General features: G+C 45.9%; 4 protein-coding genes across 7 annotated transcripts in view; 2 read left to right on the forward strand and 2 right to left on the reverse strand.

Annotated features, from left to right (window-relative positions):
* Positions 1–9,591: 9,591 nt before the first annotated feature.
* On the reverse strand, positions 9,592–40,774 carry SOCS7 (suppressor of cytokine signaling 7). 3 transcript variants are annotated; one of them, XM_006744894.3, is made up of 10 exons: positions 39,620–40,774; positions 32,724–32,788; positions 29,723–29,827; positions 29,177–29,278; positions 28,182–28,312; positions 27,497–27,665; positions 25,054–25,182; positions 19,142–19,277; positions 18,542–18,692; positions 9,592–15,379 (listed from the first exon to the last, which is right to left on the reverse strand). In XM_006744894.3, exons 1-9 carry the CDS (start codon positions 40,582–40,584, stop codon positions 18,572–18,574), a joined length of 1,923 nt encoding a protein of 640 aa, XP_006744957.2. In that variant the 5' UTR covers positions 40,585–40,774; the 3' UTR covers positions 9,592–15,379; positions 18,542–18,571. The 3 variants fall into 3 exon arrangements, with proteins under 3 accessions (XP_006744957.2, XP_081661230.1, XP_081661231.1); XM_081805104.1 differs by lacking the exon at positions 29,177–29,278 and having other exon boundaries at positions 39,620–40,772; XM_081805105.1 differs by lacking the exons at positions 29,177–29,278; positions 29,723–29,827 and having other exon boundaries at positions 39,620–40,773.
* A 5,921-nt stretch (positions 40,775–46,695) lies between these two features.
* GPR179 (G protein-coupled receptor 179) lies at positions 46,696–64,532 on the forward strand. Of its 2 annotated transcripts, none has more exons than XM_006744896.3 (11): positions 46,696–47,758; positions 49,053–49,161; positions 51,498–51,585; positions 51,998–52,233; positions 53,022–53,090; positions 53,453–53,562; positions 53,895–54,130; positions 54,336–54,474; positions 55,145–55,250; positions 55,814–55,960; positions 57,342–64,532. In XM_006744896.3, the coding sequence occupies exons 1-11, from the start codon at positions 46,965–46,967 to the stop codon at positions 62,490–62,492; spliced, it is 7,185 nt and encodes a 2,394-aa protein (XP_006744959.2). In that variant the 5' UTR covers positions 46,696–46,964; the 3' UTR covers positions 62,493–64,532. The 2 variants fall into 2 exon arrangements, with proteins under 2 accessions (XP_006744959.2, XP_030896701.1); XM_031040841.2 differs by lacking the exon at positions 46,696–47,758 and adding an exon at positions 48,483–48,912 and having other exon boundaries at positions 57,342–64,531.
* A 1,803-nt stretch (positions 64,533–66,335) lies between these two features.
* Positions 66,336–76,213, reverse strand: MRPL45 (mitochondrial ribosomal protein L45). Its single transcript, XM_006744892.3, has 8 exons — positions 76,064–76,213; positions 74,810–74,987; positions 73,869–73,986; positions 71,049–71,147; positions 69,236–69,284; positions 67,635–67,784; positions 67,008–67,181; positions 66,336–66,814 (listed from the first exon to the last, which is right to left on the reverse strand). The coding sequence occupies exons 1-8, from the start codon at positions 76,196–76,198 to the stop codon at positions 66,728–66,730; spliced, it is 990 nt and encodes a 329-aa protein (XP_006744955.1). The 5' UTR covers positions 76,199–76,213; the 3' UTR covers positions 66,336–66,727.
* A 27,472-nt stretch (positions 76,214–103,685) lies between these two features.
* NPEPPS (aminopeptidase puromycin sensitive) overlaps positions 103,686–142,459 on the forward strand; it is a 91,203-nt gene continuing 52,429 nt past the window's right edge. The window contains exons 1-2 of the mRNA XM_081805107.1: positions 103,686–104,011; positions 113,596–113,680. Coding sequence (XP_081661233.1) covers positions 103,751–104,011; positions 113,596–113,680 — 346 coding nt within the window. The 5' untranslated portion in view covers positions 103,686–103,750. The remainder of the gene's footprint in view (positions 104,012–113,595; positions 113,681–142,459) is intronic.

Genomic DNA, 142,459 nt, shown 5'->3' on the forward strand with positions numbered 1-142,459 from the left:
GGGGTCTCAGAGACCAGGACCCCAGGCCACTGCTTTCGGCAGAGCAGTCCCAAAGAGCCCAGGAGTGTGGATAAGCCCCGCACTTAAAGGCGCGCCCAAGAACAGAAAATCCCACCACTCCAGACCCCACCCCAAGACCTCCTACCAAGTCAGGATTATGAAGGAAGTAAGACAATCTCAAGAGCAGCCCCCTCACTCCTGTCCAGCCTGCTGCCCCTCTTAGAGGAGGAGACTGATTGCCAGTCAGAATAGAGGCCCCCCTCACTCACGTTAAGGGGACTGGCCCCCCTTCTCCATTTGAGCACCCTGGAGGGGGTGAGGAGCTCCAACCTGAGGGAGGCTTCATCCCTGCCCCTTTCTGATGGAGACCATGTAAGGGAAAGACAGCCCCCAGGGCCTGGCTGGGGCTGCAGGTCTGTATTTGGGGGGCATACGGAGAAGCTGCCCAGCCCACCCCATCTTTTCACTGCCATGAAATGGTGGCAGCAGCTGCTGCAGCTGCTGTAACTGGGGGAGGAGGGGGAGCCTGGCTGGGAGAAGACCCTCCATGTGTAGGTGGGGGAGGGAACCGGCTGTGTCGGTCGTGTCCTGAGGTCTCACTAGGGGGTCGGCGGTAGCTGGCGTGGGAGAGCTACCTCCGCCTCCTGTCACTCGTTCATCCCGCAGGGCCTGCAGCCCCCTCAGGCCCAGGATCCTAGCAGGGGCTGAGACCTTACCGAGTGAGGAGGGGGGCTTCTAGATGCGGGGGCTCTCCTGGGTGGGGAGAGAGGCAGCGCGCGCGCCCTCTGCGCGCCTCCCTGTGTGTCAGCGTGTGTGTGCGTGTGTGCGCGTGTGCGTGTGTACCCACCAGCTCAGGGTCACACCAGCCCCGTCCCTCCCCCAGAGCGCCCGCGGGGCTCGCAGCCCTAGCGCCCCAGCCCCCTCCCCCGCGGCGCGCCCACCCTCAGCCCGTGCTGACGGCCCCCGCCCTCCCCTCCCAGACACGCACCCGCGCCCCGCGCCCGCCGACCTGCTCCATGCTCCTGCCCGCTACGCCGTCCTCGCCGCGCCGGCCCCGGGGGGCGCCGGGGGCGGCGGCCCGTCCATGCGCCCTGTCGGTCTGGCAACCCGGCGACCGCCCAGCGCGAGGAGCGCCGGTTGTCAGCCGCCCGGACCCCCGCCCCGCCCCGCCCGCAGGCCCCGCCCCCTCCCCCCACCCGCGGGGGGAGGCGCGGCGCTCACACCCGCGCGCGCGCGCGCGCGCACGGTCACACACGCACGTTAATGCACAGCCACTCACATCCAGGGGCTCATCCCTGCCAGCACACCTGGTTCTCCCTGCCCTGGGGACACTGTTAGTCCAGAGAGGACACCCTCCGAGCGAAGCCCCTCTCTTCATCTCCGAGATTTATGAGTTAGAAGGCCTCCCCCCTCCTCATTTTACAGGGGCCACAGAAGGGTTTGCCTGAGGTCACCTGGCAGCTTGGTGACGGAGCTGACCCATGGCCCAGACCACTGTCTCCCAGGCTGATGCCCCTCCTCAGGGTTTGCCTGAGAGCAGGTCAGAGACACCCACAGAGCCTGGGACGCAGGGAGACGCGGCACTGGCCCCCACCCTGCGAGCAGGGGTCTGGATCCTGTGACCTTGTGAGGACAGGAGATGGTGGGGAGGCGCCACTCCCTGCTGCCAGGACCCAGCCTCTGTTCAAATGTGTTCTGAGGTCCTTGGCTGGGTGTGGGGAGCAGAGATGGAGATTCCTGTCGCCTACCGTGTGCCATGCCCCACGCATATGCCAAGCAGGAGGAGAGGCTGAACTGTTGGCCCACTGCTAGAGAAGCGTCATCTGAAGCCCCCGATGCTGGCCAGGCCCCTGACTGCTGGTAGTGGCGCTACCCATTCTGGTAAAGACAAAGAGGTGGCAGAGAGACTGCCCCCCCCCATCAGAGGCGGCTCCTGACTGCGCACTGCTCCTCTGTCCTGCCCCTCACCGGGCAGGGCCGAGCTGAGGGTGAGATCACATGAGCAGGCATGTGAGAGGCAGGCATGCTGCCCAGGAGCGTGGAGTCCAGAGTGGACAGGGGTGGGAATTAACCTGCCCTGAGGCGGGTAGCAGGGTGGGAGCTTCGGTGGGCAGGGGCTGGCCGCCTAGACCCGCCCCCCCCGGGGGCCAGTGCCCAGCCTGGCATGAAGGGGGTTTCACCCCTTCTCACTGCACCCTGGCCTCTGTTGGGCACCAGAGGGTGAAGGGGCAGAGGGCGGGAAGCTGAGATGGGACGAGTTAAGATCTTCAGTGGGCCCAGACAAAGGGGGCTTTATAGGCTGGGTGTGGGGGACATGCTGGGGGGAGGGAGGCAGGAATGCAGGCCGGGGAGGCCCTGAGCTCATGGGCAGCCCGGCTTGGGGCTGAGGTTGGACTCCCCCAGTCCTCCCACGCTTGGGCCCTGTGCGGTATTTGCTGCTTTGCTCCTGGGACGGCAGCCAGGAGCCCTGGCAGCCCCTCATCCCGGGCCACCCGTCTTCTCAGGGGTCTGGTGGGCACTCCCCACGCACTCCCAGTCTTCCCTGCCCAGCTGGCCGCAGCCTCTCTTGGCTTCCCTGCCATGCCCTCTCAGCGGCCTCGTGGCCCCTGTCTGCTACCCAAGTGAGTGAGTGCCCTGCTGGCTGCCTGGGGGAGGGGAGGGACAGATTTGGGTGGGGTCACAAGGCTAGGGGGTCAATGGGGCCCTTTGTCTCTTCAGACAGAGTCTGTCCTGGGCTAAAGAGACAGGAGACTGAGAAGAGTGCTAGCCAGCAAGCATGTACCCCAGACCCTGACCCCGCCTCTCCCAGGCCGCAGTGGAGCTGGGCCCTGGGCTGTGAAGGCAGGCTCCGTTCTTCCCAGTTGTTCCCCTCTGATTCTCTTTCAGGGATGAAGCAGCCACTGGGAAGTGAAGACAAGAAGGAGGAGGTGGCTGTGGCGACAGCAGACACCCACGATGGGCTTCTGGAACAGCTGCTGCTTGGCTAGACCTAAAGTCTGGGGTTGGGCTTTGCAAAGTTGAGAACTGTCTGTCCCCAAAGATGCTGAGCTGGCCCTAACAAATAGACTCCTACTAGCCAAAGTCACGGTGGCTAGACTGCTAAACCCCGAAGCTATTTTATCAACACACCTGAGCACTGCAGGAAGCTCCACAAGCAGAGTCCCTGTGAAGGACCGCAAGATGCATGTGTGCAGCGTCCCGCCCCCCCCCCCAGTCCTCCCTCTTCCCTGGCAGCCTGGATCCTCGACAAGCTCCGGCTCTCTAGTTCCTATTGCTCCTCCCCACATGGGCCAGAATCTTCAGCCACAGCCTTACCTCAGAGGGGCAGCAGTAGGGGGGTGGCGGCAGGGCCCAGCCCAGGTCACTTGACATAAATCTTATTGAATCTCCTTCATAAGATTAAGAGGACACTAGTCTTGTCTCTTAATAAGTGTCTTGGGCAAAAACCTCTTTTTAGGGGGTTAAAAAAAAAAAAAAAAGGCCCAGTCTGGTCAGCACCGAACTTTCCAACCTTCTCTTTGAGAAGCTTTGAGCCTCACTGGAGGGAGACTGACCAAGATTCAAGTCCCACGTCTGCCATTCGGGAGCCGTGTGGTATATGCACCTCTGAGTTCTGGCTTCCTCATCCATAAGCCAAGAGTGATAACAGTACCACCTCACAGGGTCGATGGGAGATTGGGATGAGGGTGTAACATTTTTGGTCCCCGGACAGACACATAAGCCATCAATAAAAGCTAAGTGCTTTCTACAAAGAGCTGATTTAATTCGTCTTATATTGATTATTTATTAGCTTTAGTGTATCAGGTGACAGTTTCTAACCTTGTTCCCAAATTCTGGGAGACCATACCCTGGCTACAACCAGGTGTTTCTTTGAGGGTGGCATCTGCCTTCCACTGGGTGGGAACGGAAATGATGAGGGCAGTTTCCAGCCTGCTTCTCCCCACCCCCCCCCCACCAGCCCCCTTCCCTTCACCTAGGAGCCTCACGGGCTCCCCGGGGAGCAGCAGAAGGTGGAAAGAGATCTGAGAGCCACCTTAAGGCAGACAACTCCTGGGGTGGGGGTACCATGAGCCTGAGAAGGGAGGAAGGAGGAGGATTACCCAGGAGGGAGTGGAAGGAGATGAGCGGGAAGGGGGGGGGCATGGACCGTGGGGCCCCACTCCTCCACCTGCTGCTTTGTGAACAAAGCCAAGAATGATGCAATTCTGGCCTGGTTGCAGCTGAGGCTCTAACCAGGCCCTGAGAGGAAAAGTGGGTGTCGAGGGTGGGGGGTGCCGATGCAGGGGGCCTGTGGAAGCCCGGCCCTGGATGCCCAGCCCAACATGTAGCTCCCAGCCTCCTTCCGAAGCCCCTCACCCAAGGTCAGACCCCCTCACGAAACAGGCCCAGCTGCCTTTGAAGCAGGAGCCAGACATGATGCAAGGAGGACATCATTCCAGGCAGCCTCCTCGGAGGCGTTGGCACCTCCCACAGGGGAGGGAGATGATGAGCCCCAGAGGCGGAGCTGGCTCAGAACACCCTCACATCGGGCCCTCCACGTGGGGGGTGGGGGGTGTTCAGTCTGCAGCTCTCTTTCCCCTTCCTCTCATCTTGGAGACAAAGGCAAAATTCTCTGGAGAAGGTGGGATGGGAAAGCTCAGGAGAACCCTGACCCAGGCTCTGCACACGGTTGCACATATTTATAGAATTCAATAAAACCCAAGGCAGACACCGAGATGGGTCTGGGCCCCCAGTGCCTGGGGGAGGCCTGGCATTCCTCTGGGGCAGTCATCAAGCCAGAGGGGGCAGGGTGGGGCCTGAGGGTGGTTTCCACCAGCTCCTGGGGTGTCTGCCCCAGCTCCCCATTCTGCCCCGGGGCCAAGAGAACAAAGCCTTCCCCCTCTCCCTCCACTTGATGAAAGGAGTCTTGTCCCGCACGCCAGGACCATGTGGAGGATGTGTCACAGGCCAGGGGCTCCGAGGGAACAGGGCATTAAATGGGGGCAGCAGAAGAGGACTGAAGATATACTGCGTTCAGGGATATTAAACCCAGCCTCGCCCCACTGCTGCCCAGCCAGACCTGAGGGGACAGCTGGGTGGCATAGCCCAGAGGCGCCACTAGGTGGCAGGAAAAGCCCAACAACTCACCCGGTTCCACCTGTTCCCACCACCCGCTGCCCCACCCCCCCAGCCTTATCCTCCAGCAACCTTACCCCCTTCCTCCCTCCAACCCACCCCTCGCTGCAGCCTCCGGTGACAGCCCTGAAGTCTTTTCATTTTTCCTTCCGCTTTAGAGAAGGCAAAAAGCTCTCAGTCCTTCTCTTCCAAATGCCACTAATAATGATAATAATTAGTGCCTGTGGCTATTTATTGAGTGCTGAAGAGGTACCAGGCATTTTACGTGCATTATCTCATTTACTCACTCATGAGGTAAGTAAAAATACTCTCCCTCTTTGCAAGAGGAGACAGACTAAGAAAGCATAAATAGACTGTCCAAGATCCCACGACTGCGAGTCGTGCAGCCGATGTTCAGATCAGGTCTACACATGCTGGGCGGGGACCTCCCTAAGCCTGTGAACGAGTGGGTGTCGGCATGGAGAGGGGGCGAAGCACCCGTCAGATGCATGTGAGGCTTTCCATCCACCCTTCTCACCAACACCCGCCCCCCCCCCCATACCCGACCCCTTGAGATTCTAGGAGGGTGTCTTAATCTCAGGGTAAGTGTGAAGTTTAAAAAGTTTGCCTGGGGTGCCTGGGTGGCTCAGTCAGTGAAGCATCTGACTCTTGGTTTCGGCTCAGGTCGTGATCTCAGGGTCATGAGATTGAGCCCTGAGTCCGGCTCCGTGCTCAGCGGGGAGTCTCCTTGGGACTCTCTCTCCCTCTCCTTCTGCCCCTCCTTCCTGCTCTCTCTCTCGCTCCCTCCCTCTAAAATGAATAAATAAATCTTTTTTTTTTTTTTTTTAAAGTTCGCCTGAGTGATTCGGGCTCACAAAACCTTGCTCTGAGAGCCACTGTGCCCTCCCCTGACGCCTCTTCTACGGACTGCACAAGGCATTCTGGGTTCTCTCTTTGCCCACACTGCTTGCCGCGTGAATCCCCACTCCAGCGTGGTTGCCCCCCGTTCGGCACCAAAGGTGATTCCAGCGCAGAGGACCTTCCCCCAGGGCCATCTCCACGTCTGGCCTGGCTGTCTTTGCCCACATCCAGGGGGCATCCGTCCGTGTGCTGGCACAGCCCCGGGTGGTGGGGGCGGGGGACAGAGCAGACGAGGAACAAGACACAGAACCCACTGTCCCCAAGCAATAAGAGTTCGTGTCTAAAGCTGGGCCTGTACTGCCTTCTACATACGGTGTCCATTCGGAGAAAGAGCCCGCTATCCAGAAGAAAAGGAGATGGATCCCTAGTGCCCTGTTCTTCACTGACACTGGGCATATGCGAGCGCGGCAGCTGCAGGGAAGGGGCGCGAGGAGGTGACACCCAGTGCAGAGGAACTTCTTGACATTCTCTTTGACTCCACTGGTCTCCCACACACGGTGGTTGCTGCCAGGCTGTCCTGTTCCGTTTCAAGCCTTCCACACTACCCCCAAGATCAGCTGTGACCTGCCACATTTATTTTTCCCTCCCACTAGAAAGCTAGCCAGCCTCTTCTATTCTCCACCTGTCTCATCACCCCTGGATCTGCAGAATAAAGGCCCAGAAACAAAACCAAGTTCTCAGAAGTGGGCGGGGAAAGCCAGGCCCTGACACCACACGGGATGAGACCAGAAGCCCAGGAGGTGAAGAAGGGCGCCTGAGCTGAGCTCTTGATTTTTCTTTTCTAAAGATTTTATTTGACACAGAGAGAGAGAGAGAGAGCACAGGCAGCGGGGAGAGGGAGAAGCAGGCTCCCCGATGAGCAGAGAGCCCGATGTGGGGCTCGATCCCAGGACCCCGGGATTATGACCTGAGGTGCCCCCCGAGATGAGCTCTTTAAATGCAGACTTTCTGCTGGGGGAGAATTCAGCAGGGGGCGGTGGGTGGTTCAGTGCAACCTGGGGTCCCTGGACGAAGCCTGCTGACCCCACGTGGGGAGCGTCTCCCACCAGGGCAGCTCTGGCGCTCAGACACCTTTGGCGGCAGGAGGAAGCGGTCCACACCCCACCTTTGGGCTACCTTGAGTTGCAGTCCTGTCACATCGTTCACACTCTTACTTCAACCACCAAAACTCCAATCCCTTGAGAAATTCTGAAGAAGACTGACATTTAGTAGTTAAGAACCCCTACTTTACGCGATCGAGCTGTCCCGTGTGAAAGGTGAAAATCCAGGCTCAAGGCTGGCTGACTGGGAAAGCAAGCAGCACTCCCGGGAAGGGGGCAGATGTCGCCTTTCCTCAACCACCACCACCTTGGCGCGTGTACTCAACCGTGTCAGCCCCGGGGACAGGGAAAGAGCTGAGCGCGCAGGCTCCGTCCCTCCCAGACCAGAGTCAGGACGAGCAAGCAGGCAGACACATGAACAGATAGCAGAGGAAGGAGCACTGGTTTGGCCACAAGTGGCTGGTGACAGTTCCAGAGGTGGCCCCGGAGCAAACCCTGGAAGGCCGAGTTTCCAGGCGGGGAGAGTGACAGGAAAGGGTCCCCCGGCGTGAGGGAAGGTGGGAGTGGCAGGAGAAGGGATGCCGTCCTGGGGGGGGGGGGGGCACTGGGTGTGTCATGACCAGAGTGCAGCCTGTGTGGCAGGAGGAGAAACAGCCTTGATGCCAAGTTGAGGAGGGAAGAGTTTCTTCTCTAGGCGGAGCCATCGTTGATTTTCAACTAAGGAAGCGACTTGAGCACGTCTTTTCTGGGGAAGGACTTTTTAGAAGGACCGGCGAGGGGAGACGGGACGCAGAAAGACCAGCTGGGAAGTTGCTGGAATTGCCCAGGTGAGAAAAGGGGAATGTCTAAATTAGGACATGGCAACGGAGACCAGATGAAGTCGCGGCTTCAACAGGGATCGGTGCATAGGATTAGCCTGGTCAAAATTCCTCTTGAAAAGGCTCTCGGAAGGGGCTCCGCTGGAGGCCGGCGGTAACTCAGCTAACGCCTCCCCAGAGCTGGAGCCAACCCCCGAGCCTTTGGCTGAGCGCCAGACGGAAAGGGTTGTTCTCCAGAACCCACGTGGCACCAGCAGGCACTCGGATCATGACGCACAAGATGCTCACACTACGCGAGGCGGGAGGGAACCCAGACAGCCCGAAAATTCCCTTTCCCCAGCTCACCCGCATCATCCCCGGGGACACACATGAGGGGGGACACACACGGAGGGGGGAGGGGATCTCCTGCGCCCACACCGCCTGCCACGCGCTCGCTCGCAACCGAACCCTGCGCAGCCAGGCACCACCGACAGGTGACGCGGGACAGCCTCGGTGACAGAATCGAAGTGCTGGCTGAAGAGAATGGCCAAGGAACACAGGGGGTGACGTAGGTGGTGTCAGGTGTTGGGGGTGAAGAGGATGGCAGGGGGCCATTCTGTTTATTTATTTGGGGCTTACTGTTACCAAAAGAATGCCTCTCCTCCTGTGGGCTTCATCACCCAAGTCAGAGGCTCCAGGACCTATCTTTCCTGACGAACCTAACAAATAAGTCATCACGACTGTGAACGATGCTGGTCTGAAATGATGAAAACCCGCGCCTCTACTTTGAAGACATGCGCACTAACACTCCTGACTGTCGGTGTGAGCGGAGTCCCTATGACCGACAACTGCGTGTGCAAACGGCGGCCATCAGGGCATTGGAATTGCTCGTTCTGAGTCAAGCATTTTCCCTCGTCGTGTTGTTCAGCCTTCGTAGCCTGGCGCACCTTTCCTTCTAAAAGGGAAGAAAACTGCAGTCGGGAATTCACGGTCATAGAACGGCTATCAGAACTGCTAGACCGCCGCATCCTAACGCAGACCTGTGACTCGAGGATGAGCTGACTGGGGCGAGCGGGGTTTCCCAGACTCCCCCGGGCGGCCCTTCCAACCGGTCCTGTGAAAATGCAACTCCCCCGACCACACGGCATGCTTCCTGCTCTGAGGATGCGGAGAAATTGCAGGAAATTCCCCCCAATGTGCCAAAGTGGTTCAGTGGCCCCCTAAGTAGGGGACTTGGAGAGGGATTAGGTGGGAAAGTGAAGAGAGGAGTTTCCAGTGGCTCCGAGGACACACGGTCGTCAAGGAGAGAAAGAGTCTGTTCCTTTTCTCTCCAAAGAGCACCGCTCAAGAGGGACTGGGCCGGCAAGGCAGGAGGGATGCAGGTTAAACTTATGAGAAACCTCGCCTGCCAGCAGGGGGAAACATGGGGACTGACCGCTGTGGGGACACGCGCACCCTCCCTAGCCACAGCCCAACGCCACCGCTCACCCACCCAAAGGCCACGGGGGCACTGGAATTCTCCTGCACTTGCCGGGGAAGGAGAAAGCAGCGCTGAGCAATGGCCATTGGCCTGGGGAACTTTGCAACATCTCTAATTCTGACAAGACCAGTCCTGGATGCGTCTCGCTTGGCTCCCATCACGGAGATGCCCCAGTCTGACCCTACGGGGCTGGTGGTGGTGCGAGGAGTCACAGGAGATGGGAGAAGGATTGACAGACACGAACCCAAACCACATGAAGTAATTTCTAAACATTTTTATTTCAAATCTCTTTTCACCCCTCCCCAAAAAGACATGAGTCAGTACAGCAATCATAAAAAGGAGATACAAACACAAGAGTCAAATGTCTCCCGCACTGACACTTACAAAAAACTGGGAGTTGTACGTGGGGTTTCCAAACAGGACCTGCAGCAGCTACTAATGTCCCTTTATAAGAGTCACACATGCCTATTAATACAGTATATACAAACACCCGGTTCTGGAACTAATCTACAGGGACATCCCAACACCCACCCATCTATCCCCAGAAAAATACCAAAACACACCCAAAGTGCATTTGTTTTGTTTATATCAAAACATCTTTCCCTTCTCCCACCCCACCCGCAGACCCTCCCACCCCATTTAAGATTGGCCTGCAAGTCTATTTTAACCATTTAGTCCTTTTTTATAGTTTATGAAAATAAATTATACAGCAACTATTTTAATAAATTAAGCACAAAAAGGGGGAGGAGAGGAGGAAAACTAAACGGGAAGACAAAAGCCAGGCCACGCTTTGGCTTGGAGGAGGGCGGGGGGAGGGGCGGCACACGAGGACAGAAGTGGTTGCAGGGTGCGGCTCCCCTTCTGGTGAAGGGCTGGCAGCCACCCTGAGCCCGGAAGGACACCCCTCTTCGTGGAGTTTCTTACCAACAACCAAACGAATGTACAGCAGCGGCTGCGCCACAGGCAGCATCAGTTCGGGCACCCGACGGCCGGCCTACCCACCGAGCGGCGCCTGGGTCGTGCCTGTCCCTCGGAAAAGGCTCTGGGCCCAACGGTGAGGGCAAGCCCCCGTTCAGGGGAGCACCAGGGAGGGAGGAGCCAGACCAGCCGCCCGCCCCACCTGAGCTGGGCGGAGCAGCGTGTGATGTCCTGGGTTCCGATCAAGAGCGTCCTCCGTTTTCTTCACACTCTCTCTCCAGGAGCAAAGATTGCAGTCCAGCTGCAACCAGACACTCATGTCCTCCCTGCTCTTGACCTGCTCCTTCGTGCCTCTTGGCACTTCGGAGGGAGGAGCGGGGGCGGGGAGCAGTTCCAGGTACCCTCTAACCAAGATGAGATGAGCGTGAAGGCAAGTCACAGACTCAGCATGCAGGACTGGCTTCCCAGAGGTAGATGGGAGTGGGAAGGGACGGGAGAAGAGGCACAGAGGACAGGACGGGAAGCAGGACAAAACTGGGCCGGCACCTACCAGGAAGGTCAAGAAGCGATGAAAAGGACAACAACAGTATGGAATTTGTATGTAAAGAAAGGTCTTTCCCTGGCAGATTAGAGAATCAGTATTTTAAATACAATTCCTTACTCTCTCTCTAACTGCAGCACCTGAGTCCCAGTGCCTCCGTCTCTACACGGTTCAAACCCCACCTCACGCCTCCCGAGGCTTTGCTCTCCATCTTCTCAAGGCCTCCTGTCCTTTTGTGCTGAGCACGAAGGCTCCGACGTTAAAACGGGATAGGTCACGGGGACTGGCAGACTCAACTTTGCCGTCTGGAGCTTTGAGGCCCACTAACCCTACAGCTATCATGGGGGGAGGGAGCCACACTTTGCTTTCTCTTTTTTTTTTTTTCTTTTTCTTTTTTAATAAAAAAGATTTTACTCCCCAGGAGCAAATAAATCACTTTGAACTACTGATAAACACTGTTGCAGTGAAAAGGAAAGACGGCTACGTGTATGCAACAGCATGAGTTGGTGTAAGAACAGCTGTGCCGACAATTAGAGATAAAAATCCCTTATCCCCCCCCCCCGACCCGAAACCAAACCAAGAGGATTCCCATAGGGAAAATGTCTAACTCAAAAGCTCCTCCCTTAGGGACAGGGGGCATGTCATTCTCTTAAATGTGGAAAACAAATGGCAGGTCTCCCCACAATGGAGATGCTTTCAACACCCCAAGTGGGGGCAAGACCTCTGCAAATGAAGACATGCGTGCGGACACACACACACACGCGCGCACACACACACGCTGACTTTCAGATCTCCCTTCCACAGCCACAGAGCTATATCCCAGTGCCTTGCCCTCCGTTTTCAGGGCTCAGAGCCAAGGGAGAGGCCGCGGGGCAGGGAAGGGTCTAACCTAAGGGAGAAGTCCCACCTATCCCCGTCTCCTGCTGGGACCCAAAGGCTTCAAGCAGCCTTGTTCTTTTGGGGGCCTAGGGTGAGGGCCAAAAAGGTGGGCACCCCAGGGCATCCAGCTCTACTCTAGGCTCTCATACCCAGACGTGCGAGCGCTCAACACCCTCCCGGCTCCCCACCTCTTCCTGGATGTACACTGGAGGGGGGTTTGCAGCCATCTCCACAGCATTCCCAGCCTCAGGGAGGGCCGACCCCGTCAGCCCCTGGGAAAGGAAGGAGAGGAGCAGAAACCGTGACGGTGAGCTCCCCACCGAGCCTCTCCTCTCAGAAGCCGGCGTGCTGCAGTCCGCAGCTCACACTCACTACATCTAGGCACAGGCTGGCCACCGGGCCAAGGCCACCGCCGACGGCCCCAAAGTCCCAGCTGCCGCCCCCTTACCCAGTCCTCACAGCAAGGCCCCAGCCCTTACTCTGCGCTCCTGCCACAGCCGCGGATTTCAAGTAACAGCCCATTGTAGCAGCAGTTGCCACCTAGCTCACAGCGGTTCACACCTGTCCTGAGGAAGGTTACAGCAGATCAGTCACCAACAAGTAAGGGTCACAGGAAAGAACCCATTACCAACTCTGAAATCAATGATGGGTCCCGGGAGGTGAGAACCCTTTCCAGTTTGTGACTTTAAAATACAACAACCGAAAAGGAATGAGTTCCCTCTGTGGACCGCATCTCGATTAGCACGACACAGAACTGGCAAAGGAGGAGTGGGCCCGGCCTGGAGAGCGGCCAGCCGCCCCGTCCCCTCTCTACTCTCTGACCAGGCGGGCCCCTCAGCCAGCTGCCCCACTCCCGCCTCTTCCTCCCCCCTCACCCCCCGACCGAGCCGGTCTCTCCCTGCGCAACTCTGTCTCACAGCCCACTCTACTGAGGAAGGGCTAGGCGACAACCTGGGCCATGACTAGCACACACAGACAGATCATGGACACAGGTGCACACCACCCTTTCCCAGGAGGAGAAAGAAGGATGGTGGTGAGGTTGGGTCATGCCTCCTCAGCTGGTCTGGTTCTGGACCTGACCGCAGGAATTCTCCAGTGGAAACCTCTGGTACCACAAGGGGTACAAGGGCTCTGCCTTCCTCCCTGCCGGACTGCGCTGAGAGCAGTGAGGTCCCTGGCCATGGACAGGAACTAGGTGACTTCTGGCTCTGGGGTCCACTTCACCATCATAAGCCCTCAATGCTGAGACTTGCCTGATGACCAGGAAGTTTCCATCTAAACCGCAGGCACTGGGAAAGGAGTGACTGATGCTGCCACTCTAACCTGGGGCTGTGTCCTGGTCAGTACACGCTGCAGATTTCTGCTTCCATGCTTTTGTTCATGTGTTTCTTGTCTCACTGTCTTACCCTCACCTAGGACCCAAAGCCTCACCGCCACAGAGCTCTCCCAGACCATCTGGTCTACCCTGATCTTACCCACCTGAATTTCTTTAAAGACAGACCTTGGTTCTTGCTGCCACACAGAGTCATTCTCCAACTGCTGCACATGCAGCAGTCACTTAAAAGCTCCCTCAGGCCAGACATCATGTCTTCCCCCTCTTGTGTTTCCCACAGTATCTAGCCCAGAGCCAGGCAAACACACTAAAACACACTATAAAAAAGAATTTTAAAATTACGGGTGGCTGAAATGGTGTAAAAGAAAAAAGGCCCAAAAAACCCAAATAGCTGCACATCAGCCACTCAAGGATCCCAATGGATGGCAGACTGCAGGCTCTAGAGCTGGGTGGCACTTTCTGCAAGATGGCAAGTTAATCTGCACCCTCAAGAGGCAAGACTCACAGGTTAAGCCAATTTCTGGGATCACTATCTTCATTGGTTGGTAACACTCCATGGGATCCAAGGAGAAAAGAGGTACCTCGTGACAAATCAGAGGTGGGCTGTGTTTATGTCACAAAGCTCATTTTGTGGACCCCCTCTTTCCAGGCAGATAACAATGCAAGTCTCCTTCCTATTCCACTACAAGGAGGAAGACTGGTCATTCCATGCAAGACATAAGGCAGAAGGCCAATGCTTCCAGATGAGGCAGTCCTATAAATTACCAGGACACTGGGGCCTCACCCCAAACCATCAGGAAACCACAAACCTGATGATATTATTTATCTCATGAGATGAGGCAGACAGAAGCACAGGGGAACCAAAAGAGGCAGTCTAATGGAACATTTACTACAAAAGAGCAATAAAGACCCAAACAGCTCAATTTTCATATCTTAATAGCAAACCTCTCCCCAGAGTAACTCTATAGAAAAGCAAACTCATAATATCATATGACTTGACAACGGCCCACTTCAGAAAAACTCAAGGACCACTGAAACACACTGGAGTTTCTCCCCCTCCTCTTCCACTTCCGCCTGGAAGGTGGGCAACTCCCAAATCAGCATCAGACAGACTTCCCAATGAAAGGGGGGCAAACAGGATCTGACTCAGGAAAATGTTTGGGTTGCTAGAAAAAACACAGTTAAATTAAAAAGCCCTTGCTACCTCCCGTCCCAGAAGTGGGATAACAGGGATAAACCTAAAAACACGAGATGCAATGCTCTCCTCCTCTCTGATCCAAAGACACTCCATTAAGGCTGAGACATTGGAGAGCTTCTTCTCGGAAGAGCGCTACCACGATAGCTTCGTTTCTCACCATCCTCCATATTCCCTCTCACTAGCTGGCAGACATATGGAGGTAAGTAACACTGACTCCTAAGTCATGGGTACAGTTTGCCATTAAGAATCTGGAAGCATGCTCCATTAACTTTAGCAGCTCATGATTAGGGCTCTCAACTGCTCAGGTGATGAGAAAACCGACTGCCTTGACAGCTGGCAGAAGCAACAGGAACGATGTTACCATGATCAGAGTGAAATGTACAGTTATCTCGGGGGAGGGGTGGAGGGTGGAGGAAGAACGGGACGGACTTGAGGTCACAGAACTCAGGAATTCAGTACGACAAAACTAACACAGCTTCTATGAGAGGTGATTCTGAAACCAGGTTCCTAAACCTTCAAAGGAAAGGATGTGAGGAGTCACTACTTTCCCCGGCAGAGGCCCTTTGCCAGTTTTTGTTCAGCAATCTTCTATTCGAGACTACCCACCCTTTCTTTCTCGCTCCGACTGAAGCTGCCCAAGCTTAAAGAGATGAGGATCCTCATCCCTCAGAGACTCCCAGCTCAATTTGCACTTCTGACTCCTTCTCTTCCCTTCTTTGAGGTCAATGGTGAACACTCGCACTCTGCCTTTGGCACCAGCTGAACGACCGTCACTGGCAATCCCCTCCCTCCCGTCCCCCCGTTTGGACCTGGCTCACCCTTGGCACCACTTCCAGTCCAATGGGCACGAACCCCAGCTGCCTTTAAAGGAAGTTTTCCATACCGAGAAATGCAAATATCCAAAACAAAACTTCTAAAACAGGAACAGTGTTGAGACTTCTTCCAGTTTTCCAAGGAGCTCGTCCAGTTCCAGGACACCGCGGGGGCTGGATGTGAAGAGGTGGAGCCCCCGCGCAGAGAGTGTGGTTGTGTGCTTCTTCCAAGCCCCAGGGCTGCAAGGGGGACCAAAGTCTTTGCACGGAAGAACTCAGCCCTTCCAATTCCCTCGTTTCTCCTCACTCCCCCTTCCACAGTAGCTTCATTTGGTTCTTCAGAACTGGAGCTTGGCAACCAAATGCCTAGGTGAAAAAGGAAAAATATGAGAGCGGCTCAATGGAATGGAGCCAAATGGAGAAGAGCTCAGCTTCTGGAGGTGGAAAAGTACAGCTCAAAAGGAGAGCTGGAATCTGGATAGCCAAAGACTTCCACAAACACTGGTGCTGGCTCAGGATGTAGCAACAGCATTTGCTGGGGGACCTGAGCAGCCCAGGACTTGGACACCAAAAAAAGGTCCTAAAATAACTGACAAATATATTGTATCATATCACCTTACTTCTCTTTCCCTTTCCCTTACCCCTTAATTTTCCACTCACTTTTCTCCCCACTTCTTTCCCGAGGCTCACCTGCTCCAGAGACTAAAAAAGAAAGAAAAAAGAGGCGCCTAGGTGGCTCAGTCGGCTGAGCGTCTCACTTTTATTTTTTTAAGATTTTATTTTATTTATTTATTTATTTATCTATTTAAGAGAGAGCAAGAATGAGAGAGAAAGAGAGAGCACGAGCAAGGTGAGGGGCGGGGGGAAGCAGGCACTCCACTGAGCAGGGAGCCCGATGTGGGGCTCAATCCCGGGACTCCAGGATCATGACCCGAGCCGAAGGCAGACACCCAATCAACTGAGCCACCCAGGCACCCTGAGTGTCTGACTTGATTTCAGCTCTGGTTACGGTCTGAGGGTCATGAGATCGAGCTGAGCACAGAGTCTGCTTGAGATTCTCTCTCTCTCTTCCTCTCCCTGCTCACTCTCACTCTCTCTAATAAAATCTTTTTTTTTTAAGATTTTATTTATTTATTTGTTTGAGAGAGAGGGAGGGTGGGGGGTAGAAGGAAAGAGAGAAGCAGACTCCCCACTGAGCAGGGAGCCCGACGTGGGATGCGGCCCTAAGGTCTAAATCAAGAGTGAGGACAGCATGATGCTTATTCTTTGCCATAGACAACAATCCTGGTGTCACACACAGCAAAGAGACCCTGGGAGTTTAGTTCAATCCTTTGCCCCCCATACTCATGACAAATGGATATCCCTGGCCTATACCTCATCAGATCAAGTCCCTTCCCATCTCAGGGCCTTTATGCTTACTGGACCCCTTGCCCAGAATGCTCTGCTCCCAGATCCTCTCATGGGTGACTCCTTGATAATTCAGATCTCAGCTGAAATGACATCTCCTCACAGAGACCTTCCCTGATCATCCAAACTTGAGTAGCACTATCCCACCACTAGTCATTAAACTTCACCAGGTTTTATTCCTCATAACATGTATGGTCAACTGAAATTAGCCTATTCACTTCTTTACATGTTTGCTGTCCATCTCTCCTTATGAGAACTGCAGCTCAGCGAGGTCAGGGCCATAGATCACCTCGCTCAGCACACTCTTCCCAATCCACACTGGGTACTTAACAAATAGGCAGAGCTGCTGAAGGCAAAGCCAAATGGGGAGCTCCCTAAGACCTGTGGAAAACCACTATGCTTTTGGACCTCTCTGTTAAAACAGTTCTTCTGAAGTGGGACTGAAGTCGAACTCCTCATACCTTACATTGATCGTGGCCCTTGTCCTGCCCCTGGCGCCACAGAGAATAAGTTTAACCACTCCTCCTTCGCATTACTTTCAGGTAGCAAGCCCCTCTCACCCCGAAACTTCTCTGCTCCGTGTTAGTCATTTATTCCCCATATGCTGAAGCTGGGAGCCCCCCACCATACTGAGCCCACCTTTGAATGTACTGTTTGGGAGGGTTCCTCCTAAGCACCCACAGAGGTGGTGCTCTAACTAACGGGTCCTAATTACTCCACAACGGTGTGTTTGCGTAGGCGCGCCTCCCTGGTTCCCTCCTACCTAATTCCCATCCTAATTTCAGCTGCAAAGCCACCAAGCAGAGAAATCCTCCTAGACATCAGAACATTTGGATGTTTTAGGTGTCGCTTCCAAGGTATACAACTTGCATGTCCTTGAAGATATGACAAGAGATTGTACACCCAGTCCAGGATGCTTTAAGTTAAAGCTCTGTAGCCTCCCAGAGTTATGATTTCTTGATCTCTCTTCTTTCATTCCTTCTCCCCTTGTTAATCCTTATTAGCCCAGCTCACGTACTTTCCCTCAAGCATAGGATCAGGGACTTTCAGAGCTCAGAAGGGAGGCACCCAGCTGGGTTCACCTTAGCCATGGCCCAGGAAAACCCGTGGGGCATAAACGCCAGTCATCACACTCTCCAGTTATGAAGAGAGCAGAGAGTGTGGAGAGATGAAGACTCCCTTCATTCTCAGACTGTCACTCTGTGGGTTTTTTTCCCTTAGTTTGTATCATGTGGGAGATAGCACTGGGGAACAGAGAAGGTTGGAGGAGAAGCAGACATATTCAGTGCTTCAGGAGGGCAGTCCACACAAAGAGGAGAGATAGGGGGTCACCACACCTGGCAGGTCACGAGAATGTTACATGTGATCATACATATAACCCACACTACCAAAATTACAACTCTCTGGCAATTCTGTTCCCTACTCACCTCTATCTTTCAATGCCTACATGAAGGCAGTTTAAAAGACCAATTAGAATCAATCTGCACAAACCAGTATTCCAAGATATTTTATGGGGAAAATAAATGAGTAGAATTCAGTTAATGTAGTGATGGGAGAAGAGCCTCTTAGATAAATGAATTCCTTAGCTAATTCACTTATTCTTTTCAATAATTTACTCTTCAGTGGTCCAGATGGAACTCTAACTAGAAGAGTGAGCTTGTTTTCCTCACCCCCACATTCCACGCCACTGGCCTTGGAAGTTCTCACTCAAGTGCACAGCCTGTTGCAAATGAAAGGGGGCCTGCACTCCCTTTGATGACCTTTTCCTTGTCTGTGGTTTCCTGTTTTACATGTCATTTGTGCAACAGCAGGGAGAGGGGCCAGAGTATGAGAGAAGGCCCCACACTTAGCTACGCTTGTGTGTTCTCCTCATTTATATTCGGTGCTTAGCTTGCATGTTGCTTGGCAAATACTTTTTAAGCCCCTCCTGTCTGTCTGCTCTTCTCCCATTTGGTGTATGTGCCCCCTTGGGGACTCCGTTATCAGATTTGGTGACTCTCTGGGCAGACGCCTGGATCCGGAGTATACACATGGGGTGTGGGGGAGGGGGGTGAGGCCCAGCACATGACGGTAACTGTCCGGGAAGAGACTTGGCTGGACGGTAAGGCAGAGAGCTCATACCCTTGGTGGCGATCAGCAGGGGGCCCCTCGCTACGTGGAGGGTTCGACCTCTTGCTTCTGTTTGGAAATGAGCTGCGCTTCCTTTAGAGACAGGTACACCTCTTCCTGAGGATCATAGTAGTAGAACTTTCGGATATAAGAGATCAGAGGTCTGTGAAAAACACAAGAGGGATACACATAAAGTGTTATTTACAAAGACCATAAACAAAAGACCACCTTTGTTCAAGCCTTCCTTCTTCTTCAACCCTTATATGGCTGTGACTACACAAAAAAACTTGGCTGACCTAAGAAACTTGCCACGTTCTCACTTGTTATAACTCCGTCTCCCTCCCTCTTACTACCTCCATTCCACTCTTCGTAGAGACTGCAGAAGGGAGGCTCACACACACACACACACACACACACACACACACACACACACCTTCCTCTCTTCTAGCTGCCATGTGACACTTCTAGAGTTAGGTGCTAAGACACGTGAGAAGTGAAAGGAGGATGCCTGTGAAGAGCGCCAGGCTCTGTCTGTGCTATCAGCTGGCGGGCCTCACTCACATTTCTAACTAAGCCTCCATTCCTGCCCCGACCCAAAAGACCCCATTGTACTTAGGCAGTGGGAGATCCGGGATGTGATCTATCCGGACGAGCTGTCGGATTCGGAATCTGCAAAGGTGCTGGAGGGATTTGACATTGCTGAATCTAGACACTGGATAGAGCAGCTGGACTGGAGTCGGTGGCAGTCCTTCAAGAATGAAAACCAAGGACATATTCAGAAGGAACAATGCAGCTAACTACAATTCCCCTTATGAAGCGAATCCAGGGAAGGGAAATAGGGCTTCTTTATAGTTCACATGTGCATTCTGTGCAAAAGCTCCTTTCCACAAAGAACTGCTGATTTCCATTTGCAGAAGCATTACCACTGTATTTCATCAAGAGACTCGATTCTCCTCCGCCAAGAGCCTCCCTAGCACTACTCTTCACAGCTGAGAGTCTCGCTCTTCAGAATAGCCCAATGAAACCACCAAGCTAGAGACTTTACTTGGAGCCACGTGGCCAATCCCAGGCCTGAGGCTCTCCGTGAAAAGCAGGAATCAAAGCACCCCCGCTAGGAATGGGGGATACTGTGAGAGCACATCTAGCATCATCCTGAAGGGGAGAACTCAGAAAGGCTGCTTAGAGGAGTCCCCAGCCAATTCCAACTAAGAGGCTGGTAAGCAGAAGGCAACGGCTGGGATCAAGGCTACAAGCCTATCACTCCTGCCATTTACTTCAAGCCAGGACCAGCGGGTTTAAGCACCTCTTATTTCCCCCCCACAACCCCTCCCCCCCGGCCGCTTTGCCGCCTACAACCCCTCCTTGCTCCTGAAGTTTTAGGCTGGGTCCAGGAACAGAAAAAAAGATGATGCCTTTAAAAGGAAAGCAACGGTCCCGCATCGGGCTCCCTGCTCCTTGGGAGCCTGCTTCTCCCTCTGCCTTTCTCTCTCACTCTGTCTGTCATGAATAAAAGGAAAAAAAAAAAAAATCTTTAAAAAAAAAAAGGAAAGCAACGACAGTAGCTTGAGGAAGCTGGAATTAGTACCACTCAGTGCCAAAGTGCCTTCTGACTGACGCCAACCAGGCCCAATGGGAGCCCCACACCCTGCTTTCATCAGCATCAGCGGGCTTGGTGCTGGGAAATTCCAGCCCCCCCACCCGCCCGGGGTCAGTGCCACAGAACAGAAACATCCACAATGGCAGGGACACTGAAACTGGTCCAAGGGAACAAAGAATATTCTGGTTTCAATAAACAAAGGGGCTACAGCAGGTAAGTAAGCAAACTGCTCTCAGAAAGAATCTGAGCTACAAAATCTTTGAAAGAACTCTTTTCTCAGTTGCTGTCCTATCAAAAGAAATTCTGTAGGCACAACTTATCGGTCTACTACTGTTTTAGGTATCTACTGTTTCAGGAGTTTAATTTCAAACATTTTTAAGTTTTGTTTGAAGGCGTGAGAAGAAAAAATTAAAGCTTGCAGATTGTCTCCCAGAGCCTTTGCATGGTCATTGATAACAGACTTTCTAAAAAAGAAAAAAGTCAACATACACATACTGTTACTAAGCAAGTAGGCTTGACTTAAAAACATTTAACTTATTTAGTCTTCAAAACTATACTTTGAGGTAGGTATCACAATTATCCCCACTTTACATATGAAGAAACTGAGGTCTACTGGGGTCTCAGAGAACTTGCTCGCAGTACAGAACCAACAAAGCCAGCCTGCCATGAGCACCGGTCTGTCTGAGGAAGAGCTGAGCCCACAGAACTTCAAAGGAGGGTTCTTCAGGCGTCTCCCCAGAGCACCTGCCCCTCTGCTGTCTGCTGAGGGCGCTATCCAGGAAAGCCCCAGCACTTTGATTCATGACTGGCCTCTCTCAGTCCTCTCCTTGCTCCTATCCCTTCAATCCTCGGGCTTATCCTTGGAAGCACAGTAGTCCTCCTCCACCCACATGACTGGTCCTCTCCACTCATACACTATTAAAAAAAAAAAAAAAAATCACACATGAATTTCTCTCTTGAATGTATTTAAACTCAAGTGGTTTTAAAATGGTACTGGGTTCAAAGGCCTCTTTGAATTTACCCTCTCTCTCATATGTTTAAAAAATATTCTTTAGTAAATTAAACTATGGCAAACAGAAAGCTTTTGGGGGTGGGTTGTAATAACGCTAAGTTCAACATGATGTTTCAGAGATAAAGGTAATTTATGTATCTAATTATTTATTCCCAAAGACACAGTACTATCGGACTTGTGCTTAAAGAGATCAGGATAATAAGCAGCATAAAATTATCTGACAGTTTGCCTACTTGAATTTTAATGACCATATATACTTGCCTATTTAATTGTGTTACTTTTAGCCTTAGGCTTACAAACAGCAATTTGAAACCTGTTAATTCTCTGATATTTCCTGCTATCAACCTGAACATTTACTGTTTGCCCCCAAACACAGCAAACAACTGGAGCTCTCACATCCAGAGCATGTTAACAGAAGAGGTTAGAAATGGAAATAAATCTGAAATAAGACACCAGGTCAGCAGAAAAGGAAAGGGCGAGGTGGACAGTGATGATCAGGAACCTTCTTCTGGTCCTTCATACCACGGGTCCTGGACACCAATCCAGTTTCCAGCCACTTCACTGTTTTTTCTCCCCCCAACAAGGATCAGGTTAGGGGTGACACATATCTTCCAAGTCTGAGCACCCCCACACATAGGTCTTTCTGCCAAACCAAACTGTTCCCTGAAGACCAGAATTTTCCAGGCCAAAATGTCAATAGTGCAGAATTAAGAAATCCTGGGATACAGAGAAGACCTGTCACTGAACAAAACAAATAATTATAAGATTAATGATGGTTATAAAAGAGAGACCAATTTCCTTAGAGTTGTGCAATTCAAAGTACAATTAAAAAACAAAAGGTATTGGAGGCGCCTGGCTGGCTCAGTTGGTAGAGCACGCAACTCTTAATCTCAGGGTTGTGAGTTCAAGCCCTGTGTTGGGTGTAGAGATTACTCAAAAATAAAATCTTTAAAAAAAGTATTTTCTCTTCATGCACTTCACAGATGATGAAGATCCTCCCAACTAAGAAGGATATGCTCACTTTGAGTTTTGGCTCGAACAGCATCAAGGGTTCTGTGCTAATCCCATCATACTCTCTTTTTGAGACTGCTGCCTGGTGGTGTTAGGCATTTAGTTTACAACTGTGGAATGGACCAGACTGAGATGCAAACAGTGACCTCGGATTTGTTACGACTATACTCCACTACTAAAAAGAGATAAGGGGGAAACTAAGATCAGGTGCCATCATTTTTATTTTTACTAAGGGTCCCTCCTTTGATGCCAATTACTCCATTTATTCTAACTCATGGCCTTCCTTCTGCTTCTTACTTGCCACCATCCAGAACTTTTCCATTAGTCCTAGCTTTATGATTCCTATGATCCCTAGCATCCCTTTAACACCAGTCTGCATGCCCTGTTAGTGCAGTCAGCTCTAGTATTGAGCTGGAAAGAAAACCTGACTTTGAATCCTGGCTCTACAACCCATTGTACTTTAGTTGGGGGGTGTGTGTGTGTGTGTGTGTGTGTGTGTGTGTGTGTGTGTGTTAAGCAGGCTCTATGCTGGCCTCCAATGTGGGACTCGAACTCGCAACCCTGAAATCAAGACCTGAGCTGAGATCAAGAGTAGGACATTTAACCGACTGAGCCACCCCGGCGCCCCACTGTACCTCAGTTTCTTAATCTGTATCAAAAAAAGGAAGAACGAAAGAAAAGAAAGAAGAGAGACTGTAGTATCCCTTTAAAGGATTCTGTAAGGGCTAAATCAAATAATACCTGGTCCCTTGTAGGCGTTTGGTTATCATCCCAAAGTCACAACAAACAGGCTCCTTTTAGAATCTACTGAGTTAAAATCCCTGGTGCAGGTTGAGAAAGCTCAACTCAAATGCTAATCCCTACCTCCTCTCCACACCAAGTCCCTCACAGAATCAACCTCACAGAATGCCTAGACTTTTATGACAAGCAAAGGAGGACAGCAAACAACGGTAAAGGAGAACACTGACTTTGCCTTTTGTCCCAGTCCTTCAAAGAGAGGTCACACAGGGTCTAGGAGCAAATACTAACTCTGCTTTGCCTTCTCAGTTTGATTACAATTTTAAGTGCAAGTAGATACCCTCTCTGTAGCATTCCTCATAGGTCCTAAAAAGACACCCTCCACTAATAAACACACTTCTGACTTCCTTATGCAGTCTCCACAAGTCTCAGCAAACTCAGGTTTCAATTTGCTTGCTGTTATCTTTTCCCCAGTAACAGACTGGTAGCAAATAAAGCACAGGATTTGGAGTCAGCTGAGCCTGGGTTTGAACTCTGACTTCAGCACTGATCAGCTAAGTGACTTCACATTTGAGCCTCAGCCTCAGTTTCTTCACTGTCAAATGAAAATGGTCTTATCTATAAATAGACCAATCTATTAGCTAACTTTGGGTTGTTGTAAGAAATGAGAGCTGTTCAAATAAAGAACCTGACAAAGTAATTGGCACAGGATACACAGTCAATAAACAGTAGCAACTGTTACAAGTTCTAACCCTTACCAATGTTAAGAATCTTAGTTAAAATTTCTGCAGACAGGGCACATTTGTAGAATGAAATGAGCTTATAGCAGAGTCCAAGTCTCTCAAATACTCTACAAGTAGATAGATATATGCTCCAGACTCCAGAATCCTCTGAGAGGATTTCCCTGGTTCACCCATAAAAAGAGCTGCTTCCCCTGCCCTTGTCAATCACCCACCGCTGACTGCCATGCCTTGTACTGAGTTCTACATGTGCTCTTGCCTTTATCTTCCTACCTGTCCTCTCTCTGAGGCTATGAGGGTAGAAATATGGCTTATTTTTGATACTGAGTTACAGAATAAATGTCTGTTAAATAAATAACCTCCAAAAGCCACAAACTTTAAAAATTACTAAAGAGTCAATTCCTATAAGAAAGGATTCTAACTTTTCCCTTTAACCAAGTCAACTGCATGAGACCCAACTGTGTTGACAGCGCTGAGGCAAATACGAAATGAAGTGAGAATTAATACAGTTCTCACCCTGTCATGCCTTATTTAAATCACCAAGATTATAAAACGCATTCCTGTAACCTGGCTCAATCCTGTTACTGATGTTCTGCCTGGGGCTCCCCTGGAACTTCTTTTTAAAGCAATTTCTTGGCACACAGTTTGTCTAAGAATCTCAATTTGATTCACTGGGAACGGATGAAGTTCTCATTTTAAGTTCTGTTTGTATCTTACAAATTCCTCAATTAATATGCTTGTCATTTTGCCTTTCCCCAACCCTATAAAAGCAGACAGACTCCTCCAAACCATCCCGTCTCTCCCTTCGGGAGAGATTAGATAGGTAGCTCCCTACTTCGTGGGCAGAAAGACTATATAACCACGCCAGCAAGGATGGGAACGGAACTTCCCAATGCTCCCAAATGGAGAGATGTCTTTATATTTAATGCTAGTAGAGATATACAACAAGAACTATCTACTCTTTAATAGCAAGTTTAGTACGAATGGACAAAATCCACAGCAGACTGTCATTGAATTCAGCCTCCTTGACACTCACCGTGGCCTTTCTAGTGAATACTCTTTTACCTTCCCTGTTCCCGTAGAAATGGCCTGAGCGAGTTCTCACCTCTCTGCTTCACATGGAAGCGTGAGATGCCTGGATCAGGGACAAGGAGACGCCTCTGAATGTTAAATATTCACATGACGCCTGGGCAGCAGAGGTGGGATCCATTTTCTCATTCGTGTGTTCAGAAAAGCAAAGATTCCTTCTCAGTATGTTGAAGGATTAATGTACAAGAGCAGGAGATTAACCACTGGACTCCAGGAAGAGCCAGGAAAAAGGACTTCAAGTAAGTGTGGCTTTTTCTGGGAGGCAGAGGGACACATTTTGATACTATAATGCATCATACCCAAGTAATTTATATAATTAATGTAACTCTAGCCTTACCTGGAACCCTGGATCTCAAGAAATAGAGGAACTTCCCATTCTTGGAGTGCATGATGGCTCTCTTAATGAACTCCACCACTGACTGACAGCGATCCTCAAACTTGGGGTGACACCACAGGCTGAAAGTTCCTGCCATGGTAAATTAGGGAGAGGTAAAGATGTAAAAACTTACTTTTAAAACATCTGGGAAGCTCACTTAAACATTGAAACGATTCGCAATTCTGGGAGGGTCGTTTGTGGGCAAGCTGTCAGACAGAGGTCCCTGAAGACGCCTGGTCCTGTTTGCCCCACAATGAATGGAAAGGAAGAAATCACCTTTAATAAGACATTAGTATGAACCCTAATCCTTAAATCACAGACCATAAAAAAAAGACTGCCACAGCAAAAGCCAGTTGAAATGCCATCCCCTCAAGAAACTCTGTGTTCAAGCATTCATGGAATAGTCGAGGCAAGAAAGGAAGAGTGGTTTTGCAAGTCTCACTCATTCATGTGTTATGCACAAAACATCAAATTCTAAGTCTTTTCTTCTTTAACTTCTAAATTCACACCCCCCACAGTATGTTGCAAAGATCCCACCCCAAAATTTTAGAGTCCCAAAAGCAAAAGGGAAACTGAACTCCCGTGACTAAAAACAAACCAAAAACTCAAGCACTAAATGCAAAGGAATCACCCACAAAAGGGACGGAATCCAAGAGAACTACAGATTTGAGTCTCCCTAGCTACTCTTACAGTATCACTTAAAAAGAGGAAGACAAATGCTCCATTGCAAACTGGCAACTGAAAGACCCACAAGGCTTCTATTAAAAATTCCATTTATTCGAGGAAGAAAAGCCCCTTTGAACAAAAAGTAACTGGAGCATCATTTGAAGGTTCTCTCCTTACCAGCCTCTTCTCTATCAGGGACCTTAGAGGTCAGGCATTTATTCCTCATTCTCATGGCCTAGTCATTCATCATTTTCATAGATTTATAAAAATACTTCATTTGAGGGGCGCCTGGGTGGCTCAGTCGTTAAGCGTCTGCCTTCGGCTCAGGTCATGGTCCCAGGGTCCTGGGATCAAGCCCCGTATCGGGCTCCCTGCTCAGCAGGAAGCTTGCTTCTCCCTCTCCCACTCCCCTTGCTTGTGTTCCCTCTCTCGCTGTGTCTCTGTCAAATAAATAAATAAAATGTTTAAAAAAAAAAAAAGTACTTCATTTGAAAATGCTTTACTTTGCATGGTGTTTTTCTGCTGGTTTGATTTTGGCCTTTGGAAATAGCAGGAGAGGGGGCAGCAGGCTAGGCCACAGCTATCTAACTAACTCTCAGGTCTGTGGACTGAAGGGCCTCTCTTCATGCACCTTTAAGGCAGGGGTGAGGACAGAGGAAACCATGGACAAAGCTATGCTGGCCTAACACGCTACTTCCTGCCCCACATGAGAAGCAAACCAAATACATACAGCACAACATGGCTGACAGCAGAAAAGACACGGTGGGGGCTGAGAAGAGCCTGCAAGAGACTCTGGCTTGTGAGCCTGTGGCTAACACAGCTCGTTTAAGGCTGATCCCTGAAACTCCCCAAAGTTCTCTCCACTTTTCAAATTTGTGACACAGGCAGTTATTCGGACAAAGGACGTAGTACCCAGCCCCGCCACTGCTGACCGTCACGAGTTTCTGGCCCAGGACAAACACAGAATGCCACGATGCAAAGTCAATCCAGACAGCAGGGTTGAACAAATCAGCTTCTATACATGAGCGCAGCATTCAGCACCAGCTGACCACAGAGGAGGAGGGACCCCCCAGGAAGCAAGGCAGATAGTCTAAAGCATGTTGATCCCACAAAGTCTCTGAGTTCTGATGACTATTTCCTAAGAGACCACATAGGTGACCTAAAGAAATTATCACCATGCTGTCTGACAGGAAGAGCCGATGCGACTCTCAGGCAAAGAAATTCACTACAGGACGGTCACAGGATGAACACTAAATTCTCCTCTTTGTGTATAGGATTTAACAGAAGTCTCTCTAGATGTTGTCTAATTATTTTTTCTTTATGAGATATAGATACAGCAGTTACCTACATGGGGTGAAAGTTGAAGCAACATCACGCGTTAAGTCTAATTATGAACAGAGCTTGGGAGAATTTGTGGAATGGTCCTAGGTTATCTCTTCCTTCTATCAAGAGAATTCTACCGGCTTTGCTCTGTTTGACAGTCTTGTTCAGGCCCTCCTCTTTTGGAGAGAAATGTTGAGAATACTTTTCAGCAGAACCCTCACCTTCCTCCCTACCCCTGCCAACATTGCTTCTAGGACTGAAACCAGTACCCATAACAACATTCAACGGAATATGGGATTTTCCTCCCTATCCGTAGTTCCACTTCTATAAAACCTTCCCGCAAAAAGGCCAGATAGCAAGAGTAGAGACCGGCAAAGGGGGAAGAAGGCTTTCCCCAAACGGCAGCACCTCTTACCTCTGTAGTGCTCCATTCTCGTGTGGTGGGTGATACCCTGTGACCGGAAACTGAGGCTCAGGATGTAACGAGGATCAGAGCTATCTCGTACCAGGAAAGAGCCATCTGGCTTCCCTTTCAGCTTCATCTCTGCATCTTCCCAGTTCATGGGTCCCCAGTACCAACCACACTATCAAAGACAAGAAGTGGTCAAGTACTTCACAGCATGGCGGGAAGGTGCACGTTTTCAGCACAATCGATTTTACTGCAGGAGAATCCCCACCCTCCCATCACTTCCAAAACATTTCACTAGGTAAGAGCTGCTAAGAGTGTCTTAACCATTAGCAATGAACAGCAGGCTCATTCACTTTAGCCCTCCAGAGTAACAGAAGAATAAGCCTACAGTCCCATTACCAGGGCTCTACAAAGAAAAGGAGAGGGAACTGGGTCAGTTAATCTGTCAAACTCAGCTTCCACTAAGTAAACAGTTCTCCACAACCGTTCTTCACCACATTCAAATGTTTTTCTCCAAGATTCCATTTTACAACGTCCCTTATGGAATTGATCATAGCAGCATATTGCTTTGGCACTGTAAATATAGAGGCAAGAGAACTACTCTTCTTCTAAAAATAAGACAAGGAGAGCCCAGGACAGAAGAAGGAGAGTGGGAGAGGAGGCCAGCCGCCAGTCTCCGGGCACCGCCTACCTTCTCCAACTCTCGAAGGCTGGCGGCAAAGCTGCTTGAGTCGGGCCGGTAGAGCGGACACTGGAGATGCTGGGGGGGCTGGCTGTGCAGGGATTCAGCTGCTCGGATGGGAGCAATCCGGGGAAATGCATCTGCCGGGCAAGAGAGTGGTGGTCACTTGTTCACCCTCCCAGCTCCCAAGCACAAGCAGACCCTCCCCGCAAAACAGAGATGCTAACTGAAGAGGGGCAAGGCATTAGAAGCTAAGCTGGAAAGGGTGGACGCCAAAGCAGTGGAAAGGAGCTGGATGGGCTGTAACAAAAAGCTGTGTGGGCTCGTGTAAGCTGTGAAGGATGGGTGGGGGCGTTTGACCCCAAGAGAGGGCTAGGGGAGCTGCTCACTAACCTGACTAAGGTGACTACTTCATGGGCTTCACCAGCCTAGAGCGATTCCAGCTTCTCCCACCTCGAGGTGAAGCGCCGGTAAAGCAGCCTTGGAAATAGTGACTCGCTTACTTGCCCAGGAAGAGGAACGATTTTGCCAGGCAAGTGGAAAAGAATGCCGATTTCATTCATTTTACTCCTTGGGGACTGGAGGCTGGCAAAGCAGGTATGGGCTACTAAATGCTTGGTACTTATTTACAAGGCTGCAATAAATACTAAAAGCTTAGAAACACCAGAGAACTCTGAAAACTTTAAACCTCCTCACCATTTGGAAATTAAGGCAGTCTCCTAAGTGAGATCTACTCAGAGACCGCAAAGCAGGTTCGGCAGCAAAGAGGTGAGAAATTTAAGTCTTTTATCCCAACAAAAGTCAGATTCACCTCCACCGGGAAAATGGGTTAGAAAAACCAGTTCTTGGCCTCAATTCCAAGGAGTTCTGGCCCAGCCAAGGGGATAAGATTTAAGCTTTCTCATAAGTCCTATTATTTCCATAAATAGACGTCTCCCATCCTTCAAGAGTATATCACTTTGTACTCCCAACTTTTACAAGGCTTGCCTCTAAACTAAGCTAACCTGGGGCATGGGGTGGAGGAGGCGGAGGTAGGGGGAAAGACTGCAGGGAAGACCCCATCGGAGCCACAAGGACAGATGTAGGCAGCGTCCCACTGATATCATCTAGAAGAGAGAACAGAAGCAAGAGGTTCAGAAATATGAGCACAGATGAGTGAGGTGAAGCAGAGGAGAGGGAGAAGGATCATCAGGCTGCCCTCTGGAGCAAGATGGCCTGACCTTCACCCTGTCTTTTTGCATAGAGGCAACAATCATCTTAACCTGGTTTCCTTTGTTGAAAGCAGAAATGTAAGGATATTCCTAAAGCAGTCTACTAGCGGTAGATTCAGGGCAAGATAAATACAGGTCTAATCAACGTATGGACAGTAAATGTTACAGCATGCAGGTAAGAAACCCATTTAACTGCTTAGGGAGATGATAAGGGTGCTGAGAAAGGGACAGGGAATAATTGGGTCATTATTAGAAACCAGTCCTGGAAAAGAACAACAGGTTTCTAGAGCTCACCCCCTCCCACTAGGGCAAGAAGGCAGAGAAGGGCAGAGACTATACCTAGGAGGCTGAGGCTTCTCCTCGGAGGAGGAGGGGGAGTTGGAGGGTGTGGAGAGGTCAGGCCCCGCTGAGAGATGTCCACGTCCACAAGTGACACAGTTTCACCTGAGGGATTCACAGACCAAGCATGTTACAGAAGCACCTTGCCCGCAGCTGAAGTCGAAAGCAAAGGAAAGCAAAGGGCAAGCAAGGGAGGCTAGAGGTCTCCGGCTCTCAAAAATCTCAAAACCTAATGCTTCCCAGAGCTGGAATCACCCCCAAACACCTGGGAAGTCAATTTTAAATTCTATCATTTCTTGGTCCTGTTAAAGGTCAAGGATTCTTTAGGACAGAAACATGGGATTAACAGTGGAAAGGCCAATTAATTGTGGTTGTGCCACTGACTACGTAACCTTAACAAGGGCTCTTTATTCAAATGGAACTCACAGCATTTATGTTTACAGATGTGTGTACCAATTTCTGCCTTAGGGAGCAAGGCAAGCAGCTTGTTACAAGTCCAAATGGACATGGAAAGCAAGTGCCAGAAAAATGTAAGAACTGCATGGTAACCTGAATGCAGATAAAGGTCCCAAGGTGAGCCCCAGCTTCTTCCTAAATGGCTTTCTACATCTAGATTTTCCAGAATATTCACTCATAAGAGAACCAACCATTTCACATATCAACTGATTCTTAATAGCTAAGGCTACCAAGGCCAAAAAGTGCATTTATAATCCTAATAATGAACTACTTCCACAGTCAGCCAAATCAGGTAAGCTCCAGAGGAGCTTGATGGGGGATGTCACATGGTTTCTCCTATTTCCTGCCTATCATGCAGTTCTGTTCTCTGCATATACCCTCCTTCTTGCGATCCAAGCCCATCTACCCTCTCTCCTCTTCAGTCACCAGAGGGAAAAGGGTATTATATAACAAAGGCTGACTGACAAGTTTTGGTAGGTCTGACCCACAGGGGGAGGACTCTCAAGATTTCTCTAATTTGGCCCTTAGGGTGTTACTTCCAACAACTTTTTCTCATTCAGGAGGCTGAATTAGCTCCTCAGCTAGAATTTTATTATTTCCCAATTAAGAAAATGAGGTAACCAATATCTCTAGAAGGCCAAGAGTTGGGCTTTCAGAATCTAATACACAGTTTTTTATAAAGGTCTTGAGCACTAATTAAGATAAGCAGAAAAGCTCTGCCAGGGGGACCTGGCTGGCATAGTCAGTAGAGCATGTGACTCTCGATCTCACGGTCATGAGTCGAGCCCCACGTAGGGCGCAGAGTTTACTGAAAGAAAGAGGGGTGCCTGGGTGGCTCAGTCATTAAGCGTCTGTCTTCGGCTCAGGTCATGATCCCAGGGTCCTGGGATCGAGCCCCGCATCGGGTTCCCTGCTCTGCGGGAAGCCTGCTTCTCCCTCTCCCACTCCCTCTGCTTGTGTTCCCTCTCTCGCTGTGTCTCTCTCCGTCAAAATAAAATAAAAAATAAAATCTTAAAAAAAAAAAGAGAGAGAGAGACAAAGAAAAAAAAGAAAGCTCTACTAAAAGTCATCAGCGGAAGCTCTGGGAAGCTGGGCCCAGACTCATCACATAGCTTAGTAACTGAGAGCCTAGCAGCCCAGAGCAATGCAGTGAGCCCAGACAAGTGTGTTTCCTGAAGGGTCAGAGATCTGGACAATAGGTATTTCACTTATTTATTTTTTTTTTTTTTAAGATTTTATTTATTTACTTGAGAGAGAGCACAAGCGGGGGTAGGGGCAGAGGGAGAAGGAGAAGCAGACTCCCCGCTGCACAGGGAGCCTGATGTGGGGCTTGATCCCAGAACCCTGAGATCATGACATGAGCTGAAGGCAGATGCTTAACTGACTGAACCAGCCACGCGCCCCTAGGTATAGCACTCAAGTAAAACATGTAATTAAAAAAAAAAAAGATGTAATTCAAGAGAGCTAAGGCTGTCTGAAACAGGAACACCAAACCTGAAAGTACAAATGTGGGTGAGCGTTCCTTACTTTAAAGAGGAAACAATTATTAACGAGAAAGACATGCTGCTACAGGGCAGGATTCTTTAATTCTGGGCTTCGGGTAAGAACAGAGGCCTCCCTCTCCACCTGTGCCTATTACAGACACCAACTCACTTCTTCTGACACCTCATGGCGGTCTATGCAGTAACGGGGGTCCCACTAGCCTGCTGATCATCTTCTGGCCATGTCCATTCCTAAATCATAATTCTTCCTGTCATCTTTTCGAGGGATACAACCTCCAAAGGAGTTTGAAGTTAGGAATTTTTGGTTGGGCCACAAACAATGAGGAGTACTCGTTCCTGAGACTGGAGGCAGAGTGCTAAAGACCTTCTCTACCACTTACTTAAGCAGGAGCTCCATATATGACTGACAAACGAAAACGCTCCCTATCTGAACAAGATCCCCATTAAGGAGAAGGCAGTTGCCCAAAGGATATTCAAGCACTTTCCTACTTGAGCAACTGTGTTCCCTGCTGCAATAGGAAAGACTTAAATTAGACACAGTGAAGAACTCTAACAGCTGCAAGAACTCCTGGCCCCTAAAATGGGTAAGACAAGAGTTCACATAATCCCCTTTGCCCAAAGTCTTTAAAAATAGACCAGATAATCGTGGATCATGTTTATTAGATCATCCATGAACTCCCTTGGAAGTAGGGACAGGAATTGTATGACTTCTAGAGAGTCCTTTATGCACTCTGAGCCTATAAATTTGTAATTCCTACTTTTAATTTATACGTGATGGCCCTGAACGAAGCACTGAGCACCTGCCAGGGCTACCTAATTACCTGCAAGCAGTCTCTATCTCCAACTAATAAGCCTCCAAAGTCAAGAACACATTCCACACCATAAAAATAGCCTCAACCCAACCCCAGCGGGCATGGAATGAAGGAAGTGGCTGCAGGCCCACCAGAAGCTCGCTCTGCGGTGCATCTGCAAGTGTCCCCGGACAGGTCTCAGAACACTCCTGCTTTCGGAGGTCAGAAGAAAAAGAGAGCGATCACCCTTACCTGTGAACAGGGGGCTGAAGGAGACCGGAGAAAAGGCACTTTGAGTTCTTGTCAACCTGGGTTTCCTAGGGGGTGAGAGAGCACACAGAGAATATAAGGGAGGATGGGGGAATGAACACATACACATTTAAGCCATTACGACACTCAATTCTAGACGCACTGAAAAACCAAGCAAATCCTAGTCACTGTCAACAACACTTTTGTAATACAGCCTAAAATTTAAAGGGGGAGAATGAAATAATTCAGGCAATTTCTTAAATAGATTTGGCTACAAAGTTCAGCCTACAAAGCCATGAGAAATCCCTTTGGATCTCTCCACACCCAGCATAATGGAAGAGTAAAACACCTTGAGTGGTAATTAGCAAGTCCATTTCTAGAGGAAGGAAGTCAGATGCAAGGCTGATTTTCATAAGGGAGCCAAGAAAATGGCTCTTGACCTGAGCAGGTGTCCTATCGGAGCAAACACTTTCCCTATGGCCCTGCCCCAAGGTGCAGGAGGTCCCAAAGGGAACCAGGGAATAGATTTGGACTTGAGAATGGCATAAGAAGCACAGGCAATGTTCAACCACTAAGATCCCTGATTTCTACACAAATGCCCTGAGCCATGGTACAAAGCCATCAGCTAACAAGGGGGCCCCCTCAGGTTCAGGGCTCTGCCCGGCTCCCAAAGAAAATGGCCCTTCCCCTCTCTGAGTGGCCAGTCACATGGCTCTCCCCATGACTTCTTGATCCTGCTCCGGGGAGCCAGCTGGAAAACCTAGATCTCCTGTGAAAAGATACACCAAAGGTAACTTCACTTTGTACCAATTTCAACTGGCTTTTCAGTGAGAAATGAAAGAAATCCAAAAGACTCTGACAAAGACTTTCTGGCCAGAAATGTGCTAAGCTCAAAAACCTCACCTCAGGCTGACTGAATTGACTACAAGGGAAAGAACTTGCAGAAGTGATAAAAATATGCTCTATCTGCACTGTGGCAGAGCTTATATGACTGCATATCCTTGCCAAAATTAACAGAACCGGACACCTAAAAAAAAAAAAAGGTGAATTTTAGGCGGTCATAAATTATACCTCAACAAACCAGACTTAAAAAAGAAAAAGGAAAAAACCCACGAATTGAGTGGCTGACTCTAGGCCTTATACCTGGCTCACCTTCCAAAATTACTCTCACCCAAAGGACTAAATAAAACTTCAAAGGCACCAACAGAGAAGCTGCACAGAAAATCCAAAATGAAACCCTATTTAAATTATTTGACTTTGGAAGATCTTTACGCATTTGTTTTAACACAGACGTCTAAGCTTCTCGAGACTCCCTTCAAACAGAAATTCAAAACCATACTGGGAAGACCTTACTCAGAAACAGCCAAGACGCTGGATTCCTATCTCACACTCCCTCTGCAACTTCTTCGATGCTGAGACTTCTCATCTAATGATGGTGCTCCCTGTACCTGCCCCACCCAAGGCACACACAGGAGACAGGGCTGCATCAAAACACGACACGACCACCCAGACTCCTCTGTTTATAAAAGTTGACCCTGATCGTCTGCAGCTTAGTTCCAACACTCCAGGGGGCTGGAATGGAAAGTTAATTCTGCTGGACATGAACTTTAAGACTGAAGAGCTTCCAAGCTGATTTTTATTTGATAACTTGTGGGTCCAACATTAAACCCAGCAAGTAGAAACCTAAAGCACTGGCCTCTCAAAGGGTTCACACCTCAGCCATTTGGCCGTTTGCCTCTTTTCAAAGGAAGCTGCATTACTCTGCCATCTGCCCATGCTGGGGACGAGGCTCTTCAGTGCCAAGCGCTGAAGAACGGCAGTACCCAAATGCACACATCTTGCGGGGGCTCATCTTCTCCCCCACCCCCGGCATTCTGCAGAAGAAAATCATAGTTTCTAGGATCTAGAAAAAGAAATACATCAGAATCTGAACACAGGCAGAGCCATTTGAGAGCCCTGGGATGGCTTTTTCTGGCAAATAAGGGGGCCTCGGGGCTGGAAGCTTGAAGAGGTAGAAGGTCTAGGGGGCTGATAGGCTAATAATAAAAATAAGTGCTTCCTTCTCTCTTCAGGTAGACGCTGTCTAACTAAAAATCCAAAGCAGTTTCTGTCTCAAGGATCCTGAGAGCATTCTAATGGCAGTCATTCATGAAAAGACCGATCTAGACAACTATAAAAAACAAAGCAAGGGAACAATTAACATAAAATTGAGGATGGTGGTTACGTGGGGGAGGGAAGAGATGTAATCAGGAAGCAACACACAGGGGTCTTCAAAGATACTGATAACATTCTATTTGCTAAGCTTAGTGGTGGGTACCCAAGTATGCAATTCATTATTATTATAGTACATACACTTTATGTATCTCCTTTTGTAGACATGAAGCATTTAAAACGATAAAAGCCCATCCAAGCTGGATGTGCCGTTTTGGGAAAACAACATGAATGATTCAGCTCCAGTAACATTTTTAACTAACCCTTCCATACTACATTCCCATGTTATTTTATTCCTCCCCAGATCATCCTGACAAGCATTAGGGTGCAAAGTTAAGTCATTTTAACTCTGCCAGTGGGCCACTTGCATCTTAGCGGCAGAAAGACTTGCGAGGTAGGGTGGGGTAGGATCTGGTGGGCTATACCTCAAGTGGCAGAAAAGGACAGAGGCAGCAGAAGACCTGAGGCAAAGGTCTTCTTTGGGGCTAGCAGTCCTTTGTGTCAGCTACACCATTGCTTCTGCTACAGATGACAAACAGAATGCCTGTGTCCACTTCCACTCTGCAAATTACTAACTGGACGGCAACAGATCCGTGGGATAAAATGGGTTACAAACATTAGACTAGATGGGCCAACAACACATTGATAAAACCAATGGCCACTTTTCAAATTCCTTGAAACCTAAAACATAAACCATGAAATAACGATGTCCTCCCTCTCTCTTGTCCATAAACCCCATCTACTGATGTCCTAAGACTTAAACATGTCCTTTTCTACAGTAACTCCCAAACTCGGATGTCCAAATGCCAGGTTTGATGGCCACAATTTACCTCTGCGCCTGCCAGAGCACACAGTGCCAAGTCAGCCAGCCCGTGCCATTTCCAACACATCATAAGCCAGTGTCTGTTCATGTGCTGCAGGCACAAAAACCATGTGTTCATTTGTAGTTCCAATACACAGACATCTGTGCAGCAAGGTCAGATCCAAAACTCCACCATTTGCCAACTGAAGAACCTATGGAGGGAACTTCCGGGGAAAAGCCAAGAGGTGTGGTCCAACGTCTAAAACCTTGGAATGATTTTAGCAGGGAAAATGTTAAGGAGTGAAAGGCACAGGCTGGAATGGACAGAGATTTCTGAAGTTAGGTTGCTCATTCCAAAAGATAAGATGCCAACCACAACCACTTTGTGGCACGAGAGTTGAAAAGATCCATGGAGTATGGACCCAAAACCCAAACCCAAAGTCAGAACTTCCTCAGCACACACCACAAAATCATCTTGTTCTCAGCACGTCAGGCTATTTCTCAAACAGATTCCCTGAGACCTGAAGACCCGAGGAAACAGAAAAGGCTTTCTCATGTCTGCCGGGTCTGTCCACGACAGCAGGGCCCCAGACTAATGCCAAGGCAGCCTGCCTCTCTTTCCAGAATTCTATCTTTTTTCCAAACAAATAGGAAACCACTACAGAACTGTTCTCCATTTTCCCACCTCACAATTACGAAGACTGCCAGTAATAATCTCAACTGTTAACTCGGAAAAAACAAACCTTGAAAAATGAACAAGGTACCCATTTCCAACCATGTATGTATTATGTGATGATTTTATTTTATTTTATTTTATTTTTATTTTTTAAAGATTTTATTTATTTATCTGACAGAGAGAGACACAGGGAGAGAGGGAACACAAGCAGGGGGAGTGGGAGAGGGAGAAACAGGCTTCCCGCCGAGCAGGGAGCCCGACGCGGGGCTGGATCCCAGGACCCCGGGATCATGACCTGAGCAGAAGGCAGATGCTTAACCGACTGAGCCACCCAGGCGCCCCTGATGTGATGATTTTAAAAGGTTAGATCAAATGCTGTTTCTCAGCAAATACAAAGGAAGACAATCATTTCAACATATGTGGAAAAGACAAGGGAACTTCACTGGTTTTCCTGAAATAGCAATTCTATATCACACCGAGGCCCTCAGGCATCAAGCCCAGCTCTTTGAATTCCAACATATGTGTGTTACAAGGCCTAGCCCAGTTCTCCAGAACAGAAACCTGATTAGTCGACGGGCCCATTTCTTCCTTCACTTGAAAAGGGTTCTCTAAGCTAATTCACACGAGACTTAAGACTCAGTATATCCAGGCAGGTCCATTTAGGACTCTAAAGCATCTGAAAGGAACTAAAGGTTTGCTTCATGTTAAAATATGGAAACTATCAAGCCTTATAAAATGACGGCAGGAAGTACTTTCTAGTGATAGCTGTGGGAAGGGCAGATGTGGAAAAGGGCAAAGAGAACCATATCCAGAGGTTACTGAAAAGCCCCAAATTATACAGCAAAGATTGCAGAGACTCGTAATTAACTCCAACTAACAATAAGGGAGGTCATATACCTTCTGGCAAAAGACTGTCATTTCTCACAGCCTCCAGGTCCTTACCAATCAAAACAAGAAAACAACCTAAAATTCCAAACTCATCCTTCTTCCCAACAGGGCGGACTTAGGAGGTGCAGATCCATAGAAATCACAACTACCCTAGCCAGACTTACCAAGTTTCTCACAGCTGCGAGGCTGCCAACAAGACTGGCACATAGTAAGCTGTGGAAAAGCTAACAAGCAAATCTAGCAGCACCAAATTCTAAGCATTAAAAAAAAATTACCAGTTCAATCTTATTCCTTCTCCTCCAAAAGCACAAAATATTCCATCTCAATTTCTCTTGTCTTCATTCAGTTCCTACAAGGACAGGAACAAGACAAGAATCACTCCCATTTTACAGATGGAAAAAAAAGAGGAAGCACGAAGAAGACAAAATTGGCCTACATTGCACAGATGCTGGAGTTGTAAGCAGAATCTAGATGTTCATGTTCTCTGTGCAACACACTGCCTCCTAATAGCAGTCAGCCAAACGTTCATACACAAATACCTAGCTCTTCTCCAATTCATCAGAAAAAGCCCTTGGACCAAAAAATGTAATTCTCCAGTGCCCTGAGCTAAGCTTCCTTGCAGAGCTACAGCCCAATTTGCTCTGCAGCAGAAATCTGTATTGTGCTTAGTGTGAGGGTTGGTAAAAGAGCAGCCAATGACCATTAAATTCTGCTTCCAAAGGCAAAAAACCGTATAATGTTATATGCCTTTTCCTCTTCCTAATCTATTAGACGTAGCAGCTAATTTCACGCCACACCTCATATTTGGCGTCTCTGGAATCTTAGACCAAGTCCTGGTCAATATGGAACAAAGGCAAGACAAACCACAAGAAAATTAGCAGTCTATCCTATGTCATTACCCACAGATTCAATCCTGCCCTCCCCCCATCTGATGAAAATTTCATCTATACTGGTAAGTGGAGCATCGAATGCAGAGCCTACAATAAAAATGCTGTTTAGGCAGCCACACATGTTTTAAGACCTGAGCTCCCAGCATAAGTTCACTGGGAAGCAAAGGCAGAAACATAGGTTTACCTGAGGCGGCAACACACATCAACCTACTGATTTCTTTAGGGAATTTGGGTTGGGTCTGATTCCCAAGATGATGCTCTGGCACAACTGTTCAGAAAGGGCAGCTAAGTCAAAATTTATTTAAGACACACTTTCCTCTTGGGGGCATGCAAACTCCCCTGAAAGGAGAGGTCCAAGGATGAGTGGTTCCCAGTCGAGGTCGTACTTCAGGGTCATGTGGGAAGCTTTGTAGAAATTCAAACTCTTGGGCCCTCAGACATACTGATCTTTTCCCAAAGCTCCCCACGTGATTCTGGTACACAGTAAAGTTCTCAAATCTACTGGTCTACCCGTTCTTCAGCCTTGGGTTGTGGTTGCCAGTGTGTCTCAAGAATCCACCATATGAGCTGCACCAAAACCAATTCCAATCTTTGTTCAGAATCCACTCGGCGGTGCAAACCACAATGGCAGTTACCACAAGGGAAGTCTCGCTTCTTGACACAAAAGTTGACAGCTTTTTAAACTAATATACAGACCTAACACTGAATGCCAGAGTGCTGTCCACCCTTCAGAAATGCAGAGAAAAAAAAAAAATCGACGTCCAAGTTTGGAATATTCATCAACTGGCCTAGAACTCACGGACCCATGTCTATACCTCACACTTAGAATACTCACATGGTCTTGAGAGCAAACTATTTTCTATTCTCCCAGACCGTGGTCAGCACACAGGCTTGAGATACCAAGTGTATCTAAGAAACCAACCAGGAAAGCATTAACATGTTGAATAGAGATACCCAAACAATTGCTGGCCTACAACTGCACGTGTGTCACATCATCTGTAGGCATGAGTGTGAAAGGGGTGGGGTAAACAGAAAGAATAATAAGCAAAATGGTTACAACACCAACTTTTTTGCCCCAAAGACCAAACATTTCCAGCAACCTCCCTACCAGATATAATGGTAGACAGACACCTTGGAAAACTTTAAAAGCCAGGCCAGGGTGGGGGGAGGGAGGATGGTTTCAAATCATCTCCCAACTGGAGGGATGCTAACCAGCTGAGAAATGTCACCGGAGTGAACTTCCTAAGAGTGAAAACTGTTCCCCCAATTAGCTCTGACGGAACGGGCGATGTCACCACCTTTAGCCCTAAGTCTCTGTGCCTCCTTATGAAAAGCACATCCTAGAACTGTCAGAAGCATGTTCGCAGCAGAATAAAAGGGAAATGAAACAAGACAAGGAGGTTTTGTCAGTCAGCCCCCCGGCCAGTCTCACCTCCCCGCGTCCAGCTCCCGGCCCGCAGAGCCTCCCATGTCTGTCAGGCTCGCAGCAGAAGTAGCCAGCTCTCCAGAAGGCCTCTTGCCGGCCCCATCCCCACCGCCGGATCCGCCGTTGCAGCTCTTCGTGCGAAAGAGGCGACTGAGGCGGATTTTGAGGGAGCCCTTCCGAGAAGGGCCCGCCAGTGGCCGGAGGGGCCCGGGAGGAGGCGGGGGCGGGGGCGGGGGCTGCGGCTCCCCTCTACCCAAGCGCCCTGGGGGGACCAAGTCCTGCATCGGGAAGGGCACCGGGGGTAATTCAGGACCCGGGGGCTGCAGCAGAAGCCGGCCGCCCCCTCCTCCTCCGCGGCCCGGGCTGCTGAGCTCCTCTTCCGAGCAGCTGTTAGTCTCCAGGCTCTCGGCCTCCGACTCCAAGCCCTCCAGGACCAGCAGCGCGTCGCTCGTCTCCGTGGGGTCCTCCCCGGTCTGCGGGGCGGCAGCAGGCGGCTGGGGCTGCGGAGGGGGCGGCTGCGGGGGGCACGGGCACGGGCAGCAACCCCCACCGACCGTCTTGACCCCTGGCGCCGCCGGCTGCCCGAGCCCCAGAGCCGCCAACTGCGCCTCCAGTCCAGCCGCCGGGCCCCAGGTCCGCTCGAGCGCCAACCCCGGCGGCAGGGCCTTGGGGTCCAGGGCACAGCGGTGCCGGGGACACAGCAGTTCCGAGGGTCCCGGCTCCGGGGCCGCCTCCGCGTCCTCCTCCTCCGGCGGCCGACCCACGTTGCGGAACACCATCAGCTGCGGCGGCCGGGAGCCCCGCGGACCGGGCCGCGCGAGGAAGGGTGGCGGCGGGGGGCCATGGCCCGGGGGCGGCGGCGGCGGGCCTGGTTCGGGGGCCGCCTCTCCATAGCCGAGCAGGCGGCTCAGGACGCGGTACGAAGCGGCCGCCGCCGCCGCCTCGCCATCCCGGAGCTCGGCCCCCTGCATCGGGGAGAGGGAGGGAGGGCGGGCGGCTGGGAGCCGGGCTGGGGTGGGGACTAGGCCGGGCCCCGCTGGAGCCCCGCCCGCCGCGGCCCCCGGAGCGACAGCGCTAACGGCCGCCGCGGCCTCTGCCTCATAGAGGGGGGCGGGGGGCGCGCGGAGCCCAGCGCGAGCCCAGGCTGCGCGCCGCCGCCGCCGCCGAGGACCGCCCCCGGATAGCGTCACTTCCGGGAGGCTGTGGCCACGCCCCCTCCCCAGGGCGTGCTCGCGCTGGCCTCGGCGGAGCGTGACGTTGAGTGCAGCCCGGGCCGCTATTGGCGGTGGGCGGCTTCTCGCCTGGCCGTTGGTCCCCTGGCCCGACCCTTGCTTTTTACTTCCCGGGCGCTGAGGCCGAAGCCGCCCCTCCCCGGTGCGGGGGGAGCGGCCGTGGAAAGCCTGGTTTGGTCCTGGCCGAGAGAGCGGCCGGCCTCTGGGAATACCTGTGATGTGGTCCCGCCTGTGCCGCTTGCGAGGTGTGACCGTGACCGAGTCATTTCTTCATTGACTAACTGTATCCCCGCTGGCTTCCAGTGAATGTTTGTGGAATGACACATGAATAATGTGTGTTCTAGAGCCAGTGGTGTGCTGATAAATGTTGAACAGCTGGCTCTCTGGGGGGAAGAGGGCATTACATGCATATATATATATATATATATATATGTACATAAGTTTATCATGAATTTTACTGATGTAAAGGTTGTATAGCACACAATTTACAAATGATAACAATAGTATACGATTGCAAATTCTATATAACCAATTGATTCTCAAGAATCCTTTCATTGGCTTTGGTCAAACCCTTGTATGGGTAGCCAACCTGTGGTTTCAGTTGACCAAGGAATCGCAGCATGAAATGTTGGTTGATGTTTTCCTCAATGTCAGTGTAAGAGGAAAATGAAAAAAATAAAGACGGTCTTAACTGGCAATTATGGGAGTGACTTGCTTGCTGAATCAGAAAACAGTTTTCAAATACTGAAAGAATATTCCCTTAATTTGGGGGGCACCTGGGTGGCTCAGTCGGTTAAGCATCTGCCTTCCGCTCAGGTGATGATCCCAGGGTCCTGAGATGGAGCCCACCTTGGGGCTCTTTGCTGGGTGGGGAGTCTGTTTCTCCCTCTCCCTCTGCAACCCCTCCCCACCCCCGCTTGTGTGCTCTCTCTCCCTCCCCCCTCTCTCTCAAATAAATGAATAAAATATTTTAAAAAAGATTTCCTTAATTTTTGTGCTATTCACAATGTAATGGCTACAGGCATAACACATTAAATTTAAATCTGAATTACTAACTTTCCCTCCATCACTTTCTTAAATCTAGATAATCGACAAAACACTAAATCAAGGCCCTGATTTGTAGCATTTGCTGATATCCATGGTGTAAATACTCCCACCATGGCTGATTTCAATTTTCAGAACACAGAGTTACTGGACACGGAGTTAGAAAGAGATGAGCAGTAGCATACCCTTATGTAATAGTTTCATCGTGCAGCTACAATAACAACCCCAGGAACATAGGTAAAGAGTAATAGTAAAATTATTAGAAAGTGATGAGTTTTGAAAATATATTACCTTTATTTTAAACATTTAATTATAAGTGTGCATAATTTAATTTTGAATAGTGGCTGTGTTTCACAACTGGCTTACAAAATTCCTGAAATTTTAACAGTTGACTTTCACAGTCCTGTATGAGCCAGCTTCACAGCATCTTCATACCTCAGTTTTCTCATCTGCAAAATAGGAATAAAGATGACTGCTTCACCTTCTTGCAGACATGCTGTGAAGATCAAATAAGAGAAAGCTTGCTGTGTAGAGGATACTGGACTGGAGGGGAGGGAGAGGACTGGACTGGAGACAGCAGGCCGGGAGATCAGCTAGGAAACTATTGTAATTGGCCCCTGAGAGATGTCGAGGGATGCAAGAGATAAGGAGGAACGATCAGCCAGCCAGCAGAACTTAGCAACTTTGTACCTGAGGGTGCACTGGAGTGAGGAGGGTATGAGTCCTGGAGCCAGAGAGAGCTTTTTAAAATGAAAATTTGTCGGGGCACCTGGCTGGCTCAGTCCGAAGAGCTTGCGACTCTTTATCTCAGGGTCATGAGTTCAAGCCCCATGTTGTGTGTAGAGATTACTTTAAAAATAAAATTAAAATTGGGGCACATGTGTGGCTCAGATGTTAAGTGTCTGCCTTCGGCTCAGGTCGTGATCCCAGGGTCCCGGGATCGAGCCCCATGTTGGGCTCCTGGCTCAGCGGGGCACCTGCTTCTCCCTCTCCCTCTGCCTCTTCCCCTGCTCATGCTCTCTCTCTCTCTTTCTCTCTCTCTCTCTCTCTCTATCTCTGTGTCTCAAATGAATAAATAAAATCTTAAAAAAATTAAAATAAAAAAATAATAACATGGAAATTTGTCTATAACCCATGATTATAACCCTTCGTGGTTTCCCATTGTTCTTAGGCTGAAGAGAAAACCCCTTAAGGAGGCCTATGGGGTCCTGTGTGATCTGACCCCTGCTTCCGTCTGGCCTCATCTCCCACCAACCTTCACTTTGTTCTCCCGCCCCTGCAGTTCCGCTAGCCCTGTGTGAGGCTCACACACACATGGCCATTACATAAGCTATTCCCTTTTCTTGAAAGGCTTTTTCCTTCTCTTTTTGCTTAGTAAACTCCTACTCATCCTTAAGTTGAACTCACTCCTCACTACCTCAGGGAAATCTCTCTGACTGGGTCCTTACTTCTCTCCACCTAGCTCCCAGACCGCTCTTTTGTCACACTGACGAAACAGCTGTGATTTTTCATCTCTCCGTGGGGTTATTTGATTAAAATCTGTCTTCCCTACTAAGCTGTAAACTCCACAAGGGCAGGAGCCAGGTTGGCTTTTTGCCCATCATGGACTCTTCCCCATACCAGAGACGCTGCAGGGCACAGAGTGAACCATGGAAATATAAGCGTGGCATGGTTGTTCAACCTCATGCTTTGCAAGGGGCTCCTGATACAAACTCATGTCTAGTTCTGCACAGCACACCATCTTTCCTTGCCCGTGAAGAAACGGACGCTCAGAGAGTTATTTACCTAAGGTCACACAATTCGAAAAGGTACAGTGGAATTCAAAACCACCCACTCTCCTTCAGCTCCCTGGCAGGTGTCATTCAGGTTTCTGGAGAAAAGAAGAGAAATTGCTATAGGATCACAGAACAGCGGAGGCTTTAGAAGACCCCCCAAGATGCCTGGTTGTCTCTGGAAAACCTCCCTAGCCCATGAATGCAAGGTCTGTAGCTCTGCAGCGCCCTCTGCTGTCCAGCTACTTTCTTGGCCTGGGAGGGAAGCTATGTCCCCACCTGGCGTGTCCCCATCTGGGGTCTTTCCACTGCTCCAGAGCACACAGAGGCACAGGACAACACACAGAAGCTCTTTCAAAGGCAGGGCAAGGAATACTGCCTTTCTCCATTTCCTTAAATGTCCAGGCCTGTAGCCCAGGTCCTGGGAAAAAGCACTGAAAATTCACCTTCAAGCAAAGGAAGTGTTATCTTGGGATTTGTGTGTATTTGTTGAACAGGTCTTGTGTCTACGCATATCTCTTTCACTGAGGCCCATCTAGGTGGTCCCTGAAGAGGTAGGACCCTAGTTTCAAAGGTTTGAGAAGAAAAGCCCAGAGAACTGAAACCAGTCCTGAGGTCACTTAGTCATTCAGCAATGGGCTAGGCCTCGGGACTGCAGTGATGAGGGAGATAGGGACTGTCCTTGCCCCTCTGGAGCTCGCCAGCTACTTTGAGTCCTAATCACACCATTTCCCGGATGGATGACCAAGAACAAATAATCTAGTATCTTTGCACCTGTGTTTTATTGGCAAAAAATAGTTCAGTAATAATCCCCCCCAGGGGCTTTTGTGGGGGTTAAATGAACACTTACACAGAAATGCTAAAACATGACACAAACATTAGTAGTTATTATTATGAAAAGCTTCTTGGGGGACCAAAACAATTATTATTGTGTCTTCATACAATGTGTTTATGGCCCTCCACTAACAGTGACCAGTAAGGCCAAGAGCTTGGAATGGGTGTCTTTTCCCCTCCATCCCTCTCTCTTAGCACACAGAATCAGAGAGGCTGAGGAGAGAGCTATGCATGCGTCATAGAGGTCTGACTCCGCTCACCGGCTTCATGGCTTTGAGAAGGTCAGCTGCGCCGGCCTGCAGTTTTAGTTTTGGTTTCCTTTTCTATCGGAGAAAGGCCCGGGCTAGAGGCCCTTCCAGTTCTGCCATCACAGGGGTTCTGCTGGGGGGCTGCCCTCAAGCCCCTCCTCTCCCTCCCACTCTGACGTTCCCACTTAGGATCCAACGCAGAATTGTTTGCAAAGCCCACCGGTAAAGGAAGGGGAGTTTCTAGAAACCACCACCCATCCCTTCCTGCATACAGTCAGTGCTCTGGGACATCAAAGGTTTAAGGGAGTGGGCAGAGCAAGAGAGGAAGAAGCCAAGAGACAGCTTGTGTATGTGGGGCCAGCTCTCTGGGGGGTGGGGAGCACAGCAGTGATGTAAGACAGCAGGAAGAGGAAGGCAGGAGCGTTGTTCTATGGCTACCTGCAAGAATCCACACCCTGCTGGGGCACCTGGGGGGCTTGGTCCATTAAGCATCTGCCTTTGCCTCCGGTTGTGATCCCGGGGTCCTGGGATGGAGCCCTGGGTCGGGCTCCCTGCTCGGCGGGGAGTCTGCTCCTCCCTCTGCCTCTGCCCCGACCTGCCGTTTGTACCTCTCTCTCTCTTTGTCCCAAATGATAAAGGAATCTTTAAAAAAAAGAGGGGGGGGCGCCTGGGTGGCTCAGTCGTTAAGCGTCTGCCTTCGGCTCAGGTCACGATCCCACCTGGGATCGAGCCCCGCATCGGGCTCCCTGCTCGGCAGGAAGCCTGCTTCTCCCTCCCCCACTCCCCCTGCTTGTGTTCCCTCTCTCGCTGTGTCTCTCTCTGTCAAATAAATAAATAAAATCTTTAAAAAAAAAAAAAAAAGAACCCACACCTTCTGGATCCAAGGAAGTGCTAACTCGATTCCCCCAACCACCAGTTATCATGTCCAGCTAAGGGAAGTTGTGGGGGTAAGAAAACCAGGAAGAGCAAGAGAGATTAGGCACCTTTTTGTGAAGAAAGGAAGAGAGGATTTAGGATGACAAAATGAAGGTGGAAGAAGCAGAAGCAAAACTTTGTTCACTCTCTTCTTCCTGTCGCCATTACACACGCATACACGCACGCGCACCCCCCCACTGGCTGTGGTTGTTAACTGTGTGGTGCTGGAGCAGACAGGCTCCCCTGGGTGGGGAGGTGAAGACCGGTTGGAGGCTCCCACTCTGTCATGAACGACAGTGACAGTGTGATCCTAGGGGGAGTCCTTCTACCTCTCAGGGCCTTGATTCACGCCTCTTAAGCTCTTAAGCTTAACGAGGCTTGAATAACAGGGTCATGGGAGTTTGATGGGGGCCAGTGTTGAGAGTCAGAGCTCAAACAGGGTTTGAGTCTCAACTTAAAGTGAGCTATGTGATCTCGGGTGCGTCTCTGAGCCTCAGTGCCTGCATCTGTGAAATGGGGATAAGAATATTGACCTTCCACACATGCTTGTGGGGAAGATTCATTGAGATAACGCACACGAGAAATACTTGATAAACTGCCACAGTTTGTATGGAGACTGGCTGTGGTTATGTTAGGCTCTCTTCCCCACCCTCGCCACCCCGAATCTCAAAATTGCAGTTCGGCAGCACTGTGTCGGGGGGTCCAGGCAGCCAGAGCAGCTTGCCAGGAGCTGCAGCTCGGCCCTTTATCATGCCCGTCGCAACTGCTGCCAGGAGGCTGAGTGGAGCAGAGGGGTGGAGAGAGGGGCACGAGCTCATCTGCGGTTGCTATGACGCCCCATCCTGGATTTGCACATCTCTCCTAATGGAGCGAAGGGCAGAGGGAGGGAGGGAGAGAACGACTGGTCTCTTTCTCTCCCCTCCTGTTTCTTTTTCTCTCTCTCTCTCTCTCTCTCTCTCTCTCTCTCGCTGATGTGGGGTGGGGAGTGGGGGAAGGGAGCCTAGATGCTGGATGAGAGGAGGAGGGAAGAGGGGTGGTGCCAGGATTAAGAGGGTTTGCAATGGGGGGTCACACTGAGAGAGGAGGGGCAGAGCCCTCATGCCTACATCCAGAAGCCAGCTGATGACGTTAGAGAGAAGGAAAAACAGGCAAGACAGCACAGCGTGTGAGAGAGAGAGAGGGAGAGAGGGAAAGAGAAAGCGAGGATAGGAGGCGCAGAGCCAGCCAACCTCTGCCTGGGCTCTCCTGAGCCACGAGATTCCCCCAGGCAGCCTGGACCCCTGGGTCCCTGAGAGCTGCCCTGAGGATGGGCCCCAGGGCAGTGGTCGTGCCCCACCCTGTGTGGGGGCTGCTGGGTTGCTGTTTCCTCGGCAGCTGGGCTCTGGGGGGTCCGCGGCCCCTCCGCTCTCTGCCACCTCTGTCCTCCCAAGTCAAACTGGGGTCTGTGCCCATGCGGGTGCCCCCAGAAGGGGTCGAGGCAGCTCTGGCTTTTCTCTACTCCGGAGATGCCCAACAGCTGTCGGGGGCTAATTGCAGCGAGCCTTACGAAGCCCACGGCACAGGAGCCGGACCAGGACTCCCCCCAGTCCTGCGGAGGGCAGCGAGCTCCCTTGCCCAGGCCGCTAATTTCCTCAACATGCTGCTACAAGCCAATGACATCCGCGAGTCCAGTGTGGAGGAGGATGTGGAGTGGTACCAGGCACTGGTCCGCAGCGTGGCCGAGGGGGACCCAAGGGCATACCGGGCTTTTCTGACCTTTGACCCTCCACCAGGGGCCAGCCACCTGCCGCTGGCCCTGCAGGCCACCCGGATGGGGGAGGAGACCATCCTTCAGGACTTGGCTGGGAGCAGAGTACAGGAGGAGAGCCCAACCGGGGCCCCGGACGCCTCTGCCCTACAGAAGCGGGTGCTGACCAATGACCTAGGGAGCCTCGGCAGCCCCAAGTGGCCACAGGGGGATGGCTACGTGGGTGACATGCAGCATGTGAAGCTATCTCCTCCCTTCCTGGAATGCCAGGAGGGCCGGCTCCGTCCTGGCTGGCTTATCAGACTTTCTGCCACCTTCTATGGACTCAAGCCAGACCTCAGCCCAGAGGTCAGGTAAGTAGGTTTGTGCAGTCTTTGATGCACTTGTGGGTATGCGGGGGTGGGGGCCCCTAGTCCAGCCAGCTGTGCGTGGGCCATTTGGCACACACGTATGTATCTGGGGGGCACAGATGTGTCTATTTGCATTCAGCTGTGTATATTTGCAGTTGACTCTGGGAATCTGTAACTGTCTGTTAACACATACAGGTGTGAGTGTACATAGTGCGGATGAATCAATCCACTCATACGTAGGTATATCCATACGTGTGTGTACAGCCAGGCATGGGTCTTGGCCCCCAGGTCTGGGTAGTGGGGAGAAGGCAGGAGAGCGCTTAGTGTGGATGACAGTGACAAGCCATGCAAGAGACGTTTCGTGGGCATTCCAGGAGTCAAACCTGCTGTTCTCAAGCAATCTAGAACTATAAAAGGAGGCTTCTCGAAGGGAAGAAAAGTTCTTGGGGGGAAGCTTGGAAGCATTCATTGCCCTTTCTGTCTAGGAGTTGGCCAGGTCCCCAGGGTCACTCCCAGTGGCTATATTCTTACATCAAGTAGGTTCCAGTCCTGCCTATCCTGACTGGTACTCTTCAAATAACTGACTTCCTCCTTCAACCGGAATAAAGAGGTGATTGGGAGCCCTGGTGGGAAGGAGGCAGCAAATGGGCACCGAACTGCAGGCACTCAACAATCAACATTGTTTTTCCAGCTATGTGTCCCTATTCATTGCTCCCAGCAGGCTTTCCCTCCTGCCAGCCAGCAGCCTGGCCCCTAGCCAGCTCTCCCCGCTCAGCCCAGAGCAGGGGTTGGGAGCACTGGGGCCAGGCAGCTCCATTCCATAGTTCCTTTGCTGTGATCAATTCAGATCTGGTTTGGGCAGAGTGAGGGGGTGGTTAATAGCTGAGTTCTGTGCCTGTGCGTGCGTGCGTGTGTGTGTGTGTGTGTGTGTGTGTGTGTATGCATGCAGTGGAGAAGTGTGATAATCCCCTTCAGACAGATCATCAGAGCCCCAGCTCCCACATGTCTTGACACGCCCCCTCCCTCTACCCATTGATAGAAAAAGGAAATGCTAGGATGTTGAAAAGCTGAGGGATGTCAGGGAACAACCTACAGGGAAGAAGATTGTTGCCCACAGAAACAGTGAGGATTAATAGCACTGGAGAAATGGAATGCAGGTGTGCCCTCTCTCCTGACGCACTGTAACCACTTTGCTAAAGCTTACAAAGCTTGCATTGTTCCCTGGTCTGGGGCCTGAGGGCACATATCTACCTTGGCATCCTTCACTGCACCCCTAACTGCCAATTCACTGCCCTAGGGGGCAGGTGCAGATGGACGTAGATCTTCAGAGCGTGGACATCAATCAGTGTGCCAGTGGGCCAGGCTGGTACTCTAACACACACCTGTGTGATCTCAACAGCACCCAGGTAAGGATAAGGAGGACGGTGGGGTGGGGCACTTGGGTCCTGCCTCCCTTCCCCTTTCCCATCCCTGCCCCCACCCAGCTCCCAGGAGCAGCTGACCAAAGCATACCAACCTCCGGGCTTCAGGGGAATCCCTAGCAATGAGAGAGACAGAAATGAGATACCAGGCTTTTAATTTTTTAATTTTTATTTTTTAAAGATTTTATTTATTTATTTGAGATTGAGAGAGAGAGAGTGTGTGTGTGTGTGTGCACGTGCGCGGGCAGAGGGACAAGCAGACTCCCCACTGAGCAAGGAGCCCATCCCACAACCCAGAGATCATAACCTGAGCTGAAGTCAGACCCTTAACCAACTGAGCTACCCAGGCGCCCCAAGATACCAGGCTATTTAAAAGTGAGGACACTTAAACTGTCAAAAAAATACTTCAATAAAAAATAAAAACTAAAAGAAAAGAAAATTCAGAAATGATATGTTGATGGTCATTTCTGAGAAATTCCCAACTCCTCCTGCTTGATACATAATAGGCACTTAAAGTTGAATGACTACAGGCGCCTGGGTGGCTCAGTCGTTAAGCGTCTGCCTTCGGCTCAGGTCATGATCCCAGGGTCCTGCGATCGAGCCCCGCATCGGGCTCCTTGCTCAACGGGAAGCCTGCTTCTCCCTCTCCCACTCCCCCTGCTTGTGTTCCTGCTCTCGCTCTCTCTCTCTGTCAAATAAATAAATAAAATCTTAAAAAAGAAAAAAGTTGAATGACTAATAAAAAATATGAACCTTGGGGGAAAAAAGTGAGGGGGGACTAGCTGGCTCAGTCCATACAGCATGTGACTCTTGATCTCTGGGGGCCTTGAGTTCAAGCCCCACATTGGACGTAGAGCCTACGTTAAAAAAAAAAAAAAAAAGTGAGGACACTTACAGCCTATTCCCCATCCCCCACTGGAGATAGCCACCCTCATTCCTTTGAAATCTCAGTATGCCTCCCTGCCTTCTCTCCCTTCTGGTACCGGGTGCTCTAGGATCCATCCCCAGGACCACTTCCTGAGCCCCTGTTAATCATCCCCTTTCCTTCTCCTGGACCACATTCTCCATGTCCACAGAGCTCTCAGTTTCTAAGTGTAATTGTTGGTTGGGGTGTGGGAGGAATCTTCAAGAAGGAGCTTGAAGAGCTCTGGGATTGGTAAAGGTGATGGAACCCAAGCCAGATGCCAGCAGACTCAAAGGCATGGATGCAGGAGAATCTGGATAATGGAAAGCAATGGCTGGTAATCCTGCAAGCCCAGGACTGAGAAACTGGGAGGCCAGTGAACTAATCTGCTCCACAGCTGCACTTGACCGCGTGTCGTGCCTGAGCTGAACCGAAGCCAAGGCGAGCCCTGCAGCCTGCTGGGAGGTGGGGCGGGTTTGGGCATCTGTGGCTCTTCGGGGCACATGTTTTGGGGCACATGTTTTTGGAACACTAAGTCCAGGGAGAAGGGCTCCCATTATTCAGTGCATTATTAAACCCAGCCACATCACCTCTCAGTGCACATTGGCCTGATTGAGCAGACGGTGGCAGGAACAGTGTTCTAGTGCTCCCGGCAAGAAGGGAAGCTGAGCCACAATTTCAGAAGCACCACCCTGCAACTTTTCTAGGTGAAGTCAGGCGCTCGATGTAGAACCCCCCAGGGCGAACCCCTTCCTTTGTCCCACTGTTAGGTCTGTCCCTAACCACTGCCCACAGCAGATCTGACCTCATCCATGTGCTCATCTCCCCTGCCTGGCTCTGAGGTCTGCTCCATCCCCTGCTGGGCAAACATCAATGGACGGAGCTGGAAAAAAGAGCCGGCCTTGGCATCCCACCAGCCTGGCATTAGCCTGGCATTAGGGCCGGGGAAAGCAGTCCTGTGCCAAAGCCAGATGGCTCCTGGTAGGGGAAGCTGCTCCTCTGTGGGGGCCTTTTCAACCCACCTGCGAGCCAAAGAGGGAGGCTGACGGGGACCCCTTGAAGCAGGATGTAGGCACACAGGTGTGATTGGACTCCAAGTTCTCCCCACTTCCACCTCCCCCAGCACTTCGCTGTACCAACAGCTGGGCACTGGGAAATGGGTCCTGTGAGGCTCCTGTCATTGCCACTCAGAATAAAAGGGTGATCTCTTCCCATACTCTTTGTTGAAAAGAGGCCATGGTGGGGATAAAGTAGGGTTTCCAGAGAGGAAAGGCTTCCTAAGGACTAGGGAGGACTTCTGGGGGGGGGGTCCCTCATATGGAGGAGGTGCTGTGGATAGGAAGGTACGTGGACCCTCCATCTCTTCCCAGGAGGGAAAGCCCCATATAAATACCTATCGTGTTTGTCATCCCTGCAGTGTGTCCCCCTGGAGAGTCGGGGCTTTGTCCTTGGCCACTACCTCTGCCGCTGCCGACCTGGCTTCTACGGGGCAAGCCGCTCCGGGGGTATGTTAACTGTGGTGAGGGCCAGGCTGGGCTGGGTGGAGGGGGCATCTGGGGAGAAAAGGCTGGGGTGAGACACCGGGAAGGGTCTTGCGGGGCGAGGGCAGAAGGTCGAGAGAAGCAAGCGAGGCAGGCAGGGTCCAATGTGGGGTGTCTGTGCCTTCTGAAAATGAGCCCCTAACACGCCAGTCTGACCCAAGTTGAGCCTGCAGTGAGCCCTAGCCTGGCATCACCTCTTCCTGTTACCCGGTCCTCCCCTGGGAGTATCCACTTCCTCACTCTCCCCCCTTCCCAGCCCAACCCCGGTGGTGACAGACCGTCGGAGGGCAGGGAGAGGGCTACGGTGACCAGTGGGAGAAAATGCTGGTATGCCCCGGCCGAGCCCCTCTCCTTGCACCCATCTTGTTCTTTATAGGGTTGGAAGAGAGTGCCGCCCAGCCCACTGGGCCGTCCGGCTCCCCTCACGGCAGCTCTGGGAGGCTGCTGCGGTGCCAGCCATGTGCTGAGGGCTGCACCAGCTGCGCGGATGCCAGGCCGTGCCTGGTGGAGGAAGCCTCGGCGCTTCGGGTGGCGGTGCTGGCCTCTCAGACCTGCTGCATGCTGGCCGTCTTCCTGAGCATGCTGCTCGCCTACCGGCACCGCCGGAGCAAGGCAAGGAAGGCCCCACAGCTCCCGCGCACGCCCTACCTATACGGGGTCCCTAGCATCAAGTAGGGGCCCGAGACTCCCTAAGACTAGAACTCAGAAGAAATGGGCTCTGGTCTTAATTCTTAATCTAACCCACTAGGTGACATTGGGCAAGTGACCCCACTGCCTTAGATTTGTTTCCTCACCTGTAAAGCGTAGGCATTGGACTTGATTCAAAACACTGTGTAGGCGCTGGGGAGAAGTGATCTAGACCCTCCTGGAGCTCCCAGTTGAACAGAGGAAGCAGGCATATAAAGAAAATGACAGCACAGCAAAACAGAGGCGAGGATGGAAGAGTGTGTTGGTTGCCATGGGAGCCCCGAGAAAGGACCCAGTTGTCCTGCCTGAGATGGTCTGGGAAAGCCTGTCTGGAGAACGTAACATTTGAGCCAGGCTTGAAGGTCAACTGAATGGTTGTCAGGCAGAGAAGGGGTTAGCAGTCTGACCCAAAGTTTGGGGGAATGTGTGAGATCCTTCTAGCTCCAGCAACTTGTGACTGGAGCCCAGGTCTGCAGCCAGGCCCTGGCTGGGACTGGGGGACAGGAGCTAAGTGCAACCTTGGTCTTAGCCTGTGGTGGGGGTGGGGGCCGTGGCTGTGGACGGAGAGGGCGGAGCTGATGTTACAGGGTGAGGCCTTAGCCCAGGGCCACCAAGTGACCTCTAAAACAGACCTGAGATTCTCCCCCACCATCGTCCAGGCTCTGCCCTCCCACTGCCGGGCTCACCCGCCTCTCTCTTTCCTGGGTTCACAGAGGATCCGAACCTCTGGTGTTGTCCTGCTGGAAACCATCCTTTTTGGATCCCTGCTGCTCTACTTCCCTGTGAGTTTGTGGCCAGAAACTGGCCCCATCTGATCCCTGGCTGGTGCCCTCCAAACCCCAGAATCCCTCCTCCTTTCTGCCCTCTTAGGGAGATTCGGAGACCTCAAAATCCCCATACTCATATCTACAAATGGCAGGCTGGCCTGGTGAGCTCTGGAGCCAAAGAGTCTAGGCTAAAAAGAGCTCCCTGGCCTATTGTGTGACTTAGGACAAATGACCTAACCTCTCTGATACTTCAGCTGCTCTCTGAGGAATGGAGGTGACAACGCCTCTATGGCAAGGCTGTTAGGAAGATCAGCAGATCAGAGAGAGGAAGTGTATCGGAGAACAGTGACTTTTGTTCACCGCCCCCCCCACCCCAGGTCTTCATCCTGTACTTCAAGCCCAGCGTATTCCGCTGCATCGCTCTCCGCTGGGTCCGGTTGCTGGGTTTTGCCACTGTCTACGGCACCATTATACTCAAGCTTTATAGGTAGGGTCGGGGGCAGACCGTGCTCTCGTGCTGCTCACTCCAGGCGGCCCCAGCGCGTTTGGAATGGAGTGGAGTTCTTCCCAGCCAGACCCTTACCTGTTCTACTCCCCGGTGTACCACCCTCTCCCCCCCCACCCCCCGCCCCAGGCCTGCCCTTATCACCATAGCCCTCCCCAGCATGTAACATTTTGGGGGGCAGCAAAACATGGAAAGGACAGGAGGACAGGCAGGCGTGGAGGGGAAGGAAGCCATGGACAGAGGCCAGAGACCTGGCCCCCTCTCCTTGGGCCTCCCCCCATGCCCCTATCCATCCGCCATCCACACCCTTGTAGGGTGCTCCAGGTGTTTCTGTCTCGCTCGGCCCAGCGGGGCCCCCACCTGAGTACTGGGCGGCTGCTGCAGCGGCTGGGGCTGCTCCTGCTGCTCGTGCTGGGCTTCCTGGTGGTGTGGACCGTGGGGGCCCTGGAACGAGGCAGCCACACGCCCCTGGTGACCCGAGGCCACACTCCCACGGGCCGCCACTTCTACCTCTGCCATCACGACCGCTGGGACTACATCATGGTTGTGGGTGAGCTGCTTCTGCTGAGCCCGCCTCACTCTGGCCCTCCACGCTGCACCTCCAGGGGTCCTTCTGACCTACCTGGCCCTCCTGCCTCGTCCCCAGTGCCCCTGGCCCAGGCCCCCCACCCCCACCCCCCAGCACACCAGACAGAGAAAGGGGCCGCGTGGCTGCTGAGCTGGCACCTGGCTCTCTGCCCCCTGCTCTCCCACAGCCGAGATGCTGCTCCTGGGCTGGGGCAGCTTCCTCTGCTACGCCACCCGAGCCGTACCCTCGGCCCTCCGCGAGCCGCGCTACATGGGCATCGCCCTGCACAATGAGCTGCCACTCTCGGCTGCCTTCCACACAGCCAGGTGAGGGCAGGCCGTCCGATCCACGACTCCTCCCCACCTCACACCACTCGCCTCTCCCAGGCCAGGGAACCCCATCCCACAGCCATCCCCGACACACGGCTAGGCCTCGGCAAGGCGAGGAAGGCCCCATCTGTAGCTCTCTCCCTTCCCCACAGATGCCCTCCCTGCACCCCATGTCTCACCCAGCACGCCAAAAGAGGAAGCATGCCCACGCCTAATTCTTCTCCTATTCCTAAGCCACATCTCCAGCACCTCCACCATGATCCTTCCCACACATGCTCAATTCTCCCTGCCTTTCCCCCACCTCACACCTCGGCCCATCCAGCAGCAGGCCTGCTATGAGTGTTCACAAGGACTTGGCCCTGTGGTAGGGGCAAAATCACCCCACAGGGTGGTCCATAACAGAGTTGGGGAGCACAGGTCTGTGCTCTAGGCAACCAGAGAAGAGAAGAGTAGTCTTGGAGGGCTTCTCGGAGGTGGGGGTTAATGTGAGCCTTGAGGTAGGACCTACGTCCTAGAGAGGGCAGGAAGAAGGAAAAGGGCCCTTTTCAACCCACCCAGAACCTCCACAGAGATCAGGGCTGGGGCTGGGAGGTGAGCCAGTGGGACAGGTGAGGGGGAAGAGGCCACTCCCACCCACAGCTAACGGACCCCTCCCTCCCACCCTCAGGTTTGTGCTGGTTCCCTCCCTGCACCCAGACTGGACCCTGCTCCTCTTCTTCCTCCACACCCACAGCACCGTCACCACCACACTAGCTCTGATCTTCATTCCTAAGGTGAGGTCTTCCCCCTCCTGGTTGTGAGCCAGACCCCAGCCCCTTTATAAGGGGCACCGTGGATCTGCTGCCGCCACAGCGCCCTCTCCAGGTCAGAGTGAGGATGACACCCTGGCGTGAGTGGGCTGAGCCACAGGGGCCTGAGTGAGGAGCCCACTTGGGGTGGGGGTGGGGAGGAAGCTACTGTATCTCTCTGCCTCCCATCTCAGGGAAAAGGAAATCCGAGCTAGGGCTGGAGGGGTCCTTATAACACCTGGCAGTTTAGTTTGGTGGGCTCCGAAAAATCAACTTGGACGCAGTTACAGAGAGATAGGTCAGGGAGCTGAAGAACATGCTAGGAATTGTGGGGGCGGCTGTGTAGGACACCTCTCTCCCCGGTCTCTGAGATAAAGAAAATCAGGGAGGATGAGGGGGAGCAAAATTCTTCGTGCCCTTGGAATTGCAAATTAGAGAGGGGCTGAAGATTCCCAAAGTAAAGATGGATTCCATGGGGCAGATGGCAATAGGAGTAAACAGGGAGCCAAGCTGACTCCCCTCCCCATCATATCCCGCCCCCCGATCAGTTCCAGAAGCCGGGGGCTCCTCCCCGAGAGGAGATGGTGGATGAGGTGTACGAGGACGAGCTGGACCTGCAGCGCTCAGGCTCCTACCTGGACAGCAGCATCGCCTCAGCCTGGAGTGAGCGCAGCCTGGACCCCGGAGACATTCGGGTATGTGCCGCCCTCCTCGCCTGCTTTGGATGCTTGCTTTTAGGGACTGGGCCAGGATCACTGCTGCCCTGCCGTCTGGGCTGTGTACCCTGCAGGGCCCCTCCCCTGCCCCTCGCTTTCCCTCTCTCGAAGACGTGCCCCCCTCCCTTCTCCACCATTGCCCTCAGCCACCTCCGCTGAGTCAGTTCAAATGAGGTCACACACCGCCTAAGTGGAAAGACCCCCAGAGGCCCAGAACCCAGATCCCTGAGGCCCAGGCCACTTGGCGAGAGTCAGAGCCGTGGGTGGAGCTCTACTCCCACCAGCAGGGGCATCATGAGGGGCAGCACACTTAGGCAGTTGGTGACCCGAGGGCCAGCAACGGGGCTTCGTAGTTCAGGTGGTTAGTGCCTACCAGAGAGTTCTACAGCCGGATATCCATTCCCTGGACCCGGCAGTCTTAGAGAAAGGAAGTTTCTCCTGAGTCTTACATCAGGAGAGTATCTTTACCCTTCTTTTTCTGCTTAAGGGTGGCATAGTCATGGAACCCAGATCAGAAGCTCAGTGGGTAGGAAATAAGGAAAGCTGGCGGTCTCAGCCTGTTGTTTGATAAAACCTACGGTGTGGGAACAACCTCAGGAAGCCATTTTGTCCATTCCCTCCATCTCCACTGGGGACTCCCTGTCCACCTGACTTGTTTACATCTCCCAACTCCCTCCTTGTCCCAACTGCCTCTGCCTGTCTGTCTTTCCCCCGTGTCCTCCTCTCCCTCTGGGGTCTGCCCCCCTGGGAAGAGGCTCAACCAAGGCCCCAGTCGAGCAGGGAGGCCGGAGAGTGTGGAGGCGCCGGCCACAGCAATGCCACCCTGCACCCCCTACTTTGTGGAGCAGCACCCAGTCTCTCTCCCGATGCTGATGCTGGCTTTGGGGAGAAATCCAAAGTAGAAGACTCTCAAAGTTCCATTCCCTTACTTGCACCCGAAGAGGGCACTTTTCACACCATCAGTCTCATGTGATCCTCCTAAAGAAGCTAACAGTAGGCAGCCAGCTCTTGTTACTTCATAGAAGCAGAGGCTCTGAGAGCTCAATAGCCTTCAGGCACAGGCTGGGTCAGCAGCTTCGAACCCAGGCTTCCCGTCCCCCAGCGGGTGGCCTCCCAACAGATCACAGAGAAAGGAGTGCACCCTGCACCCTCAGAGCCAAGCGGATGTGGCTCAGAGCGGACGGGTGGATTCTGAGAGTTCTCCAAGCAGGGAAGGGACATAACTTGGTGGGAAAGAGATGCTCCAGAGAAAATGGTCCAAATAATGGCCGGGAGAAGGGGAGGCAGGGCAGCCAGGGGCTGGAAAGAGCTTTGCCCTCTGACAGTGGGCTCTGCTCTCCTCACGCCCCCCTCCCCCCAGGACGAGCTGAAGAAGCTCTACGCCCAGCTAGAGGTCCACAAGACCAAGGAAATGGCTGCGAACAACCCGCACCTGCCTAAGAAGCGGGGCAGCTGGCGCCGGGGCCTGGGCCGCTCCTTCATGAGGTACCTGGCCGAGTTCCCAGAGGCCCTGGCCCGGCAGCACTCCCGGGACTTGGGCTCCCCCAGCCGCGGCAGCCTGCCCGGCTCCTCGCGCCGCCGGCTCCTCAGCTCCAGCCTCCGGGACTCCGAGGGGCCCCCGGCCCTGCGCAAGTCCCGCAGCGCCTACGACCACGAGCGCCAGGGCCACCGCCGGGAGCAGGACCCCCCGCTCCTCGACTCGCTGCTGCGCAGGAAGCTGGCCAAGAAGGCCTCAAGGGAAAGCAGGGAGAGCCTGGAGTCGGTGAACGGGCCCCCTGCCCTGGGCTTCCGGTCGGCCAGCGCCCACAACCTGACAGTGTGCGAGAGGCTCCCCCGGGCCCGGCCCGCGTCCCTGCAGAAGTCGCTCAGCGTGGTGGCGGGCTCCGGGGAAAAGGCCCTGCTCATGGCCAGCCAGGCCTACCTGGAGGAGACCTATCGGCAGGCCAAGGAGCGAGAGGAGAGAAAGAAGGCCGAGGCAGCCCTGGCGAGCCCGGGGAGGAGGCTGTCGTCGGTCAGGAGGCTGGATGGAGCTCAAGGGGCCCCCCGGTCAGCCCCACCCTCCCCGGCCAGGAGCTGCGGTGTGGACGGCTCCCACATGGCTGCCGCCGGGAGGCTTCAGGAGGCGGCTGCGAGAAGGCTGCCTCACCCGCCGGTCCGGCACCAGGTCTCCACGCCCATCATGGCCCTGTCAGGAGAATGCCCGGGAGAGCCGAGCAGGCTGTCTCCCACCTCCACCTTGGCTCCAGCCCTGATGCCAGCTCCAGCCCCAGCCCCGACCCCGGTCCCTGCCCTGGCACCAGTTCCTGTACCCCTCCAAAGCCCCAGCTTACTCGCTTTCGTCTGCCCCTGGGAGAATGCAGAACTGCCAGTCAAGAAAGGAAATGCGGCTCAAGAAGGCCCCTCAGGGCCAGAGCGCAGCAGCCTCTCCCCTGCCCCAGCTCGGGCCAAGCTCTGGAGAGCCCTCTCTGTTGCAGTCGAGAAAGGGGGCACTGGGGAGAGTGCGGCAGACACAGAGGACAGACGTCTCCAAGGGGGAGCTGATGAGGGGGACAAGGACAAGCCTAAGGTCTTCTCTAAATCCCATAGCCTCAAGACCCCCATGCAGCAGGGTTCCATGCACAGTCTAGGCCTGGCTATCAAAGCTCTGACCCGTTCTCGGAGCACTCACAAAGAGAAGGAGAGCGAGGGAGGGAGTCCTGAGACAGAGGAGAAGGGCAGAGCTGCAGGACAAGGTGTGGGGGCATGCCCCAGATCCCCCAGGCTAGGCTGGCCCAAGGCGGTGGTGAGTAAGCAGGCCACCCTTGCACCCTGTGACGATGAGGAGTCCCTCCAGAACCAACAGAATGCTCACACCAGCAGAATGCTTCAAGTCTGTCACCGGGAGGGCAGCAGGGAACAAGAAGACAGAGGCAGGAGGACATCCCACAGTCTAGGGGAGGGGAAAGTAGAGAGAGCAAGTAAAGCAGGGTCTGCTACACTGAGGCAAGCCAGGCAAGGCACAGTTGGGGACAAAAGTGCTGAGCGAGCTAAAGAAGCCCCTGGTGCATGGCGGGAACTGCCCAAAGCTGGCCTCCAGCCCCTGGGCGGTGCTGACCGCAGGATGGCAGAGATGTGTCCCAGGGAAGTCACCCAGTCAGAAGCAAGTCAGCCTGACCATGGCTACAAGGCCCAGATCTGCCCCTGGGAGGCAAGCGAAGGGGCCCCTGAGAAGGGAGCGTTACGACAAGCCCTAGATGATTCCCAAGAGAGAGGGAAAGCCTCGGAGAAGTCAGAGACCCAAAGTGTGGCGGCTGTTGCCCGGAAAAAGCCAGAGAGGCTGGTCAGGGGGCAGGAGGCCGTGTGTCCCTGGGAGGGTGCCGATCCCGGGAGTCAGTCCCCTCGGTCAGTCTCTCAGGACTCTGACAGAACCAAGGGCAGGTCTGAGGCAGTGGGCAGCAGAGAAGCTGGAGAGGTGGAGAAGCATCAGCGGGAAGCCACAGGCCCAGAAGTTTGTACACCTGACACTGCCAAGGCAGAGCTCTGTCCCTGGGAGGCATTCGAGGGAGAGAATGGGAAACCATTCCAGGAGGGAGTGAAGAAGCTTCCCCAGGAAAAGCAGGAAACCTCCAAGAAAGCAACCTTCTGGAAAGAACAGAAACTGAGCGGAAACTTGGAGTCTTTTTGTCCATGGGAGAGGACAGATTTCCGGGGCCCCTCGGCAGTCCCCACCCCGGCCCCAGGAACCCCTGGCTGCTCCGGGAGTTTGGGCAGCAGCATCTCGGAGGTGGGTCCGTGGGAGGCAAGAGATGCTCCTATCAGGAAAGCAGAGATCTGTCCCTGGGAGCTGGGTGATGAGGTAGTTGGGAAGGAAATGCTGAGTCAGGGGACAGAGGGAGAATTTCTCCAGGAAAAGGGGAAACCCTCCAGACAAGGGCTCTTTGCAGAGATGGGAGAACGAGCTGGGAAGGTGGTGCAGAAAAGGGGTCAACAGCAGGAGTCAGTGTGTCCCCAGGAGAGCTCAGCCCCTGGGCCCTCCAGCCCATGTCTAGATAATTCCTCAGCCAAAGCTGGTGGCCAACTCCTTAGCAATGGAGAAAGCAGAGAAACGCAGGTAGGTCCCCAGGAAGATCCCAGGCCAGAGCTGAAGCAAGTAATACCCGCCAGGGCAGAACTCTGTCCTTGGGAGGTAAATGAAAGAATAAGGGAGGACTGGACATCGGGCCAGACAGCAAAAGCAGGAGAATCTCAAAAGGACAAGGAGAAAGCGCCTGGAATGTCAGGGATCAAAGATGGCACAGCTGGGGAAAAGCCCGCAGGACAAATCCAAAAGCAAGAAGCAGTCTGTCCTTGGGAGAACAGGGACCCTGGCAGCTTCTCCCCACAACCAGGTCCTCAAGACACAGACGGACCCAGAGCCAGTCGCCACGTGTCGGGCAGTGTGGGAAGCCAAACTGCTGAGATCTGTCCATGGGACACGGATGACACCGTGCCTGCTGAGAAGGCTGAGGTCTGTCCGTGGGAGGTGGGTGCTGGAGCAGGGCAGGAAGGGGCTTTGGGAGTTGAGGCCATTAGGAAATTTCCAAACGACACAGGAAAGGCTTCTGCACGTCCTGGCCCCAGCAAGACAGCTGTTACTGCTCCAGAGAAGCCAGAGAGGCCGGCCTGGGAGCGGGAGGTGGCCTGTCCCTGGGAAAGCTTGGATCCAGGCAGCTCCTCTTGGCATTCAGACACTCTGGGCACAGAGAGACCAAAAGCTGGATTCCAGGAACTGGACCGCATGGGCTGCAGGGCAGCTGAGGTGTGTCCCTGGGAAGTGGACAAAGCGCCTACCAGTGAGAAAGCCAAGATCCATCCCTGGGAGCTGAATGAAGGAGCTACTGGGCCGGGATCGGAACAAGAGAGGAGTGACTCAGCAGAGCAGGGGGAGAAAACTCTAGAAAAAGAGAGACTCATCTCCCTGGGAGAAGACATATCAAAATGGGAGACAAAATGGAATCAAGAGCAGGAAGCTGTTTGTCCTTGGGAGAAGGCCTTGAGGGAACCCTCTGCGCAGAGCCCTGAGGCCTCAGACTCGCCCCTCAGCACGAGTTGCAAAGCGGCAGAGGGACACTCCTTGGAAGTGAGGGATGAGGCAGCAGAGAAAGGACGCCTGACACAAGACCCAAAGACGGGCTCCCTCCCAGAACACAAAACCCCAGAAAAAGCCCCATCTTCAAAAGCAGGAGAATTCACTACTGAAGATGGGGGGAAAGCAAGCAACGAGCTGCAATCTATCTGTCCATGGGAAAGCATGGCGCCGGCAGACGCTCTCTCTCACCCGGACAGTCAGGGCTGTGACCAACCTAAAGCTGGCTCTCAGGCACTGGTCTGCGTTGGGGGCAGGCTCGCTGAGGTGTGCCCATGGGATGCTCCCGCCTTGGATGCTCCTAAACCTGACAGCAGCGCCAAAGCTGAGATCTGCCCCTGGGAGGCGACTGAAAGTGTCCCTGATGAAGGGACAGCAAGCCAAGATGGAAAAGGGCAACCTCAAGAGGAGAAGGGGAGAGCCCCAGGAAGACCAGAGCCCAAAGCTGTGGCGGTTCAGAAGCCAGAGAGGGCAGATGGGAAACAGGAGGCGGTGTGTCCCTGGGAGAGTGAAGACTCTGGGGGGCTGCCTCCACAACCAGCCCTGCGAGCTTCTGACAGGGGCAAAGGCAGTTCTGAGGAAGCAGGCAGTGTGGGGGCCAAGGTGGCAGAAGTGTGTCCGTGGGAAGCAGAAGAGGCTCCATCTGCCAAAGATTTCCATCTGGAAATCTGCCCTTGGGAAGTGAATAAAGAAGCCGTAGAGAAAGGGCGACCGGAACAAGAGGCGGACAGAAAGTCCCAAGGGCAGGGAGAGATGATCCTTCAAAAGGCAGCATCTGGAGGGAATGAAGAACACTTTTCCAAAGAAACAGCTGAAGTCAGCGGAGAGCAGGAGACAGTCTGCCCCCGGGAAGGCACAGATTCGGGGGCGCCCTGGCCCCAGCCAGACGCTTCCAACACTGGCCAACCCATAGGCAGTCCCCAGGGAGCAAGCGGTGTGGGCAGCAGGATGGCAGAGCTGTGTCAATGGGAAGTCACAGATCCAGAAGGGAATAAGATAAAGGGCATCATGGCAGACATCTGTGATTGGGAGGGAACTGGAGCCCCATCTGAGGAATCCGGCCTTCTGGCTTTAACAGCAACTCAGACAGAAATATTTCTCCCCACAGTCCCTGAGAACCCACCATGGCTTTTAGTCCACAGACCTCCAGGTAGCTTCCTTCCAGAAAGCAAAAGCTCCCGCCCTGAGGTGAGCAAGGCAGCCAGTACTTTTACCCCGGAAGGTGTCAGGGAGCTCCAAGAAGCCTCAGGACATGCGCCGAGGACCAGCTCAGCCCCAGAGCCGAGTCTCCAAGAAGCTGAGGCTCAGGAGTCCTCCTCCTTAACTGAAGACCAAGGAGAAGGCGATTCTACAGCTCCACATGAGGAACTCTCCCCTCCAAATGTGTATCCTTGGGACTGCGAGTAACAACTCCATCATGTGAGGTGAAACGTCAGGTGGCTGGTTTTCAGGAGCCAAGGTCCTTTCCAAGTCCTACATGTTCCTACAAGAGCTGAGTCAGAGACACTGGGCCACCTCCCCTCTCCAACAAGGCCAGAAGTGAACTCATTCCGAAGACAAACTGTACAAGACAGGTGTGGCTCAGACCCCAACAGAGTCTCACCCTCTCTTTACTTCCCACTTTTGTTCCTGCTCCAGAGAACAAAGGCCAGACCCTCTGCTTCTAAGGAATCCTCCCATCCAGCTAGAGGACTGGACACAAGCTGTGTCTGGACACCCGCTGGTGCAGCCCATGTTAGGGATGAAAGGAAGTCAGCAGGCCCAGCCCACATGTTCTCGTAAGGAGACGACCCTTTTTTGAGAAGAAATGAAACCATGCAAGGCACTGGCAACATTAGGGATTGAGAAAGGCTGTAAAGGTCACCATAGGCAGCTTGTGAAGCCGCTTAATTCAAGTTCAAAGATAAATCAGGCGAAAAACTCAAATGGCTCAGAAGAGGAGCCCGAAATGCCTTAACGACCTTGCCATCTTGACTTTGGATCTCTAGTTCCTGCTATACTGATCCTCACGCCTGCCCTGTTTGGCTGCTGACGTACAGTCAATCAAGCACTCCTACTTCCTTATCAACATCTGGCATCCAAAGCAACACCAGAGACCGAGAGCACAGGAGAAAAGGCAGTGGCTCTAAGTCCTCCACACTGGCCCGGGGGGAGCCCTCCCTTCTAGACCCCCTCTCCGTCTGCGTGTGCCCCTTGCTAGCTTTTTGAGATGGTTCCTCCCCACGTCTGCCCCATCTCTTACATCTCGAGTTCACCTCACTGGCTTGTTCTCCTCCCAGCCTCCCAGGGCTGTCATCAAACGGACCCCTCTCTGTTGTCAGTGCAATCGGAGCCAGGGGAGTTTCTGGTTCTGATGTGAGAACTCCAAATGACTTGCTCAGTAACAAGAGGCCTGCATCAGTTGCCTTCCCAAGAAGCAAGAAAGCAAGTAGGTCCTGTTTACAGCCGGCACAAGAACTGCCCTCAGAAAGAGTAATGCTACCAGGCAGGTTCGAGGCCTGAGGGCAAGGGAAAGTGCATCATGGAAACACAAAGCCTTCTTCTTGGGGTGCCTGGGTGGCTTGGTCGTTAAGCGTCTGCCTTCGGCTCAGGTCATGATCCCAGGGTCCTGGGATGGAGTCCGCACTGGGCTCCCTGCTCAGCGGGAAGCCTGCTTCTCCCTCTCCCACTCCCCCTGCTTGTGTTCCTGCTCTCACTATCTCTCTCTGTCAAATAAATAAATAAAATCTTAAAAAAAAAAAAAAAAAACTGTTTAAAATAAAGCCTTTTTCTTAGCTCAGCTCTATCCTCTCAAGTCAGTTCAGGCTACCCTTGCTTAAGTGGTCCTAGAGAACAGTGCTGGAATGAGAGGATACTATCAGAGGGAAATGAGGAAAGAGAAAAGCACTGGTCAAAGTCCCGGCATTGGCAGGGGTGAGGTGGGGTGAGGAAACAGACAGACTAAACACGGCAGAGCTTGGCAGGGGCCCTGAAGATGGCAATAAGCCCACCCTCTAACTGCGCAGATCCTGATGCCATTCACAGGGAAGGAAATGACAAAACAAGAGACCAAATACCCAGTGGAGGAAAAAATGAGTTTGCATATAAATACTCTGGGCAGCTTCAGGACTTTGCCAGAAAAAGTAGCAAAATGCTCTATTTCCAAAACAAGGAATGGAAAAACCCAGTCTTTCAGGGACTCGATGCCCTTGTTCCCATATCTAGCCCCTCCCACTTACCTGGTCCCTTGCCCTGGGATTTCAGAGCAGTAATTAAGGTGTACTGTTGCTCTGGGCTCTGGCTAGTTAACCTCACTGCTTCTAAGCCGATGACAATTTTGCTAACCGCACATCAGAACAAGTCCATTGGGTCTGGTCTAGCTGGGAACAGAAAAGTTGTTCCTATAACCCCTGCTGTGAAATAAACCATGGGGGGAAAATAAAGAATGCTTTTCTTGACCACTAGAGTTAGTTCTAGCTTATTCATTATGGTGATTTTCTTTCTCCAATGTTCTTAAACGGGCACAGTAGATAGGTGGGGAAACAAGAATAAGCCCGAGGTAACTACACTGCAGCCTTCAGGCCTTCGGGGTGGTCTGGCTAATTCTCAGCCAGTCCCCAGCTCTGTGGCTGGCACTGCAGACGGTCTCTGCCCAGCCCTTCGAGCCAATCCTTTACATCTGGGCCATCTGCTCCGCTGGATCTGATCCCAAGGGAAAATGGAAATTGCACTTATCCTCTGGTGCCCTGGTGGCAGCTAGCGCTTAGCCACTATTCAGGATTATCTAGAGACCCCTGACACAGACCTCGGGGAGTGGGAGGAAACAGTCATCTGAAGCACTGTTTCTACATATTCAGAGAAATCAACTGGTCACGTGCCCAGTAAGTGCGCTCTTTTCATTCCTCTGCTTCCCTACCCTCCCTGGATTACTTCCTCTTACTCCATACTCCCCAGCTGTGGATCCTGCTGAAAGCACTTGCCTTCTCATTTTGCCTTAATCCAGGGCTCAGGCAAATAGGATGTGGCCAAACCTCACTTCAGCAGAAATGCCTCAAAAATGATGTACATTTTAAGCCAAAAGGGTTGAGACTTAAGTAGTATGATTAAGAGTGGCTGCTTTGGATTAACCCACCAGTGCTGCCTCTCCCCTAGGCATACACATCTCGTTCCCGTAGTCTGCATTCAGCAGCTGTTGTAAAAACATCAGTTTTCCCCAGTGAGGACTGGTCTGTTGGAGGCTTTGCTGAGAGGGTGGTTTCAGAAAGACTGAGGAGTTAGGTTCTTCTTTTTTAATAAACTTATTTGAGGGAGAGAGAAAGTGAGAGAGCATAATTGGGGGGAGGGGCAAAGGGGGAGGGAAAGAGAGAGAATACCAAGCAGACTCCCCTATTGAGTGCGGAACCCAACTCGGGGCTCCATCCCAGGACCCTGAGATAATGACCTAAGCCAAAATTTAGAGTTGCATGCTCAACTGACTGAGCCACCCAGGCACCCCAAGGAGTTAGGTTATTCTTGACCTGATTCTAGTTTCTTTGGATTCTGCTCTCAGGATAAGGTCAGAACAGATTAATCCTGACCCTAAATGACAGACTCATTAAAAGAAAATTCTAGGCTGGGAAAATAGAAAGTATGACAATTAAGGTCCTGTTTTTTAAGGGGAGCCCACACTGGGCTGATGAAAGTTATAGTACAAGCCAAGCTTGCTGCTGGTACAGAGCGATTTCCCTTGTCATACCTCAGACCACCCAGGACACTTAAGCAGATCAAGTCCCACATCCTCCTCCTGACAGCCCAGCTAGAGCTCAGGAACAAGGAGGGGCGAGGCTGCTTCACTCAAAACAGGTTCATATTCTAGTACATTTGCCTTACCAATGGGGGCTGGAAAGAACAGTCATCATCTCCAAGAGGTGCTAGAAATCAGGGAACAAAGTCTTACAGATGGGTTTCCCAAATGTATCACCTCCTCCATGGCCCCTGCCTCCTCCCACGCTTCCTGGGACCACACCAGGATGCAGCTGATAATTAGCAACACAATCCAAAGGCTAAAGGATAAATGATTTCTTTGGATTTACATTCTTCTATGAAGTACAAATGCTGATTAGGTGAGTCAGCATATGAGAAAAGACCTTGAATCTTCAATGAACACTAATTATTCTTCCCATGTCTGGGCTTCTTGGAAGCCACATCACTCACAGTTCAGCCCATCTTCCATTTCTGCCCTCTGGTCTACTTCTAGCCTAAGCCCGGGGACAGGTACACAACTCACCACAGTTTGTCCAATACCCTGACAGTGTTTTATTTCAAACTCTAATCCCTGCATTGTAATTAAAAAGAAAATTCTGCCAGTTTGCTCCTGACGGTCTCCACCGCAGAAAAAACAGGTATCCAAAACATACTTTCCATTGAGACTCAGAAGCTAGACATACAATTTAAAAAAAAAGAACTGGGTTCATGGATGTGCACATCAGCTACCCACCCACCTGGGACCAGCCATCAGCCATGGCTGCCAAGGAGATGGCTGGAAACACCCGAGCAGGAGAGGAAAGGACAAAGGTAGATCTTTCTACAGCATGATGGAGAGATGATGGACTTCACAGCTCCAAGACTCCACAGCGTCTAGTCACCTCATCACCCATGTTTCAATCCAGGAGTCATTTTTGCCATCAAGATAGCTGAGGCTTATGGGCCTCTCCCTGTGGCTCTTCATAGTCTTCCCAGGGTTTCAGCTGGGGCCCAGGGATCATCACCGTCTGAAAGAGCAGGAAGCTGAGTTACCTACCATCTGAGCCCATGACTTACGCAGAAGAGATTCACCCTCACCTCCTCCATGGAGGCTTCCCCTTCCCTGGTGCTGCATCACCCCCTCTCTCCACTAGGTGGAGCCCAACAGGAGTGGCTTAAGATGGCATAAGCACTGCCCCAGCTCTCTTAAATCACGCTTACCTTAAGGATGGTCTGCTTAGGGGGTGCCCATGGGGGAATGATCTTGCCATGCATTCTCCAGCTCCCATAGGGATTTACCAGGTGCTTTTCAAACACAACATACTCCAAGACATCCCTGGGCACATCTTCCTGTCCGTACATCAGCCGGCCAAACCGGTCATAGATGGCCAGAGTCTGCAAGGATGAAAGCAAATCTGGTCTGTTAGTACTCAGAGCTGGTTTTCTTGTTTTGTTTCTATTTTTCTTTGTTTTTATTTTTATTTTTTATGCCACAAAACCATTTTAAAACAACCATAACAAAAATTTTTAATGGACAGGACAAATTATTTCGGAATTCGGAATCTAGACTAAGTGATCAACTACTGACACTTTCCTCTTGGAGGGTCTTTGACCAGGGCTGGAGAGGTGGGAGAGGGAGGATCAGGAAGGGTGGGAGAGAGTATCCTCACACCTGTCTTAGCAGAGCTAACATCTAGCACTGCGTAGGGCACACTGACCGAGCAAAGAAGACCATGGTGAACCTTTCCTTAGAGCCCAGTCTTGGGAGGCTGTCCCCAGGACCCCAGAGGTAGGTAGCTGACCTGAGAGTGAAGAAAAGCTAGGAGGAAAGCAGACTGGTGACCCTACCTGCCGGGTGTGCAGGCGGACAGTGACCTGGCCGTATACGTTGCCCTGGTTCAGCAGATTCGAACAGCGAACCTGAACCACCTGCGGTGGCTCTAAAGATTCTATGAAGCTCCAGCGGACGGTCTTATATGTGATGTCCCAGACCATGTCCTGAGGGCAGAGGAGAAAAAGGTCAACTGGGGTTTTCCTTTCCCTTAGGAAAGCTGGTGCGTCCTTCCACACCTGTTCTCACCTCCATCAATACTACAGCCATCACACAACATATCCCACCAAATGCTTTCCTGTGCCTGCCGTTTCTCTCCTTCCTCAGTTTTGATCAAGCTATTGCTTAAGCCCACCTCGAAATGACCCAAATCAACAACTCAAGACCCACCTACCTTCTTAAGGAACTTCTCCAAATCAGTGAAAACCACACTCCAAAATGTCAGCTTATCTAATACACCATTACCCCCTCCTTACACTTTTTTAAATATATTTTTTATTTTTTAAAGATTTTTTTTTTTAAGTAATCTCTGCACCCAACATGGGACTCGAACTTACAACCTGAGATCAAGAGTTGCATGCTCTGCCAACAGAGCCGGCCGGGCGCCCCTCCCTTACACTTTTTTTTTTTTGGATAGAGAGAGAGACAGCGAGAGAGGAACACAAGCAGGGGGAGTGGGAAAGGGAGAAGCAGGCTTCCCGCCGAGCAGGGAGCCCGATGCGGGGCTCGATCCCAGGACCCTGGGATCATGACCTGAGCTGAAGGCAGATGCTTAACGACTGAGTCACCCAGGCGCCCCCTCCCTTACACTTTTATAACCTGCTAGTTATTGCATGTATATCTGTTCACTGCGTATATGTTGTCTTATCCCCCCCGCCTGCTAGCACTGAAGAATGGGATTTTACAGGGATAGAAAGGCTAGCCTGCGAGGACCACATCAGTTGTATGTGACCACAGGGAGATGAGGCTGAACTGATAGAAACTAAAGTTCTCATTCTTTTTTTTTTTAATTTATTTGTCAGAGATAGCGAGAGAGCACATGCGCACACAAGCAGGGGGAGGGGCAGGCAGAGGGAGAGGGCTTGGTCTCCCAGGACCCTGGGATCATGACCTGAGCCGAAGGCAGATGCTTAACTGACTGAGCCACCCAGGCATCCCTAAAGTTCTTATTCTTGAACCACAAAGTCCCCATATTGGGGCATCTCCCCAAGTACCTAGCACCCTGGTTAACACACTATGTAAGCCTCCTGAATGCTCGCTAGATCCTTTATTATACTGTAGGTGCACAGAGGGCTGCCTAATATGGCCCACACGCTGAGGTGTGGTTGTAGCTGTCATCAACACTCAGGTTAGTCCAGCCTAGTCTAGTCTAGAGCTACAGTGGGGCATAGCCTGAGGTTTCAGTGCTGCTTGCTGTGGGACTTCCTCCTTCCTCATCCGCAGGGCCCTTACCAAAGTCCATATCAAGTCAGGACCTTTGAGCCAAAAACAAAGGAACCTCAGCTTTTGCCTTAAACTTCCTGTACTTGCAAAACCGATCCTTCTTAAGAAACCGGAGGTGATGTCTAGAATCTGCCCATTCAGGCATCCCACAGTTCTAAGGAGGTTGAACACCTACCGGAAAACAGTTTTCCGTTACCAAGGTATGAAGCCGGTCATGGTCTGAGCTAAAAAAGAAAAAGATATAGATCACTGGCTCCTGCTTTATGATACCCCTTCTGAAAGTTGAAAATGGCCCTCAAAATGGATAATTCTTTTTACAAACATTTTCTGCACGCCTACAATAAGCCAGGTAATATGCTAAGTCCTGAGCACATAAAGATGAACATGGTTAAAAGACCCTGAGATCTAACTGCAGAGTGAAATTATGTTTGAAACTCAAGAGCAGAAACAAATTTCTCAGAAATTACCATACATCCTTAAGAAGGGCAAGAGACCCTCACAAATCCATCACAAAAAATCAAAACCTCATCTCATCTTCTCTTACCTCAGACACATCATCAATACCAACTGGATTGGCCTTGCACCTTACACTTTTTTTTTTTTTTAGTAATCTCTACACCCAACATGGGGCTCAAACTCACAACCCGGAGATTAAGAGTCGCATGCTCCACCAACTGAGCCAGCCAGGTGTCCCACATCTCACAGTCTGTGAACCTAGCCAAAAGATAAGCAGCTGTCTTTTCTGGTCCTTTCCTTCCACCCCACCCCCCACCTCCCCCAATCCTTGCTGCTACCAGAGTGACCTAGTCATGCTGACTCTATGCAGTAATAGTAAGAAAACAGACAGCAAATCCCAGCTCCTGGACATACAGGATTTTAGAAGGTTCCTAGCTGAGGGGTTTCAAATAAACCTGAGATCAGGCATGAATTAGTGTCTTTCAGATACACATTCATGACTTTTCCCCACAGTTTAATAACTCCTGGGAAGTTTAAATCTTTGTTCCTTCAAACAATCTTGTCCCTAATCCCAGAGTGGGTAAGGGATGAGTTTTGTCCACATGCTTCCCTTGCACCTCTACTCCTAACAGAAAAGGTCATTTCCCCCAAGCCATTTGCCCCACTGTAGCTCTAGACTAGACTAGGCTGGACTAACCTGAGTGTTGATGACAGCTACAACCACCACCAGGCCTGGCACCTCTCAACGAACTCTTCCTTCTCACTATCCTAGCCTAGAGATCTTCAGTAGAAATAAATTCCCTTGTCTAGGAATTCACTTACCATTTACAATAGAACTTACACTTAAAAATTAAAAGGAAGACATCCACTTCTGGCCAACATAATGGACTGAGCTCATGTGAAACTACTCCCACTATAAACATCTAGAAATGTTGGATGGAATATAATATACGCAGACACACATACATTTTAAAATGCTCTAGCTCACAAGAAAGGTAAATTTCCTAGATGCTAAAAGGAAAGAGAACTAAAACCAGAATAGAAAGAACACAACCTGACATCATGACAGCATATGGGATGATTAAACGGATCTAGAAATAGGATCTGATGGCTAGGAACACTCTTCCTAAATCCTTGAACCCTCAAAGAGCAGGGAGTTGGAACTGAGATCTCTGCTCGAAGCTCTGACTTTCAAGTCCTGCACCTGCAACAAAGGAAGACTACAAAAATAGTAGAGAGATAAAGCTTCTCTCTGTCTGGGGCTGAGTTGGGGGGACTAAAAAAATGAAAGTCCTAAGCCCACGTTATACTCAGACATGGACACAGAATTTATGATACCTATATGATGTAAGAATTCCTAAGATAAGAAATTAACATTAAAAACTGAACCTAGGGCCGCCTGGCTGGCTCAAACACACACCTAGACTTATCTAGGTCACTCTAGAACTCTTAACCAAAGGAAAAAAAAAAAACCCTGTGCCTAGAATAACAGCTGTTGAAAACATAACAGGTATAAGATAGAATTCACTTACTTGTTCAGACAAAGGTGAGCTTCAATAAAAATATCCTTAGCTTTTTCAGGGAAGTCCTTTATTTTAAAGTTCGGATCATGTTCTCTTATCTTCCGGATTCTGTAAAATTAAGTATGAGAATCATTTCTTTCTTTTTTCGCTTTTTAAGTAAGCTCTATGCCCAACGTGAGGCTTGAACTCACGACCCGGAGATCAAGAGTCGCATGCTCTACCAAGTAGGCCAGCCAGGTACCCCAAGAATCATTTCTAAAAACTTCATATAATATCCATAACTCACAACTTACATTAACTGTCATTAATGTCTGTCCACTTATTCAATAATTGTTTTCTGAATGTTCTAAGTTCTGTAAATTCAACGTTCTAATTCACACATCAATCATTTTAATGAAAGACCAAGGCTTCTTATAGTGAAATTTCAGAATTCTGGCATCAAAGAAAACGTCCTATAAGCACTAAGAAAGAAAACACAGGTTTTACACAAAGGCTCAAGAATCAGAATGACATCAGGCTTCTAACTCTAGCAACATTAGAAGTTAGAAAAACAATGGAGCAGTGCTATTAATTAAGGAAATTATTTTTAGCTCAGAATTGCACACCTGGGCAAATTATAAATGAAGTGGGAGAGTAAAAGAGTGTTTCTTAGACTTGAATGATTTCATGTATCTACTATGCACCCCTTCTCAGGAAGCTGCTGAGGAATGTGCTCCACCAAAATAACAGCATAAACCATGAGAGACTGACATACAATCCAGGAAACAGGGAATACAACACCAGAGCGAGACAAAAGGAGTTATCAGGAGGATGAGAAAAGTAGATCCCAAGATGTACGGTGGGTCTAAAGAGCAATCAGTCCAGAGAGAAACAAGTAAGAAAGGTCAAGAGGGATTTCTTCTTGAAGATGAAATTAATAAAATACTTAATGTTTTCAATGCGCTGAGAAGAAATTTATACAACTAGAGGTTCTGTAAGCAAATGAGGAAAAAAAACAAAACACAACTTAGCTCCAGAAAAAAAAAAAATGCAGGAAAAGTCATGATAATGTACTGCACGACTCAGCTGTCAACAGTATTTTTTCATAGTTATAATAATGTAAACAGGGAATTCTGATCTAATCAAAGAGTTAAATATATTGGAGGATGAGAAATACCGTAACCAACTGAAATTTATCCAGGAATGCAAGGTTGGCTTAACATTCAAAAATCCATTAATGTAACACAATATATCAATAGAATAAAGGACAATGATCACATGATTATCTCAACAGACACAGAAAAAGCATTTGACAAAATCTGACACCCCCTCTGCATTCTTTCCACCTCAGAGCCTTGCTTGTGCTGTTGTGTTCCTAGAATGCTATTCCTCACAACACCCCTCTACCTAGCTAAATGCAGGCAATCCTTTAGGTCCCAGCTTTAAATGTCATTTTCTCAGGGAAGCTTTCCCTGAACTCCCAGACCAAGTTCTCTTTCCCTGTCATGTGATCCCATAGCACTCATACTTCACCATACCTGTAATTATTTAATTGTGTGCAATCAGTATTTAATGGCTGTTTTCCTCCCCTATATGATAAGTCCATGATAAAACCACATGTGCTTTGTTCATCATCATCATGGACCCTACCACCAAAGAGCTCACAATCCCGGAGAGAAATACATGAGAGGAAATCAGTTATCAGAAATAGTAAGTGTAGGGGCGCCTGGGTGGCTCAAGTCGTTAAGCATCTGCTTTCGGCTCAGGTCATGATCTCAGAGTCCTGCTCCGCGGGAAGCCTGCTTCTCCCTCTCCCACTCCCCCTGCTTGTGTTCCCTCTCTCGCTGTGTCTCTCTCTGTCAAATAAATAAACAAAATCTTAAAAAAAAAAAAAGAAAAAGAAAAAAATAGTAAGTGTAGGTGCACAGTTACAATTACAGTACAGGCAGCTCCAGAAAGAGTCAGGGAAGGCTTAAAAGCAGACATGATGCGTAACTGGTCCTTGAGAAATGAGTTGGAGTTATCAAGTAAAGAAGAAAAAAGACATTTTCAAGGCAAAGGAAAGAATGTACAAAGACACAGAATCACAGCACAACACTGTCAAGGAACTGGCAATTAGTTTGGAAATGCTGATTTAGGATGAGAAAAGTGGAATAAGAAGATGACAGTGGAAAGGAAGACAAGAGCCAGATTTACAAAAAGCTGTGAATACCACTAAGTCTGGATTTTATTTTTCAAGTAATAGAGAGCCACAAAAGAGGTTTAATGGAAAAGTGATATAAGATCTGTATTTAGAGAAATAAATTCATGGCTACATGAAGAATTAATAAAGACTCAATATGCTTCTGCACAGAAATCTATAAACAATCCCAAAGAACCTCTGAGTGACAAATACTAAATGTTTCCATCCTTTCAACTAAGAGAGAGACTAAGAAGGTTTTGGTTTCTGCTCCTTAGTTAAGACCTAGTTAGCTCCGTAAAACAGGTCTGTCTTTTTGACCCTTTTTGGCTTTTTATTCTCTGTAGTTCAAACTCTAAGGTACTTCCCATATAAATATGCTTTTATCATTATTTAAAATTTTAATATATGTGATCAAAAAAGTGTTCTACAAACTTCTAAGTCACCTCCCTAACTGATGTGACAAAAATACCAATGAAGGCTGAGAGGCTAAGAATCAAAAAGCCCATATTCTTCTACATTAATTAAACTCTGTTACAGAGAAAAATATACTGTCAAGTTATCAAAGGAGTTATGTCCAACCCAATTCACCTAAGATGGCCTCTCTGGAATAAAATAGCAACAAGAAATTTGTGTTCTAATATTAATTCCCAGTTGTCCCAGACACCTACGACAATTGTGAGGCCACCTTCTTCTTCAATCGCTCACTTCTCTGTGCCAATCCTTCCTTTGCAAGAGATGACAAGCGAGCATCACCTTCTGGAGGAATGTAGGTGTCAAAGATACCAGCTGTAGTGAAAGAAGAAAACAAGAAGGCATTGAAAAATTGAGGAAAAAGTCATCTTGAGGTCATATAAAATTGAGAGGTACTGTGGTATAAAGTAGACCAATAAAGTAGACTTCCACATATAGGGAACTCTGTTACATTAGAAAAAAACAGAATAAGATAATTTAAGTCTTCTCTCAGAGCATCAATTTCTTCTTGTACAAAATGGAGAAATTTCACCCTTGCCTTCTAAGAACAGGTGTGTAAACAAGATCAAAGATGACCTCATGAAGGGCGCCTGGGTGGCTCAGTCAGTTAAGCATCTGAGTCTTAATTTCAGCTCAGGGCTGTGGGATCCAGCCACAAGTAGGGCTCCAAGCTCAGTGGGGAGTCTGCTTGAGATTCTTTCCTTAAGCCCCTCCTCCCACTCATGTGCACGTACATGCTCTCTATCTCTAAAATAAATAAACTAGGGGTGGCTCAGTTGGTCAATCGACTGCCTTCGGCTCAGGTCATAGTTCCAGGTTCCTGGGATAGAGCCCCTCATTGCGCTCCCTGCTTGGCAGGAAACCTGCTTCTCCCTCGCCCACCCCCCCACCCCACCCCCCGGCTTGTGTTCCCTCTCTCGCTGTCTCTCCCTGTAAATTAAATAAATAAAATCTTTTAATAAAAATAAAATAAATAAATATTTTTCAAATATGGTACACACAAAGTAAATCATTATTGGGGCTGAGCTGATTTTGTAGTTAGTTAAATACAGTCAATCATGGTTTAAATCATTCCATTTTCCAGAATATCTCTGACAGGAGGAGATTCAGTCAGGGTCTCAGAAATACCATGCCTCACCTGTACAGGCCAGATGTAGGGGACGCTCCAAGCGTTCTGGAGGAATGACCAGACCTGCTTTCCGGGCAAATTCTATAAACTCCTTTTCTGATTTGTATTTGGGTTTGTAAGTAGGAGGTGTGAAACGTTTCTTAGTTCTCACTGGAACTACAACTGTGGACTGAGTCACCAGGACTGGCTGTAAGACAGGAAAAGGTTAGGATAAAGGTGACCTGGAAAGAAATCTACCTTGAACAAACTCTAAGCAAAGACAGAAAGGGCACAGCCAAAGAATGACTTAGGAACAATTATAAAGCCACGTATCAGCGGGGAAACACTCATGGGTGTCTTAACTAGAAGCCTGTAAGCAACCTTTACTAACACCACTCAACATTTACTAAAGGCTTTCCTGGGGCGCCTGGGTGGCTCAGACGGTTAAGCGTCTGCCTTCGGCTCAGGTCATGATCCCAGCGTCCTGGGATCGAGTCCCGCATCAGGCTCCCTGCTCCTTGGGAGCCTGCTTCTCCCTCTGCCTCTCTCTCTGTCTCTCATGAATAAATAAATAAAATCTAAAGGTTTTCCTCTGGTACGTTCCGCAGTACACGACTATGCCAAGTCCCAGGGATGCAGAGTTGATTAAAGCAAGGCTTCTGCTTTCAAAGAACCTTCAGTCCCATGGGAAACTTAAACATCAACCCAACACTGAAAAGAGAGCAATGCTATTATTAAAGCATAAGAAAAGTCCTCTTCTTGGCATCTCCCTTATATTTACTCGGATTACATCCTGCTCATTCTGTTGGGAGCCTAACTGTAAACTTCATTCTGTCATTCTAGCTCCCAAAAGATCAATAACGTCTTTAAAAGCCAGACCTCTTTTCTCTCTGACCGTGAGTTTTACTGTCAGTACAGTGACGATATGAAACTCCCTCCTTTCCAACTGTTCAATTTAGCGCATGCCTAAGAACCAAGGGGAAGCGAGCCCAGCTTCCAAACCATGACTTCTTTCCCCTTTAATACCTCCCCCGCCACATAGACCCAAAGCAAACTGGAGAAACTTCATCCCCGAGAATTTGCTCGTCCTCGTGGGGCCTTTAAGGGGCTCTCCTCACGCCGCCACTTAGCTCAGTAGCTGGGTCCCGTCTACCTCAAACTCTTCCTAACTAGGTGTGACTTGTATCGTCCAAGCCCACCAAGGACAGCTGCAAAGCGAGTATTCCCCTCTACTCTGTGGCCTCCTCCAGCCCCTAGAATCCTCCCCACCCGGTCCCTACCCACCTGACGAGACCACCATCCTAAAGCTTTGGATAAACAAAACAACCCCCGCGGCACGGGGGCTGCCATTTTGGTGCCGCAAAGGCCGCTGGGATGGGGACTAGGCTCTACGAGCCGAGGGCACGAGAGAGGGCGCATAGGGTGGAGCTTCCCCGGGTGTGGAATTTTCCGGGGCGCGCGCCCTCCGCCGAAGTGTGAGCGGCGCGAACGCGCACGTGCGCGTTGTGGGGGTGGATAGAGAACGGACTGCGCGCGTGCGCACTTAGCGGCGTTGGGGGTGGGGTGGAGCGCACGGCTGTCACGCGCCAGAGAGCGCTGGGGCGCGAACTGCGCCTGCGCTCGAGGCCTTCTGGCCGCAAGGAGTTGCTGCATGCTTGTGGAGATAGGGATGTTGCTGCACCTTGCTTGCATTCCCCAAAGAATGAAGAGGTACTGCCCTTCGGAGACAAGTGTTTTTCTTCAGTGCCTACTTTGATCTACTTTGATCACGGAACGAAAATGACTGGTTTCTGGATCTGTATCTGACCTCAATATGCTATGTAACCTTAAACAGCGCTACTTTTCCCAATGTGAACCGTGTGAAGAAAATTCTTACCGTCAAATTAAAGAGATTAATGTCTACTGTGTTTATTGGACAAACATAATACTGTGTTTTTGAAGCAAAAGACACATGGACTGACAAAAACATTTATTGTTTGTCCTTTTGGGAAAGAGGCATGGGTTTAATCATAACAAATAATAGCTTATACTTTAGAAATGTTTACCAGGTGCCAGGCAATTTTCTAAGCATTTTGCATATATTAACTCATCACTCCTCACTGCAAACAAGAGTAATACTCCTACCTACGAGGTTGGGTCACAGAGAAATTAAGCATGTAATTTATTTAAGGTCACACGGCTAATTACTGTCAGAACTAGGATTCAAATCCAAGCTGACTGAATCCAGAAACCATGCTCTAATTACTATGCTGTACTGCTTCACGTTCGGTTGTTAAAGGATTTATGATGTTGGGATCATCCTGGAAAATCCAGTGCTGTCATGATTGCTGAATGCCAAACACTTCCCACACTTACCTGTAGGTTCTTATCTTATTCTGCCAATTAGTGTTTATTGAGCACTTACCTATTTTGCAATGAGTTAAGAGCTTGTGGTATGCACATACAAGAGCTTACAGGCTGGAATAGCACTGTTACGAAAGTCCAGATAAAATGCTACGGACTATCAAAGGAGAAAGATTACTTTTGGGTTTCAGGATCACTTGTATTGCCTTAAATCTTAGCTTCTCAATTATACTGTAAATTATTCAAGGGTAAGAATATCCCCACAGTTCTAGCCACAGCACTGAACCTATAGCATGACACATTAATAGGGACATGAAATTAGGGTGCTATATGTATGTGTTAAAAGAATGTATATTATTAAGCATTTAAATGAGAGATAGCTCATTATTTCTTAACAGACTCTATGCCCCAGAAAATAAAATGCGAATTTTTTTCTACCGGTCTCCCTACCGAAGTGAGGAAATTCCATTCCATGATGAGTGGTTATTAATACAGAATGCTGAGAAACTCTATCCGAGATTATCTCCTCCATCACTGAGTTTTATATTAGCTTTACATAGTAGCGAATACATCCCAGATCACTTCTGTCTGCCCTCTGATCAGTTTCTTTTTTCTTTTTTTAAAGATTTTAGTTATTTATTTGACAGAGAGAGACACAGCGAGAGAGAACACAAGCAGGGGGGAGTGGGAGAGATTTTACTTTTCTTTCTGTTTTTCCTTTTTTTTTTTTAAGATTTTATTTTTGAATAATGTCTACATCTGGGGCCCCTGGGTGGCTCATTTGGTTAAGCAAGCGTCTGCCTTCGGCTCAGGTCATGATCCCAGGGTCCTGGGATGGAACCCCAGTCATTGGGCTCTCTGTTCAGCGGGGAGCCTGCTTCTCCCTCTCCCTCTGGCTGCTGCTCCCCCTGCTTGTGCGCATGTGCTCTCTCTCAAATAAATAAATAAATAAAATCTTAAAAAAAAAAAGTAGGGGCGCCTGGGTGGCTCAGTCGTTAAGCGTCTGCCTTCGTCTCAGGTCATGATCACAGGGTCCTGGGATCGAGCCCCTCATCGGGCTCCCTGCTCTGTGGGAAGCCTGCTTCTCCCTCTCCCGCTCCCCCTGCTTGTGTTCCCTCTCTCACTGTGTCTCTGTCAAATAAATAATACTTAAAAAAAAAAAGTAATCTCTACACCTAACGTGGGACTCAAACTTACAACCCTGAGATCAAGAGTTGCATGCTCTACTGACTGAGCCAGCCAGGGGCCCCTGTGATCAGTTTTTCATGGAATGCAAACTTGTTCTATATCAGCCTGGATGAAATAATAAGGGGAGTTGATATCAATTAATTCATTCTGAGATGAATCATAAGTAGGTTTTTTAAAATAGCTGCTCGTTTGGAAAATTCATATTATCTTCCTACCTCATTAACTCCCTGGAAAATTGGGAGCTGTTGGAGAAATAACACCAAACACCAAAAGGATATTTTTGAATCCTACAACCCTAATAGTTCGCATTTCTGAAAAGGCAAAATAAGAGCAATTAGAGGAAGGAGTAAGGTGGTTGGGAGCTCAGCCTTGCAAAAAACAGTCTTGCACATAGTAGACACTCAAATATTTATTTATTCAATAGATGGATGAGTAGAATCCCAGATGGAATATGATAAGGCATACAGCAAAGTTGATTTCCTGTTTCTTCAAATACAGGGGGTTCCTGGAATCCCTTGTTTTCCTATTGAAATTTCTCAATGGAGCCAAAGAGAATGGGATATCCCTTGAGCAGTGGGACATGTACTTGCATTTTTTTTCTCCTCCCAGTGGCAGATGACATCAGAGATTGGAACTTCTGAAATTGTGCCTGGTGACCTACATTCTAGGAGACGCACGGTTGATTTGAACTAAGAAAATCCTTCTGGAGAACTGGAAGATTCTGATTATAATATTTATTGATTACAGTAAACAATGTGATACTTGGATTGAAGCAAGTAATAGGCTTGCCATGTGTTTATATTGTACTTCCCTCTCTTGAGTGAAAGCATGAAAAGCAAAATAAGTGAGTTGTTCAAGATAAAGTGACAGAGGAAACCAAGAATTCTGACTTACTAAGAAATGTTCCCAACTGATCTTTAGCTAACAATGTTAGCAAATCTTCTCTATCACTCCAAGAGTTAACCGTCTATAGCTTTCCTATAGTACTTAAGAACACTATAGTGCCTGAATTTACATCTTAGCCCCACCCTTTTTTCTTACGTATAGAAAGGGAATAATTAAATACCCAGATCACAGGGGTGCCTGGGTGACTCAGTCGGTTAAGCATCTGCCTTCGGCTCAGGTCATGATCCCAGGGTCCTGGGATCGAGCCCGCATCAGGCTCCCTGCTCAGAGGGGAGCCTGCTTCTCCCTCTACTCCCCACCCCACCACCCCACTCATGCTCTCTCTCTCTGTCAAATAAATAAAACCTTTAAAAAAATAATAATAAAATAAACACCTAAATCGTAGAATTGTTAATAACTCATTAAATGAGTTCCCACTCTGGTTAGTTATGGCCACTGCTCCCAAGCCTCATGATAGTCCTGAAGGTATACACAGAGCCTAGCAGAGTCCTGGTAAGTGTAACCACTCTTTGTTCTGGACACAGGTAACATCCCTTCCCCCAGAGTCCATCCCAGTGCAGTGTCCCTAAAGCAAGGATATGAAACCATAAGTCCTTTAACCTGGATATGAACTGGAAATCCTCAGGGGAAGCCCTGTGTGTTAGCTCTCTTCCCCTCAGCAGCAGTTTTCACCTCTGTTGAAGCTAAGACTACCGAAATGCAGGTAATTTCCGAGCCCACAAGTGACCCTTTATTTCCATGCTGCCTACCTTTCTTCTGCTAGCTGTTCTTTCTCATCCATCCTTCCACTCATTCCTGCTGCTGAGGACAAAGGCCATTTCCGTTACCTTTTTCTGCCTGCCTCAGACTCCTTATTTCTAAAGGTATATTGAGGAAGAGATATTGTTCATTGGGCTCAGCCAGAAAAAGAAGCCCATGTAGCCTGCTCTTCAAGCTCGGTCTAGAAGTAATCCCTTGCCTCTGCTTGCCCCCCCATTCACCCCAGCTGGCGAAATCAAGCAATAATCCTAAAAGGGAATTTCAGGCTATTTGTGACTTGCCCCTCTCCTCCCCCGTGCCACATTCAGGGAGGAGAGGGCAAAGCCCCTGGATCAGAGTAATCTGTTTCTAACCCACTTCCATTCTCAGGGATTACCTCTGCAGGAGGAGGGAGACAGAAATAAATCTAACACCTTAGCATCGGAAACCCGAGGAAGACGCCCCAGGAGGGCTCCCTGGAGGGCTGTAAGCATGGGGTTCCGGAGCGTGGGAGCCTACTCTCTTATGCTGGGGCACCCTGGGAAAGGGTCCACAAACTTGAAAAGCAGTGCCTAGAGTAATGTTTGGCAATAACTGGCATTCTGTAAATGTGTCGAACAAAAGAATGCAAAGTGTACAGATTGCGGGCAGGAAATAAATTGTGGGCAAAAGCAATTCCCTGATTACACATACAACCTCATATCCTTATATGCACACCGACTTATGGCTAAAATCAATCAACCCACAAATAGGGGAGCGTGATAGAGTAGAAGGAGCTCTGGGTTGGGAGGCAGGAGACAAGGATGTAGTCCCACCATTGCTGACATTGACTTCCCCTGTGGCCTCAGGCAAGTCACTTTGTGTCTCTGATCACTAATTTTGCCCATTAAAAAAAAAGTCTCTTTCTAGAGCCCTAAAAGCCAAAGTCCCGTGTGATGTATACTGAACTCCTATTAATAATGTAAAGGCCTGAGTTCATTTATATACCAGCGAGGACTCCCTTTAGAGCCCCTTGTGAACCGAGTGCTCAGTACGCCTCCCCTCCAGCCTGTGTTCTTTCCTCTGCCCCCCATGGACCCTGACATAGAAACATGTATCTTCCCACTGACCATTCTTCTGGGACGCTCTCCAGGGACTGAATGAGGGCTTCCCTCCCAGCAGTTTGGGGTTGAAGCCAGGCAAGCTGCGTGAATGCAGGAAACTTCCACTAGAGGGTACCAAGGCTGCACTGGGATCTCAGGCTGTGGGGAGGCCTAGTAATACTAACCGTTCCAGGATTTTCAAATACCTCCCTTCAGAGATTTAGAGATCTCTGCTCATTGTTCCTTACCTGGTCTCTTCCTGCCTGCTCCTTGGAAGGCTTAAGAAGTCTCTACTCCTTTGGCATCATTTTGATTTGATTTGACTTCAAATCAAAGGCAGCTTGGGGTAGCAGAATCCATGAGGGCTCTGGAAACTGATACAGACCTGGACCCACTACTTCAAACTCAGTGTACCCATCTGTGAAATGGGGATCATAGAACTGACCTCGTCGGACTGCTGTGAGCCCTGAGTGAACTCATATAGGGAAATGTGATCGGTAGACAGTAGGTGACTAACACTGTTCTCGCCCTGGAGGAAGAGTCCTAAGAGTTGCCACAAACTGGAAATGGCGCTGAGGAAAGAAAGATGGATTTGTCAGAGCTGAGTACCTCCAAACGAGAAATGTCGCTGTTTGCCATTTTGCTTGGAGGCTTGCAGGTTTCCAGGAGGGTGCTGCCGGGTCCTCCTCAGGTTTAGCCCTCAGTCCTGTTCTACCTACACGCCCCCTGCCCCATGTCAGCCCAGCCACAGTACCCTTCTGCCCTCTTCTTATTCTGCTTTCCCTGGAGGTGAGTTTAGTTTCTGCTTCCTGCTCACCTCCGAGACAAAAGTCTCTTAATTTTGCCCTGTGTTTTCTGAAGCATCACTTCTCCACCTGGTTCCGTTCTTCCCTTTTCTTCTCTTTTCTCCCATAGTCACTTCTAGGGTGGAACGTGCCATCTGTTTCTGGGCCGGAGCAGAAGTCTGGGAAAGGGGGAGGGAAGGCCTGTCCGGGCTTGCGTGTCAGCAGACACGTTACAGCTACAGGGCAAACCAGGGTGAAACCGCAAGCCAGAGGCCTCAGGGCAGGCGGCCTGAGGCCCGCCCCTCAGCAACTCTCTCATCTGTCTCACCCCAGAGCTTTCCTGGCAGGAGTGGGAGAGGTTGGTATCGAGTCCTTGAGCCCTGACTCATTCCCTGACCTAGTTGGGTGTTACCCAGTTATCTCCCAAATCTCTCTCCAGAAGCCTTCCTTAGCAACAGGACCGTGTCATCCCAGAAGGCAGAAGAGACAGAAGAAGAAAGCAGACCACCCACTTATTTCATCCCCATCTGAGGATCCGCGAAACAAAGAAGAGGTTTAGGGTCTTCATGGCTTTATGTACCACCCAGGAGGTTACACTGGTTATAAAATTAACAAAATCATCTCACGTTGCTACACTAAGGGATTGGCTATTTTCCAGATTGCTTTTATAGAAACAATCATGCTTCGCTTTCTCAAGAAAGAAGAAAAGCGTTCTTTTATTTTATTTGGACAGCGACAGGGGCTGGGGAGAAGAGGACTGGAACGCTGAGCCAGGAAGTGACTGGTCATTATCACATAGTGAGTCAGGGGCCTATCTAGTGACTGAAGTCAGGTTTCCTAACCCCACCCCAAATTCCATTCTCTTTCCCTCAGCCTGGTTACCGATGGCCTATAGCAATGTTCTGGGCTTTCTGGACTTTACAAAAGTTCTTATAACCCCCAAATTCCTGAGGATTCAATAAGAAATCGATTGTAATGTGTTTCTGGGCTTCATACGTGTCCCTTTCAATATCTGTCCCGTGGAAATGTGAGCTAGATTTGTTGCCTCCTCCACAGATTGCTGAAAACCCTTTTAGAGTTATCTAAGATTCAAAGAAGACCAACATAGTCTTCTTTGTGAGGTTACATCTCAAGACTGAAGATTCCATTTTTAAATCAATTTTTGGTATTCAGATCCTAATATCCTTGTGAATCACTGTGCCAGTGGATGCTGAACATTATTTTCTTACCCTCCCCTTTATTCAAAGATCCCAATCTCTCCCTAACTAAGGTCATGCTTCCTAAAGACATTAGCTGGTTTCCAAGAAAGCAGATTTTAGCTCTATCCCTTGGCAGAGAGAACGGAGTCATTGCACACAGGCCAGAACATTCTGCCAGAGCTCCCCATCTGGAAGAAAAGAGAAAAAGAGTTTCAGAGTTTCCATAAGGGCTGCCTACAGGGGAGGAAGGGAGAGTGAGCCATAGGGAGGGAAGAAGAAAGCTACAGGGCTATAACCCCAAACTCTGAAAAGAATATCAGATCTGCAAGCCTAAAATCCTGGCCCAGCAGCACCACACCTTCCTAACCCTTAGCCAGGATTTATTGTCCTCCCCATTCTTGTATCTTTCACATGTACTTATCTGTCCTGGCTGTCCCACCTCAGAATTTTCCTTTTATTCTTTGTTTTTGATGTACCTCCCCCCTCCAATTTTGTGCTCTCCCCTGTGGATGACTCAGAATGCAGAATGGCCAGGGCACTCAGGAATCTGGTTGTCCCTATATTGTGATGTCTAGCTGGAGAAGTTGGAGACTCAGGCTGGATCACGGAGAGTCTCCCACTAAATACAGAGAATTCTGCATGTCCCCAGTAGACTGCCCCCCAGCTCTACTTGGGCTCTCTCAGTGACAGGAAACCTAGGGCAAGGCAGCTCATTCTGCTCGCAAGCATCTGATTGTGACAAATGCCTTCCTATATTGATGTTATATTTGCTTCCCCGTTTCACCCAATGACTCTCATTGGCTCTCTGCTACATTATAAAATGAGGCTACATCCTCTTCTACTTAGGTTGATTCACATGAAATTGTCATTTTTATAGATTAAAATGATTGAACATTGTCAATTTCCTATTGTTAGCTTTATACTTGACAAAGTAAGCTATTTGAGGACAGCTATTATTTATCCACATATCTAGTATCTCTCAACTCCACTAATTCTTCCTCCCCTGGTAAAGTTACCAGATCCTTCTCCAATCTGTTCTCTCAATGGGCATATAACTAGTTCACCGATGTCTTTTTCAATATGGGGTTCCCGGAACTGGCCAATTCAAAACACGGTGAGACTGTTACCTTTCTTGATTCAACATTGTGTTTTTTCTTTTTTTTTTTAAAGATTTTATTTATTTATTTATTTATTTGAGAGAGAGAGAGAAACAGCGTAAGAGGGGATAGGGTCAGAGGGAGAAGCAGGCTCCCCGCCGAGCCAGGAGCCCGATGCGGGACTCGATCCCGGGACTCCAGGATCATGACCTGAGCCGAAGGCAGTCGCTTAACCAACTGAGCCACCCAGGCGCCCTAAAAATAAACTTTTTAAAAATATATTTTATTTATTTGACAGAGAGAGAGAGCACACAAGCAGGGGGAGCAGCAGAGGGAGAGGCAGAAGCAGGCTCCCTGCTGAGCAGAGAGCCCGATGCGGGACTCGATCCCAGGACTCCGGGATCATGACCTGAGCCGAAGGCAGTCGCTTAACCAACTGAGCCACCCAGGCGCCCGAACATTGTGTTTTTTCATGAAACAATGACTGCATTGGGTTTGGTGAGTCCTAAACCTTTTTCACATAAAATGCTGCCAAGCTAGTACCACTACTTCCTATACAGTGGAGTGTTTTTTTTTTTTTTTTTTAAACCTAAATGTAAGTCTTCACTTGATCCCTGTCAAATTTCATCTTGTTGATTTTGGTTCTTTGCTCCAATCTGTCAAGATGATTTTAAATCTCACCGCTATCATCCATTCTATTAATTATCTTTCCCAGCTAGATCATCATGCAAGTTATTGATTTTTAAAAATGTTTAATAGGACAGTGAGGCCTCTCTTTGTTGATATCAATCTTTTCATCAATATCCTTTGAGTTCAGTTGAAAGGCTAGTTAAAAATCTACATAACTGATTATCTACCCACAACTCCCTTGCCTCATTTTCTTAGCCCCATCTTCCTGCTCCTTTACTACCTTTCTCTGATCTGCCCCTGGCCCATTAAGCAAAACAAACCCACCGAGGCACCACACAACTACAAATTTCTATATGGATAACCACAAGTACCACAAGTACCAGCTGTTTTTTAAAGGAATCATCAGAGACCTTCCCTCTTGCTAATTCCCCAACTGCTGTCCTGGGGATCTTGCCTACACGCAACTCTTATGGGAGGCTTTGTGATTCCACCATCCCAAGGTATTGTTATTCCCAATCCTCATCACCCCCACCAGCCACTCCAAACACGATGTCTCTATATTCCTCTAGAATATAGACTCTAGCTTGGACTTGGGCATGGCTCCTCCCATTGGTTCCTTCTGGGTGCTTCCCTTCTGCCTATAATAGAACTGTCTTTTTTAGTTTGGGTATTATTCCATGAGTAGTATTATAACTTTGCCTCGATCTTTGTAGTAACTACGTAATATTCCATTGTGTAGATATACTATGTTGATGGGCTCTTAGGTGGTTCCCAAGCTTTTGGTATTACGAACAAAGAGGCCATGAATTTGTTTTCAAGTACTAAGGTAAGATAGATTCCTGGAATCAAAAGATATGTACATTTTAATTTTGATAGCACCAAATTGCTCTCCAAGGAGTTGCACCATTTTACTTTAGTGGCAGTTTCGATCTCAGCAACATCAGGAATTTCAAATTAAATATGACTGTTCTTAAAAGATATCTTGCCATTCTACTAGTGAAAATCTGAAATTGCTTTTAATTTCTCCCTTCTCCCTCATTTCTCCTCCTTGTCTTCCCTTGTGATTGCTCCCCTACCTTGAACTCCAAATTCTTCTCATTTGTTTGTGCAAAGTAATTCTGCTATCTCCAGACTCCACTACTTAACTCTGCCCCAGCCCTGCATTTGCACACACAAACCTCACAGGGTAAACTTGTTACCATCCAAAGCCATCCTCCTTAGTCACAACAATATTGAGCACTAACATGTAGTAACCTATTTAATCCTTTCAACAACCTTATGATGCAGGTACCATTATGATCCCTACTTCATGGGTGAGAGGATTGAGGTATAGAGAAGTTAAGTAGCTTTTCTAAGGTCACACCATTTAAAAAGCGCAAAAAATGTTTGAACCTAGATGGTAGACCTCTATAGAGATCATGCTCTTAACCCCTGCATACAGATAGATACCTCTCTTGGGAGATTAGTCCTACTTAGGTCCTCATCAAATTCTAACCTTTCTTAGCAATGTCCGTGATACAATTCAGGCTCCACTATTTACCCTGATCCCTATCTAGCCCACAGCCTGTTCTATTAGCAGTTCTGCCCCACAGGAATGCCTGGAAAAAACAAGTTTGAGGACTGCCTTACTTAGCCTGCAGCAGAGGAAAAAGTATGGGGTGGGATCACAGGCAGAAGGGGACATCAGTCAAGCCCTTTCTCTTTGTAGAGGTGTGGCCGCCCCTGTTCTGCTCTTTGGGTGGGTCTCTCCAGACAGGAAGGGAGCAGTTGGCTTAGTCTCACTTTCCCTGGAACTCGGCACACTGTGATATTCAGGAGATGCCTAAGGCCAATTTAGGCAAGTTCCATTCAACAATCATTCACTGAGTTCCAACAATGAGCCAGGCACTGTGCTGTGTTTGGGTACAACATAAATGAATCACATAATTTAGAGGTGAAGATAAGCACTTCCATTGCCAGTTACTACAGTGTGATAAGTACCTCAGTACTAAGGACCCAAGTGTATTGTTTGGAGTGAGACAGAACAAGAGGAGAAAGGGAAAGTACGGACAAGGTGCTTGTCCCTGGGAGTTTTGATTTTAAGAAAACAATCCTAGATTAGGGAAAGAAATAATAACTGGGTCTCAGTAAGGATTTCTGGCAGGAGGGAGGCACCTCCATGAGTACTGAGTTCTTCAAACGCAGGTGAGGTCGAATACCTTGCCTGTTTATCTGGAATGGTGGTGGTGGGGGTGGCGGTGGATGAAGGCATGAGGGCAAAGGGCAGTCGGGAAAAGTTCCAAGGTCCATAATAGCATGGGGGAGGGGGGGTTCTATGAAATGCAAATTCCTGCTTTTTCTTGGCAGTTTTTCTGGAAATTGTGATGACAGCTGGTGGTGGGAAGAATCACTGAAATCTCCAGTGACTGCAGCCATTTCCCGGTCTCTAGGTGTCTGGCTATCACCTGAGCCATTCCAGAGGGCAGGCTGCTATAGATTCTTTATATTTTTTCTCCTGCTTATTTAATAAAGTGAGGGTATTATTGGCTCTTTTTTTTTTTTTTTTAAGAGGTAAAAGGTGGGAAGGAAGAGAGAGGTTCATTTCCCAAGAGCAATGAATAAGCAAGCCACATCCTCTACACGAATCAGACGGCTTCTTGTAGGAGGATAAAAAGCTCGGGATGAGAGACTCAGCCAGCAGAGAGACCCAGTTTCTGGTTTCAGATCTGGCCCAATGGACTGAAAGCTTTGGAAATTCAAAACCTATCTGTACATCCAGTTTCTCTTTTGTGCTGTGGGAATAATAAATTCTTGTCTCTCAATGATATTGTGAAAAAGGAAAGAAAGGAATGACAGATAAACATTTAAAGGCCTCAGGAAGTAGTACTCTGTAGAGACATATTTTATTGTTTTTAATAATTTCTCAGACTGTTTCAGATAAGTAAAAAGGCCATGGCTGATATGCTAGTTTTTTAAATGGATGCTGAGTGTTGTTAAGGGGCCTCTCTTGAGTAACTTCCTCCTCTTAATAGGGACAGAAATTCTGGCCCTTGACAGACACATAGAAGGGCCAAAATAGAACTGAACTGTTCTACAACTTTTGGTTCTCAATAGACTCCACTTAAGCATTTGGTTCTGTTTGCAAAGTTAAATCATTAAAACAAGGGCCAGTTCTTTTTTTTTTTTTAAGATTTTATTTATTTATTTGACAGAGAGAGACACAGCGAGAGAGGGAACACAAGCAGGGGGAGTGGGAGAGGGAGAAGCAGGCTTCCTGTGGAACAGGGAGTCTGATGTGGGGCTTGATCCCAGGACACTGGGATCATGATCCAAGTTAATGACTGAGCCACCCAGGCGCCCCACAAGGGCCAGTTCTAATGAAGAACATACTTAGGAAGAAATATGGATAACGCAACGAGAGAGAAAAGGCAAGGAAAAAAATCCATTGATGAACTACAAGTAGCTATAAAACCTGGAAACATAGGCAAATATACATAATAAAAGGCTTACAGATATTACAATACATGCTATGTTCAATAACATTACATCATATGGTCAATAGAATGCCCCTCATTAGGAATGCTTAGCTCAATGTGATAGGCCAGTCCACAGTGCACGCAGTGCTAATTGAGTTTCTATCAATGCCTGAAATGAGTCTATGGTGTCTTGTCTTGTGTAATTTGACTTTGACTTTCATTTTCACTGAATAAACCTACATACCCCAGAAGAAGTAATCAAGGGGGTTCACTCTGTTAAAAGTAAGCTTTAGCTATGTTCCCAGGCTTTATGGTTATCTTGCAGCTTCCACAGAGAGGAACATAGAGAATAGTAAAGAACAGTAAAGCAAGGAGAATGGTAAAGAATCTAGAGAATGGTAAAGGGTAAAAGTAGAAACACAGAATGTGACCATGGAAACAAAACTGGGGTGGGGAGGGGCGAATATCCAAATCCAGGGAACAGAGAGACAAAGAGAGAGAGAAACATCCTCTGGAAAATAATGCAACATATCAAGGGGAAAGGAAAGGACAGTGAGAAGGACAAGGCAGGTCAGAAAGGAAAAAGCATTCTTTTTTTTTCTTTTTTGTTTAGTAATTTAGGATTTACTTTTGTAAAAGCAAGTTGACAAATATTAAAATTATATAAAGTTATACTTGCATTTTGAACATCATAATATAAACATAAAACACAAACATCCAATGTTAACCATTGATCCCCCCATGCCTGACTCGGATTTAGATATTGAGTATATCATATTTCACAGAAAGAAATTTTCAAAGTTTTCTCAATGCTTGCATTATATGCTATTACTAAGGGGAATTTCCTAGACTTCACAAACTGTTAGATGCAGCCCTCATTAACTAAAGCTGATAGATGGGAGCATACTAACTTTTTCTACAGAAAATTAGTAGAAAAATATAATTTAAGAACTAGAAAGAACTTGGGGCGCCTGGTTGGCTCAGTGGGTGGAGAGTGCGGCTCTTGATCTCGGGGTTGTGAGTTCAATCCCACGTTGGGCGTAGAGATGACTTAAAAATAAAATCTTGAAAAAAAAGAGAGAACTAGAAAGAACTTTAAAATTTTATTTGTTTATTTGAGAGAGAGAGAGAGACCATGAGCAGGGCAGAGGGAGAGAGACAAGCAGACTCTCAGATGAACAGGGAGCCCCATGCGAAGCTTGATCCCAGGATTCCGGGATCATGATTGGAGCCGAAGGCAGACGCCCAACCGACTGAGCCACGCAGGCGTCCCTAGAAAGAACTTTAAAGATGATCTAGTCCAACACCTAATTTTACAAATGAAGAAACTAAGGCATTGAGAGGCTCTAGAGACAGATACAGATTTGGGTGGCACTGCTGGAAAACCAGAAGATTCTGATGACCATCAAGAGAAAATAATGTCTGTTAGTAAGTTTTTAATATTTAAATGAAACAGGTGATGGAAACCCGTCTGCTCTTCAGTAGGCCAAGTTATGCACCATGTGTTAGGGAAGAGCAAAATGGGAACTCGAGCTCTAGTCTTTTCTTGTGCCAGCCATTCTTTGGGTTGAATTCTATCAGCCCTAGAGTTTACAGAAAAAGATCACGAGAAGCTGAGGAGAAAAGAGGGCCCGTTCAAAGTCAAGCCGACTCGGGTTCTTGCCCTGGTTCTGCCAGTCACCAGCCACTGAGATCCCAGGCAAGTCAGTTAATCCACGCATTTCTCAGTTTTCCAAAATGAGAATAGTAACATCTGCTTCATGTGATACTTGGGGGTGTAAGTGAAAGAATACAGAGTATAAGTGCACAGCAATTCACCAAAGCAATAAAAATGGCCAATGGGAAAAAAAAATTCTTTCCTGAATTGCATTTCAAAGAAATGCAAAATAAAGAGCGAGGAGGTACCTACCATTTTCACCTACCAAATTGGCACAGATGAAAAGAAAACAGAGCTAATAACACTCTGGGGTGTGGAAGCAGATATTCTCATACATTGCTGAAAGGACTATAAATCGGTACATTTCTGGAGGTCAGTTGGGCAATGTGTATTAAGAGCCTTAAAAATGTTCATGCTCAGGGCGCCCAGCTGGCTCAGTCGTTAAGTGTCCAACTCTTGGTTTCTGCTCAAGTCTTGATCTCCTGGTGGGGATGGAGCCCTGCGTTGGGCTCCACGCTCAGCATGGAGTCTGCTTGCAGTTCTCTCCCTCTCCCTCTGCCCCTCCCCCCACTGTCTCTCTCTCTCTCTCTCTCTCAAACAAATAAATAAATAAAATCTTAAAAAAAAAATGTTCATGCTCTGGGGACGCATGGCTGGCTCCATCGGAAGAGCATGTGACTCTTGATCTTGGGGTCATGAGTCAAGCCCCATGTTGAGTGTAGAGATTACCACAAAAAATAAATAAACTTAAAATTAAATAAAAATAAAATCTTTTTGGGCGCCTGGGTGGCTCAGTTGGTTAAGCGACTGCCTTCGGCTCGGGTCGTGGTCCCAGAGTCCTGGGATCGAGTCCCACATCGGGCTCCCAGCTCGGCGGGGAGCCTGCTTCTCCCTCTGACCCTCTCCCCTCTCATGCTGTCTCTCTCTCTCTCTCTCTCTCAAATAAATAAATAAATAAAATCTTTAAAAAAAAAAAAAAAAATCTTTTTCAAAATGTTCATGCTCTTTGATTCAGGGTTTTACTCTAGACATTTAGCCTAAGGAAACAATCATGTTAGGGTGAGGGAGATAAATCTATCTATGTTTGCTCATAGGGGTGCTTTATGTGTAAGGAAAAAATACAGTAAGGATGAGTTTTCACAACTTTCTTCTCTCCTATATGGCAAGAAGAATGTTTGCTGCTAGATGAGTAAAATGAGGGTCCTGGAGAAAATTAGATACAGCTTTAATTTAACTGACATTGAAAAAGGTAGATATTTACAGAAATATGACAGGAATCCTTTCAGAACATTTTGGGGGTGGGGAGGAAGAGATAATGGGAAAAGGAAGGAAGGGAAGGGAGAAGCAGGAGAAAAGGGGCTGGTTGAGAGAAGTTTCAAACAATCAACCTCTACATAAGGTATTAAGAGAAAGGAGAGAGAAAAGAGGATTTTGAGAAGTGTTATATCTTATTAATGTAATCTGGTTTCGTCTTTTTTTTTTTAAGATTTATTTATTTTGGGGGCACCTGGGTGGCTCAGTTGGTTAAGCAGCCAACTCTTGGTTTTGGCTCAGGTAATGGTCTCAGGGTTGTGAGATGGAGACCCACATCAGGCTCCATGTTCCACGTGCAGTCTGCTTGGGATTCTTTCCCTCTTCCTCTCCCTCCCCCCATTTGTGCTCGCTCACTCTCTTTCATAAATAAATAGATAAATAAAATCTTTAAGAAAAAAGGTTTTATTTTTAAGTAATCTCTACATCCAATGTGGGGCTCAAACTTAAGACCCCGAGATCAAGAGTCACGAGCTCTTCCGACGGAGCCAGCCATGCGTCCCCAGAGCATGAACATTTTTTTTTAAGATTTTATTTATTTATTTGTTTGTTTGAGAGAGAGAGAGAGAGACAGTGGGGGGAGGGGCAGAGGGAGAGGGAGAGCCAGCCAGGTGCCCCCATTTTTATTTTCTTAATGCTCATCTAAAATTTCTGAATTCACTATGTTGATCAAGAAATACTCTTTTTTTTTAATCATTATGTTATGTTAATCACCATACATTACATCATTAGTCTTTGATGCAGTGTTTCATGATTCATTGTTTGCGTATAACACCCAGTGCTCCATGCAGAATGTGCCCTCTTTAATACCCATCACCAGGCTAACCCATCCCCCCACCCCCCTCCCCTGTAGAACCCTCAGTTTGTTTTTCAGAGTCCATTGTCTCTCATGGTTCATCTCTCCCCCTCCGATTTCCCCCCCTTCATTCTTCCCCTCCTACTATCTTCTTCTTTTTTTTTTAACATATAATGTATGAGAAATACTCTTATATGCAGAAACTCCTTAACAATAAACTTTGTTTTTGAAAGTGAGTAGCACAAGAACCACACAGTTTCTAGAAAAAATACAGAAAAATATCTTTGCAACCTTGAGAGAGGCAAAGATTTCTTGGCAGAACACTGAAAGCACTAACCATAAAAGAAAAAATTGAAAAATTGGACTTCATCAAAATTAAAAATGTCTACTCATCAAAAGATACCATTAAGAAAATGAGTAGATGGGGCACCTGGGTGGCTGTCGATTGAGTGTCTGCCTTCAGCTCAGGTCATGAGCTCCAGATCCTGGACTGAACCCCGTGTCAGGCTCCCTGCTCAGCAGGGAGTTTGCTTCTCCCTCTGCCCGCCCCCCCACTCGTGCTCTTTCTCTTACTCTCTCCCTCTCTCAAATAAATAAATAAAAGCTTTAAAAAAAAAAAGTAAATTAGTAGATAAATGAGAGACTGGGAAAAAATATTCATAGTATATATACTTGACCAAGGATTCATATCCAGATAATATAAGGAATGCCTATGAATCAACAACAAAAAGATGAACTACCCAATTTAAAAAATGGGCAAAAGACATAAGTAGACACCTCACAAAAAAAGAAACATAAGTGGCGAATAAGCCATGAAAGGGTGCTTGTGGTAAATGCTATGATATAGCACCCAGATTTTCCTTTGGGAATGAAGGACTTATTCCTCAGCTGTTAAAGAGACTGCCAAAAGACGGCCCTCAACTATCAGTCCATCTCAATGCTTGATTGCCTCAGTTGAAGAGCCCTAATCTGCGTAAGGTCACTCCTTCTTTACACAGTGGCATGCATCCAATGACTAATCACCCCAGCCACTTGCCCAAACTTGAAACATTTTTGAAGGGTCATCCCAGTTTCAGTGCTCTCTGTAGGGTTAGCTGAAGCCTCTGAGACTACATCACAGCTCAGCTCTTCCTCTTCCTAATCATGCTTTTGTCTTCCATGCCACAAGGGTTGAGCCCACGCGCACTCCTGAAAAAAACCTCCTGCTAACTAATCTCCCTCTCAGAGTCTGCTTCCAAGGGAACCCAACCTATGACAATGCTCAACATCAGTAATCATCAGGAAAATGCAAATGAAAACCATAAGGAGATGCCATTTCACATCAACTAGAAGGGCTTTGAAGAAAGACTGACAACACCAAATGTTGGTGAAGATGTGGAAAACCTGGAGCTCTCATACACTGGTGGTGGGATTATAAAATGGTACAATCACGTTGGAGAATTGTTTGGCAGCTTCTTAGAAGGTCAAATACACATCTAACCTATGACCCAGCAATTCCATTCTTAAGTATGTACCCAAGAGAATGAAGACATATAGCCAAAAAAATGGTACAAGAATGCTCATAGGTAATCTTAGTTATAATAGCCCCAAATTGGAAATAACCCAAATGTCTGTCAATAAGAGAATGGAGAAATAAATTACAGTCCTATAATACTACTCGGAAATATAAAGGAATGAACCATTGATACATACAACATGTGTGATCAAAAACATTAGATTGTATAAAAGAACCCACAAGTGTGTGCACACGTGCACACACACACACACACCCCAAACACACACACACCCCAAACACATACTGACTGGTTCCACTGATGTGAAGGACAATAGGCAAAACAAATCTACGGCGATAGAAAACAGAAAGTAGTTGCTTGGATGAAGTGGGGGCAGGGGTGGGGATTGAATGAAAAGGGCCATGAGGAAACTTTCTTGGGTGATGAAAAGCTTCTGTATCTTATTTTGAGCGGTAGTTACATAGTGGTTACAATTGTCAGTAGGCACTGACCTGCAAGTTTAAGATTTGCCCATTTTCGTGTATGTAAATTATACTTCAGTAAAAGCTTATATGCACCAAGAGTAGTACACACTCACTCAATAAATGTTTAATAAACAAGTGGGGATGATTTTTCTAAGGAGCTAAATTATTAATAATTATAGAAAAGATTTCCTTTTCCTGGGTTATGGTAAAATGTGAGAGTCTCTTGGGATACTCCTTGATTAAGATCTTGTGAATATTTATTCTTCACTCCCATTAAAATGGTTAAGCTTTGATAGCTACAGGAGTGGCAGAACCAGGTCTATAATGTCTGCCTGCATCATTTGCAGGTGAGTGGAAACACTAAAAGTATATCAAGATAGTAACAGCAGTGAGAGAAAGAAGTCAAAAACCATCACCGATTTCCCAGTGCAGTAGATCAGCGTTTGGCTGCTAATCCACACAATCCTGCCAACATCACTCGCAAAGCAATTTCTCTTATAAAATATGGCACAATTCCCACCCTATTTTGAACATGGGTATTTAATCTCAGAAGAAGTATTTAAAGTATTTGAAATGTTTGAAGAGACAAGTTGATTTTAATGGAGCCAATTCATATGAACTATGCTGTTTTCCACGAAGGTCAATACCTTAGGGTACACGGAAATTAGAAGAGAGACAGAAAATCCTTTTGGGGGTTTCATAGCCTAAAAAACTAAACATGACAGAATGACAGTCGACTCTCAAGAAAAAATATTTTTGCAAACACACAAAGCTATTTTAAAATTCCCTTTTATAAAATCAAACAGTTCAAAAGCCACGGGCTGCCATCTTCAAAATCGGAAAGTAGACTGCTTGGTGGGGTTGCCAGATTTAGCAGATAAAAATACAGGATGTTCCATTAAATTTGACTTTCAGATGAAACAATGAATAGTTTTTAGTATAAGCATTCCCTTCAAATATTGCATATTTTTAGTATGAGCATGTCTCATGAAATATCCGAGACAGATTTATACTAAAAAAACTATGCATTATCTGAAAATCAAATTTAACTAGGCATCCTACAATTTATCTGGCAACCCTAGCCCTGGGCAGCGTTACTGTTCTGCAGAAAAAGAGACCCAACCTAGGGGCGTCTGGGTGGCTCCCTTGGTTGAGCATCTGACTTCTGCTCAGGTCATGATCCCAAGATTCCGGGATTGAGCCCCATGTCAGGCTCCCTGCTCAGTGAGGAGTCTGCTTGTCTCTCTCCCTCTGCCCCTCCTCATGCTCTCTCTCTCTCAAATAAATAAATAAAATCTTAAAAAAAAAAAAAAAAGAGGCCCAACCTGGCTGAGGCAAATGTGCCTTTGGGGTTACTACACAGAATTACAAGTTTAACAGTAGTTACGGGAAAAGGAGAAAAACTGAACCTTTCTTGTGCTCCTGGATTTCTATTCTCTCTGTCACACTGAAAAATACTGTGAAAAGACTTTAAATATATTTCCAATTATTGAAAGTGGTAATGAATTAGTTGTACCAAATACAGCGTATACTTGATATTGGGTCTCTAAGGTTTGTTTGTGTAGGGGCTAAGAGCCTAGGATTAACCATATGGATGTGTAAACCCAGAGAACTCATTTTCCTTGCTAGGTTTGCTTTTCCTAGTGAGGAACAAACAGACCTGACTGTAAAGCAATTTGAGGACTTCAAAATTGCTGCGTGAAAATAAGGAAGTTATGCCCGCACCCCTTTCACTAAAGGATTGCCCACACTGTTTTGCTTTATAAGACTTACACTATGTCAGAGAGGTCTCATATATTGTTTCCAAGGTAGAAACCTGCTTCCGATGGAGGCTAGAGTACTAGTACTCCAGAGGTGGGTTGAAAACAGCAACATTGCTGAGTCTGTTTTAAACGCTCATGGAGAGAGTATTCTTTTCAGCATCAGCTGATGCTCTGCAGCACAGGATTGTGTTACCCTCATTTGAGCTGCCTGGTTCTTCTAGCAATCAGATCTTTCCGTCTCCTTCCTGTTACCCCGGGCTTGACACCAGCTATCATGTGCCCTCTTCTCTTTGACTCCCAGACACAGAATTCTTTCATTTTCTTTAAACTCAAATGCCAGAATATTGGAATTTCTAGGACAGTTACATGACTATAACAACAGCAGAGAATATGTGAAATCAGGACTGTCCTGTAAAATCTAGGACATGTGATCTCCCTAATATTTCAACACTTGTCCTCTGACAGTTACCCACGACGGTGAAGGATATTTGGCAAGGAGACAGGACTGACAGAAATGCTTCTCATCGTGGCTTTAAAATCACTGCTTTGCAGTTAACCTTGGGCAAATATTACTGCACTTATCTCCATCCTGTGCCAGTTCCTGATCCCCTTTTATTTGAAGCCCCCTCTACGAATAATAAAAAAAAAGAACAGAACAAAAAGGAACTCATCTCCAACTTACTTTGCCTATCCTTAAAATTTAGGTTCGAATCTTAGTGTTCGTAACCTTGTTTACTGGGTTTGTCTGTCCCTTTACCATGAAGGGGAAGAAGTTATGGAAAACAAAGGTCTTAAAGATTTTACCATTTTATTTCCTTGTTTAGGAGAATGAAACTTGTGCCTGAGTAATTTGTAAACTTCAAGTCTGAATCTAACCTGTCTAGAACCCACAGTATTCTAATTCCGGGAAAAAATTAAAAGGGGCTTATAAATTAAATAAAGTGATTTACCTCCTCAGACAGTAAGAACAGTACTTTTTATGAGATAGTGACTTGTTTTTTGCCCTGCACATTCTCATTTCCTTTGATCCTGTTACCGCCCCTCCATATAGTGATGTCCTCTTAAATTGACATACAACAGTCATGAATCACTTTAGCAAAAGTACACAGGGCTAAACAAAGATGTCATATTTTGGCATCTCCTGTCACTAAGACACATTGGGAGAGGGCACAGCAAGAGTTCAGGGTTTCCTGATGCAGAGTTCCTAAAATTGTGGTCTCCGCTTCATAGTTAATGTATGTTTAGGGCAGGAAAAATATAAATTTTCTTGAATGTTGTAATTGTGCCTTGTTGCCTAAAGAGTTTTGTCTTTTTTTTTTTTTGGCCTGCCCTAATTCCTGATGTCAGGTCCCTAGGGTATCTGTGCTATGTCTCATTCTCAGTGAATGTATATTTTATACAGTGTGATCACACTTTGAGCTAAAATAGATCATATCTAGAAATCTGCTGGTATGGCTTCCCAGGATGAAAGAATATGAGCAGTTTGAATTGCTTTTTGTCTCTTTGGCTTCTTCCTGAGTCAATTCACAATGCAGAGATGTCACCATATAGATTTTATTTGGGGAAAAAAAAAAAAAGCACCATAGGCTAGTCACCACACGGAGACTATTTTCCCAGAAAATACAGAATATCTGAAAATGAAAGGGGCTTAGATGCATGCCTTACAGTCTCTCTGGCATTACTCGTTTACTGGGGACAAGATGACTTTCAGTTCAGTCCTGTGCATAAGCAGGCCACAAGCCAACTTCTAACTCTCCCTACACTTTTTAAGAGTTTATTAATCTTGGTTCCTATGAAATTCTGTAGGGAGGCTGTTACCAGAAGATTTTTTCTCATCCTTACTCATTTAAGATATGTGGCTAAAACTCCAAGGCAAATCGCTCTCATAAAATCTCACTCCACAAGATGTGATTCCACCAGATTGGCAGGCCTTAGTGTCTTGGGTCTCTTTTTTTCACCCCACCCTTAATTTAGGGTTGGACAGAGGTTGAGATTATTAATCTCTTTGGTAGGCATGGCATCAGGTATTGAGTGAGGACCAATCTTGATGTACATTCTTTTTGTCAGGGATTTGAAAAGCAAACAGAAATAGAGCCAAGAGTGGAGAAACTGAGGTTGACTGATGCCAACCTGCTGAGACTTCTAATCCTCTTGGCTACTCCACCAGTCTCGTTCAACCTGAGACCTCATTTATTTTTCTAGATGTGAGGTCAAGACAACAACATTGCTAAGTCAATTCTGGCATGCCAGCTCCAGAACACTGTAGCCTTTAAAGACTTGGGATTCCATGAGAAATGTTGTTGCAGCATTCCAGAGACCCACACATCAGACACAGACATATGCATTCTTGCCTGCAGCAGAGGGTGTTGATTTTATTCCCTAACTCATATTCCTGAGGGACTGGTGGCTAAGCCTTCCTAAGAGGACACAGCCAAAGAAGCTCATCTCAATATGAAGACCGCCAACAAAGGGCTTGGGTTTAGTCATGTAGTTGTCAGTCATTCGGATTGGTAATTAATCCTGGAGTTGTGCTTGGGGAAAAGGAAGTAGAAGTACTGAAAAAAAGCTGAGAGGAGCTAGGAAAGAAGTAAGGTAGGTGGAAATGTATGACTTTTTCAACTTCCTGATGGAAAGATACAAAGAGAAATAAAACTCTTTCAGACTCTGAGGACCTTTTTTTTTTGGCCATATTTGGATGCACATAATGTCATATTGCCACCTGCAAATATATATACAGTTGACCCTTGAACAACACAGGTTTGAACTGTATGGGTCCACTTATACATGGATTTTTTTTCGATAAACACAATACTGTAAGTGTATTTTCTCTTCCTTATGATTTTCTTTTTTTTAAAGATTTTATTTATTTATTTGACAGAGAGAGACACAGTGAAAGAAGGAACACAAGCAGGGGGAGTGGGAGAGGGAGAAGCAGACCTCCCGCGGAGCAGGGAGCCCGATGCGGGGCTCCATCCCAGGACCCTGGGATCATGACCTGAGCCGAAGACAGACGCTTAACGACTGAGCCACCCAGGTGCCCCTAGTATAGTATACATTTAAAAAAAATTTTTTTGTTTATTTATTTGTCAGGGAGAGAGAAAGAGTGAGAGAGCACAAGCAGGGGGAGCGGCAGGCAGAGGGAGAAGCAGGATCCCCGCTGAGCAGGGAGCCCAATGCGGGGCTCAATCCCAGGACCCCGGGATCATGACCTGAGCCAAAGGCAGACGCTTAACGACTGAGCCACCCAGGCGTCCCTAATATAGTATACATTTTAAAGCATATGGAATTAATCTGCTTTCCTTTCATGAAAAACACAGGATGGGTAGGCAACATTCCATCTACTCCCCACTTTTCCAACAGTCATTCCAACAGCCATTTTAAGTTACAAAGAGCCAAAGCTGGGATCTCATGACATCAGCCTCCTATGGATTGCTTTCTAGCTTTTTGTGTCCCTGGTTTTTGGAACCCCCTCACTATCATCTGAAGGTAAGGCTCACATTAATGAAATTACAGTTATAATTTCCATGCTGGAAATTGACACTGAAGGCCGTATTTTCTAAGTTAGGGAGGCTATATATTAATAGTTATGCTTAGTTTTGATCTAATATGGTGGGTTTTGTAATAGTCTCCCAAATTCTTCCACATCTTTCTCTTCCCCTTTCAATGTTCCACAGCCAGGATGTGTTTCCCTCCTTCCTGAATATTTTGGCTTCCTGTCCCAATTCCTTTATATTCTCTTTGCTTCAAAACATCTCTTTCAACGATTTACATTTGTTCTATATACCCTTTACTCCAACTCTTTATCTAGAACTCCTGCTATGAAGCCCATTCTGACACTAAGAACATGATAAACTTCTTTTAGAAATTCCTAAACCACAAGTCACATAATTTTTTTCTTTGAGGAAAGCATGCATTATGCATTTAACTGCTTTACAAATGGGGAAAGTGCAGCAGGGAAATTATAAGACTTGCTCTAGGCCATAGATAAAGTCAGTGGTAAGACTGGGGCTGCGTCCTCAGACTCTCAGACTAGTTAGTGCCTAAAAATTAAAGACAAAAGTGCCTAAGATTAGAACGATTTTATTTATTTTTTAAAGATTTATTCATTTAAGGAATCTCTACACCCAATGTGGGGCTCCTACTCATGACCCTGAGATCAAGAATCACATGCTCTACTGACTGAGCCAGGCAGGTAGGTGCCCCTAGAATGACTTCAGTTTTTTCTTTCTTAACTTTTTATTGAAGTATGTAATTTGCATGGGATTTTTAATTTAGATTTTCAAGGGCTTCGTTAAACAAAGAAACCTAGAAATCTGTTAGAAATAAGGCTAGGGGCGCCTGGGTGGCTCAGTCGTTAGGCGTCTGCCTTGGGCTCAGGTCATGATCCCAGGGTCCTGGGATCGAGCCCAGCATTGGGCTGAGCAGGGAGCCTGCTTCTCCTTCTCCCACTCCCCCTGCTTGTGTTTCCTCTCTCTCTGTTTCTCTGTCAAATAAATAAATAAAATCTTAAAACAAAACAAAACAAATAAGGCTAATGACCTTGAAGTATTACTCAATCCCCCCCACTCCTTTTTTATTTTAAAGACTTATTTGAGAGAGTGCGTGCTTGAGCATGCGGGGGAGGGGCAGAGGGAGAGATGCTCAAGTAAACTTCAAGCCAAGTTGGGGCTCAATCTCCTGACCCTGAGATAATGACCTGAGCCAGTTCTTAAACAACTGAGCCACCCAGGCACGCACCGCCCACCCCCTCTCAACTCCTTTTGAAACATCATGGAAGGAAATGAATTTCCAAGAGCCCTTGGGTTCTTCATTTCGGTTATTCCAGAGAAGACTGCCTGGAGCATACTTGATTGTTAGCCAGTCTTCTTTATGAGAACTGTATGTACAACCTTCCATTCCCCAATCCCAAGTTGTAGGTAGTAGGTCTGGGTTCATTCCTGACTTGCTGCCTTGGAACGTCCTGAGCCACGGGACTAGGGATAGGGCCAAGTAAGGTTCTCCCTTTTTTCCTCGGCAGGGTGACATCTACTGCTGTTATGAAGCCTATGGCCTTGGTGATTGTTTTTGTTTTTTTTTAAGTAGGCTCCATGACCAATGCAGGGCTTGAACTCACAACCCCCAGATTGAGAGTCGCGTGCTCTACTGACTGAGTCAGGCAGGGCCCCTAGGTTTTCTTTTTGTTTTTTAAATCGTTTCTGTGATTTTATTTAAAAAAAAAAAAAAAAAGGTTACCTCTAGTCTTAGGTTCACATAATTTCTCTGTGGGAAACACACATCCTGTACATAAAGGAAAGGCTACAGACTGGGTAAAATATTCTCTTGATCAGTTGGTTGGCTGGGTCAATAACAATTGAGATGTACTTTGTTCAGGACTCAGTTCTGACAGTTATAAAGGAATTAGAAGTACATCTTGAAAATATATCCATATAAAACAAATTAAAAGTATAATTACAGTGGGGCGCCTGGGTGGCTCAGTTGGTTAAGTGTCTACCTTTGGCTCAGATCATGATCCCAGGATCCTGGGATTGAGCCCCACATCGGGCTCCCTGCTCAGCAGGGAGCCTGCTTCTCCCTCTCCCTCTGCCTTCCACTTCCCCTGCTTGTGCTCGTGTGCTCTCTCTCTCTATGTCAAATAAATAAATACAAGTTTTTAAAAAGTATAATTACAGAACAAGTACAAATAATCAGCAAAAGCCAGGGCTTGAGAGCTGACAGGACAGGGGTTAGAGTTGAGTGGATTTAGTCAATGAGGGCTTTCTGGAAAAGGTGAGTTTTGAAGGAAGGGGCATGGGTTTGGCCAAGAGGATAAGGTCTTTCCAGCAATAATGCATGACAATGGTAGAGAAGAGAGAATGAGCAAACTGTAAGGGCCAAATGGTAAACAGGTTAGCCTGCTAAGACTGGAGCATCTATGTTAAAGGGGTAAGAAAAACAAGCCTTAAGTGGTTATAAATCAAATATGCTTTAACAGACAAGAGGGAGCCTTATGGGTGCTTGCATAATGAGAATAACTTTGTAAGAAACTGAGATACAGATGGACTGGAATAAAACAAAACTAGAAAGTTAGAAAAATAGGGAAGATGCTGCAGAATTTTTCAGGAGAGAAAAAAAAAAAGGCTGGGTCCTGAGGCCAGCTCTGCCATTTATTAGCTGTATGGCCTTGGGCAAGTCACTTAATCTATGTGTGCCTGTTTTCTCATCTGTAAAATGGGAATAATGGTGTTTGCCTAAAAGAGCTGTTGAAAGGATTAGATGAATTAAAATATGAAAAGTGTTTAGTAAGCCCTCAATCTTATTATTCAATTATTAATTAATTCGATTAACATATTATTAAAATTATTCTTAATTATTATTTCTATGACCTAGAAGTGGTCATAGAGATGCCTGCATGTAACAAAAGGCCCATCTCACACCTTAGTTTGAAAGGATTGCAGTTGTTCAGTGTGTCCTAAAAGGTATGCAGGATTCAGAGGACTAGAGGGGAGACCCAGTGTCCAAGACAATGGCCACTGGTCTCTCACAGGGCAACTGAGCACCAGAAATGTGGCTAGTCAGAATTGAGATGTGCTGGGCGCCTGGGTGGCTCAGATGGTTAAGCGTCTGCCTACGGCTCAGGTCATGATCCCAGAGTTCTGGGATCGAGTCCCACATCGGGCTCTCTGCTCCTTGGGAGCCTGCTTCTCCCTCTGCCTCTCTCTCTCTCTGTCTCTCATGAATAAATAAATAAAATCTTTAAAAAAAAAAAAGAATTGAGATGTGCTATGAATGTAAAATACACACTGGATTTCAGAGCCTCAGTACGGAAAAAAACCTCATTTTTTATTTGATTGCATGTTAAAATGATAGTTTGGATATGTTTTATTAAATGAGATGTATCAATTTCACTTGTTTCCTTTTTTTTTGACGTTTTACTAGAAAATTTAAAGTTACTTAGTTGGCTCGATTATATTTCTATTGTACAGTGCTGGTCCAGTGTATCATTCAGCATTGAGTTTTGGAAATTCAGGAGTTCTACATGAAAAGGTTCTATAAAGGAATATGGGGATTATGGATAAATCTCTTGCCCTTGACACTTTAAAAAATATAAATATGTAACACATATTTATATATAATTCGTATACATTTATGTTAAAATATATATAACCCCAACTTGTGACATATCTGCCGAACTGACGGAACCATAGCTAGTTTAAAGAGGCCATAATTGGTAAAGGGTCTTTTAGTTTAAAAAAAGCAGAAATAAAGAGGAAACGGGGAAAAGGTGAAACATACCTTATTTTAAGCATTATGGAAAAAATCTTCCTAACTTCTGAAATCACTCTCTCAAAAGTCCAGATCGCATTGGTTTAAGGAACCTGGATTATTAAAGGTTTTCTGACAAATTTTGTCATAACCATCTCTCGAAGTTGCTACTTAAAATAGGAATAATTACTGCCAAAGAGCCTCCAGTTAGGGCTCTCGGCTGACCTGGAGCTAAAAATCCAGTTTGGGATTTTGCTCTGAATTGATGTTTTAACATTTTACCCTGACTTGTACCGGCCAATTGCACAGGCTTCAACTTCCAAATACAGCCGGGGGTGGGAGGGGTTCCTCACACGCCTTCCCTCCGCTTCTCAAACCCTTCTGGGCTCCTTCCGGCTCTCCAGGAGTCGGCTCTCCCCAGTGGCGCCGACAGGTGCAGCGCAGGGAGCCGCCTCCCACCCCCAGCACGCGCCCGCGACCCCGCACCCTTTCGGCCGGACGGCCGCGCCCTCGCCGCTCCGCCCCCTGCCCCGGCGCGCGCGGGCGCGCACCGGCGGGGGCGCGCACGGCCGGCGGGGCCGCGCACGCAGCTGCCGCCGCCACCGCCTCCTTCCCTCCCCGCAGGCCCTCCTCTCCTGCCCTCCCCTCCGCCCCCTTCCCCGTAGGCAGCCAGCCCGCCCTCCCGCCCGCCCGCACCGCCTCCCTCCCGACCCCGAGCGCTCCGGCTGGGTCTCTCCCCCACCCCCGCCCCCCCCAAGGCTCCCCGGTCGTTCTCCTCAGGCGGTCGCCCGCGCTCGGTGGATGTGGCTGGCAGCCGCCGCCCCCTCCCTCGCTCGCCGCCTGCTCTTCCTCGGCCCTCCGCCTCCTCCCCTCCTCCTTCGCCTCCTCAGCCGCTCCTCTCGCCGCCGCCGCCGCCTCCACAGCTTGGGCCTCGCCGCGATGCCGGAGAAGAGGCCCTTCGAGCGGCTGCCTGCCGATGTCTCCCCCATCAACTACAGCCTTTGCCTCAAGCCCGACTTGCTGGACTTCACCTTCGAGGGCAAGCTGGAGGCCGCCGCCCAGGTACGGCGACCCTCGGGCGCCGGGGGCGAGCTGCGGGGCTAGCAGTTAGGCCGCGGGCTGGGCTGGGGGCCCGGCCGGGAGGACGGGCGGGCCGGCGGGCCTGGGCGCTGCGGGCCTGGGGTTGGCGAGGCCGGCTCGGGGACCGGCGCGCCCCTCTGGGGCGGCCGCGGGGCGCCCGGGCCGATGTGCTCTGCCCTGCTGGGCTGGGGCCCCGGGCCGCGCTGCGGGGAAAGCCGAGGGTGCTGGTGGGCCCTGCCCGAGCGCCCCCCCACCCCCCCCAGCCCGGGCGAGCACACCTGTGCGGGGCTTCCCCCCCCCCCCCGACCTCCGGCCCTTCCGGGCTTGGTAGTGATCTGGGCGAGGCTGGAGGCTGTTGGGGGAGGCCAGAGGGGTCATCGGAGTCCACACTCTGTCTCAGCCTCCTGACTCAGTTCTTTTCTCTGGTTCTCCCTACGCCCCCACGGAGGACACATTGGAAGGGGGCGGTCATCTGGGACTCCGGCCGCCGCGCGTTAGCGAGGAGGGGAGATTCTAGAAGGGGGGAGAGAGTGAGAAGGAGAATGCTAATCCCAGGCAGCCTTGCTGAGTTCTCCCCGCCTGCTCCGGCCCAGGGGCTGGGTTTCCAAGATGATCCGCCCCCTCCCCCTTCCCCTTCCCCTCAAGTGACAGTGCAGCAGTGACTTTGTTCTCTCCTAACCTAGTCTAGAGAAGCTGAAGGAGGACCCCATCTCCGCTTTTCCTCCCATCTTCCTAGGTTTGCAGCCTGTGAGGCAGGTGGATTTATTGTTACTTAGCAGTAACAATGGTTACTTAGCAGTACTCTCCAGAAGCTGCTAGTTTTAGCATACCACTGTTGAAAATATTCCATTAGTCTTCATTGCAGTTTTTGGTGAATCATGCTCCCCCCCCACCAACATTATCTGAAGTATTGTTTGATTTTGGAGAGTAATAGTACTGATGCCCTACAAAGGTCCCGAACAATAGACATTTGTGTCATACCATGTATATGATGTATTATGTGGAGTCTGTGATGAAAAATGGGAACTATTTAGTAGTTATTTTTAAAGAGAATGATGGCAAATATATTGTTTCATTTCTTTTTCTGCTGCAGTCAGGAAAAACCAGTAGGCCTCAACCTTAAAGAACAGGGTGTATATAGCAGTGAAATGAAAGAAATGTATAGTGTTGGAATGAGTTGAAAGTTTGAAGTTGTCTTTGAAAACTGAGTACTCAGATTGAAAATATGTCTGAAAGTGTAGAATTAAAAAGTATACTGTCATATATGGAGTGCTTGTGTGAAAACAGGAGGGCCCTAGGGTCTGGCTGCATCAAAAGGCAAAATTTACCCCTTGGAAAGTCAAGTGATTTAAAAAATTTCCATTAAGAATATGAATCAGAATGAGTGTATCTTCGATCTAAATTAGGATTTGAGAGGGTTATTTGGGAGACTGTTTGTTTAAGCCAAGTGACTAGAGTGTTTGATATATATTGGCAGAGGGCAGATGGGAGGGACTGTAAACAGTAGTGTGTCTTGTGACTTGGCAAACGTTCGGGAAGAAGGACCTATGATGAATGAGTTCGCATTAAGTGAAAAGACTAAGATGTAAAAAAATCATTTATTTCTTTACCTCATTAGTTGGTGTCACCAGTTCATAATTTTGAGAGAGATCTATTTAGGGAAAATTTTCAGAAAAAAAAAATTGTCAAAGATTTTTAAGTGATTATTAGGAAGTGATGATTTTATTTAAGTGTTAGGACAGAACAAGATGCAGTGACATGCTTCTCCTTACCCCTTTTCTCCTTGTTTTTCCAAAGTGATGAGAAATATGTGGAAGGCTACTTTGGGCCATTGAGGGAGCACATGGTAACGTACTAGATATTAACAAGGAATTGTTAATTTGATATAAGGAAATCTTTTTTAGTAACAGGAACTTTTCAAAGCAGTTCTTTTCAGAAATTCTCTTTAGGCTAGGTGGCAACACAAATGAAAGATGGTAGGATAGTAAATTCTAACAGGTTTTATTTATTTATTTATTTAAAGATTTTATTTATTTATTGGACAGAGAGAGACACAGCTAGAGAGGGAGCACAAGCAGGGGGAGTGGGAGAGGGAGAAGCAGGCTTCCCGCCGAGCAGGGAGCCTGATGCAGGGCTCGATCCCAGCACCCTGGGATCATGACCTGAGCCGAAGGCAGACGCTTAACCGACTGAGCCACCCAGGCGCCCCTCTAACAGGTTTTATTAAAGAATGATTGGACTTTTTAATTGTACCCATTGCCATCTTTGGAAGAGTAAAGGAGTTCATGTTGGGTGAAAAGTTAACATTAATAGTAAAAAGCATATATTCGTGTTTTTGAGATCCATGGATTGGAGCAGTAAGTCTAAATTGTGGCATCAGTTGGTATCTTATTGTGGAAATCTAAAAATGTGGACAGGATTGTATCTCTAGAAATCTAGATTTATAACTGGTATTGGTCCGTTTCCTGAGAGTTGGAATCATATTACACAAAGTATACAAGTTGCTTGGTTGCTTTAGTTGCAAAATTTTATGATAAGCCCAGAGTATTTGTACAGGTTACATATTAGAAACTTAGTGGATTTTTAACCTGGTCTGGGGTGTGGACTCCTGGGGAAGGTGAAGAAATTAGTCAGTGTGCACTTTATAAGTAGTTGTCTTTTACATAAGTGTGTGGTCTGGGTCAGCAGGTTTTGCAAAAGTGTTACCATGGGCCTAGAGAAATAAGACATTGTCATCCCTCCCCTATACCCCCTTTACATCAGGATATTTGAGAGCAGTGGATTTTGTAGCTGTTTTGAATTCTGACTCTCTTGCTTTGTGGATAATTAATTAAAAGTTAGGTAAGATGTTTTTATGAGTGGCTACAGTTCCTTGTTATGAAGGTATTGTGGTTTATACAGTAATCGGGCTTTCTCTTATGGAAATATTTAACCTGTGCCAAAGAAATTAACTTCATCCTTCAAGGCCAGAAGTCAGGATATAGTAGACAATCCCTGGCCTTTGCCAGCAAAATATTCATGTTGGTGATGACTAAATTGGCACTTAGAGGAGAGTTACAGATATAGTAGTTTGGCAGGCTAAAACTTGGCACCTAAATGGATGTTATTGTCAACCCTGTGTTACGGTATTTTCTGCCCAAAGTTTGCATATTTTCTTCTTTTTTTTTTTTTTTTTTTTAAAGATTTCTTTGTTTATTGGAGGGGGGGAGTGTAAGTGTGCAGGGGGGAGGGTTAGAGGGAGAGGGAGAGAGAAACTTGAGCAGATCATCTACACTGAGCATGTAGCCCCACATGGGGTCAATCCCATGACCCCAAGATCACAACCTGAGCCAAAAGCAAGAGTTGGTGCTTAACTGAATGAGCCACCCAGGTGCCCCTTTCATGTTTTCTATGCAGTCATTTTGGTTGGTTTTTTATTACTTAAAGAAGTGATAAAATTAATAATTTGTGCAGTATTGTACTAGATCACTAAATGGTCTTAAGAAATTAAATTTGAGAGATTGGTGATAAGAAATTGAACTTGTTCAGATCTTCTATTGTTTCTTGAAATGTATGTATGAAGAAACACCTCAATATGAGAAACTTTCATATGTTAAGCTTTATCTGCTGTCATCTGGCAATGAATTTTGCAGTGAAATTTCCAGATAAATGAAGCTTACCCTTTGAGGCACTTAGACTTCAAAAAATATTTACTGATTTGGATGGAAATATTCCAAAAATGTATTTATTTTTTTAAATTCTAGTTCCTTATAATCTAGGCTTGTTTCTTTTCTTCTTTTTAAAAATACTGGACATCAGTTTGGACATCTGTCGTTGATACTTATAACCACAGATTACCCAAAACTATGCACTATAATTTATTAGTTTCATATCTGTTCTTTAAAGTTTTATGTTTGTTTTCTTACCGTTAGGTTATTACTTCTTGCTGCTTACTGTGCCTTGTTGCTGTCTATTGTGCAATTTATCCCGTCTTCTATCTTATTGAACTTGATCTGTAGAAGTCTGAGTACCAGAAAAAAGCTTGTGTGACCTTAAAAAGAAGTTTCTAAGTGAGGGCTTGATGGACTCTTCTGAGTGAAGGGAATGAGCTTTATTGTATGGACTTTGTATCATCTATTCTGGCTTTTGTACAGGCTCTTTTTTTTTTACTTCCTGGTTCTGGATAATTGATATTGTCCAATACAACCTGGACAGATGTGATCTTGAATAGTAAATTATCTATGAAACTTCTCTGAACTTTGCTACATAAACGAGCCTGTTCTTATTGTAAGGTAGATCTTATTCTAATCTGTATGTGGGTCAGTGGGAAAGGACTGAGTCTTCTGATAGCTCTTTTGTTGTTAACTGAGATTAGTTCTCCAGATCTTGGAGATTCAATTTTGAACATCATTTAAGTATGTAGCTCTTAGTTTGTTTGGCCACTTGTAATCACTTTAAAATTTTACTTTATTTTTATTTTATTTTATTTTATTTATTTATTTGAGAGAGAGAATGAGCTAGAGAGAGAGAGCATGAGACAGGGGAGGGTCAGACGGAGAAGCAGACTCCCTGCCGAGCAGGGAGCCCGATGCGGGATTCGATCCCGGGACTCCAGGATCATGACCTGAGCCGAAGGCAGTCGCTTAACCAACTGAGCCACCCAGGCGCCCCTAAAATTTTACTTTAAATTAGGAAATATTTTAGAAATACAGACAAGTAACCCACCACACAGATTTAGCGGATATTAACGTTTTCCCCCATTTGCTTCAGACTGTGCCTGATGTTTTTTGGGAAATAAAATGTCACAGATACCACTAAAGTCCATTTCCATCTCTTTCCACCCCCCACTCCCAGAGGTAACTTCTCTCTAGGTAGGTGAGTATTATTCCTATATATAGTTTTAAAGTTTTATTGCGTATGTAAGTAGCCACAAACAATGTTCTGTATGTTTAAAATTTTTACATTAGTGGTACTACGTTTGACTTTCTGCAACTTGCTCTTTTCAATGTCTCTTTTGTTAGAAAACTTGGCTCAGTTTGTGTTTACTAATTATTTGCTCCTTACTGTCTCTAGAAATTACAGCCCTATTCCACAAAGGCAATGATTATTACAAAATTTTAACGATGAAATTGCTTGTAAGGCAAAATGACTCAGGTTCAGATTGACTGATATTTGGAGTTGTCACACTGGAGATTTCCTTTTACTAAAATCTGAGGGCTTTGGCAATCAGAGAAAAGCCTCTTGGGTCTTACAGTACCTGTAAGATGTATTCCTGAGTGATCATAATAAAGACTCATTCAGGAAAAAAAAAAATCTCATATTGCTGCCTTCCTAACTCATAGGAAACTTCCATTGTAAAATTGTTACAAGTGGTCAAGCTGCCTCTTCAGCGGAGCCATTACTTAGTGTTTGGTTCAGTTGAAGTACAGTTTGTATGGGGCTCCAAGAAGACTTAACCCTGGGTTTGAAACAAGGGAAGGAAACACTGTTGTTCCATTCTTTAATAGCATCAAAAGGAGAAGTTGAAAATTAGCTTGTTATCCACACAATATCTATGCCAACTTTAACATTTTGCTTCTATTTTAAGCTTGCATACTGTGAAGATCTTAATGCTGAAATTTCTTTGAATTATTACCTGTATTTTTGGTGGTGGAACATATCACTAACATGATGATGTTAATATGTGAGAAATCGTGTACTGAATCATCAGGTCAGTGCTATTGTGGGAAAAACATCAAAAAGAGCAATGTTACCGTGTGGTAGTGAAGCACTTAAATCCATGTAGATATTTTAAATCTGTACATGTATGCTGATATCCAGAGTACTAATAATATAGCACATAGTTTTTACATTTTCTATCATTCTGATAGACACTTTATAAACTGTTAGGCGAATGCTGTTAGATGATATTCAGAGGAACATCTTTATGATTACAGCTCATTTAATCTTGGTCTCTGTGTATGTCTTTTTTTTTTTTTTTTTTTAAGTAAACTCTATGCCAACTCACAGCCCTGAAATCTAAGAGTTGCTGAGGCAGCCACATGCCCCTCTGTGTGTCTTAATAACAAAATCTATTAACTGATTACAATGAATCACGCACTAAGGACTAAAACAAGCACTTTATATCCTGTTTAAAATGCATGTCTAATATGAGGCAGAGTATAGTGTCAGATTTTTAAAATTTGAGTAGCATTCTATTACTGAGATAAGTATTTTTCTTCCTTTGGTTCCTCCCTCGAACCCTTCCAGAAATGGCAGCATCTTGGAGGGAAAAAAAAAAAAAGATTAGTAGCTATTCAACAAGCAGCTTAATTCAGTAGTATAAACAGGTGGGTTTTCCCTAAACACAGGAGGCTAGAATATACTTGTAAATGGATGTTGTAGACTGTGCCTTTCCAGAGTATGCAAACACTTTCACTCAGAATGTTACAATAGTGGTGAGGTGAATGTCATTTGGCATATGTAGCGTTGTACAGGTATCTTGACATTGGCAGATTAACTGCTTGGCTACCATTAAATTCACTGTAGATGTTGATGGATGAAAATATGGTTGCCTAGCTAAAGATGAAGATGTGTAACTAAACTACTGTTACTATCCTGTTGACACAAACTTCAGACTCTGGAAGGTTTTTATTCATTTTACTTTTTGGAAACACCTCCCTGCAGTCCACCCCCGCCTCATTAAGTGCTTCATTTCTCTGTGTTGCTGAATTTTTTTTAAGTGAATTTATAAATAGGCAAAGGAAATTTTTTGTTTGTTTGTTCGTTCAAATGTAGTGCTATAAACGGCCAGTTGGGACAGAAAAGTTTTAGTGCTGCTTAGGAATGTTCCTGATGAAATAAACAGTGTGAAGGAATATTACCACTCACAAAATTATTTATTTATTTATTTAAAGATTTTATTTTTAAGTAATCTCTTACCCAACATGGGGCTGGAACTCACAATCCCAAGATCAAGAGTTGCATGCTGTACTGACTGAGCCAGTGTGGGGCTTGAACTCATGTCCCCAAGATCAAGAATCTCACATTCTACCAACTGACCTAGCCAAGTCCCTGAAAAAGATTTTTTTTTTTTAATGAGCCAAAATAGTTTGATGTCATGTGTTAGTGATTTTGACAGTCTGTTACAGGCTTACTAACATACTATCTGTAATTTAGGTCAGGTAATTTTAGTTTGAGATTAATCATGTTTATTTATTGGTTATTAATGAAATGATTACTCTTTGGTATAGCTTATTCATACAGATATTATATTACTCCTGTGTCCTTACCTAGTTCTGAGGTCTGTTAGTGATCTTGAGGCCCTATTGACCCACGTGTGGGTTTTGTTTGGACTGCACAGTGTTTTTGCAGATTTTGTATTAGTTGCCATCAGTTACAATTTGGGAGATTACACATGAAATCTGAAATGTGTGGCTTTTTTTTTTTTTTAAGTAATCTCTCTGTCCAATGTGGGGCTCGAACTCAGACCCAGAGATCAAGAATTGCATGCACTACCAACTGAGCCAGCCAGGAGCCCTGTGGCTTTTTTTTTTTTTTTTTTTTTTGGTAATTGGAAGATCTGTTAATACTAAGTCTGCTTTTCAGTATAGCAATAATTGGTTGGCTCCAAGAAATGACTACCTCCCCCTTCCTTTATGCATAGCCTTCACCTGGCCTACTCTACTCACCTGCTTGGCTGGCCTCTGTAGACATTTGTGATTTAGGGCATCTAAATAAAATAAAATAACTTTTGTTATTTTTTTTTTTTTAAAGATTTTTTATTTATTTATTTGACAGAGAAAGACACAGCGAGAGAGGGAACACAAACGGGGAGTGGGAGAGGGAGAAGCAGACTCCCCGCCAAGCGGGGAGCCCGATGCGGGACCCGATCCCGGGACTCCAGGATCATGACCTGAGCCGAAGGCAGTCGCTCAACCAACTGAGCCACCCAGGCGCCCCTAACTTTTGTTATTTTATTTAAAGTTTTTAAAATAACTTTATTTCATTTTTAGATTTTATTTATTTATTTATTTGAGAGAGAGAGAGGGAAAGAGAGAGCTCTTGCGTGTCAACAGGGAGGGGCCGAGAGGGAGGGAGAGTGGAGGGAGAGAGAGAAATATCTGAAGCCCATTCCACCTTGAGCAGGGAGCAGGGCTCCATTTCACAACCATAAGATCATGACCTGAGCTGAAACCACTAACTGACTGAGCCACCCAGGAGCCCTAGTATTTTTGTTATTTTAAATTTAGACCATTCAAATGAATGGTCTGAAAATGAATTTGAGGTTCTGTTTAAATGCAACAAGTATATAAAACCAAGTCTACAACCAAATTGAAAAGTGGGCAGGGGTTATGAATGAACAATTTACAAAGAAAAAGCAATGGCAAAAAAAAAGAAGGTAAAAAGAGAAGATGCTTAATCAGTGTTACTAGTAATCAGGAAAATTCTATTTAAAGCAATGGTAGAATACCATTTAATACCCATAAGATGGTCAAAAAATTTTAAGTTTTTTGGAGGATGATGAATATGGGATTTCTTTATTCTTTGCTCATGGGAGTGTTAATTGAAACTACTCTAGAGCATAATTGGGACATTCTTGGTAAAGAAAAATGTGCATAGGAAGACATGGACCAAGATATTTATTATAGTACTATTTTAAATAACAAAATAGTGGAAATAATCTAACTTCCTTTAGAAAGGAAATGGATAAATAACTAGTTTATTTATAGAATGGAATACTATTCTGTAGGAGTTAAAATTAATGAGTTAGATCTACATCTGTCTGCATTTACCCATCTCAGAAACAATGTTAAATGAAAAAAGCAGATGCAAAGGTTATATACACTTTGATACTATTTGTATAAAATTAAAAACATTGTTTGCTGATCTTTATGTAGGTACCAGAACTATACATATGTGAGAAAGAGCTGCATTAGCCTTAGGAGAGTGGTTATCCCCATGTAATGAGAAAGAGAGGATGGGCTTTCTTTCATTATATCTGTATTTTATTTTGGGGGGATCTGAGCAAGTAAGACAAAATCTTAAAAAGTTTATTTAATCTTGGTGGTGAGTCATTAGTGTCTTTTATATCCAAAACGTTACTTTGGTAAGAGAAAAAATTTAAAGAGTGTCTTACGAAGTTTTGACATGGTTTATGATATCACTTTCCTTCCTCTATCCTTAAAGAAGGTCTTATGATAGGTTTGATGATAAAGCATATCTTATGATGGGGCTGAAATACGTAATTAATTGTAACATACGAGAAGTGTCTCCTAATTAATTTTTAATTTGAAAAGTTTTAATTGTTTTAAATAAAAGTTTAAGTGGGAAAAAATGCTTTTATTTAGCTTATTGGTCAGATATTTAAATTCTGTAAAATACTTAAGTGTTTATTGTTGCTCTTAACATAATTTGAAAAATGTGAATTGCCTTAGACTACTTAAAACTAATTTATTTTTACCACTGATGTATAAATACTCAGTCTAGGTTTTAGTGATGTCTGGGTTTAAAAAAATTCCTGGTGACACACATTAGGCCAAGATGAAGATGTACATGTTATTAATCTTGGCTATTTCTGACACTGCTGGTTTTTCTTTTCCCCCTAGGTGAGGCAGGCAACCAATCAGATTGTGATGAATTGTGCTGATATTGACATTATTACAGCTTCATATGCACCAGAGGGAGATGAAGGTAAGAGCTGATTTTGCTGTCTCCCTGTGTGTATGATGTGTGTGTGGTGATATATACATTTTCAGATTAAGATATCAGTGTTTGTTACTTTAGAAATAGGAAACATTTTTAGATGTTCATGGAAAATATTTTAATTTTTTTAAGATTTTATTTATTTATTTGACAGAGAGAGACACAGCGAGAGAGGAAACACAAGCAGGGGGAGTGGGGGAGGGAGAAGCAGGCTTCCTGCGGAGCAGAGAGCCCAATGTAGGGCTCGATCTCAGGACTCTGGGATCATGACCTGAGCCGAAGGCAGATGCTTAATGACTGAGCCACCCAGGCGCCCTTCATGGGAAATATTTTAATAATCTGTACTATGAGATAAAGGAAATGCCACATTCTAATTCTACTTCAAACATTAACATATTTTGTAACCTTAGGCAGATTATATTTTCATAAATATAAAATGAATATAATACCATGCATATAAAACTGAAGAGGTTTTTTTTTTTAAGATTGATTGATTTATTTGAGAGAGAGAGAGCGTGAGTGGGAGGGGCAGAGAGAATCCCAAGTAGACTCTGTGCTGACCGCAGAGCCTGATGTAGGGCTTGATCCCACCACCCCAAAATCACAACCCGAGCTGAAATCAAAAGCCAGTCGCCCAATCGACTGCGCCACCCAGGCACTCCAAGCTGAAGAGTTATTTTTAAAATAAGTGCTTTGAACACGAAAGATTGGTTCATCAAGGTGGCTTACTTAATATGTGGTTTCCTTAAAAGTTTTTTTTTTTCCCTTTTGGACAATAAATTAAAATTGGGATAATGAATCTTACTTGTCATTGAGAGAAAAATATTTGCCTTATGAGATGGAATGTGGAGGTTAGAATCTAGATGACCAAGTTAGTTACAGAGTAAGAATATGTTAAAAAGAAACATTATATAGAATGTGTGGGAACTCAGGGCGCCTGGGTGACTCAGTCATTAAGTGTCTGCCTTCAGCTCAGGTCATAATCCCAGGGTCCTGGGATCAAGGCCCGCATCGGGCTCCCTGCTCCACGGGAAGCCTGCTTCTCCCTCTCTCACTCCCCCTGCTTGTGTTCCCTCTCTCCCTGTGTCTCTCTCTGTCAAATAAATAAATAAAATCTTAAAAAAAAAAAAAAAAAGAATGTGTGGGAACTCAGTTAGCATCTTTAAAATGGGAACTGTTTTAGACCTTGTAATTACAACAGGGATTAAATTGAGTAGTCAGTTTTGACCTGAAATCTTATTCCCACGTAAGTTACATTTTAAAAAGTTGTCATGTTTGGCATGAACTCACAAATGTATTAATATTGGAACTGAGGTGCTTTTTACTTTTGACAAAATGATTTTTTGATTAGTCTCCACTACTCTGAGACTTCCTCCTAGAAAATTTTTTCATTTGATATCAGGGCACCTGGCTGGCTTAGTAAAGCATGCAACTCTTGATGTCAGGGTCGTGAGTTCAAGCCCCACATTGTGTGTAGGGCTTACTTAAAAAAAAAGGAAAGAAAAGAAAATTTTTTCATTTGATATCAAATAAGTTAGAAATTTGACCTTTTAGTTTACATTTTGTATTGCTCTTTCCCCTCTCCTTTACACTGGAAAGAAGCATAAAGTAGCATTTTAAGGCCAGACAATATTTATTTTATTTCATGAATTTTTCTTATATTATCTTGTCCATAGAAAGACAAAAAAAAAAGGTAGCAGTTGAGCAGATTATTGCCAAGAAGTACTTTTGTTCGATTGTTTATAAATGAGATCAAATTGCTGTGATTTTAAGTTAGAGGAATAGATCCTTCAAATGGACTTTGAGTGAGTGCCAACATTAAAAAAAATTGTTTGGTAAATGAAAGAGGGATTATTTAATTTCTTTACCTGTGAAGAAAAATATAAGCACCTTCGCCAAGCATATCAAGACAAGCTTGCTTTGTTGTAGGCAGAAAACATTTAAATTTGATACAGAGTTTTAAAATGGGGCAGAGTATAGATAGGAAGAGATAGTAAAATACATGTGCATCCTCCAGGTGGCACGGTTTCAGCTCAGGTTTGTTCTTATCTTCTACTAAAATGGCAGGAAAGAATTCAGAGAACTCAAATGCTTTGAGTATGCATAACTGAATGGTGCCAAGCTCATAATAGTCAGAATAGCATTGTTTGTGTTCTGATTAAGAGGATCAGAAGAGAAATGAAAGCTTAAAGAAGTGAAGGGGATTTGGAGAGAGATTCAGATAAAACATTACTCTTTTTTAGGTACATAAAATATTTTCTTCAAAACTAGCTAAGGGATATTTTTCAACTCATTTCTCCTGCAGCAATGGGAAAAACCTAGAGTCATATGTAAGCTCATCTAATTTTAGAGTATAGGAGAATGGGAAATTGTATTAATTGGAATTTTAAGGTTTCAGTCAGAAACAGATTTGGCCTTCCTGACACATACACAGTGTAATTCTATCCTTGAGCATAGTAGCATTTCTTGATTTTTACCTTATGGAAGAGTACAACATGTTGTTTCTTTAGAAATTTCCAGGGCGGTATGGTTTGGCAGGGGAATAATTGAGTTAATAGGAAAGGTACCATTTTTAACTCAGCTAATCTCATCTAGTACAGTACCTATTAATACTTAAGATTGTCTTCTGCAAGACCGAGTTACGTATGTGTAGCCACTAAATCTTGGTACTTTAAGGTAAAATCAGAAAATCATTCGAAGGCACGAAATTCTTGCATCTTTGTGTAAGTTTTTAATTAATAGAAAAAAAAAAAGCCATCTTGTGGTTTGTGCAGTGACCCAGAAAGACCTATTGGCATGTGTCTCTTTAAACTCAGGCCCTGCCTTTTCAACAGAAATAACTTACTTTAAAACCTAATTGAGATCTTTGTAATATTTAAAAAATGAGAACTCAGTAAGAAAAACGGCTGAAAACTGTTTTTTTACTGTTCTGCACTTCAAGGGTTGGTGAAATCACTAACATTTAAGCCCCAATGCAAGGAGTGCACCTCCCTACACAGTGCAGGGGTTAGTATTGTCTCCAGCTTCCGCAAGAGTGCCTGAACTCAGGTCATGACAGGTAAAGAGACTTTTAATTTATCATTAAGAGATGGCTTGGGCATAACCACATGGAGAATGATCACTTGACAGTTTTGTACCAACTTTTCCCTTAGTATACTCTGTCAGGTATGTTCTGATACATAGCTTCAGATCCAGTTACTTTTGGGATTAAGCAAATAACAAACATGAGTGAATTGGACTGGATGTAGGAAAACAAAAATGTTGGGGCAGAAGCCAAAGAATGTATGTCTCACATAAATGTATTCAAATTTTAAACAACTTTTCTGGCCAACAGAACATTTTTTTGAGCTATATTGACTTCTGTTGAATTTGCAACCTCCCAGGGAACTGTGTGTTTTGCATATTCTTTATCACTTGGACATGAAGATAAGACTTGAGTATAGCTGTCTCATTAAAAAGAGCAAAAACCCTCATGAGATTCTTCCAGATTCTTAATTGAAACTGATGTATAATATGCCATATTACTATTAAATATATTTAGCAAATTGTTTTAGCTTGCCGTACATGTTCCAGTGTTACATCCTTTTTAAAGATTCAGAATACCTCTCTTTAGGTAGTTTTTAGAATTTTTTGAGCACTACATGGCCTTATTTCTGAGTTCTTGTTTTTATGTTGTCTCTATTTATGAGTCCTGAGTATATTGAGTTTTGGGGATTTTGAACATAAAGTCTATTATGTGCTGTTATTCTTCATATTAATGCATAAGCTAACCACTATTCCAGGCTATATTGAGGAACCAAATATTTTCCCAGGTGTTTGGTAACTTTCAGGGCATCCTGTTTTCTGAATTAAATGGTGATTTTAGGGGCACCAGGGTGGCTCAGTCAGTTAAGTGTCTGCCTTCGGCTTAGGTTATGATCCCAGGGTCTTGGGATCGCGCCCCACGTCAGGCTGCTTGCTCAGTGGGGAGCCTGCTTCTCCCTCTGCCTGCACCCCCTGCTTATTTGCACACACTCTCTCTCTGTCAAATAAGTAAAAATCTTTTTAAAAAATGGTGATTCTATTTTTCATACTAATAAACTTTATTTTTCAGAGCAGTTTGGAGTAAAAAGTACAAAGATTTCCCATGTATTCCTTGTCCCACCCACCCTCCTCTTCCCTCATTATCAACATCCTGAACCAGAGTGGTACATTTGTTACAGTCAATGAACCTACCTCAGCACCTCATTAACACTCAAAGTCCATAGTTTACATTAGGGTTCATTCTTGGTGTTATACATTCTGTGAGTTTTAACAAATGTAAAACGACATGTATTCACCATTACAGTATCACACACAATTGTTTCACTGCTCTAAAAATCCTGTGTTTAGGAGCACCTGGGTGGCTCAGATGGTTAAGTGTCTGCCTTCGGCTCAGGTCATGATCCCAGGGTCCTGGGATCAAGCCCCACATCGGACTCCCTGCTCAGCGGGGAGCCTGCTTCTCCCTCTCCCTCTACTGTTCCCTCTGCTTGTGCTCTCTCACTCTCTCTGTCAAATAAATAAATAAAGTCTTTAAAAAAAAAAATCCTGTGTTTATCCAATCCTCGTTCCTAACCCCTGGCAACGACTAATCTTTTTCCTGTCTCCATAGTGTTGCCTTTTCTGGAATGTCCTATAGTTGGAGTCAGACTGCAGTATGCTGCCTTTTCAGGTTGGCTTCTTTCACTTAGCAGTAATGCATTTAAGTTTCTTCCATGTCTTTTCATCATTGCTTGAGAGCTCATTTCTTTTTAGCTCTGAATAATATTCCATTGTCCGTATATACTAGTTTATCCATTTACCCACTGAAGGACTCCTTGGTTACTTCCAGGTTTTGGCAGTTATGAGTAAAGGTGCTGTAAATATCCATGTGCAGGTTTTCGTGAGGACATGTTTTCAGCTCCTTTTGGTACATACCAAGGAGCATGGTTGCTGGATGCTATGGTAAGAGTGTGTTTAAGGGTGCCTGGCTGGCTCAGTCAGTAGAGCATCCAGCTCTTGATCTTGGGGTCATGAGTTCAAGCCCCACGTTGGGTATAGAGATTACTTAAAAAAAAAAAAAAAAAGTTTTGTTTTGTAAGAAACTGCCAAGTTGTCTTCCAAAATAACTATCATTTTGCATTCCCACCAGCAATGAATGAGGTTCTTGTTGCTTTGTATGCTCCTAAGCATTTGCTAGTGTTTCGGATTTTGGCCATTTTAATAGGTGTCTAGGGGTATGTCATTGTTTTAATTTGCAAGTCTCTAATGACATGATGTTGAAACCCTTTCATATGCTTTCTTGTCATCTGCATATCATCTTCAGTGAGATGTCTGTTCAGGTCTTTGACACAATGTTAATTGTTCTTTTTCTTATTGTTGAGTTTTAAGAATTCTTTGTATGTTTTGGATAACAGTCCTTTATCAATCAGATGTGTCTTTTTTTAAAAGACTTACTTATTTGAGCACAAGCAGGGGGAGAGGCAGAGGGAATCTTCAGGGAGACTCCCTGCTGAGCGCAGAGCCTGACATGGGCTCAGTCTCACCACCCATGAGATCGTGACCTGAGCTGAAACCAAGAGTCAGACGCTTAATCTACTGAGCCACCCAGGCACCCCCAGATGTGTCTTTTGCAGATATTTTCTCCCAGTCTGTGACTTGTCTTCTCATCCTCTTGACATTGTCTGTCTCAGAGCAGAATTTTTAAATTTTAATTAAGTCCAGGTTATCATTTCTTTCTTTCCTGGATTATACCTTTAGTGTTTTATCTGAAAAGTCATCACCCATACTCAAGGTCAACTAGATTTTCTCCTGTGTTATCTTCCAGGAGTTTCATTTTACATTTAGGTCTATAATCCATTTTGAGTTAATTTTTGTAAAAGATGTAAGGTCTATGTCTGCATTAGTTGTTTTTGCATATGGATGTCCAGTTTTTCCAGCTTATGTTGAAAAGATAGCTCCATTGTATTGCTTTTTCTCCTATGTCAAAAATCAGTTGACTATATTTATGTGGGTCTATTTCTATTTCTGTTTTCTGTATTCTGTTCCATTGATCATCTTGTCTCTTGTTTCTCCAATACCACACTATCTTTTTTTTTTAAGATTTTATTTATTATTTATTTATTTATTTATTTATTTATTTGACAGAGAGAGACACAGTGAGAGAGGGAACACAAGCAGGGGGAGTGGGAGAGGGAAAAGCAGGCTTCCTGCGGAGCAGGGAGCCCGATGCGGGGCTCGATCCCAGGACCCTGGAATCAGGACCTGAGCCGAAGGCAGATGCTTAACGACTAAGCCACCCAGGTGCCCCTTCATACTATCTTGATTACTGTAGACTTTATGGTAAGTTTTGAAGTTGGGTAGTGTCAGTCCTCTGACTTTGTTCTTCATTATTGTGTTGGCTATTCTGGGTTGTTTGCCTCTGCATATAAACTTTATTTTTTTAAAGATTTTATTTATTTATTTGACAGATAGCACAAGTAGGCAGAGCAGCAGGCAGAGGGAGAGGGAGAAGCAGACTCCCCGCTGAGTAGGGAGCCCGATGCGGAACTCAATCTCAGGACCGATCATGACCTGAGCCAAAGGTAGCCACTTAACCGACTGAGCCACCCAGGCGCCCCTGCATATAAACTTTAGAATCAGTTTTTCAGTATCCACAAAATAACCTTCTGGGATTTTTTTTTTTTTTTTTAAAGATTTTATTTATTTATTCATGAGAGACAGAGAGAGAGAGAGGCAGAGGGAGAAGCAGGCTCCCAAGGAGCAGAGAGCCCGATGCGGGACTCGATCCCAGGACCCTGGGATCATGACCTGAGCCGAAGGCAGACGCTTAACCATCTGAGCCACCCAGGCGCCCACCTTCTGGGATTTTTATTGGGATTGGGATTGAATCTATAGATCAAGTTGGGAGGAACTGACATCTTGACAATATGGAGTCTGACCCATGAACATGGACTATCTCTCCATTTACTTAGTTCTTTAATATCTATTATGAGAGTTTTGTAGTTTTTCTCATATGGATCTTGTATATACAAGATTTTGTTTTTTTTATACCTAAGTATTTCATTTTTGGATATGATAATGTAAATGATGAAGTGTTTTTAATTTTTCTTTTTTTAAGATTTTATTTATTTTTTGACAGAGACAGCGAGAGAGGGAACACAAGCAGGGGGAGAGGGAGAGGGAGAAGCAGGTCTCCCACTGAGCAGGGAACCTGATGTGGGGTTTGATCCCAGGACCCTGGGATCATGACCTGAGCTGAAGGCAGATGCTTAATGACTGAGCCACCCAGGCACCCCGTATTTTTAATTTCAAATACCACTTATTCATTGCTGATATATAGAAAAGTGATTGACTTAATATATATTAATCTCGTATCCTGCAACCTTACTATACTTGCTTATTAGTTCCAGGAGTTTTTTGCTGATTCTTTTGAATTTTCTACATGAGCACGTCATCCATGAACAAGGACAGTTTTATTTCTACCATCCCAATATGTATTTCATTTTCTTGTCTTACTGCATTAGGTAGGACTTTTCAGTACAATGTTGAAAAGCAGTGGTGAGATATCTTTGCTTTGTCCTCATCTTAGCTGGAAAGCTTGGAATTTCTCACCATTAAGTATGATGTTAGCTGTAGGGTTTTTGTAGATGTTCTATATCAAGTTGAAGAAATTCATCTTTATTCCTACTTTGCTGAGAGATTTTATCATGAATGGTATTGGATTTTGTCAAATGCTTTTTCTGCATCTTCTGATGACTGTGTGATATTTCTTTTTTAGACTGTTGATGTGATGGAGTACATTGATTTTTGTTGTATGTTGAAACTACCTTGCATACTAGGATAAATCCCACTTCGTCATGGCATATAATTCTTTTTATATATTGTTGGATTCGATTTGCTAATATTGTTGAGGATTTTTGCATTTATGTTCATAAGAGATATTGGTCTATAGTTTTTTATATGTCTTTCGATATTAGGGTAATGCAGGCTTCATAAAATGAGTTAGGAAGTGTTTTTTCTGCTTCTATGCTCTGGAACAGATTTTAGAGAATGCATATCATTTCTTAAATGTTTGGTAGAATTCACAAGTGAACCTCTCTGAGCCTGTGCTTTCTGTTTTGGAAGATTATTATTTCTATTTATTTATTTATTTTTAAAGATTTTGTTTATTTGACAGAGATACATAGCGAGAGGGGAACACAAGCAGGGGGAGTGGGAGAGGGAGAAGCAGGCTTCCCGCTGAGCAGGGAGCCCAGCGTGGGACTCAATCCCAGGACCCTGGGATCATCACCTGAGCCAAAGGCAGACGCCCAATGACTGAGCCACTGAGGCACCCCTTTTTTTTTTCATTATTTTTAAAGATTCATTTATTTATTTTAGAGAGAGTGCTTGTGAGTCGGTGGGGGAAGGGCAGAGAGAGAATCTAAAGCAGACTCTGTACTGAGCGTGGAGCCCAACACAGAGCTTGATCTCATGACTCTGAAATCATGACCTGAGCTAAAACCAGAAGTTGGACACTCAACCAACTGAGGCACCCAGGTGCCCCTGATTCAATTTCTTTAATAGATATATAGCTATTCAGATTATCTGTTTCTTCTTGTGTGCGTTTTAGTAGATTATGTGTTTCAAGGAATTGGTCCATTTCATTGAGGTTTTTAAATTTGTGGGCAGAGATTTGTTTGTAATAGTCCTGTATTATTTTAAAATTTAATTTATTCATTGGGGGGGAGGGGCAGAGGGAGAGGGAGAGAGAGAATCTTAAGCAGGCTCCATGCCCAGTGCAGAGCCCAATGCAAGGCTCATATCATGACCCTGAGATCATGACCTGAGCCAAAATCAAGAATCGGTCGTGGGGCGCCTGGGTGGCTCAGTCGTTAAGCATCTGCCTTCGGCTCAGGTCATGATCCCAGGGTCCTGGGATCGAGCCCCTCATCGGGCTCCCTGCTCTGCAGGAGGCCTACTTCTCCCTCTCCCACTCCCTCTGCTTGTGTTCCCTCTCTCGCTGTGTCTCTGTCAAATAAATAAAATCTTAAAAAAAAAAAAAAGAATCGGTCACTTAACTGACTGAGCCACCCAGGAGCCCCTCATGTATAATTTTTTTAATGTCTGTGGGGTCTGTAGTCATGTTCTCTCTTTCAATTATTAAGAACAGAATGCCCTAACATATTTCAAAATAGCTCCTTTTCCCCTCCTCCTGCCAGAAGCATGAGGGGATTGTTATGTCTTGCTGGAGTATTGCCCCCCTTCTCATTATGTAATGTCCCTTTTAACTTTTCTTGCTTTTGAAGTCTGCTCTATCTGAAATTAATACAGCTACTCCCACTTTTTTTTTTTTTTTTAAGATTTTTTATTTATTTGACAGAGACACAGCGAGAGAGGGAACACAAGCAGGGGGAGTGGGAGAGGGAGAAGCAGGCTTCCCACGGAGCAGGGAGCCTGATATGAGGCTTGATCCCAGAACTCTGGGATCATGACCTGAGCCGAAGGCAGACGCTCAACGACTGAGCCACCCAGGCGCCCCTCCCACTTTCTTTTGATTAGTTTTAGTATATCTTTTTCTATCCCTTTACTTTTAATCTGTAACGTTTTTTAGTGGTTGCCCTAGAGTTTGCAATATATATTTATAATTAATCCAGTCACTTTCAGATAATGCCGTAGTGCTTCACAAGTAGTGCAAGTACCTTATAATAACAAAATATTCCCAGTTCCTTCCTGCCATCCCTTGTTTCATTGCTGTCATTCATTTCACTTATGCATAAGCATACCCACACATACACAGAAGCCAACATAATTAAAATACATTGTTACTATTAATATTTTGAACAGTTATCTTTTAGATCAATTAAAAATAACAAAACATTTTTTTAATTTTACTTACATTTATTCATTCTCAGATGCTCTTTCTTTATGTAGATCTGAGTTTCTGACCTGTATCATTTTCCTTTTCTCTAAAGAACTTCTTTTAACATATCTTGCAAAGCATATCTACTTGCAACAAATTCCTTCAATTTATGTTTGTCTGACAAAAGTCTATTTCTCCCCCCCTTTTTTAAAAGATTTTATTTATTTATTTATTTATTTGAGAGAGAGAGAGAGAGAGAGAACCTGAGCAGGGGGAGGAGCAGAGGGGGAGGGAGGGGAAAGAATCTTAAACAGATTCCAAGTTGAGCACGGAGCCCCATGCTGGGCTCCATCTTACCTGAGATCATGACCTGAGCCGAAACTGAAGAGTTGGACACTTAACAGCTGAGCCACCCACACGCCCCTCTCCCCACATTTTTTTAAAGACTTAATTTTTTTCAGAGCAGTTTAGGTTCACAGCAAGATTGAGAGGAACATTCTCTTTCGCTTTTTTTTAAATTTTTTTATTGTTATGTTAATCCCCATACATTATATCATTAGTTTTAGATGTAGTGTTCCATGATTCATTGTTTGTGCATATCTTTCACTTTTGAAGGATCATTTTGAAGGATACAGAATTCTAGTTAGTTTTTCTTTCTCAGCCCTTTAAATATTTCATTCCATTGTCTTCTTGCTAGCATGGTTTCTGAGAAGTTGAATGTAGTCCTTATCTTGCTCTTCGATAGATAAGGTGTTTTTTCCCTCTGGCTTCTTTCAGGACTTTTTTCTTTATGTTTGATTTCTAAAGTTTGAATATGATATGTCTAGGTTTAGGGGGTTTTGGCATTTATCCTGCTTGGTCTTCTCAGAGCTTCCTGGATCTGTGGTTTGGTCTCTGACATTAATTTGGGGAAATTCTCAGCCATCATTGCTCCAAATATTGCTTCTGTTCCATTCTTTTTCTTGTCCTTCTGATATTCCCATTATGTATATGTTACACTTTTTGTAGTTTTCCCACAGTTCTTGGATATTTTGTTGTGGGTTTTTTTTTTTTTTCCAGTTTTGGAGATTTCTTTTGTCATGTCTGCAAGCTCAGAGATTGTTTCCTCAGCCTTGAGCAGTCTATCAGCCCATGAAAGGCATTCTTCATTTCTGTTATTATGCTTTTAATTTCTACCATTTAAAAAATTTTTTTTTAGAATCTCTCTCATTCTGCTTACATTATCAATTCATTCTTGATGTGTCTACTTTTTTCATTTAAACTCTTCGACAAAAATAAATAAAAGCTCTTAGCATATTAATCATAGTTTAAAAAAACACCTAGTCTGAGAATTCCAACATTACTCCCGTTAACTGACTCTGGTTTTGATGCTTGTTTAGTGTCTTCAGATTGCATTTTCTGCCTTTTAGTATGCTTTCCAGTATTCTTTTGAGAGGCAGACATGATGTACTGGGTAAAAGGAACTATAATAAAATAGGCCTTTAATAATGCTATGGTAGGGTGAAGGGGTAGGGAAAGTATGTATAATTCTCTGACGAAGTCTCAATCTTTCAGTGTCTCTGGTCTGTGAACTTCACCAGCACTTTCAGGTTTTCTCCCCGACTGGTGGGACAGGATGGCTGGTGGAGCTAGAGTTTGTTCTTTCCCTTATACCCCAAGTAGGTTAGGCTCTGATAAAACCCAGCAGGTTAAGCTCTGGTAAAATAGTTTCTCTTGAAGGCAGGTTTTGTTAAGAACAGAATGCCCTAACATATTTCAAAATAGCTCCTTTTCCTCTCCTCCTGCCAGAAGCATGAGGGGATTTTTCTCTGGTACTCACTGTTAGGACCTGGTAACTCTCAGAGGTAAAATTCACAAGAGAGTGTGTGTGTGTGTGTGTGTGTGTGTGTGTGGCACTTGGGGGGGTTCCCCCGTGACCAGGTTCTCCTGGAATTTTTATTTTTTATTTATTTTTGTCAAAGATTTTATTTATTTGACAGAGAGCACATGTGCACACGCACAAGCAGGGCGAAAGGCAGGCAGAGGGAGAAGGAGGAAGACAGAGGGAGAAAGAGAAGCAGGCTCGCCGCTGAGCAGGGAGCCCGATGTGGGGATTCGATCCCAGGACCCTGAGATCATGACCTGAGCCGAAGGCAGACGCTTAACTGACTGAGCCATTCAGGTGCCCCAACTCCTGGAATTTTTAACTCTCAGACTTGTCCACACTGAGCCTCCTGTACTTCACCAGTTACAGCACAGGTCTTCCTACCCCAGCACTGGTTGCTAGAGGTGGTTTCTGCTTGTGGGATTTTGCTTAAGTAAGTTGTGATTCTTTGTATCTGCCAGTCACCAATCCTTTTGGCAGTGGTTTATCCCGTGACCTCATCTCTGTTGATTTTTCAGTTTGTTTAGCTTTTTACTTGTTGTTAGGATGGAGTGGCAGCTTCTGAGCTTATAATATGCAAGACCAGAAATTCTCCTGGTGATTTTCTTTTTATTTCCAGTATAAAAGGTTGTGTTTTAAAAATATACAAGCAATCTGTGCCTTTTTGTGGGCATATGCTTTCATTTCTTTGGGTAGATTCCTGAGAATACAGTGGCTGCATCATATGGTAAATGGAGAATTTTTAAAGAAACTGCCAGTTTTCCAAAGTGGTTGTACCATTTTATATTCTCCTTAACTATGTATGAGAGTTCCAGGTGCTTCATATTCTTGTTATTTTTAAGTGCTAACACTTTTTAATTTTAACTATTTAAGTGATTATGTAGTGGTATCTTCTTATGGTTTTAATTTACATTTCCCTAATAACTAATGATGTCAAACATCTTTTCATGCCCTTATTTACCATCCTTCTATCTTCCTTGGTGAATTATCAGACCTTTGCCTTTTGTCTGGGGGGTTTGTTTATCTTCTTACTGAATTTTAAGAGTTCTATATGTATTCCAAATACAAGCCTTTGTTGGACAAATGTTTTGCAAATACTCTCTCCCAGTCTTGTGGCTTGCCTTTTAACTTTTGTTACAGTGTTTTTTGATGAGTATCATTTTATAATTTCAGTGAATTCCAATTTATGCACGTCTGTATATATGTATGTAAACTCTACTCTGAATGTGGGGCTGAAACACAACCCTGAGATCAAAAGTCACATGTTCTACTGACTGAGCCAGCCAGGCACCTAGATGAATTCTATTTGATTGAATTTTTCTTTTATAGTCATATATTTTTTAAAGATTTTATTTATTTGTCAGAGAGAGAGTACAAGCAGGGGGAGGGGCAGGCAGAGGGAGAAGTAGGCTCTCCACTGAGCAAGGAGGCAGATGAGGGACTCAGTCCCAGGACTCTGGGATCATGACCTGAGCCAAAGGCAGACACTTAACTGACCGAGCCACCCAGGCGTCCCTAGTCATATTTTTTTGTGACCTGTTTAAGTTGTTATAAAATTTAAGAACACTAGGTTATTTTCTGTGTTTTCTTCTAGAAGTTTTATAATTTAAATTTTTATAGTTAGGTATGGGTTAAATTTTATATATGGTATGAGATATAATGGTAGAGGTTCTGTTCATTTATTTACTGGTATACAGCTGTTTACTTTTTCTAGCACCATGTGTTAAAAAGATTACTCCTTCCCTATTGAATTTCTGCACTCTCTGTTCTGTTCCATTTAAGTCTTGAAATTAGGTAATATAAGGCCTCTATCTGTTCTTTTTAAAAATGATTTTGGCTGTTCTAGGTCCCTTTAATTTTCATACGAATTTTAGAATCACCTTGTCAAGTCCTACAATAAAACCTGTGAGTGTTGTTATAGGTATTGCATTGACTACATTGGGAAGAGCACTATTGAACCTTTTCATTCATGAAGAATATATATTTTTCCACTTACTCAAATCTTTCTTAATTTCTCTCAGATTGTAGGAGTTTCTACTTTAGCTCATTCTAGAGAAGAATTAATTCTCTGCTTTTAATTTAGGGGGAGAAGACAGACAGAATACAGCCAGATCAATTTTTTTTTAATTGTGGTAAAATGCACATAACATATAATTTACCATCTTAACCATTTATAATTGTACAGTTCATTGGTAGACATTCACATTATTGAGCAACTGTCACTACCATCCATCTCCAGAACTCTTTATCTTGCAAAACAAAACTGTGTACCCATTAAAAATAAATAATTCTCCCATCCCTCTGCCCCTGGTAACCACCATTCTACTTTTTGTTTCTATTCTAGGTATCTCATTTAAGTGGAATCATACAGTATTTGCCATTTTATAATTGACTTGTTTCATTTAAATAATGTTCAAGACCATCCATGTTATAGCATATTTCAGAATTTCTTTCTGTTTTAAGGCTGGATAATATTCCACGTATGTATATACATTTTGTTTATCCATTTATATGTCAGTGAACACTTGGGTTGCTTCCACCTTTTTTTTTTTTAAAGAGAGACAGCACAGTGGGGAGGGGCAGAGGGAGAGGAGAGAATTTCAAGCAGACTCTGCTGAGCACGGAGCCCGTCACAGGGCTCAATCTCACGACCCCGAGATCACAACCAAAACGAAAGCAAGAGTTGGACACTTAACCAGTTGCACCACCCAGGCACTCCCGGTTGCTTCCACCTTTTAACTGTTGTGCATAATGCTGCTATCAACGTAGGTGTACAAATACCTCCTTGAGACTCTTTCAGTTCATTTGGATATATACCCAAAATGGAATGGCTGGATCATATGGTAATTTTATTTTTAATTTTTTGAAGAATCAACATACTGTTTTCTGTGGCAGCTGCACCATTTTACATTCCCACCAGTTGTACAGAAGGTTCCAGTTTCTCCACATCTTTGCTGTAACTTACTTTCTTGTTTTGATGGTAGCTAACCTAATAGGTATGAACTGGTATCTCATTGTGGTTTTGAGTTGTATTTCTCTAATGATTAGTGATTTTTTTCATGGGCTTATTGGCCATTTGTATATCTTAGGAGAAATGTCTAAGCCCTTTGTCCATTTTTTATAAAGATTTATTTATTTTAGAGAGAGAGAGAGAGCATACGTGCGTGTGCACACAGAGGTGGGGAGAGGGAGAGAGAGGAGAGAAACAGACTCCCTGCTGAGCATGGAGCTTAATGTGGGGCTTGATCCTAGGACCCTGACATCATGACCTGGCTGAAATCAAGAGTCAGACACTTAACTGACTGAGCTGCCTAAGTGCCCCATTGTCCATATTTTAATTGGGTTTTTTACTTTTTTATTGTTGAGTGTAGGAGTTCTCAATATATTCTGGATATTAACCCCTTATCAGATATATTTTGCAGATATTTTCTTCCATTCTGTAGGTTGCCTTTTTACTCTGTTGATTGTGTCTTAGTGTACAAGTTTTTAATTTTGATGTTCATTTTGTCCATTTTTTTTGTTGCCTGTGCTTTTGATATAATATTCAAGGAATCATTGCTAAATCCAATGTCATAAAACTTTTGCATTGTCTTCTAAGAGTTTTGTAGTGTTAGTTCTCATATTTAGGTCTTTGATACATTTTGAGTTCATTTTTTTAATTAAGTTTTTATTTTTAATTCCAGGATGGTTAACATACAGTGTTATAGGGATGCCTGGCGGGCTCAGTCCAAAGAGCATGCAACTCTTGATCTCAGAGTTGTGAGTTCGAGCCCCATGTTGGGTGTAGAGATTCAAAAAAAAAAAGTAGGGGAGGGGGAACCTTCCAGTGTTATATTAGTTTCAGGTGTACAATACAGTAATTCAACAAGTCCAGCTTTATTCTTTTGCATGTGGATATCCAGTTTTCCCAGCACTGTCTCTTTTTTAAAGATTGCCCTTTCTCTATGGAATGATCTTATTAGCACCTTTGTTGAAAATCATTTGACCATTTATTCAGAAGTTTATTTCTGGGCTCTCCGTTTTATTCCATTGGTCTGTATGTCTGTCTTTATGCCAGTACCACACTTTTTTTGATTATTGTACCTTTGTAACCAGGAAATGTGAAACTTCTAACTTTGTTCTTTTTTCAAGATTGTTTTGGCTCTTCAGGGACTTTTGAGATTCTATATGAACTTTTGGTGGACTTTTAAGTTTCTGCAAAAAGCATTGTTGGGCTTTTGAGAGGCACTGTACCGAATCTATAGATTGCTTGGATATTATGAACACTTTTTTTAAGTTTTAAAAATTTTTTAAAGATTTTATTTATTTATTTATTTGAGAGAGAGAGAGCATGAGTGGGGTGAGGGGCAGAGGGAGAGAATGTCAAGCAGACTCCTCACTGGGCATGAAGCCTGACTCGGGGCTCAGTCTCAGAACCCGTGAGATCATGACTTGAGCTGAAACCAAGAGTCAGATGCTCAACTGACTGAGCCACCCAAAAGCCCCAAGTTTTAAAAATTTTTTTAAGTAATCTCTACATGCAACATAGGACTCAAACCCACAACCCTGAGATCAGGAATTGCATGTTCTACCGACTAAGCCAGGCGCCCCATGGATATTATGATCATCTTAATATTGACTTCTAATCCATAAACAAGGGATGTCTTTCCATTTGTTTCTATCTTCTTTAACTTCTTGCGGCAACATTTTTTAGTTTTCAGTGTACAAGTCTTTCACTTTCTTGGTTAAATTTGTTCCTCAGTATGTTATTTTTGATATTATTGCAAATGGACTGGTCTTGTTAATTTCCTTTTTAAATTGTTCATTGTTAGTGTATAGAAATGCAACTGATTTCTGTATGTTGATTTTGTATCCTACAACTTTGTGGAACTCATTTATTAGTTCTAACAGTTTTTTTGTGGAACCTTGAGGTTTTTCTGCATATAAGATCATTTTGTCTGTGAACAGAGATAATTTATTTCTTCCTCTCCAATTTGAATGCTTTTATTACTCTTTCTTGCCTAATTGCTCTGGCTAGAACCTCTAGTACTGTGTGATTAGAAGTGGCAAAAGCAGGCACCTATTTTATTCCTGATCTGAAGGGGAAAGCTTTCATTCTTTCACTAAGTGAGATCATATTGATCCAGTTGAATCTGTGTTTTTTCCAAGTTGTTCTTTTTCCTGGTTTGTAGTTTGGTCAAGGGTGTTTCCTAAGGTTTTCCCTTCCCTTCTGGGCCCTGAAATCCAGTATTTAGTTCCCTCCCATCATAAAACTGCTGAAATCTAGGAGTCAGCAAATGTCTTGAAGGAAAATTAAATGAATGTTAGACTTTATCTGTTATTCAGTTTTTCTGGGATGTTGGCCATTTCAATCCTGGCAGCTTTGGTAGCCTGAATTCCAATATTTGTGTCTTCAGCCCCACAAGACTACTGCAAGCTTTATGACTTTTCTTTCTTCATTGGCCTCTGTGTTCTGCTTAGAAGTCAGAAAATGCAGCAAGGGAGTAAAGAACCCATGAATATAGAGCTGATCTTTTTGTGATTACCATTCAAACACTTAAAAATTTTTTAATCTGGTTTTTATAATTGTTCTGATACCACCAGCCAGAAGCAGAAGTCTAGATGCATCATTTAAAAATGTGAAATAGTTGGGGCCTGGCTGACTCAGTCCATTGAGCATGCAACTCTTGATCTTGGGGTCATGAGTTCAAGTCCCACGTTGGACGTAGAGCTTACTTTAAAAAAAACAAAAAGGTGAAACATAATTCACTATGAGATCTGTAGTAGAAAATGATATTTCATTCAATTATTTGTAGGTATGGAGGTTACTGGCCTTAACCCAGATATACATTATCGTTAGCAAGTATTAAGGTGATGGTTTAATGATCTGAAGATTGTTAATAAAGCTTAAAATGCTTTTGTAAACATTTCATAGGAATACTCTTTAAAATGTGAAGAATTATAAAACAATTATAGGTTTTCTTCATTACATGGTATCTAATATATTGTTTATTTATTTTTAAAGATTTTATTTATTTATTTGACAGAAAGAGACATAGCAAGAGAGGGAACACAAGCAGGGGGAGTGGGAGAGGGAGAAGCAGGCTTCCCGCAGAGTGGGGAGCCCAATGTGGGGCTCGATCCCAGGACCCTAGGATCATGACCTGAGCCGAAGGCAGACGCTAAACGACTGAGCCACCCAGGTGTCTGTTTTATTTTTTTTAAATTACAAAAGAAATACATGTTTGTTGTCATAAAATCAAACAATATAGAACATAAGATAAGAAATCCTTTTTCCCTCCCTTCATTGTACCACCTACCCCTCCAGTCCCAGAAGTAGCCTCTGTTAATAATCTGATAGGAATTCTTTCATACATGCTAATTTTTCCCTTTAATTGCAGAAGTGAGATTGTGATATACGATGTTTTGCAGCTTGCTTCTTTAACCTCATGTGGTATTCACTTTTTTTAGACAGTATACACAGATCTGTCTCATAAAGACCTAGCATAAATCTGTCATTTTTAGAAGCCATTTCTTTTTCTTTTTCTTTTTCTTTTTTTTTAAGTAGGTTCTACACCTAGGGTAGGTCTCGAATTCATGACCCTAAGATCAGGAGTCACATGCTGTCCTGACTGAGCCAGCCAGGCACGCCTAAAGCCCTCTCTCCCTCCCTTCTTCCTTTCTTTCAAACATTTAAGTTTATTTTTTTTAGTAATCTCTACCCCCAAGTTGGGGCTCGAACTCATGACCCTGAGACCAAGAGTTGCATGCTCTTCCACTGAGCTAGCCAGGCGTTCCCCTAAAGCCATTTCTTTCTTTTTTTTTTTAAAGATTTATTTATTTATTTGAGAGAGCGAGAATGAGAGAGAGTACATGAGAGGGGGGAGGGTCAGAGGGAGAAGCAGGCTCCTCGCTGAGCAGGGAGCCCGATGCAGGACTCGATCCCGGGACTCCAGGATCATGACCTGAGCCGAAGGCAGTTGCTTAACCAACTGAGCCACCCAGGCGCCCCCCCAAAGCCATTTCTTAATGCACATTATCCTTCCTTTTTTTGACTATTGTGAACAGTAGTGCAAAGGATATCTTTTGTGCACCACTGAGAGTATAGTTATAAATTGCACCAAAAATAAGAGTACTGTTTTAAGTTTTTAACATATATTAAATTATCTGGTGTAGATATTATTATCAAATACCCTTCCTAAAAAGTTGCATCATTTTACATGCGCATAAAGAGTATGAGACTGTTCATTGGATGCCTGGGTGGTTCAGTCTGTCAAGCATTCAACTCTTGATTTTGGCTCAGGTCATGATCAGAGTTGCCAGATCAAGCCCTGCGTTGGGCTCTGCCCTGGGTGTGAAACCTGCTTAAGATTCTCTCTCTTTCCTTCTGCCCTTTCCCCCACATGTGCTACATGTTCTCTCTCCCTCACGAAAGAAAAAAAAAAAAAGAGTATGAGACTATTTATATCCTTATATTGCCATTTATACTGGGTGTTATCAATCTCTACTACCATGACACTGAATGTTATTAGCAATCTTTCTATTCTAATTTAAGAAATGAAAAATACATTGTTTTTATTTGAATATTTCATTGTATATCTACAATATATAATATGTATATTCAAAGCAACATAAAGTTGGACAAAAATACTGCAAATATACAATTGTTACAAAAAAAGCAAAAGGCCAATAAGTATATGAAAAGATATTCAACCCTGTTAATAAAAGGTTCATGGAAAACAAAACACAGTCTCATACTCTTTATTGGGCATGTGAAATGATGCAACTTTTTAGGAAGGATGTTTGATAATCATATCTATAACAGATAATTTGATACGTGTTAAAAATTTAACAGTACTCTTTTGATGCAGTTCATAAGATTAAAATCTTAAATTTCTAATTCCTGATCTTACTGGGATTTCTAAGTTTATGAAACTGTGCTGCTTTCTATGCAAAATGTATGCATTTTAAAATAAGTAATTTGTGGGGTGCCTGGGTGGCTCAGTTGGTTAAGCAGCTGCCTTCGGCCCAGGTCATGATCCCAGGGTCCTGGGATCGAGCCCCACGTCAGGCTCCCTGCTGAGCGGGAGCCTGCTTCTCCCTCTCCCTCTACCTGCCGCTCCCCCTGCTTATACTCTCTCTCTAATAAAAAAAAAAAACATAAAGATAAAATAAGTAATTTGTAAATACAGTTATTCAAACTGACGTCAGATTGAATATATCCTTGCATTAGAAGGAACAAATGATACTGTTAGTCAACCCTTTTATTCCTTTTTAGTACAAGTCAGAGATAAAAAAAAAACATGAAGTTTATGGGCGCCTGGGTGGCTCAGTTGGTTAAGTGACTGCCTTCGGCTTGGGTCCTGATCCCGGGGTTCTGGGATTGAGTCCCGCATCGGGCTCCCCCTGCTCTGCAGGAGCCTGCTTCTCCCTCTGCCTCTGCCTGCCACTCTCCCTACTTATGCTCTCTCTCTGTCAAATAAATAAATACAATCTTCTAAAAAAAATGAAGTTTGTAATTATACATACTTGCATTCTTTCACTTTAGTTGGATTTGAATAACAAAAGATGCTGATAAGGAATAGTCAAGTTTCCGTTAAGGTTATGTACAAATATAAAAGTATATGAGTGTATAATGGTTTTAAAATTTATCTTATTTGTATTTAGTAAGTTTTTTTAAAAGATTTATTTGAGAGAGAATGAGAGAGTGCTTGGGGGAGGGGCAGAGGGAGAGGGAGAGAGAATCCTAGACTGGACTCCTCACTGAGCATGGAGCCTGACTTGGGGCTCAGTCCCAGGACCCTGAGATCATGACCTGAGCTGAAATCGAAAGTCTGATGCTTAACCGACTGAGCCAACCAGGCACCCCTGTATTTAGTTAGTTTTTAAACATTAAACAGCTTTAAGGTGATATGGATTGCTTTAGTGACTGTTTTTACAAATTTAGATGACTTATCATTTGATTATAGAAGATACATTGGTCTTCCTAAGTTAGGTTCCCTAACCTTCAGACCAGGTTAGGGGCCCAACCCTGTGTATCATTTTTCATAATAATAATAATGTTTAGTAGTAAGGAGAAAAATAATGAAGAATTCACTGCCAGGAACTAAGTGCATTACATATTTGTGTAGACAACAACCTTAGGTACAGAGAGGTTATGTAACTTATTATAGGTCATAAGACTGGTAATTGATGCAAATCCAGATAGTTTGACTTCTAGGGTCCATTTGCTAATCATCATAGTCTATTCCTTGTTATTAATTTAACCACACCGTATTGTAATTACTTGTTTGTACCTATAGTTCTTCCTTTTAGAATCTTAAGTTCCTTACGGACCAAGAGCCATGATTCATTCTTTTTCACCTGGGGTGTTTGAGGGTATCTGATGTAGAGTAGGTGTTCAGTAAATATTTATTTAGTAAAATAAAGTAAAATCTAAAGAGATGGAGTAAGTCTGTTGTATTTCTTAGGCCTGAATTTCTTCATATGCCTATCCTATTGACTTTTATGGGTAGCAAACAAAATTACATTATACTTGGATTATTTTGTCATTAATTTGTATTTTATTCCCTTTGAGAAATACAATCAAAGTATTTACTAATTGTAAAGATTCTGTGCAGTGTTTTAAATATTAAGAAAATGAAGAGCATAAAAATTGTAAATTATGTAATTTTTAGGTTAAATGGAAAAGAAAAACGGATTCCATAATGTATTATAATATTGTATTGTGCCAGGTTCCCCCCCCAGTTTTAGTGAGGTATAATTAACAAATAAAAATTATATATATATTTAAGATAAACAATTTGATGTTTTTACTATACCTATACATTGTGAAATAATCATAACAGGCTAGTTAGCATATCTATCACCTCACATAGTTAATTTTCTTCATTTCTTTTTTGCTTTTTTTTTTGTGGTGAGAACACTTAAGACTTCTTAGCAAATTTCAAATAAACAATATAGTATTGTTAACGATAGTCACATTGCTATATATTAGATCTCCAAAAGTAATCATCTTGCATAACTGAAACTTTGTATCCTTTGACTAATGTCTCCCTATTTCCCCATCCCCCTAGCTCTTGGCAACCACCATTCTGTGAGTGGATATTGTACTTTGGTTATTTTAGATTCCACATGCAAGTGATAATTGTGCAGTACTTGTCTTTCTGTGTCTGGCCTATTTCACTTAGCATAATGTCTGCCAGGTTCATCTGTGTTGTCACAAATGGCAGGATTCCCTTTTTTTAAGGCTGAATAATATTCCATTGTGTATATATACACATCCATGCAATCCCCCGCCCCATTTTCTTATCCACTCATCCAGCGGCAGATATTTATGGTTGTTTACATATCTTGGCTATTTTGAATAATGCTGCAGTGAAATGTGGGAGATACTGATTTCATTTCCTTTGTGTATATATCTAGAAATGAGATTCTGGATCATAAGATAGCTCTATTTTTAATTTTTTGAAGAACCTTCGTAACTGTTTTCCATAATGGCTGTACCAGTTACATTCCTGCCAGCTTTATACAAGAGTTCTCTTTTCTCTAAATCCTCACCACCACCTCTTTATTATCTTTTGTCTTTTTGATAATATATATGCTATTCTTTTTTTTTTTTTAAGAAAGATTTTATTTATTTATTTGACAGAGACAGCGAGAAAGGGAACACAAGCAGGGGGAGTGGGAGAGGGAGAAGCAGGCTTCCCACTGAGCAGAGAGCCCGATTTGGGGCTCGATCCCAGGACCCTCGCCAGGATCGTGATCTGAGCTGAAGGCAGACGCGTAACGACTGAGCCACCCAGGTGCCCCATATATGCTGTTCTTAAATGCAAAGCCGGTAGTTATTCTCCAAATCAGTGCTTCTTTTTTATTTTATTTTATTTTTTTTAATTTTATTTTTATTTATTTGAGAGAGAGAGAATGAGAGACAGAGAGCATGAGAGGGAGGAGAGTCAGAGGGAGAAGCAGACTCCCCACTGAGCAGGGAACCCAATGCGGGACTCGATCCTGGAACTCCAGGATCATGACCTGAGCCGAAGGCAGTCGTCTAACCAACTGAGCCACCCAGGCGCCCCCAAATCAGTGCTTCTTAATTTTCTTCCTAAGACATTCATAGAAAATGATTATGTTTTCTTGGTACACTGGAAAGAAGAGGCTCACATGAGGAAGGTGGCAGAAATATCTCATTGTTCAAGTGGTATCTGGCTGACCCAAGGGCCAAGGAAATCAGCATCTTGGTAGACCTGTAATTCATATTTGGAGCTGCCAGAGAACACTGGGAAAACTGCTGTGAATAGTTTCAACATATTTGCATTACAAAGGATCTTAGCTACCACATCTCTTATAACAAAATTTCATTTTAATTATTTATTTTTACTTTATATATTTTTTACCTAAATAATAATTTTATAAATTTATTAAATTTATATATAGTTGACCCTTGAACAATGCAGGGGTTGGGGCACTGACCTCCTGTGCAGTCGGAAGTCTGCATATAGCTTGACTCCCCCAAAACTTAATTACCAGTAGCATACTGTTTATTGGAAGTCTTACTGATAACATAAAGCGTTGGTTAACACACATTTTGTATGTTATATGTATATACTATATTCCTACAGTAAAGTAATCTAGAGAAAAGAAAATGTTAAGAAAACCATAATGTGGGAATGCAGTATGGTGCAGCCACTGTGAAAAACAGTATGGAGGTTCCTCAAAAAATTAAAAGTAGAGGGGCACCTGGGTGGCTCAGTCGTTAAGCGTCTGCCTTCTGCTCAGGTCATGATCCCGGGGTCCTGGGATCGAGCCCCGCATTGAGCTCCCTGCTTAATGGGAAGCCTGCTTCTCCTTCTCCCACTCCTCCTGCTTGTGTTCCCTCTCTCGCAGTGTCTCTCTCTGTCAAATAAATAAATAAAATCTTTTTAAAAAATTAAAAATAGAAATAAATCTAAAAAAAAAAATAATAATAAAGGGGCACCTGGGTGGCTCAGTTGGTTCAGCATCGGACTCTTGATTTTGGCTCAGCTCATGAGCGCTCAGCAGGGAGCCTGCTTGAAATTATCTTCCTCTCCCTCCCCCTCTGCCCTTCCCCTTTGTGTACTCTCTCTAAAATAAATAAATAAATCTTTTTTAAAAATTAAAAATTGAATTACCATGTGATCCAGTAATTCCACTACTGGGTATTTACTGAAAGAATATGAAAACACTAATTCAAAAGGATATATGCACCCCTATGTTTATTGCAGCATTATTTACAACAGCCAAATTGTGGAAGCAGCAAAAGTGTCCATCGATAGATGAGTAGATAAGGAAGGTGTTGGTATATATCTACAATGGAAAATTATTCAGCCATAAAAAATGAATTCTTGCCATTTGCAACATGGATGGAGCTAGAGAGTATAATGCTAAGCAAAATAAGTCAGTCAGAGAAAGACAAATAACATGATTGTACTCTTACGGAGAACTAAAGAAACAAAATGAACAAAAAAAGGGGAAAAAAAGACAACCAAGAAACAGACTCTTAACTATAGAGAACAGGGCGCCTGGGTGGCTCAGTCGGTTAAGCGTCTGCCTTCGGCTCAGGTCATGATCCCAGGGTCCTGGGATCGAGCCCCGCATCGGGCTCCCTGCTCCGCGGGAAGCCTGCTTCTCCCTCTCCCACTCCTGCTGCTTGTGTTCCCTCTCTCGCTGTATCTCTCTCTGTCAAATAAATAAAAAAAAATCTTTAAAAAAAAAACTATAGAGAACAAACAGATGGTTACCAGAGGGGAGGTGGGTAGGGGGATGGGTGAAATAGATAAAGGGGATCAAGAGTACACTTATCTTGATGAGCACTGAGAAATGTATGGAATTGTTGAATCACTGTATTGTACACCTAAAACTAATAGAACGCTGTGTTAACTATATTGGAATTAAAATAAAATTGAAAAAGTTAAAAATACATTAAAAAAAGAGGGGCGCCTGGGTGGCTCATACGGTTAAGTGTCTGTCTTCGGCTCAGGTCATGATCCCAGGTGGGATCAAGCCCCGCGTTGGGCTTTGCTCCGCAGGAAGCCTGCTTCTCCCTCTGCCTCTCCCACTCCCCCTGCTTGTGTTCCCTCTCTCGCTGTGTCTCTCTGTCAAATAAATAAATAAAATCTTTTTAAAAAAATAAAAATAAATTAAAAAAAGAAAACCATAAGAAAGAGAAAATACATTTAGAGTACTTTATATAAAAAAAAAAAATCCATGTAGAAATCAACCTGCACAGTTCAAACCTGTGTTGTTCAGGGTCAACTGTATTTTATTTATTTGTGCCTTCTCTTTTTCCCCCCCAATCCCCAAATCTTTGTCAATTTTATTGGTCTTTTCAAAGAACCTACTTTTGATTTTAAGTCGTCAGTTGAATGTTTATTTTCTATTTCCTTAACTTCTGCTCTTTACTATTTCCTTCTATTTTCTTTGAGTTTGTTTTGTAGTTATTTTTTAACTTTTTGAGGTGAATAATTGGCTTATTAATTCCTTTATAGTATATTCATTTAAAAAATTTTTTTTAATATTTATTTGAGAGAGCACGAGAGAGAGCGAGAGAACACGAGAAGGGGGAGCAGCAGAGGGAGAGGGAGAAGCAGACTCCCCACTGAGCAGGGAGCCCGATGCGGGGCTCGATCCTGGGACTCCAGGATCATGACCTGAGCTGAAGGCAGACGCTTAACCAACTGAGCCACCCAGGCGCCCCTAGTATATTCATTTAAACCTATAAATTTTCCTCCAAAAAATAAACCACTTTTAGCTCATCCCACACTTTTTCTGGTTTGTTTTGGGGAAAAAAACTCCAGGCAGCAACTGTGACTGCTGGTGCTACAGCTCCTCTACCTCCTCTTCTTTTTTTTCTTTTCTTTTTTTATATAGCTTTATGAGGGTTTATATAATATTTGACATGTAATAAACTGCATATATTAAAATGTATGATTTGATACTTTTTGATCTGTAAATACGACCAAGATAACGAACATATCCATCACTCCCACAGTGTTTCCTCGTGCCCCTTTGGGATCCACTCTTCCTGTTCTCCCCCGTTTCCAGGCAACCACTGATCTGCTTCCACATTTTTTGATATATAATATCTTTTTTTTTTTTTTAAAGATTTTATTTATTTATTTATTTGAGAGAGAGAGAGAGAGAAACAGCATGAGAGGGAAGAGGATCAGAGGGAGAAGCAGGCTCCCCGCTGAGCCGGGAGCCCGATGTGGGACTCGATGATATATAATATCTTTATCATTCAGTTCAAAGTATTTTCTGATTTTTGATCCAGGGAATATTTAGATGTACCTGGGGCTATTCTAGTTTAAAGATTTTATTTATTTTATTTGGAGAGAGAGAGCAAACGCGAGCAGGGGGGTGGGGCATAGGGAGAAGGGGAGAGAGAATCTCAGGCAGACTGAGCACGAAGCCTGATGTGGGGCCTAATCTTACAACCCTGAAATCATGACCTGAGCCGAAATAAGAGTCGGACCCTTAACTGACTGAGCCACCCAGGCGCCCCAGCTGTTGTATTTTCTTAAAATAAGAGAACAGTGAAGTTTGTTGCATTGATTGACTCTTCCTTTTATGAATACTTTCTTTGTAGCTTGTGATACTGTTTGATAGCATTTTACCCACAGTAGAACTTCTTTCACAGTTGGAGTCAGTCCTCTCAAATCCTTTTGTTGCTTTATTAATGAAGTTTATGTAATATTCTAAATCTCTGTTGTTATTTCAACAGTCTTCAAAGTATCTTCACCAGGAGTAAGATTCCATCTCAAGAAACCACTTTCTTTGCTTACCCGTAAGAAGCAGCTCCTCAACTGTTCACATTTCATCATGAGATTATAGTAGTTCAGTCATATCTTCAGGATCCACTTCTAGTTCTTTTGCTTTTTCCATCACATCTGCATTCAGAACATACACAGCTTTTATTAAGTTTGTGGTCTTATATGGGCACAGTTCATGGTACCCCAAAACAATTACCATGGTAACATCAGAGATCACTGTAACAAATATAATGATAATGAAAAAGTTCAAACTATTTTGGGAACTATCAAAATGTGACACAGAAACATGAATTGAGCAAATGCCTTGGAAAAATAGCACCAGTAGACTTGTTCGATACAGGGTTGCCACAAACCTTCAATTTATAAAGAAAAAACATTATCTGTGAAGCACAATAAAATGAGTTATACCTGTATATGATTTCAGTCATTTGGAATTTAAGACTTGCTTTTGCTTTATGGCCCAAGATTTGGTCATTTTTAAAATGTTTGTGTGTGCTTGAAAAGAGTGTGCTTTTACAATTGTTGGATGTAATGTTTTATATATGTCTTACTAAATCAAGTTTGTTAATTCTGTTTAAATCTTCATTTTTACTGATTTTTTCCTGCTTGTTTTATGAATTATTGGTTAATGTTTGCATGTCATATATTTTCAAATTCTTTACCTTTAATTTCTCTGAATTATTATGTTTTAGGTGTATCTCATGTAAACAGCTCATTGTATTTTTACTTTTAGTTTGTCTGAAAATCTTTGTCTTCTAAATAAAGCATCTAATCCATTTACATTTAATGTAATTGCTGTTATTTGTCTTTAAATGTATATTTTATATGCTTTCTCATAGTCTTTTTTTTTAATGATTTTATTTATTTGAGAGAAAGAATGAGAGAGAGCATGAGAAGGGGAGGGTCAGAGGGAGAAGCAGACTCCCCACTGAGCGGGGAGCCTGACACGGGACTCGATCCCGGGACTCCAGGATCATGACCTGAGCCGAGACAGTCGCCCAACCAACAGAGCCACCCAGGCGCCCTCTCATAGTCTTTTAATTATAAAGGTTTTTTGTTTTATTTTTATTTTTTTTTTAGAGAGGGGGAGAAAGGGTGGGGCAGAGGGAGAGGGAGAGAATCTTAAGCAGGTTCAACGCCCAGTGCAGAGTCTGATGCAGGGCTCAGTCTCACAACCCTAAGATCATGACCTGAGCCAAAATCAAGAGTCTGTTGCTTAACCAACTGAGCCACCCAGGTGCCCCTTAATTAGAAGTGCTTTAAGCGGGCGCCTGGGTGGCTCAGTTGGTTGAGCGACTGCCTTCGGCTCAGGTCATGATCCTGGAGTCCCTGGATTGAGTCCCACATTGGGCTCCCTGCTCGGCGGGGAGTCTGCTTCTCTCTCTGACCCTCCCCCCTCTCATGCTCGCTCTCTCTCATTCTCTCTCTCAAATAAATAAATAAAATCTTAAAAAAAAAAAAAAAAAGAAGTGCTTTAAGCAATTTTTTTTTTTGGATATATGTCAGTACCCCAGGAATTATAACAGCCATATCTGACTTCAGAAAATCCAGTGTTAATCGATCATTTTACCATTCTCCTGGATACTACAAAGATCTTAGGAGCACATAATCTCCATGTATCTCCATCTGATTTACATGCTGTGGTATAGTTTAATTTTCTTCTATATATTTTTTATTTTTATTTTTAATTTAATTTAATTTATTTTTATTTTTTAAAGATTTCATTTATTTAGGGGGGCATGAGTGGGGGGAGGGGCAAAGGGCAGGGGAGAAGAAGAAGTAGACTCCCCACTGAGCAAGGAGCCCGACTTGGGTCTCTATCCCAGGACCCCGGGATCATGATCTGAGCTAAAGGCAGATACTTAACCAACTGAGCCACCCAGGCCCCCCCCTTTTTTTTAAAGTCATAAGATATTATTATTGTGTTATATAGTATAATGTTTATTTAGCTTTACCCAAGTGTTTGCTATTTTTGTCGTTGTTCATTCCAGCAATCCTTCTAGAATCATTCTGTTTGAAGAATACCCTTTGTACTGTTTTTTGACAGCAAAGTCTCTGTTTTTGCTTCTTAGAGCATATCTTTGCTTTACCTTATTTTTTGGCCTTCGTTTTAAATTCCTACTTTATTGAAGTATATTTCACATACAATATGTATTAGTTTTTGATGTCCATCTTGCAGTTCAATGAGTTTTGACAGATGTGTATACCAGTGTTATAACATCCATTTAAAAAAAAAATTAAGTACAGTCTACTCCCCAACATGGCACTTGAATTCATGACTCCAAGAT

The sequence above is a fragment of the Leptonychotes weddellii genome, chromosome 15 (genome assembly GCF_054177405.1).
Source record: "Leptonychotes weddellii isolate Sample4059 chromosome 15, ASM5417740v2, whole genome shotgun sequence".
NCBI classification, from domain to species: Eukaryota; Metazoa; Chordata; class Mammalia; order Carnivora; family Phocidae; genus Leptonychotes; species Leptonychotes weddellii.

Excerpts from the sequence above, each read along its gene's own strand:
- MRPL45 (XM_006744892.3), bottom strand. The coding sequence starts at position 76,198 with ATGCGCCCTCTCTCGTGCCCTCGGCTCGTAGAGCCTAGTCCCCATCCC. Across the intron at positions 74,988-76,063 it reads TAGGATGGTGGTCTCGTCAG|CCAGTCCTGGTGACTCAGTC; the intron begins GTGGGTAGGGAC and ends CCTGTCTTACAG. Across the intron at positions 67,785-69,235 it reads TAACGGAAAACTGTTTTCCG|GACATGGTCTGGGACATCAC; the intron begins GTAGGTGTTCAA and ends CTCTGCCCTCAG.
- GPR179 (XM_006744896.3), top strand. The coding sequence starts at position 46,965 with ATGGGCCCCAGGGCAGTGGTCGTGCCCCACCCTGTGTGGGGGCTGCTG. Across the intron at positions 52,234-53,021 it reads ACCGGCACCGCCGGAGCAAG|AGGATCCGAACCTCTGGTGT; the intron begins GCAAGGAAGGCC and ends CTGGGTTCACAG. Across the intron at positions 55,251-55,813 it reads CTCTGATCTTCATTCCTAAG|TTCCAGAAGCCGGGGGCTCC; the intron begins GTGAGGTCTTCC and ends CCCCCCGATCAG.
- SOCS7 (XM_006744894.3), bottom strand. The coding sequence starts at position 40,584 with ATGCAGGGGGCCGAGCTCCGGGATGGCGAGGCGGCGGCGGCGGCCGCT. Across the intron at positions 32,789-39,619 it reads CGGGAGCTGGACGCGGGGAG|GAAACCCAGGTTGACAAGAA; the intron begins GTGAGACTGGCC and ends CTCACCCCCTAG. Across the intron at positions 29,279-29,722 it reads GAGAAGCCTCAGCCTCCTAG|ATGATATCAGTGGGACGCTG; the intron begins GTATAGTCTCTG and ends TCTCTCTTCTAG.